The sequence below is a fragment of the Xiphophorus hellerii genome, chromosome 13, assembly GCF_003331165.1.
Source record: "Xiphophorus hellerii strain 12219 chromosome 13, Xiphophorus_hellerii-4.1, whole genome shotgun sequence".
Classification (NCBI taxonomy): Eukaryota; Metazoa; Chordata; class Actinopteri; order Cyprinodontiformes; family Poeciliidae; genus Xiphophorus; species Xiphophorus hellerii.
This window is the reverse complement of record NC_045684.1, coordinates 3,884,585-4,028,763: the sequence shown is the minus strand read 5'-3', so window position 1 is coordinate 4,028,763 and position 144,179 is coordinate 3,884,585. Positions and strand designations below refer to the sequence as shown.

Here is a 144,179-nt window from a genome sequence, read left to right as displayed (position 1 = left end):
CTCAGCAAAAATCATAGCAATGTGGATTGTCTGTTTTCTGCAATAACCCATAAAGAAATGTCTATTTCACAAATAAAGAGACCAAAACAATGTCATTTGTGTGAGAACTGTTTCGAAATGTGTAAAATACAATAAGTTCAAAGTTAATCCAGTAGTCTTTCAGCTGTTTCTCAGCTAGCTCAAGACATTTGCACAGTTTGCTACCATTAGCATTAATTAGTCTCCAGAAATCTGTCATCTTCTACACAATACTAATCACAAACTACATAACATGACTCACTAGTTGACTCTCTATTCAATAACCTCTAAATGGTAAACAATATATGCATCAAAATACATTTTTACTGACCTGTTGATACAGAAAAGATGAGACAAACACGCATAGCTGCCATTATCAAGTAACAGGAAGGCTTATTCTTCTTCTGTGTGCCCAACCTTCTTCTGTATGCCACCAATGCCACTGGCGCCCCCAGCGGTTGTTTGTGGAATCGTTTTGAGTAACTAAAACAACACTAAAGAACTCATCATAAAGAGAAATTAAGGATATAAAAAGAAAAATAATGTTGGTGTGTTATTTATGACAAGTGTAAATGATATTTATATTTACTTATAACTTGTTTTCCACCCCTCTACACTTACCAAATACAACAAATTATGCAAATGGGACTAAAACAAAGCCTTTTTGCTGAAGACTGCAAGTGGATTTTGCTAAAAATAAAATAAAATATTAAGAAAATTACTGTATGTCTGCTATCAAATATGTTCAGAATCCTTGATGTCCTGGGAACCATGTTAGAATGGGATTGTAATAGAATAAATTGATACAGTTGTTAGCACTATACTACATACAAGTCAGTATAATTTTTGGGTGCTTAAATACATCTTTGTAAAAAATGCTGACTGTCATCCTGGGCAGGCTCAGAGAAGAGCTGATGCTCCTTCACATCAGAAGAAGCCAATAAAGGTTCAGGATGCCCCCTGGGTGTCTTCCCTTGAAAGCTTTCCAGTCTTGTCTCACTGGGAGGAGAACCTGGGGCAGAAACTGAATTTGCTTGAGGGATTGGAATTCCTCCCTGGCCTGGGAAGGCATTGGGATCTCCCAGAATCAGCTGGAGATTTCCACTGGGGATAAGGATGTCTTGAAGTGGAAGACTGACCATGTGAATGTGCTGCAGGTTTCTTGATAAAGGATGCAGTTTTGGACTTTGGACTCAATTTACAGTACCCTTTAGATAAGTAACCAATGTATTTACAGGTTGAGGGAGCAAACTTTTTGGCAAACAGTATTCTTGCTTGAGGCCATTCAAAATGAATGAAATAAAAAATGAAAAACCTCACAAAACCCCTGATCTCCAGGAGGTAATGCCAAAAACTGCCACGGGCACTTCACTTACAAAATATTCCATCTTTTAAGTCTATCAGTCATTCCCCTAACTTTTGTTTATGCAGAATGGACATGATGCACTTCATACTAATTTTCTATTTATATTCAATAAGTATAAACGTCCATCTATATATGATAACAAGATCTATTTTATTCACTGCCAGATGGTTTAACAACACCTAAGCACTGACATGCCTGGAAATACACACACACACACACACACACACGCTCTAAGTTGATTCACAGAAGCACCTGTCCTGCCTACCTGCATCTGCACACTCATGTTTACTGCTGTTATATGCGCAATACAAGGAGCTATTACACCAGCTCGCTGACGAGCGACAAGGTAATTTCCTCCTCCCTCAGGCCTCCTATGAAGGGAAAAATAAACAATGCACAGATGCCACTGGATGTGTTATCTGCACAACACACCAAAGCTATTTTCATTTTTTTCATTTGTATTACCCGCTACTGAGTGGCACCTTTTTAAATACACATATTTTGTATGGAAAAATAAATTTTGAGCCACACCCAGAGATGAGGCAGACATGTGCAAACTAAAGAAAATACAGTTGAAGACTCTACATGAACAAAACAGTGTAATGTAATGTATAAAACAACATGCACTAATCCCTAGATAAATTCAGATAGTAACTCTGGTGCCTAAACAGTATAGAGTAATTGATATTAAATAGCAAATTTAAACAGAAGCACCATAACCATGTGCTTCTATGGACTCAACTTTGTGTCTTGTGATTTTAAGAAAGTGTCTTGTCAGTGAAAAATCCAGTCCACTAGAGTGGAAATATGTAAACATTGAATCTAATTTACCATTCCCTCAATTTTTCTTTTAAATTTTAAGCTCATGAATAGACATTTTTTTCTTTAAATTGATATTACCACAACTGAAAAAAACCCAGAGGAATTCATTTATTCCTACTAAATCATATATATGAGAGTGCCATTCTTTAAATACAACTTATACAGTAAGTCTCTACCACCTCTTCTCTGAGCCAGCCGTATCACTGCTATAATTCTTAAACTCTAATCCTATATGTCCTCCTGGAAGAGTTATATTAGTGTAGTTCATCTTCCACTGTGTGTTTCTATCAGGATCTGCTGATGTTGCTCCCACTCAGCACTCATCAAAAATCCTGTTCCATATCACATGAGCCTTCATCTTCAGTGGCAGCTCCTCCACTTCTCATACACACTCCCCTTACAAAGTATGTTTTGTTTTTGATCTTTGTTCCTCTGAAGAGGTTGTATTGTCATGTAAACAACTTTGAAGAGAGCAGATGGGGGTCTTTCTGTTCAGAGTAGTCTTTTTGTGCCAGATAGGAGCTTTTTCTACCAGATAGGAGCTTTTTGTACAGTGGCTTTGTGATGCAACATGCATTTCTCACAAGAAAAAAAAAAGACAATGGAAAAAAACTGGACTTTCTATGCAGACATTATCTTACTTTTACAGTTTTGTAGGTAAATCAAAGTCACATGTTTATTTCACCATCTTAATGTTCATTCCAGCTGATGGGAGCAAATGACAAAGGCTACCACTCTGAGACCTTTAAGAAAGAAAATGAGAAACATGTGATTCTGAGAAATGCTGAAGGCTTCCAATGGCCGACCTTGTCTGGCCAAAAGTCCCCTGCTGAGCTGCTCTGTTGTTTGCTGCACCCTGCCGACTCTCTCCATTGTCTGGCTTCCCTTCCTCCTGGCCACTCTTGCTCGTTAATCATGATTAACATACTGCTGGAAGCCATTCATTACTAGCTACCTCCTAACACCTGTGGTCACAGACCCTCGACACAACTCAATCAATTCCTCCTGGCCATCAGACAGGATAAAAATGAGGAGCAGATTAGAAGCTATTTTTTTCTAAGTCAAAAACTGTAAGTCACTAAAGGAACTATTCTGTCATGCTTGAAATAGTGCATGTAATACATACATGCACAAAATACAATTTAATTTTTTTGTTTTTTGCACCATATGGGTTAGTATTTATATATTTACATTTTATTGTTTTAGTAAGAGGTACACAGGTGCAAGGTTTATTTTTTCTTCCCATAACTACCACAATCAGTGACATATGTCATGAAAAAATAAAACTCTACAAAAACACTCCACGGAGAAGCTGTCTTGAAGTAAAACATAAATAAATAAAAGCTATTGGTGATGGCCTGTAATTTCAAGCTTTTAGGTTATCATCTCATCATATTTTGGCTGATAATTTTAGAGTCAAAACTCTTCGCTGCAGATCAGAATAAACACAGTCCTCAGATAGCTTTAGTCCAAGGACGCATCCACTCAACCCAGAGAGATTGATATTCAGCCAGACAGACTGGTAAACAGGTTGAGTTACTGGCAACAGCACAAACCAAAACACTGGCAAACAGACAGACCTGCAGCATCCAGGGGATTGGATTGATTGCTGAAGGTTCATTTAGTGACTTGGCAGTCAGCAGTGGCAAATACACCGACTGTTTGGAAAACTAAACCGGTTAGCTATTTTTTTGGTGGCCTACTGTGAACAGCTTTTGGTTACAAAAGAGCTGCAGTGCGTCTGACAAGAAAAATGTGAGACTTTCAGTAATGTGAGACTTTTAGTATACGAGAATCCAAAAGAACAGAGCAGCACTTTCAAATCCTTGTTTTAACAAATGTTGATGTTTGAAACAGTGGCGGAAAGAAAACACATTAGGAATTTATTTTATTTTATTCTGAAAGCTTAAAATAATTTTAGGAAATTTAATTTCTGTTTTATTTACAAAAAGCTGACAGACGTCTTTACTGAAACCATACTGAAAAGAGTAAAGACATTAATAAATCATAAACCTATAACATATAATCACTTTCATTGGTTTTTCGTGAGCTCTGGTTTCAAACCTTGTCCTGAGCTGTGAGGGTTGAACAGGCCAGTCAATGATCTATCCTTAGGGGAGAGTTGGCTCACACTGCTTTAGAAATCAGCTTATCTGTTTTTGGTGAGCACACACAACCATGGTGCCAATCAAACAGCCAAAGGTGAGCACTAGCAGTTTAATTGGAAAAGTCTTTTTTTACACCAATATAGCGAACACTTTTAGCAAGACTGAAAGGACCGCAGGTGCTTCCAGTCATTTAATATTGCCATGGCAGGTGTTTCAGGCACCAAACACCACAGAGACCTGGTAATATCTCTGAGATGCCAGAGAATTTGATAAAATGGCAGTTTTGAAAATTGACTGGCTAAAGCCAGCTCATTCCACTTTGTACCAAAGCCTGAGAAATTATTCTCCCAATAAACCAGTTCAGCTTGTTAGAAATTTAAATAGCATGACAAGCAGTTTGTGGAAAGCTAAAAAGTGAATTTCCATAAAACATGCCCTATATTAAAATTTTCAGAAGGCTATAACAACTTCTTATGATGGCAAGGTTTGCAGTGCTGATATACACACACCCAGCATACCAAGTTAAATATTTACCTCAAAGTTTTGCTGCAAGAGTAGCTAAAGGGAATCATTGGAGCTTTGGGATTCAGGTACTGAGTTTAAGCATTTTTGGTTTAGGATTTCAACAAACTATTTATGCATTAAAGGGCAAATATTTTAGAGCCAGTAAATAAAAATAAAAAATCATCATACTGGCAACACAGAAAAGATGGAGTGACTAAATACATAAATAGCATATCTGTTCAAAACCATTAGTCCTGGTCTGAAATGTAGGAATGAAGGAAAAACATGAAGCTGACTGAAGAAATCAACAAGCTCACGCTGACAAATGGCTCTCTAGAGGGAAGTCAACAACAAGATCATTAAGGTTATTGAAGATGTTACTTGAGAACAAAAGGTTTTTTCAGGTAAGAAAAACTATTGTTTTATTGTGGTTCATTATTTTTTTAATCATCGTTGGGTGTCTTCAGTCAGCACAAAGCATCTGTTAATGTCCAGTTCATTAATTAAATCAATAACTCTCCAAGCGCTCCACCTGCATGTTTACCGACAGTAATTAGATGCAGCAGCGAATCTTTATTTTTTCACTGTCTGTCCCAAATGAATGACATAGACTTTATGTCAGTATTTTGACCTGCCTTCTTACCACCCTATGGTTAGCATTTTGTTGAAGGCAGTCGTTATAGCCAGTTTAAATATTATTGTGAGAAATAGTTGGAGATAGACCTATGGTGCTTTATGGTGTTTTTCAGACAGTTATCACAGTTTAGTTCAATCCTGTGATTAAAAGGGAAACTTTCTGCTTTTTTCTTTCATAGCAGCCTGTTTTACACAGTCACTCCACACTGTAACTTGTTTATCAGAGTAACAATACTGGTCAGAATAGTAGCAAAGACTGCAACTCCTAGTCCAAAATCTGCAAGAACTTTATTTCTCTGGTGTTCTTTTTTTTTTTTTTTGTTTCAAGCAGTTTACCTCAGATATGAAAGTGAATGTAACCATGATGAGCTGCAAGCCTGAAGGCAACACAAGAGTGTGAAAAATTATTCAACATAACAATTTATGTTGAATAAATTATTTAAAAAGGGCATAAATAATGCCATTTATTTATAAATGGCATTATTTATTTATTTATTTATTTATTTATTATTATTATTATTATTTATTTATTTATTTATAAATTATGCATGAGAAAAGGAGGATGTAAATCTTGCTAAATAAATATCCAAATATAATTTTGCAATAATGTCATGACATTATTAATCTCATGACAAATTTGTGAATCCCACATACTCAAGTCCCAATTCTATATTCAGTTTCAGTGTTAAAGCAGACCCTTTCATCTTCTACTTCTCTGTATACAAACATTTTAAAATGCAAATTTTCTTTCCTTTTTTTCCTCTTTGAATTTGCATTCATGCTACAAATCAAAAATCTGGGTCAGTCTAATCAGCAGCAGGGTAGGTTTTACCTTTTCCGCTCAATGAGGAGAAACATAATTTGACACTTCCTCACAGAGTGATTGATTGCAACTGTGTTCCTGTCAACATCGGCAAAAAGATAACAGTTATTAGCTTAATTTTGATGCTCAGGTCAGATTTTGTAGAAGTTTGAAAAAGTTTAATGTGACCTGGTTTTATTTGAGTAAAACATCAATTTTGGAGCTCTAGTGAAGTGATGGGATTAAGGCAGATAAATCATGAGAGATCATTTTTCTTATATTATGCATATGCCTATGGTTGCATCCATCCCTCTTTAATACATTGCTAATGCTTTTTGTTTGCTTACCTCGCAATTGTATCGAGGTAAGCAGACTTTCCCCTGCAGCTCCTACCTAATGTATTATCCACCATAAAGAAAGACCATGGCAACATCGTCCCCAAAAGAACATCACAGATTGTGAAGTTTTCAGTACCCAGATAAACAAAAAAAAATCCCTTGATATTTTTCTTTCATTCTTTAGAATGAAAGAAAAAATCTAAGCACAAGATTAACCTGCACTCCTAAAATTCCTTGAAGAGATAACATTTCTAATTTATTGCACACCTTTGAGGCCATTCTTTCTTCTTCTGGCAAACGGAAACCAAATGAGACACTCCTGTGCATAGCTCTATTTGAGCTGGAGAACAGAAATGAAAAAGTGCTGAAATGCAAAGCTAAATTAATCCTATGCATAACAGCTCTGTGGTCTCAGAGGAGCCACCAATTCTGTCAGGAATATATTGAACTTTTGACGATAAAGAGCTGTTGGGAGTAAAGCTCCCTGACCCATATGTGTACCTTGGTGAGCTGTCCTATATTTATTACTTTGAGGATCAAATTATCTGCAGGTTACAAATTTAAATGCCTGTTATTGATGGGAACCTCTTCTCAAAAAAAGCAAATGATTGTTAATTTAAGGAGAGAAGATGAACTAGGATAGAAACCAATTAAGTTTTCATCTGAATTATGATTCTAAGCCAGACTTCACACACCAAACCATTCACTAGGTGGCGCAGCACAGTAAATGAAACAACAAGAAGCTTTGGTCCAGGAATGAAGCAACTGGATGTAAAGCTTTGATACTTTTTAAACTTTCACCAGGTCTGGGTAAATTCTGGGGTTCTTGGTCTGACCTTGGAGCTTTGGTATCTGAGGTGAAGTCTGCAGAGAGGGCAAGAGGTGGGATTCAAACAGGTTCCTGGGAGAACGCAGAGAGTCAAAGCTAAACACCGTGGCATGCTGGGACAAAGAGTTCCACTGTTATTGATTATTCAATGAAGATTGAGTGTCTCTCCAGAGGTGAGCTGATGAGATAATGACCAACTTTGTTACATTCTTTAAAACAAGTCACAGCAACCACAGCAATATGAGACTGTCTGGAAATGTGACACTTGTCTCTTTCAAGTTTTTAATTATGATTTACAATTTGTAAACAAAAAATAAGAATAGGTATAAAGTTGTTTCATAGTAGCCTTCCATAATTAAGCAAATCTCTAAAAAATGCTAAGAAACTTGAATGGTCTTCTAAATGTAATTCCTAAAAGATTCCTTACAGACTAATGATTATTAGATGGTACCATCAATACAATCAGAACCACAAATAAAGTTTATGCTGCAGGACGGATTCAATATCTTTGCTTGTTTTGACCAGATTTGCTACGATATTAATTAATTTCTATTTAATTTAGCATTTTATATAAATGTATTATAAGATATTAAATGCAGTTTCATTTCATTTCATTAAGTCATTTGAACTTTTGAAATCATGTCAGAGATTAAAAAAATGAATCAAACATCGCCATTGAGGAAGACGCAGTTCATTGTAGCAAAACTGTCTTTCCATCAAGGATTTTTCTAAAGGATTTTTATAATATTGAGTTCCAACTTATGCAACCAGCTGTTGCATTAATGAAGAAAAAAACATAATGAATTAAGATTTTCTTTCATTTCTTTTATATACTGTGGTTATGGTTTGTTGAAAGAGCAAAGTGACTTCTAACCTCAGCATAATTTAAATGAGGAGACCAAACCTTATAGGGATCCACCCATCCAAATGAGAAGATATCAAGGCTGTGCTTTATCTGACAGCAAGGTGTCAGATAGGTGGACATGTGTGTGTGACAGTGTGTGTTTGTTGTGGTGACTGCAGCTGCCTCGGGCCCTGAGCCCAGATCTGGCAACATGCAATTAACATCATTTCATAGGGCAACCTAATCAATAGTTTCACAGCAAATGAAGGCATTTGCCATTTGAATTAGAGGAAGCATTTTGCTCATTCTGTACACATTTATAAGTGTGTTAAACAAGCACACAAATACAGCATGGAATGCTTTATCCACATGTCAGGACAGTTTTCCTATAAAACTTAAAAAACCCTAAAGGCAGCAAACGTTATTACACTAAATTTGGTTTTATTCAAATTTTTCAGTTTGCACAGTAGTAGAAACCGGTTTGGATGAAGGAACATCACCTCTGGGGTTGAGTTGAAAGGGCTAATGTTAGATGATCCTTTCACCCCACCATGATCAGAATTTAGCTCAATATTTCATGAATATTAAAAAATGGCTGAAATTTGCCCTACATTATTTACCAAAGACATATAATTAACTGAACATGATTTCTGGCCATTTTCCAAGGCATGCATATTTTTTTATTTCGAATACTCCTTGGCTACCAGCTTAGTTCAATTTACAGAAACATAATCTTAATCTTTAGGGAAAAATAATAGCTATGAAGGTTTATGTTTGTCTATGAAAACATATTGTTTTTTTAATACAGTTTTTAGTGCTTTCTGAGATTTATGACAAACTGCATAAACTTACACTGCATCACCAATTCACAAATTCTCTTATATAATTAAAACATGTCTATAATTATTTGAATATAGTTCTCAAGCTATGTACACTTTATTTACATTCCACATGCAAGTTCAGGCCTAATCATAAAAGCAATTAAACTGGAACTAAACTTAAAAGTAAAAAATGAAAATTAACTTTATGATACTAAGAAAAAAAGAAAAGATCCCAAAAAACTAAACATTTCACAGGGCACTAACTTATGGCGTGTGATGTGAGCAGAGGGTGATACTGGAAAATCCAATTTGCTGAAATTGGTAATTTAATTTAGAGCAACAACCTTGTGATGTGAAATATGTTACCACCAGACTCATATGGCAAAAAAGTATTAAAAAGTTAGACACAATTTTAGAAAACAGTCAAACTGATGTATTTCCAGATATAAAATAAGGCAAGTTTTAAAGGAAAAAAACAGCCATTTGAATCTAAAAAAATTGTGATAAGTGCCATAATAATAATAATAAAAAAAGAAAACATAACCAAGGGAGCTCTCCAGGCTCAGTTTTTCTGTATTTAGTTGTGTTTCATTGGATGAAGCCGTTAGGTGAATAATTGCTGCCAGTAACTTTGTTTTCATAGACAGTTATCTTGGTTCCCTGCTTCCATGCTTACCTCTCTCTTTCCTTGAATGGATTATTGACTGAGCTTTTACTGCAGTTAGCTATGCCTGCTCTTTGTTGTCTCTTACTAAACAGCTCCTTTATTTGGTTGCAAAGATAAGGCCCTCTCTAAACTGCCTTTGGCCCTTCACAGATGACCAGTAGAGCTGACCATCTCTTGTATGGATGTGGGCTTTCCTAAACAGAAACCTGCATTGCAACAATTCAGGATGGGTGGAGGGAGGAGCTCATCTATCCCCCCAACCATTCAACGTCTCTACCTGCTTAAACTCACAAGGTCCTGGAGGTTATAAGGGGTGGAGGGTTGGTTGTTGGTTACCTCCAGTGGTAGTTGGGCGTGATCTGACTTAAACTCTGGACAGGTTTGCCAGTCAATCACATGGAAACTAAGGAGCATTCAGGAGAAATGGCCATTTATACACACACTCACCCCTGGTGGCTCTAAAAGTAATTAATTTTCTGAGCTTGCATTGAACTGTGGGAAGAATCATACCAAAAATAACCTATATGTGAAAACCCTGCAAACTTGTTCGGAAGATCAAACCAAGTACTTTCTTGCTGCGAGGGAATGACACTAAGAACATTTGTGTCTACATCTACAATTGTGCAAAACACCTTGGTGGCTTTGAGTGGATATCAAAAACTTCAGCTTGAATACCATTATATTCTGGTCGTTTGATTTCCAAGAGGCTCATCAGAAACTTATCATGACTAAAGTCCAATGATTGTTTGATCTCCTTCCAGCCAAACTCATCCAATATAAACTATTTTATCGATTTTCCTGGCATTTCTAGGGCTGGTGTTGGTGCCTGACACACTTGGCATGCCAATAGTTGAAACCAGTTTGAACTATCAGTGGTTCTCAAAAAGTCTAATCCCCATTTCTGTGGTCTTTACATCCCGCCACTAGCTGCAGATCTGGCTTGCCCCTCTACAAGTAAATCTTTATATGGGAAACATTTCTTTCCACGGTTGCCACATGCTTGCTCTGTTTGAGCAATTCTTACAAAGTCAATGAATTGATGCACTATCCCAATATTTGAGACAGCATCATTTCTAAATTTGAGCTATTTAGTAATATAAAATAAATGTTTGTTAAATGAAAAAGGTAATTCAAAATCTTACCTTATCTTTGTGATTCTTACTAAGCACAGAACCATCTGCTTCTTTACATGCAAATCATACAGTGAAAAAAAGAAGAGCTTATTTTTCTTTTTGCCAAGCATATTCCCTTTCTACTGACAGCGTGGGAATCTCTTCTCCTAGTCTGTTTGTTTGTAACCTATTGACAGGCAAGCATTTGGTCACATATGGCTAAGACCCTAAAAACTAATCACCGCTGCGCAGCCCTCACCATGTCTAACAATGTAACACCTCGCACAATGTTCCACCAGCAGATCCAAGTGGACAGCCTCCAACACACTGAATTAAACTAAATCAGTCACCTTGCATGGGGAAATTTCCAGAAAACAAGAGAAAAGCGCTGTTTCTTTCAGCCCTATTTCCCTGAACACCTGTGGAGGTGAGTCACGATTGGACCTTGTCCTACCTGCTGTATTTACTACCACTGCTGTCTGCAGGGACATCAATACTCCACAGAATGCTAATGTTCTCACTTGCAATTTACATTGATGTCAATACACATCGCTAATGAGCTCTGGTGATTGTTTGCCGACAGCATGTCATGACGGCTTTCAAGAGATTATTTCAGGGACAATTTATCAAGGTGTCCTTTGAAGGCAAGCAGGTGAAGCAAACACAGAGACACTCCTAGAATGCAGGTTTCAACCTTCAGCAACCGAAGTATAACTGTAATTTATTTGATCAAGGTATGCGTATGCATGGTCATGCCTGTGAGATTGAAAAACTTTCACTGAGCACTCTACGGGTGTCACATTTGAAATGATTGTGAAATTAATTTGTGCAACTCAGCTAATGGTCCCAGTCTACTTCTCTGGCAGCCACTTTTCAATTTAATCGAAGCAGAAGATTGATTTTCCATAGCAGACTTCACCACAATGGAAACTCTGACTGGACAAAATGTCCTTCTGTCAAGAAAATTATTTTAAGTTGACTTGTTTTACTTGTTATTACTGTGTGGATAGAACTGATATAGCCACAGCATAACCACACAAAGAGTAGCTTTTTACAACTGATTACTTTCTCAAAACACCGTCTGGATTCTAGGAATATTTTTGTTGACCACATTTCTAGATACTTGACTGGACATGAGATGAAATGATGACATGTTTGGACCAATTTGGCAGAGAACAGTGGCATCTGACAGAATCTCTATGCCTGGGCTGAATTTATTTATTTATTCATTTGTTTACCTAGCTCCTCAATCTCAGTCTAAGTTTGGCAAAGATGTGGGCTGAGCTGACAGGGTAGCAATTCTTTAGGATAATTATGCCTAAAATAGAAGCCCTACTAGGCTGGTATGTTTGTGATAACAGTGCACTTTGTTTAAGTGGACTTTCATAGAAACAAAGTATTTACCTGAAAGGCAGTTTGTGGTGAAGTGTACTAAAATGTAATACTAAACTGAGAATCAAATCCAGAGTTGCAGTATAATCAAATCTTGTGTCTGATTGCATGTAGTCGGCATACAGCAGCAGGAACATTTATCTCAATCACTTAGATTGAAAGTTACTTGCATTTCCACATACATGAGCAGTAATCTTATTTAAAAAAACGCAGACCTTCTCTCTCTCTCTCTCTCTCACACACACACACACACCCACACCCCCCCCCACACACACACACACACACACCCACGCCCTCTCCCTCAGTGTATGCTCCAGGTAAACAAAGTTATCATCTTCCATTAGCATCCTGTTGACCCGCTCATGACTAATATTAATCAGCTGGTAATTATGTGATCAAGTTGAGAGAGACGGAAAATAACTTTTTGAAGTTTTTATAGAAAGTTTATTCAGGATATTATCTGATTCAACATCATAATATTTTCCTTGACCAATAGTCTCAAAAATATGTCATCATGGAATGTAAAGATCTGCTCTGTACATAATGCGCTCATATTGGTAGATAACTGGTGTTCACATTTTAAAATAGCGTATTGTCTACTGCACAAATTTCTATAGATTAATTCATATAGGTTACATAGAAGCTCTTATAAATGAAATATGTTATAGGCTAAAAAATCTTAAATAGTAGCTCATCATCCTCAATCTAAACAGAAGTTCAAGAACATTTGAGAAAACTGGAGATAGGTTTTTTTCTTCTTTTGTTGATTTTTTATTTGCTCTAGCTTCTCAAACCAGGTATGTCCTTCTGTGACAGACGACTGCGGACTGATTCTGGTTCTACTGGACATTTGCTCTTGCTGAAGGGAACGTCTCCTTTTGGTTGCTGCTATATTCATAGTCAGTATTAGTGCTGCTTGATACTGCAATGACTTCCCATGGTCAATGCCCAGCCTAGAGGAGGGATTGTTGCAAGCCAGTGATTCAATGCAATTTGCCGGATTTCCTTAGATATCCAGATTTTTACCCATTTGAATAATAAACTGAACTTCATTACATTGTTTAGTTGTATCAAACTGAGATTTCTGGATTGAGTTTGAGTCTGTTTGTACAACTGAATTGTATTTACTGCTTTTATAAAATACCTTGAGATAATATTTGTTGCAAATCTGTGTTATATAAAGAAACTACACCAAAATTACTCAAAGAGCACATTGACAACTCATATAGAATGTTTCAGAAGAAGCCACATCACACCAAAGGACTGCAGCCCTCCAGCTGAGATTATGATTCAAAAATAAGGCTTATAATAAAACTACATGGTTTTAAAATTTCCATAGAGACTTACTTCATATTTCCAAGAAACATTTTTTCTTTATTCCAGAATTACAAAGTGGGATTAAGAATCACCAACAAATAACAAAATAAAAGTTCCTTGAAAGCGTTTTCTTTTATCTTTTTTTTCTTTTTTTTAGCTTTGCAAACTTGTGTTGTTACCTTCAACTCCAAAAATTAAACTTTCCTTTTCAATCATTTTCAAGTTTAATCAATGCATCTCTGAGCAAAAGAAACTACCTGCATCAACTCCATGGTGATTCAGCAATTTTTATGTATTTTTTTTTTGCAGAATAAAATAAAAATCTCTTTCTCTCAGCTCAAGGCTGCTAAATAAAGGTTTGGTGATAAACAGAGCAGCTGCAGTTTCTGTTCACTTTCATCTTTTGAGATGCAGAAGATTAGCAGCACATATAAATTTTACATTACTCAAAGAGAAAAAAAAAACAATTGCGAGAAAAGGTCGGCTGTTCCCAGCTTTGACAACATTTGTAAGAAAGGAATAAAGATTTTCCAGTCATTCTGCAATGTTGTTAATATTCTCCATGTCACTTTCTGCAGTTAATATATCCTAAGGTTTTAACATTTTCCATTGACAAAGACTCAAAACACGATACTTATATTACTACAGAGCTAATTATTTGTTTTATATTTTGTGCAGCAGAAGACACATTTTAGGATATCAGTGATGTTCACTTCAGCAAAACAAATGCTTAATATGAAACAAAATCATTTCACCTCCATCATTGCATTCTTTTCACTTATTTAAAGCCAATATTCTAAACTGTTTATGTAAAATTCTTATTTTTAATGTAATTTTGTATTTCAATGTCTGGTTATCCAACAGCCTCAGATATTCATCTGACGGTTTTGAAGATGTGATTTTATTTATTTATTTTTGATTTATTCAGATTACTGTACAGTGTTTCTGCAGAGGGAAGAAGGTGCCAGATGGTGGCAGCACTGTGCTGCCAAGCCACAAAATCAGGATGCACGGCGGTCCTCTCCTGAGATGTAATTACTTGAGGATGGGGTGTTTGTGTTTGTAAAAAGACTGCTGCATATACACCATATCTATTAGGAATAATTCAAAAAATCATACAGCCGAATCACGAAAAAGGAAAAAAATGTTCTCACAGTTTCTCATCAATATTCCACTACACTGTTATTATCAGTGCAGTTTGATCCAGTCTTACAATCCAAACGGTGTAGATTTTACTTGTATAAAACATAAATTAATGAGAAGTCCTGCAGGGTTGATTTATTAAAGCCGTGCATTCCTCTTCCTGTGTAAGACGCATTCCTATCTCAGGCAGAAAGATGGGATGAGGCCATTTTCACATGCAGTAGCCAAGACTGTTTCTGAAATCTAGAAATATACGATAAGAAGTCAGTGGAAAAACAACAGCTGTCAAAAGGCTCAATCCAAACTAGCTGAAAAGATGTTATTGAATAGGACTAAGAAAATGTATAAAAAAGTGCCTAACATGAGGTACGTTTTATTCATATCAGCTTCTGCAGGAGCCTCCAGCGAAACTGTTAAGTCTGCTCCTCTTTTGGTTCAGCAAGTTAGACGGTTCAAAGAAACTGGAAGAACTCAGTCATGCTGTATTTATAAGCTATAAAGATCAAGTCTCCGGCTTTGTGGATTCTTCCTGAAATGGCAGTTCAGAAAAATGCTCTCAGTGGCTCCTTCTACTGTGTTGATAATATTAGATGGATTTGTCATAACCCTCCTTGATGCAGGTTGTCCTTAGGAGCTGATTGTGAAGTTTCAAAGAATATGAAGTATAATGAGTTTGGAACAGTTTAAGATCTCCCACATGTATGGATCCCCAGGTAAAGGACTTCATCTGAAATCTAAATTGCTTTTGATTTTTTTTTTTTTTTTTTTGCCTCCTAAACCACATTCTCTTCACTCTACCCACACACCAAATGTCAGTTTAACTTTTTTTTAGCGAAAATATATCCAATAGCTGACCTGAATGGCTAGACTTTACTTGGATTAACTAATTGTGGTTGTAATTTTTTAAAAGTAGAAAACAAATCTGCATGATTTATTCAATGAAGAGACAATCCCAAACAAAAAAGCACAAAATCAAAAAGACAAAGAGCTTAGAAATGCTAAGGAAGTGTTTGAATGTCACTGTTCAACCCTGGTTTCTATAAGTTAACACATTATAAACTGAAAAACGTATGATTTGATCTGGCAAGCTTGTTCTTAGCTGATTTATAAATAAGCAAGAAAGACTATCAAATTTAAAAATGCATTTCCTTTCAGCACTTTATCACTAAAATATGTGCAGTTAATGACAAAACATAAATTCTTAAAGTTTCTCTTTCAGTTGTTATGATCTTTTTTGCTTTTAACTAACTTCACAATGGACAGTGTTAGTGACTAAGGGACATTTTTAAGGTTGAGACAACAATATGTGGATTTTCATTAGAATGGCTGCAGTTGTTAAATCAGACGGGGGTAGAAGCAGGTGAAGGAGTGAGAAGAACTAAGACATAGGATACTATTTGATGTATTCTGCCAGAGCTGAGGGTCTTGGAGGCCCTGGATGGATAGTGAAGATGATAACAAAGAGAGAAACTGGTGAGAGAAGAAGACTAAAAGTCAGAGAGGAAAAGGAAGTTTTGAAGGAGCAGAAGTAGCAGAAGGACCGGAGGACGATATATCCTTGTTACTCCATATGGGGTCCTGAAGTCTCCGGTGGGCTTTTCACCAGTTTGATTAACAGCATAGCTATCGTTTGATTTGTACTATTATGTATATTAAAGACGTGAATAAAATTGTATGGCTTACCTTTTATTCTGTATTAAAGAGGTAATCAGTTTTTATATATATACAGTACAGACCAAAAGTTTGGACACACCTTTCTAATTCAATGGGTTTTCTTTATTTTCATGACTATTTATAAGGCAAGAAATCCCACTTATTAACCTGAGAGGGCACACCTATGAAGTGAAAACCATTTCAGGTGACTACCTCTTGAAGCTCATCAAGAAAATGCAGAGTGTGTGCAAAGCAGTAATCACAGCAAAAGGTTGCTACTTTGAAGAAACTAGAATATAAGGGGTATTTTCAGTTGTTTTACACTTTTTTGTTTAGTGCATATTTCCACATGTGTTATTCATAGTTTTGATGCCTTCAGTGTGAATCTACAATGTCAATAATCATGAAAATAAAGGAAACTCATTGAATTAAAAGGTGTGTCCAGACTTTTGGTCTGTACTGTATATATAGCCTATATATAATTAGCTATTAAATGTATGCATTTCAGGAAACCTTTTTCTTATTCATAAAAATGTCCTTGACTGAAAGAACACCAGGCAAACCAACCTGTATTAGCATAAATCATATTCCTAAGGAATATACTTATATATTCCTAAAGTCAAACTGTTCAACAGCTTGACTTTAGGAATATGAATTTAGGAATATGATGCAAGTATATTCCTTAGGAATATGATGTAGTTTGCTAATACTACATCATTAACAAACCACATCATATTCCCTCCTCCTGTGAGACAGAGGAGGAGGGTACTGTCTTGATTTGTAGTCAAGACAGTTTGACTTTAAATCTCCATTTAACCTAACGAATACCTTCTTGGATTGTTTATTTAGATCAAGCTGCATTCAGATAGGCTTTTCTTTTACAAGTCAATTAAAACACGCTGAAATGTTTAGTGAGTCAGCAAATTTCCAGAGTGAGTTACTGTATAGTTGTTAACACTTTTATTGTTATTATCAAAAATGTGGTTATCTTGTATTATAAAACTTGATAAAGAGAAGTTTGATACTATTGGTCCAACTCCAGTCTGAGCTGAATGATTGTGTCTAAATAATATACTGTACTAACAAGCTCATATCCACAGAGAATTTATGGGATTTTTCAGCCTCTTTGAAAACCTCAAATTTGAGGATGAGATATATTTTTAAAAAATCTGTAATAAAATCTTTTTTTTTTTTAAATATTCAACATTTGTAAACCTTCCAAAGATTTTGTTGGTCCATCTTGACATAACATCAATATTGCTATAGATTTACCAACTATGCATTCAGGATGAGTATCTCCTTTTCCACCACATCCCAAAGGAGCTTCATTAGATTCAGATGTGGGAAATATGAAGACCATCAAAGAACATTGTCATATTTAAGAACCCAGTTTGAAATTATTTAATGGATTTCTTTCTGGAGAAATCCATCTGAAAATCATAACTATGGTCATAAAAGAGAGAACATAAAACTCAGGGAGCGTTTTGTATTTGAACTGTCTTTGGCTGTTTCAAAGGAAACCAAAGAATGTTAAGAAAATATCCTGAACACGTTTACACCACCTGTTGTTGCTCTGTTGGTAGGATGGATCAATACTTTCAAGCCATTAACTACAAATTTTGGCCCAACTGTCAATTATGCTGACAGTTGGGCCAACATAATTGTTACTTTTTGGCAAGTCTTTTGTTCATTTCTAACCCGAGTTTCCCATTCTTTCTAAGCTGAAATAAAATAACCCCTTACGACTTTAAATGAACCTACACGATGCGTCAACCCTGAAAACTGCCAATAAGAAGACAGTCTTGTTTGTCCTTGCAGGGATTCTGTTAAAAGAGAAACCACTTTCTGATCTAACCTAAAGCAGTTTTAGCAGAGGTGGCAACAATTTGAATTTGAAAAGCCGAAGAAGACAGGGGGCATACCAACACATTTCTATTTCAATCACAGTTATTGACTAGTTAATGGCTTCAAATGACAACCTTACCAACCCTCTCATCACACGTTTATTCGGCCATACTTATTTATGCAAATGAGGTGCGCAGGAGCCTGCGAGACAGAGGAGGAGGGTATAATTTACATGCTAAAACGTTCCTCATTTGTCGAGTTGAAGATTCTTACAGCACACTGAAATACGAATCCCCTGCAGGCAAAGGCACTCAAGTGATGGAAGGGTAAAAGAAAGCTTAGTGTGTAGAAAAGATAAATTTCTGAAATTATGGGCAAACTGCAAGTTGGAATTAAAGCAAATGGAGAAGGAAAAAAGAAATTTAGAGAAGATCTTTGTAAGGAGGAGGACCCTGCAGTGTCTTATCACAATCAACTAATGATCAGGCTTCTTAACAATAAGTGACACCAATTCTGTGGCATGTGGACAGTTTAATCTGTTTTTTAATTATGCTCATTAAAGATCATTTAAAAGCGCATGATGAGCTGAAACAGCCTAAAAAGATGTTTAGTAGTCATGATTCTAAAGCAAACAAGAATCCACTTTATGATTTATTGATACATTTTACATCCAGCACCATAAAATAATTTTTACGAGGTACTATAAAATAAAATGACATCAACTAAAGAATTACACTCCCTTCAAGCTATTTCATTAGAAAACAGGAGTAATTTACTAGAAGTACTAGGTTTTTGATTTCTCCCCATACTTACTGATACAGGGCCAAAAGACCCTGAGTCCAAACTGACGACTCTGATGGCTCAAATTAGCATCCATTCATCCATTCTTCTATTCTTCTATTGTACATGTGGTCGTTGACCGTCAGGCCAGAAGGTAGGAGTGTGAATAGTCCATGTTGGGGGTGGGTATCTATGATACCAACAGGAGATCAGATCTCCTGTAGGTAATGCTCTTCAGTCTAGTTTTGAAGCATACATGAAGTGTTTTTGGAGAGATGTGACCTTTTGCAGCTGATGTTGTGCTGCATTATCCAGTCTAAGTCTAAGTCGAAGTCTAAGTCTAAGGAACAATTGTGCAACTGTGAGATGTGTTGAGGCCATTACCAGGGTACTTAAGGGTACTTACAATCCTTCAGGCCATTTGGACAATCTCTAGACTGCATAGGAGTGTTGTCTACGTGGACTAACTCCAGCACTTCTAGTGTGTTTTTATTGTGCTTTCTCTCTAAAACACCTCATGTCAGAGCTGCTCTGATTGACCTGGAACTGCTGTCCTTTTGTATTTCATCGCTCTCATTATTTTTAACGAGCCTTTGATCAAACTAGAATGGTGTGCTTACTGATAAACTCAAATCTTTCATCTACACTTTGATTAGTGCTGTTTAATACTGCTGTGACTATTTCATTTGCTTTTCACAACAGCAACAATTGTTGTTCTGAAGCATTTCTTCATACTGATCATGTATGTAGTGATGGTGGAGAAGAAACTCCTCTTAGCTCAGTGCTCATGCCTCAGCAATCAAATAAGAGAGTATGGCAAGCAAAAATGGCATCTACTGAAGAGTACTGAATGCAAAAACCTCTGATGACTAAAAAAAAAGGTTAATTTCACATTTGACACAAAACCATTTGCTGACACCTAAGATCGTTGGGAAAACATGCTGACAAGGCTGACATGAAAAAAGTGGAGTGTGTGTGTGTGTGTGTCCTGCTACTTCTTAGCTAACACAGCATTTCAGAAGTACAAGGTCTGACCAACAAGGTTTACAGATTTAGCACCTGGATGATTTGCTGCAAATGAAGGAACCATTCTGCTTTCTGATCCTTCTCCACCAGGCAATCCTGAAGGACATCGTCTGGCCATTAGTTTGTGACCTTAAGCTAATTTTCACTTATTTAGAGGCCTTTCACGAACTAAGGGCAACATAAAAGGGACTTTTATGCTTTTTTACTAGAATGAATGGAGCCATAGGGGCATTGAAAAGACATAACTGATTCCAAGTTTTGTTTGAGAGAAAAGACTTTGATATCTACAAAGAACAACATTTCAAGTAATTTCTTTTTTCTTTTCTTTTTTTTGCCTGAAAAATTTTGGCGCCATCAGGAGTTTGCAAAAGTGCACAGAACTTTTACTCGAGCAAAAGTGTGAGCATCAATTTTACCTGAAGCACAAGGTTAAAAAGTCTTTTACGAATGGACCATTTCAAGGTTAATCGTTTGAACTTCAAAAAAAAAAAAAAATCACAAGTAAAAAATATACAGATGCAGAAAGGTTTTTAAGAACCAGCTTCTTACAAGTTGATTGAAGAATGATACACTGAAGTCTACGGTTATGACAAAATGGGAAAAACTTAAGGGCGTGTGAATACTTAACAAGTCATTACCAGTGCAGCAATAATTTAGGATGTCTGAGCATGAACACATGTGGGTCTAAGTGGAGAAACTCTTCATTTGTGGGTGACATTTTCTGAAATAATGTGACATCTGGAAACCTCCCTCTTATCCCTCACATCTGGCACCGAGCCTCAGCACTGAATCAATTGCTTTCCACTCCTCATCCTCCTCTAGCAGTCAGTGTAGTTGTTTTTTCACTTCATCATTCCCCATCCTGTTTTCTGAAACTCACATCTGAATCTCTGCGGCAAACAGATGCAGGCAGACCAGAGATGTGTCGCCAAAGGGGGAGAAAAGGGAATGAGTGTGAGAGTTTTTGTCGGTTGGGAGGCTGAAGATGAAGACTAATGAGGCCATACAGAGGAGAAACTAAGACTGAAGGGTCATCAAGATGATGGAGACTGAGTAACGTAACACAATCATGACGGGAAATGCATGGAAGCAGAGACAATCAAAGATCTGTGGCCCTATGAAGATCACATAGAAGAGAAAGGGTAGTAAGATGGAGTGAAGGCTGCAGGAGCCCCACCTCCTCCAAAATACGCACAAATCCAAATCTTTGCTCTCAGAGTGCACAGACTGATAAATCCCCTCTGAGGCAGAAATGCAGCGCAGCTCACAGCAACCATGTCCCTTCTCCATATCCCAAATCCCCATGATGGTATTATTACCATAATCGGCTCCGAACAGAAACAAAACAAGAAGGCGCAGAGAGCCAGTCACTCTGTCAAACAGCCAACCAACAGCAGTCCTCTGACATGGAATTTATCTTCCATCATGGATGTTTATGCTTGCCCCATTTCAAAAGAGCTTACACCATTTTGTTAAACGTCTCAGCACGCTCTGAAAAAAGTGAAACATTAATTGATGTTGTGTTTGTGACCTAAAATGCATATAATGAAATCACACAATCACATAGCATGACTGCAACATTACACATCCTCTCAATAAATTAGAATATCATAGAAAACTCCATTTATTTCAGATGTAGATTATTTACACGCAGTCTGAGGTGCTCAAGCTTTTATTTTTGTTAGTTATGTTTATTTTCTTCTTAAAGTTAATGAAAACACAACATTTGAGAATATAATGGGACATCAGATCAATAAAAACACATTTGAATAAAGAAATGTAGGCTGAATGAAAAGCATGTTTAATGACTTTATAGTTGCTATTTTCAAAAGCTGCTTTTAATCTGACAAATGAGCCTCATCTCTACACATATATTCTAATTTATTGAATATGACTGTAACTAATCTTCAACCGAGAGTCGGTGTGGTAAAGATCAACATTCTACCATCTAAAACTAATCGTTGCTACAGTCATTTTTGCTTTAATAAAATCCTTTTAAGTGTTTTTTCTCAGCTTACACACAAGCTAACTTGCCCTCATTAATTTAATAAATGCCTCATTAAGAAAATGTTTTATGGAAACATTGTGATACTTCCAATCTGTTTTGAACTGTAATATTATGTAATAATTACACATCATGTTGGTGTTCTTACACAAACTCTGAAGTGATTAATTAACAAACTTTCTCAATTTTCATAACTACAGACCAACATCAAGTTTGAAGCTGAAGGCTTGTAGTGAGAAGAGTCAGACAAACTCCTGCAGCCATGATTCAAACTGTGATATATTTAACTGTGGTTATATTACATTTTACACAGATGTCTTGGAATATTCATTTTTAAAGGTCTCAAATTATTCTGTAGATTAATTGATCCCACATGATGCCAAGCCAACCAGCCAGTTTAACAGATTCCAGGCAATTTCTCTAATGGCTAACCTTATTAAAGCAACACCTCAATCCCATAACACACACACACATACACCCCAACATGTTCACACAGACTCAGCTAGATAACAAGGTCTGCAAATGAGACTAACCTCGTGCAGCAGAGTAGCCAATTAAACCCCAACAGCCTCGTGCAACACCACCGCTGCTCATAATGACGATGATGGTGGTGATGATTCAGGCTGCATCCCAGAAAGCAGAAAACATATGAAGCTTTGCCTCCCTGTAATCATTCTTTGGTTTCACACAGAGCCTAAAAGGGCAGAGAGGAAAAAAAAGGTGTGCATGGGGAAGAAGGGAGAAAATAGCTGAAAGCCTTGATCAAAATTTAGCTCCTTCAATTTTGTATAATCTGCCATTAGATGCACTGGTAATTATTTTCAAATGTTGGTAAAACAAGCCAAATCTACAGCTAACTGTTTGCAAACAGGTAGTGAAGGGAGGAAAAACCACCAGGGACCGGGGATGTGTGTATATGAATTTCAGATTTGGAAACCTTGAATGTCTTATTGCTTGGGGACAGGCATGTTTATGACTTCCAAAATACCAAACACAAAGTTCAGAGAACATTAGACATTGCCTCAACTTTAGGTTTGATAACTGAATTCCTTGAAACATAAATATTTCACTTAAAACATCAAACTTTTGTTCTTATCCATACCATAAAAAACATTCTATGGAAATATACTTTCTAATAGGAATTATACCTCCAAATACTGCAAATGTAATTAACTAAAATCCATAATATATTGTGGTAATACACCATTTTCATTATGGTTGATTAGTTCAGTTGGGTGTGAACAGTATTTCAAAGGCAGAAGTCTCACTTTCAGAAACTACAAATCAACAATCTTTTTAAAACGGCTAAATTCAAACCATTATTTAATATCTTCATCTAGATTTTACCATATAAAAATGTTTTGATTAAACTTACCTGCTGTTTCTTTAAAAGTGAATACTGGGTAAGATATTCCCTATAGATCTCTCTTAACCTTTATTTCATGATTTTTATTACCAAATGAAAACAAAAAGGATGAATATAAATTGAGGAAACCATAATTTTTGGTCATAGTTACATTTGTGAGTTTTTGTATTTGTTTACACCTTGTATTTTTGCTTTAAAGATGTTTTGCTTGGACAACACTGTATAAACCTAAAACATAACATATGGTGTCAGACAGCTGAAAAGACTGGATTCATTGCCATATAACACATCTGATCAAACTATTAGAGTCAAAAGCATTTTTCTATTTGAAAACAAAAACTCGGTCAGCTTTGAACACTGTTTGAATTAGCTCCTTCAGCTCCTTGGTCAAAACACAGACAAAGAAATTGATTTCATCTTCTAACTTAATACTCAGAAATCATGGTTGTCAAACAATTACATTTTCGCCAAATAGAAGATTTAAGGTCATGTGAGTTATTTTGAGAAGTGGGCACTCATGCAAATCTACTATTACAAGCTGAGCTTCTGCACCAACAATAAAAGCCTTGTGGGGAGTAGAGAGTAGCTGTCTGTCTTTTTATGTTAAATCTGTGTTAGAAATCTTCTCTAGACCTATGTGGATGGTGACAGTTACATGCAGACAAAATCTGATTACATTGGACATTACTAAGGTTTCCAAATGGCCTCAGCCTACAAAGCAAAATGCAAATCAGAGAAAAGGGATGACCAGCCATAAAACTTTAGTTCTTGGATCTTAATTACCAATATGGTTTATTATTGATGTTTCTGTTAACTACTGAAAGCATTTTTTTTTGGTTAATTTTGATTCATCTGACATAATTTTACCCTACTAGTGTGATGGTGTTGGACCCAAATGCAGCAGGTTCAGCCTGACTAGGCTGAGACTTTGACTTTATTTTGAAGATTTAATAAAGAATGACAAAAACTTACACCAAAAGCAATATGAAGAATGCAGGTAGTTAGAATATAACAAAAATGACAGAATCAACAGGAAGGGAATAGAATAGACAGGATTAAACAGGATTTGATGAGAGGAACCAAAAAGGAGGAACAGAGAACGAGGTGCTAATGTACAGGGAGGGTGAATGCTGAACAAAAGACCCAGGCTAAGGAGCTAATGGGTTGTAGGTGTGGGAAGAGAGCAGAAGGCAGGCTGAAGAGAGAGAGAGAGAGGAAGTGACACAGGGGGCGAGGGAGAGCACACTGGGGAAAAGGAAATTAATCTAAAGAAACAACTAGACATAAGAAAAATAACAACTAGAGTAACTAAGAAAAGGACTAGATACAAGAAATAAACGTAACTGGAATCACTGAAGAACTGCAGTAAAAATAGAAACAAAGCAGATCTAATAAGAACTAAGGAACACGTATAATAACAAAACCCAAAGACAACTCAAACAAACACACAATGGTAAAACAAAAAAGCACAGAAAATTACATCTGCTGCTCCTAAACATTTTGCCCTAAAACTCCTCAGAAACACAGGTCTAAAAACTATAAACTGAGCAATGAACTGTTAACTTTTTTAAAATAGGATGCTACAAGTTATTTGAAAAGTTCCATGCAAGAAACATGGAAATTATACCTACTTCTTGTTTGCTCCTTTATTTCTCCTCATGGCTGCACAGATCAACCACATGTTCACTCAGGGGGACAATAACACTAATCTTAATATTCCACAATGTTTGGAGGATTTGGTTTTCTTCTTTCCCCCAGGCCTCTTTAGTCTATTTTTGTAGAACAGCTGTTCCTGCTAAGATGTTCATTATTTTTAATGTGTTGAGATTTTCGATATGCATTAAAAAAATCTTCCTATCGACCTTTTTAAGGTTTTCTTGTATTTGTTTTGTATAAATAGTTTGGGAATTAGACATTTTTCCCTTTTTTCCCTCAACTCAACAAATCCTTGGTTTCAGTAGAGCAGAGAGCAGCTTTTTCTCGCTCTCTTTAATTCTTTACAGCCCGTTCTTCGCCAGATTTGCCTTTCATGTCTCTCCATGCTTGTTTTATTTTCTCAGATCACCACCTCATTCATAATCTGGTCATTCTTTGGCAGCTTGGGGCATGCTTTAGAAAACAAACACACACACCATAAAGCTTACACTGAGCTCCAGCTGAGCTGCTCGCTGATGTAGAGAAGCAGCTTAAATCAGTGTGGGTGCATGTGTGTGTGTAAGCTCATCTTTCTTTAGGTAGTGCCACCCAGAGATATACAGGCATGCATTTTTAGCATGAAGTCACTATAATTTTGTGGAAATTTTAAAATTATTCTTCACTGTCAGTGATCTGCACCAACACTGATGTGCGTGCAGACACAGAGCTGTGTACTCATGGATTCAGAAAAAAACATTTAATTAATTCACATTCATCTCCTGGAACCCAATTTGAACCTATCATGTGTCAAATTCAAACGCTAAACCCAAGCTCCTAAATTTAAAGAATTTATCCTAAGAACCTGAGTTTTTATCTTCATAACATGTCCGTATCAAGAGATTTAGGTCCCCACAGCCTGAGTAATACCTGGACCACAAACACAGTTGTGTCCTAAAACAGCTCTGCAGCATGCATACTCAGACTACCATTGGAACAGAATACTAATGTAAAAGGATATGGCTGTCAGATGTGGCCCATCACACGCAAACAAGCACTCCCTCCCCCTGAGCAGCAAAGGCCCCCAAAAAGTCAAGCAAGGTGATTCTGCAAATAACTTTTTCTCCATTCTTCAGCATTGTTCCTAAAACAAACTTCTTTTCCACAACAGAACCTGTTTAAAACCCCTATAATTACATGCTAAGCGCACAACCATCCACTTTTCAACTACAGAAAAGCTTTACAAGCTGTTTGAATTCTGAAAAGGTTTCAGTGCTACACACAGAGATACAGATTAACATGAATAGAAACAATTTTTTATTCAAAACTTAGAATCACCTCATCCATCTCGCAGGGTAAGAGCGGCACCACTATCACCAGAATCTCCAACAACAGGGCATCAGTTTCCATGACAACATACAAACAGCACACAGCAACAGAGAGAGGTGGCCATGGCAAATGGACCCCAAAAGAGGGAGAAAAGATCAGAAAGTTGCCTCTTTTTTCACAATCAGGCAACTGCTAATTTACCAGTTCTGACTGTAAGGAAATCCATTCAATCGCGTTTATTCAGAATTTATTCAGTCAAAAGTTCAGTGTCTTTTTATGAAACCATGTCTTTTGTGATGAAACTCAGTTTTGACATCAGTGAAACTTTGCCTTGATGTTCAGATCTATAAGGTGACATCGAATGTTCTCACCCTGCAACTGCAGCAATGTGCAAATTAGATTTGGAGCTCTTCCTAACAACAATGTGTTGCCCTGCGTTTCTCCTCATTCATGTCGGTGTGCCATGACGGCGTTGTAATTAGCCAAAGAGCATGCACAGTGCTGATGGAGAGGCGAACCACTCTCAGGGGCAACACATTGTTAATTACAGTCTATGACAAACAAATCTGTTGCAATACAAAAAGTGATATGGTTCAGCTGAGATATGAGATGGGAAATGGGGCGTAACGAAGAAGATTGGGAGCATTCTGGGTGCATATGTGTGTGTTTATGCTTGAGGGAAAATTCCAGTGTGTGTCTAAATCTAAATACATCTTTCCCATGCCTGCTCCTGATTGATTAAAATCAGAAACATTTGTATTTTTCTAAATTTTCTTCAGCTCTATCTATCTACATTTTAAAATGTTAATGTATCTACAGCTAAAGACCTATACACTGAGGTAGGAGCCGAGCTGAGGAAGATTGAGCCCCTGCATTTGCACGAGTGGAGAACCTCCTTCAAAAAGCTTTTCCCTCAAAGTTATTAACATTCATTCACTCAGGCAGCCTTCCATAAACAGCCATTAGAGAAGGAACATTTACAGTAACGCCGGATCACTGAGCTTCTTCACACTCCACATCACCGCCTTATTCCTAAGTCACCGGTTTAATTTGAAAATCTATCAAGCTCTGTGTGAAATAAATACTTTGCTCTCTGTGGTGCAGCCTGAGTTTGCAGGCGTGTGACTCGTTGAGGCACACGCCTGCCTGGATGTAGATGTTTTATTGGCACATTCATAAACGTTTACGGACTTCATTTAACAAGGAGGAAACTTTAATTTTGTTGCATTGCTGTGTTTAACTTCTTGGTATAATTAGAGTCTAATTAAAAGCCAACGACAGTCGTTTAAAAGAGCCATGCAGCAAAATTTGACCTCAGATTTAATTTTACAATGCAACAACTGGAATAGGGTTTGATTAAATCCTTGATTTTACTGTTGTTTGCTGTTTATTGAAAATTGTGATCAAGTTTGCAAAAGTAATTGATTGATGCTCTAACTAAAAGCAACACTCGTAATGTCTGAATATGCGCCATGGAAACTTTAAGCAGTGCAAAGCAGATCAAGTCAAAAGTCATTAGAATTCAGAACAAAGTGAATTCAATTCAGTAATCATCCAGCAAATAAATGCATTCAGACCAACTGTTTTGTTGAGGTAGTTGATAACATTGAAGTAAAGCCAGTGCAGCAAAATCAGCCAAGTGGAGGGATGTGCTCTGGCAACATGGAACCAAGGTTAAACTTTCTGGCCTACATGCAGAACGCTGTGTGAGGCAGAAAACTGCCTCACTGCCCATCAGCCTAAGCACAGCAGCACCAAGCTGTGAAGTTCAGGGAACCTGGTCAGAGTTGACAGGAAGATGAATGGAGTGCAGTCAGGGAGGAAAATCAGTTGGAAGGTGCAAAAGACTTGAGAGAGGGAAGATTCACCTTCGAGTAGGACAACATGCCAACCACACATCCAGAGCAAAGATTATGCATGTTTCACATAATCCTGGCCTAAAAACGAGAATCTCTGGAAATACTTTAACATTAATGTTCACAGATGCTCACTATTTGACTGGATTTCACAATTTGGCAAAGAAGAATAGCTCTCTAGATGTGTTGACGTTCAGTACATCCCAAGCGACTTGCTGCTCTAACTGCAGCAAACACAGCAGGTCTTCATAAAGTATTGACAAATGGGCTTGGATACATGTGCACTAAGGATGTCCCAGTTTCTTTGTGTTTGTTGGCACAAAAATCATAATAAAATACATTGAAATTTGTGGTTGTAATGTGACAACTTCACAGAGTAGCAAAAACTTTTGTAAAGCACTAAAATTTTGAAGTAAATTTTGAAATTTGAACACAATGAACTTTTATCTTATTTAAAAAAAAAACACTTTGAAATGCGTAATGGTACATTTTTAGGATTAATGTTCTGGTTTGAATAAACAGCTCAACCACATGCAGAAGGTCAATGCATGTGCTAATGTTCAATGTCTCAAAACTAAATCCAGAGCATATTTAAATAATTCAGACAAGAGTGTTAAATTGTTTTTTTTTCATTTATTTAAAGGTCTGTCCTGCGTGTAGCGTGCCCTTTGCTGCTCCCTAATGACTAATTAGACTGACCTGGCAGCATACCTTTGCTTTCCTGGACTGCAGTACATCCCCACAGCTGACTTGCTTCCAGGACAGCTGTAATCTGAAATTATATACCTGCAGGTTTAAGTTTAATGCATAAACCTGGCAAACAAAACTGTATTCAGACAGTTTGTACTCTAATGTGATGCAGGAGGTATTCATTAATCACCAAAGACTTAATGTTTAAACATTTTCATATATTTAAGACTTAGTTTTAAGTCTGTTGTAAATAACGCACAAATAACCTGTGTCTATTTCAGAATATAACCTCTGGAATCAGTATTTTTGGAAGACATTTATGAAGCATGATACAAATCTATATAATCTATTATTTTTATTTCGTAAAATATGACTCAGAACTTTGTAATTAAAGTCATTGTTTTACATGGAATGGAAGAAAGGAGAAATCACTCCTGAAATGAAATGATTACAAAGTGACCTTGCAAATTGGATTTCTAAAACAAACATCGGAGAAAGCAATTAGGAGAGCTTGCAGACTTTGTTGAACTGTTGCACCTCACTGAGTGACAGGAAATGTGGTCCCAACAACAATGGTTTTGATTAAAGGAGCAGAAAATTATAAAACTCATTTGGGAAGGTAAGTCATCACGGAGTGTGGTTAAACAAGCTGACTGTTATTCAGCAAACATGTGCATTGTGGCCCAGTGGGAAACGCTGCAGGGATATTTCCTCACAGTGAAACGTCTGACCAGCAAAATGTAAAGCTTTGCAAAGGGAATCATAGATGAGGGCAGGTGGTCTTCACCAAAATAGGAAATATTTCAGGACCTATATGATGGAAACATACATAACATGAACTTATGAATAAAAAAAGAAAATATAAGCACATATTCATTTCCATTTACAAATGCCTTCTTCATTTACTCTGGTTATTGTTGTTAGTTTGATGACGTGAAGCCAAGCAAAGGCAGATGAAATGTATAAGTGGCCAAATACTTCTATACATCACTTTCTATGTCCATCTAGAAATCGTTGTTCTGGAGTCATTTATTTCAGTATATTAAGGCAGTCTGAGAGCAAATAACACTTTGTTAAAAATAAATTCAATTTACAGCTTATTTATATTGCATAAATTCACAACCAATGTTGTCTCAAGATATTTTACAAACAGAATCAATTCAATCCAATAATTCAGACAGTTTCCAAGTCAGTTACATTCCAAATTGATCAAACAATGCAGTCAAGTACAGTTTATTATTCAAATTGATTAAAAAGTGGTTAAAGGGGCTAAAGTCTTGAGTCGTCTCATCTTTCTTTGCATTTGGCACCAAACAACTTTTAACTTGTTCAAGTTATTTTAAGGATTTTAGATATCTTTGGACTTGTCTGCTTCTTTCTACATTAAAAAAATCTTCACAACAAAACGGATGGACCACCGCTGTTTCTCAACACAACAGAAAAAAAATATTTGGGTAATAATTGAATTAAAAACAAATTTTCTAACTTATCTTAGATATTTCTTAAGCTTATTTTATCTTAAAAACGCAGAAGGTTGATAAGAGAACAAGACTTTACCCTTAATAATGTTAAACCTTAAGAGACTTTGGCCTACAACCAGGAAACAGCATGATGATTATCTCACATCCTGTGTCATGTCTGTGCTGGATTTTCTCTTATACCTCTAAAATATTCCTCTAAAATACTAAGATTACTAAGATTGAATAGACTTTCCTCCTTTTATGTTCTACAGGAACATAAACTTGCTGTAGAAGTTTATGTTTTTTAAACACACACCAGGTTGAACATAAGTTTAAAAAAAAAACTGGAAAATCTCCAAAGACCATCTTGGAAAAACTTCATAAAACCTAGAAAATGAACTCTAGCACAAAAATTACATCAGCTACATAAGATGGCCTTTAAAGAACAAAAACTTCTTTCTTTAAATTTAGTCTTGTTAACCTTTGCGACTTACAGACTAGTTTGCATTCACAGAACAGAACAGTAATACAATTAAGGATAATTCAAGGCAATCTAATAAAGTCCTACTTTACCCCTCCTCTGTTGCCAGTTTGTGCACATGCACTTAGCCTTACTTCCTTTGCATGATAATTCTTGTTGACAACCAACACTGGAATCGAATGAGGATAAATCATGAACACTGCTGCATCTCACAGTTGCAATAAACACGAGTGAGTACTCCATAACATCGTTAGCAGCCTTTGAGTCAAATCAGCTCAATGTGGTGATGAGGCTCGAGGGCAAAAATGATCATCTGTGGTCACAGGAGGGAATATTATAGTAAACTAAGGAGTTTAGATGGAGTATTGACTGCATTTATCATACCTGGCTGAGGTTTCATTGAGCAGCCATTGCTCAGTAACCATCGGTAAAAATAAAATGTGTCTTCTGATCCTCAAAGCAAAGGCCAATATGGGTCTGGATCGATACCTCTAGCTTACTGTGGCTTTTTAAATCCGAAGGTTGCGTTCTCCAGTCGGCAGTTCAGTTTTGTGTCTGAAACAGCAGAGAAAGTGCATACAGCACCAGGGGAAATAAATTATGCACAAGGCTTTTTAATTTGAAGGTACAAATTGCTAATTCGTTATGCAGAACAGCCTTTGCTGAGCATGAATTGCACATAAATTGATCCTGTCGTAGTTGCTGCAACAGCAAGAGCTGAAAATGAACATTTTTTCAGCTTATTCCAGATTATTTTTCAGAAAAGCAGAAAGTATTATCATACTGTGTTTATGGAAATCTATAATGTTGTCCTTTTTGTATTTTAACCTCCTTAAGAAGTTTTTCTTTGAGTTTGGAGGCCCAAAACTACACTTAATGATGACTGGTTGATGATTTGCACTAAAATGACACCATGAGATATTCTCCTAATTCAAATGCTGCAATGGAAATGAGATTGTAATGATATTTACAAGTCTTGATGACTGGAGTTTTCCAGACCAATTTTACCTCCAAAAGCAACAGAACTGGAAACATGCTGTTCAGTTCCATTACTTTCATATTCATCATTCAGTTCTACTGGACCTTTCACTGGAACATCGAGCATTGCACTCATTTTAAACAGGCAGCCAAAACCTGCAAAAATTCAGCACAAGTAGCTCCCCACATCACCATCCACTCAGAATGGAAACAACAGCTGACTTTGGGTCAAAAGTGCTCAACATAATTTGTATGTATTCAAATATTCATGTGCGAACACAGCTGCATGTTCATGCAAACATGCTAATACAGAAGTGATAGGCCTGTTTCCTCTTTATACCAGCAACAACATTGATCCCTTCAAAATCTGAAGCATTCAAAGAAACCGTGTGAAGTGTTAGTTTTCCTTAGGCAAATTCAAACTTTTTAAATCCAAAGTTCACATTGAGGTAAAAAAACAAGTTCAAATTGCTGCATTTTTAGTGTAATGAGAAATGACCTGAACAGGCTGAACTCATTTCTAAGAGACGCGGTTGAAAAGCTGAAATGTTGAGCGGTCTAAACTTTCAAACTGTCAAGGCTTCAGACCGTCTAAATGACCTATCATAATTGTGAGTCTCTGACAATCATCCACTGCGTAAATGTGAGAAAGTAAGACTGCAGCTAAAAATTCAAAAATTCATCATTAATTTAAAAAAGGACTTTGTTCTGTCCTGACAGAGATGTGGGGCATCCTGGGTTTTCTTCCATGGATAAAAATCCTCTAAAATAATTCTCCAGTTCTTGAATGTTAGAGAAGTTACAATTATTTTAGCCTGAAGGAGCAGAAGCATGTGAAGTTGGTTTAAAGATAGCAAAAATTATATGTAGACCAGCTGCAATCTGAGAGACACTATTGCTTCTCTTCCAGATTAACTGAGCGACTTTGATGACCGCTGGGGCAGTCAGATTTTGTGGCTCAACAGTATTGAGGTCAAAATGTATATGAATAAGTCTATAAAGTTAATCTACAAACAGTCTTCAGACCTTTTTCTTCCCAGATCAAATGTCTACCTGTCGATTAAGAAGCACTACTGCATTCCTGGATTGCAGTAAAATGCTTTGAGCACATCATCACAATCTTCACAGCATCCTCTCTAACTGCCGAACGTCCTAATTAAATCGGGTCCATAGACAGTCCGTTACTCTGAACACTTTACTCTGCTGCCTGGAGAGAAACACATGCAGACTATAAATATGGCCAAACTTTTTATATAATTCTATCCAAACTTCCCATGAAACTTCAAGATCTGGATGTCAGCGCTTCTCTATGAAACTGAGCTCCTTAAGATGCAGAAAAAAAGTTTGTAGGAACCCAAAAGCCATTTCATCTCTAGTACATAACAGTGGTACTCCTCAGGGATGTGTGCTGAACTCCATGCAGTACTTGCTGGTTAGCTACCATTTTACAAACACAATTACAAATTTGCACAATAATCCCAACATTTGTATTGATGTTTAAATTAAATTACAAGAATCTGTGATGATTTTCTTTTTTACACGAATTAAAAACATTTTTCGTGTTCCTGCTGATTTTGAGTAAAAATGTTCTCACCAATTCATCAGTCAATCTCCTGACGCAGTATGATTTAAACCAAATACCTTTTTTTCATGCTCTTGGTCACATTCAAATCCTTATTTATCTGTTTTGTTCCTGTCACCATTACAATCAAAGTTATGTTTGAGGCCGACAATAAAACATTTCAGCCAAATTCTAATACAAGCATAAAATGTTTTCTTTTACTCAAGTAGCAACAGTTAGTAGTGATTAACACCCATCTGCTTAAAGCGGCTCCAGAGAACACATTAGTCTCCTTTGACTCCAACACTCTGCCGTTTCAGATCCATCCTTCCCCATCATCCCTCATCCCCCCCGCTGTCTCCCTCTGTCCATCTTCTCATTAATCATGCTTCACCTTTCTGTTAACTCTCGTCCTCCTACAGCCCCCAGAGGGACCTGGAAATGTCAGCAGACCTCAACGCAAGATCACATCAACGCAGTGAAGACAAGGGCAACCGGGGCCAGAACCGCAGGATATTTAGGTTTACTTCCTTTTTAAAAAAAATATTTAATTTTATTGACACGGCTCGATGAGTTCACATTCAATAAAATGCTCATTTAATAAGTATTAAAGGATTTTAAAAAACCATTTTGGATCATGGTTCAGTGTCTGGTGGTAAAGGATTTGTCTTAGAAGAATCACATTTAAGGCATTCTCTTTCATTTTTTAGTAAATAGGGCTATATTTATCCAGTGACTTTTACTCAAAAAAGTTGAGTTCACCCATATCTGTTTTTAATCAACTTATTAGACTTGAATAATAAAGAAAGGATTTTAAAACAAAGAATGTCTCAAATTCTGTTCTCATTGCCAAGATTAGACAAATTCTTTGATTTGATCTCAGAAGAACTAAGAAATTGTGGACTATTCTTTTAATACAGCAAATATGCAGAACCCCTTTAAAGTGTTGGCTCTACTATCACTTACACATGCATTTCCCAATAACAATGAACTTTCTTTGTTTAGTTAAAGTATTGCATACATAGTTTATTGTTAATAAGTAAAAAAATACAAAATATTTTGGCCCTTGTGACACAGTTTGAACACCACTGATCTAAACGGTAAAAAAAACACATGAACAAGACACTTTATATTGTAAACAATTAAGAGAAGTTGACTGAGGATTTAGCAGAAAACTCTCATCCACAGTCCAAGTGAGCGAAAGTAAACTATTAACAGAATATTGATAGTGTTGAGAGGATTTATAGCTCTACTCGGGTTTCCTGTAAGTCTCATAAATTCTACCCCTCTTCTTTCCCACTCCAAAGATACTCTAACAGAGGGTTAGACTGTAAGATTGATTCAAAGAGATTTTGTTTACTGATACCAAAACATACAGATTAATGAACCTAAACTAAGCACATTTATTTAGAGTTAAACACAAGAGCTGCCTTAAGCACTGCTCTGTGATTTACGTTTCCCTTCCTCTGATACAAGTCATCCATCCATCCATCCATATATCCATCTATCTATCCATCCATCCATCCATCCATCCGCTACTCTTTCTATGACATTAAATCACTGTGATTTACGTTTCCCTTCCTCTGATACAAGTCATCCATCCATCCATATATCCATCCATCCATCCATCCATCCATCCATCCATCCATCCGCTACTCTTTCTACGACATTAAATCACTGTGATTTTTTTTTCTTGAAAGAATGGTTCCACTTTTAATAACATTCTTTCCATAAATTTAACACTTTGTCTCCGACCAAAAAATGCTGCAGATATTCTTGGTGTGTTACGCCCGCCAAGGTCTAGGGGTTCAGGGGCGGTAACATAAAAATGTGTCCAGAGAAAAAGTGGAATGAAAAAATGATTTATTACAAAAAGATGGCTTTCACAAAACCAAAACACAATACAACTTAACCTTCATCAACAAAGCTACGTTTTTAAAATGAAAACTCTCTAAATATCTTGAGTAAATTTCTGAAATGGAGAATACTGGAGGCAAATTAAATCGGTCAAATTAAATAATAGTTTGTTTGCAGGACAGTTCTACAGTTGGTTTAGACAGTGAATACGTGATGATCTTTAAAAGTTCTGTTTTATTTCTGTTTTTAACATCTCCTTGTTTATTTTCCTTTAGGTCTTGCCATATTCCATGTATTCACTTGATCACTTTTAGTTGCTTATTCAACTACTTTTTAAGCTTTGGTGACATGTTGTCCAATTAATTGATTTCTGGTAAATCTTCTTGCCACAAGTCCAGTAATTTTTACGTTTTGATCATTCAGAAACCTTTTCCAATTCATTTTGCCTTGTTAAATTTAAAGTTTATCCTAAAATTGTGTCTGGATTGTTGGACAAAGTTTCTCCTGAAGGGCTTGTTCCAACTCTTTAGTCATGGAAGTCTTGTTGGGCAAAACTGTGAGTAAGAAATCTCCCTTGGATGAGAAGCAATTCCACACATGCTTGTATAAGAATGAGTCACTGTTGACAAAATACAGGACTCATGGTAAGTCTCACCTTTTCTTCTGTGGAGAAATGTTTTACCAACTATTCCTAGCAATCCAAAGGAAGATTCATCTGAATAAATAACTGTACTTTAGTCTTCTGCTGTCCATCTTGTACCTCCTGCAAAAATGTATCTGTCCTGATGTTATTTTTGGAGAAAAGTGGCTTCTTTGCTACACACTCACACCCACCTGCTGTCAAGTTTTCAGCTACATACTCTTTTGCTCATGATATTACTATGTGGAAGTGAAGTTAGCCAAGTTAGCCAGTGTGTAAGAAAATGAAGTGCTTTCCAATGACCTGCTATGCAGCTAAGATTGTTGCAAACCTGCTAGAAATTAAAATTAGGTCTACAGTGGTCAAATTAAAGTTAAACATTGAATTAAAACAAATGCAACAACACTTAGCAGCAGCAACTACTGAGGTTTCAATCTCCACAGTAAGGCACAGATTAAATGTTGCAGGCTTCAAGACTCGCACCACGACTCTGCCAAAATCACAAGAGAAGTCTGCTCCTGTTTGCTCACAACACATATAAGCCAGAGGGTTAGGAATTCAGTTCTGTGGAAAAGAGAATCAAAGCTGAAACTTTTCTGCTGCATGGATCAGCAGCATATGTAGAAAAATAGACTGAAAAGAACAGCAGCCTGGAAAGTATGGCTCTGCAGCTGCTTTGTTTCCTCTGGAACTGGAAACCTGCAGATTCAATAAAGATTCAGTCAAGTATCAAGAAATCCCAAGAAAACATCCTGTTCTGTATGAGCAAGATGAAGCTTTGGCTTCATGAATCTTCAAACAGGACAACGATCACAAGCATATCTGAAAGTCCACCAAGTTTAAGAAGTCTTTGAAGACTCATCTAATAAAATTCATTTATTAAACCCATGTAAAAATAAATGGTTGACTAAAGTGCTGTGTATTAAGAAACTAAAAAAAGATACAAAAAATGTTGCACAACACAATAACTCAGATAAAAGAACAAAAATATCATGCTGTGTTGAACAAGAAGGAAAAAAGATGAGTCATCACAAAGGAAGACGCAAACGTCAGATCACCTCTGAGCTTCAGCTGGTCAGTTGATGTGAAGACATTAGGACATTTAAAAACAAGTGAAAGAATATTAAAATCAATTCTGTTGTTCAAAGGAGCCAATAAAGAGCAACCAGCACAGGAATGATCCTCACAGCTGTGATCCAGTTAGAAGATGAGCAGCTGTAATTTGAAAAAAAGCTGTAGGCGTAGAGGCCAGTCTGTCTGACCCCGAAATACAGTGCATTACAAAAACCAAGGTGTTAGATAATTAAAAATGCTGTTTTCAAAAGTAATTTTAACCCAATTAAAATTCTGCGGTTGGTTAGAGCGCACAAACTGGAGAATATGAATCAAGTAGATGCCGTTGCTGGCGTTAAGATTCTCACTGTGAATTTCACTCATAGCATGTCATAAAAGCAGAAGAATGCCCTTATAAATACTAAAGATGTTGTTCTTTGATAAATTCCTAGCAGGAATAAATCATTTTAGGTGCAATCAGGCAACGTGGCCAAAAAGATCAAACTGCAAAGTCTGCAAAATGCAAACTGTGTATCACTGCTAAAATCTCCAACCAGGACTGTGATTTTAATGCAACATCATGTTTTATAAATGATTTTTAAAAATAAAACCGACACGTAAACCCAGAGACATGTTTTATTTCTCATCTCTTATAAAATTATTATTTATTAGTTTGAGTATTTATTAGTTATTCTCCAAGAAGTTCAGAAATGTAATGAAGAAACAATTGAAACATAAAAACTCATGTATTTTTTTCTCCAACCTGACGTAGCATAGAAAGAAAGTGGAAATATTCCATGCTAGTGCTGAGTGGAGATCCACATGAACATAATGCACGTCCCCTATGTGAAGATGAACATCCGCATTACAACAATCAGCCTCAATCTGGGCCCACAAGGCTGCATTCATCAGTGAAATTGCTCTGAAAAATCCACCATTCTGAGATCTCAGGATCGAGTTCCAACAATGCAGCAGGCCTGAGACAATTATATCAGAGCTCCTGATTCTCTCATCAGTATTCTGCAGCTGACATTTCACTGTCTGCTTCATTGTCACACAAACACACCACCAGAACCGGGATGCACTATAAGAGCTGTGTGGGTGTGGGCGTGGGTGCGTGCATGTATTTAGTACCATTTTGACTGTCAGTGTATAAATGCACTCGTCATTTGTGATATTTATTTCATATCAACTGAAAATGTTTTCTGGGGTAACTTTGAAAATAAAGATCTGAACAATTCAAGACCCAATATTTGTCACAGTTTATCTTTCACCAGTTCCATTTGAGGTATAATAAAGAGTCAACAACAACAGGAAACTTTAGAGGACAAACTAAAAAGACTTCGTCTGAACATGAAACCAGCTGCAGGTGGGGCAAAACTATGGTGACAAGGAAGGCAAAAGATTAAAGATGATATTTAAAACGATGTTCAGGGAGAAATGAGGGGAAGCGTGGGCCTCACAACTGCTGCCTAGTCCCAGGTCTCTCTTCTTTATTCTGCCTTCCTGACCGTCTCATTTTTTAGCTTTACAGTTTTCTTTATGCTTTTCACACAGTCCACAAACAGGAGTATTAGGTTGACTGGACAATAGAAATTGCTTTTAGATATGTGTGTGTGCATGCATAATTATTTGTCCTGTGTCTTCATGCTGCCCAGTGATGGACCGGTGACCGTGACCTGCACGGATCAACAATAGAGGGATGGACAGATTTGCTTTTCATATTTCACTACAGTGTGGTTGTTGACAGTAACTTGCAACATAATCCAGTCCAAATTTTCTGCAAATTCACAATTTCTTGATGTCTTTCTGGGGTCACTCAACTTTAATATTTATGACTGGATTCCAGTCTCTCATCCCCTCCTGCCCCACCGCGTCCAGCTTCCAGTTTGTTTTATGAGAGGAGTCTGCTGAAGAGATTTTACAGCTTATAGCAACAATAACCATCTGTTGGTCAGTTGGTTTTATGCTTAGTAACTTATGACATAATAAAAATATGTTTTTTATACGTATTTATTAAAAATATCATTATGTCATGATAATATAATATAATTTCTCTGCAGAGAGAAACAACCCAAAAAGTCTGTGATTGGGGGTCGACAAGCGCATACTCCAGCTGACTAGCAGCATTAAGTCCCTCCTCCTGGCTCTAATTGGTTGATTCAAGCATTTGTGCAGATGTGAGTAAGATCACTGAGAGGAGCCAGAGGAGAATTATTTTTTTTTTTTACTCAGTTTTAACCCATATGTGAAAAACATTTTTATAAAAGTTGCCTTCTGCAGTTTTAAGTTTATCACTCCTGATTAAATGAAAATAGCTCTTTAACCAAATAGTGACATTTGGTCAAAGATGGAGTTAGTGCTCCATAAAATCATTTTCTCATGGTAGACAATAAGTAGATTTATTTACTTTACCTCATCTGTTGTCACAGCAGGTAGGAAATGTCTTCAGAAACTGTCCCACCCTCTGTGTGGAACGGATCTAGAGCAGATGGATCCCACCATGAATAAAAAATGAAACGACTAAAACTGTAAAAAGTAAGGAAATGACCTACATGTTGTCTGGAACTCCTTCTAAACACTGCAAAGACAATAATCATGAAAGATTAAACGGCTCACAAACTATAACTGTAAAGCCTGATTAAAACATCACGTATTATATTTAAAACAAACAAAAAAAAGTAATACAAGTAATTTGGACTGCTCAGTTTCTAAATCCCTGAATGTAGACAAAGGAACTCTTGGGTTTAGACCTGGAGTCGGTTTGTGATTGACTGCTGGTTGGGATCAGCTGGAGAAGCAGCTGATTGTTTTTGAAGGCAAAGGGAGCCTCAGAGGGACATTCGGAGCAACATCCTCACAGTGAGATGAAGAGTGCAGCAGCAACAGATGTGACATTTAAGCTGCGATTTGACCTGCTGTCCACACAAGGTTAAACAAAATGACCAAGATGTTTTTGAAAATGTCTGTCTGATGAAATAGTCTGCCTTTTTTGTTCCTTGTATCTACGTTAAAATGTGAAATAGATTCAGTTTATTTTGGTTTACTGTAGATACTTCACTCCTTTTTGCAGAAGTAATGGGTCGTGCTTGTGGCCCTTCTCTATTATGTTGTGGGGTTAATATGTGAATTGAGACATTTACAGATAGATTCACAATGTGCACAAGTTGTTCTTCGAGGAGTAGTGTTAAAACACAACACTTTTCTTTTTCAATACTTATTAAAGATTCCATCAGCTTAGGAATGGTGTAGATTCTCATTAAACTGGTTCTCACTACAACAGACGTTTCAGCTTTGACTTGAGAGTTTGGGAGCCTGCAATAGTGTTGTAAAAGTTTTAAAAGCAAACTCCAACTGCTGCGTCAGCCCCTGCTAGTAACAGTCTAACAAGCAGAAATAGCTTCTGCAAACTTCTTGTATTTTCTGAAATCTGTTCCCAACAGACTCTTTTTATATCACTTTGTGTCTAATTCCTCCAGAGATTCAGAGTTGTATGGCCAAATTTATCAGATGTTTGCACTTGAACCCAATTCTTGGTCATAAAACTCAGCTAAATGGTGTCAATTTAATGAGAGTTTCAAACTGAGCTGTCTTTAGATTGGAGTCAGTAGTCCTTTCAATCTAAAGAGACATTTTTGTCCCCCATTTATCAGAGCCAAAAAACTTATTTAAGCTTTTGAAAAAGACAACTTTTAACTTTTTGAAAAAAATATTTTGTATAAAACATTTGTTGTGATTGTGAAATAACCTATTTTAGGGTTAAATATAAAGAAAAACATAAAATTCTCTGTGGTGATGACATTTGTGGAAAATAATGTAATAATTTCCAATCTAATGACAATAAAGTAGAGCTAAAATTTGTACTGGTACTTTTAAGGCCATTATGTTGTGGACATTCAAATGCAATTATTAAAAATGGGAAAACAGTTAAAATCACCAATTATTATTTTGTCTGTATTTAAAATTTCCTGACAGTTTTTCAATATTTAGTAACAAAGACTCTTTTTACCTTCCCTATTGCAGGTCCAAATAATCACTGGCGACTCTTCGCTGCTTTACAGAAATACAATAAAACATGGGGTGGGGCAAAAAAAAATCCAAATGGCTCAATCAAAATTAAATTCAGAATTGTCCAGATATTTACATTTACTGCATGAAGAAAATCAATTTGCATTAGCCCATGCTAACCATTTCCCTTTTTAGTGCAGTTAGAAATACCCAAATGGTTTCAATTTGGTTTTCTGTTTGTTAAATGCCAAAACAATGTGAAAAGCTACATTGTGTGATCTGTTGAAACTCAAAATGAACGTTTGGCCATAATTACTACTGTTACATTTGGAGAGAGAAGCGACCTTTAAAGCTAATCATTGTGTTTTGCTGTAAATGGAAGAGTGTACCTCTTAAAGTAGATGACATTATGATGACAAGTCATTATGTTTTATAAACTGAGGAAACTTTGCAAGACATCATCCACAAGGTGAAGAAAAATGTTTCTTCAAAATTCACCCATCATTCCACCAAATCAGTAACAAAGTGGCTTATTGGAAAGCAAAGGTTAATGTTTTAGAGTGGTCACCACAACACCCTATTTTAAATAAGTTATTGTAATTAATCTATGACTTAAATACCATAGAAACTAAATAAGGTCTGCGCAAGCCAGGTGACCTACAAACTTGACTCAGTTATATCAGTTTCCAGGAGGAGTGGACCAAAATTCCAGCAAACCATTGTGAGCAGCTTGTAGGAGAATGTTTCAAATATTTGACCAGAACTCATATAGTTTAAACAAGAAGGACAGCAAGATGATTAAAGAAATTCTCTCCAAAAATATCTCACGTTATTCTGGCATTAGCGCATGGAAATGTGCATTAGCTAATGTCCTAATTGTGCTAAAACAGAACATTTAAAGTCAGACGGTGAAAACAAACATAAATACATAAACATATATGACTGTGTCTATTTTTAGTTTGATGGAGTGTGTGTGGTTTGACAGCCACAGCTTCTTGGTAATCTGCTGCCCCCCGCTGTTCATACTTTTACGTATGTTTGAGAATTTGATCCTAGGTAATGGACAATTTGTGATATATGTACATACATTTGAACAAAGTAAAAGTAAAAGTAGTTAAAGTACAGCAATGTATTTCAAAAACTCAAGTTGTTTAATTTTATGGAACAAAATGTGTATATACATTAGCAGAACTTGGTTTATGTTTTATACTACAGTTTCACTCCACTCTTTATGCCTTCATAGAATACATATTATTAAGTCAGCATTTGTTGCAATCTCTCTGCCTGCTATTTTCCCTACATTCAGACCTGTCCATGCCTGCATATTTTTGCAGTGTTTCTTAAAAACTGGAGAAGTCAACAAGTGGATGACAAAAGAAAATGTGTCAATTGTAAAGTCATGCCTTTAAGAATTATTTTTTTTGTCTCTTTTCTTTCAGTTGATAATTTAATTCATGCTAATCATCCTTGGGAATCACTTTGTTAATAAATATTTCTTTTCATGTCCATCATTATATTAATTCCTCTAAGAGAAAGGAAATTGTGAGTCTTTATATTCAAATAAGTTATTAATTAAAAAAAATGTTTTTAGACAATTTCCTGAAATACACAGCACACTTTTAAGATTTTCATTTGTAAAAGATGTTAGAAACAAGGTATAATTTTTTGTTCACTTTGCAATTATAAGCCATCTTGTGCTGGTTTGTCATATAAAACCTGCCTTTTCAGCCCCGTCTCCGGTTGAGTGGGCAGAGGTAAAAGCCCAGGCTAATCCCGGTGAGATAATGCTAAACAATGCAGGGAAAACGGAGGACGGTTCTGCTTAATTTGGACCTGAATATCGACACCAGTTTGGGCAGATGGTGATGGCCACATGCTGTGGGGGAGCTGGTGAAAGCAACATCACCCAACAGCTGACACAACCCACCACATACAGGTGGTGACGCTGTCCTCTCTCCCACACACACATACACGCACACACGCACAAACAGCAAATGATTTGGGACGGTGTACATTGCATAACTTAAGTGGAGGGGTTTCACTGAGAAACACCCACAATTCATGGCAGTAGCCATGGCAACACACATTAGGGCATGCATCCGCACAGAGACACACGCGTCGAATGAAAAAGGACCCATGTAAGCGCAGACTTTGGGCAGCACTGAGACGAGGAGACAAAGCTAACAAATAGACAGTCTCTGCAGATTCTCTGCAGGTCTGAGCTTCTGTCAGAAGGGTCTGAGTGCCTCCCAATGGTCTGCTGATGTATACTACCTGCAACATTTACTCCATGTTGTGGATCCAAAAAAGTCAAAGAAGAGGGAGTGAAGAAGATTTAGCTGAATCTTTTTTTTATAACTTAGATTATAAAAAAAGTGCTTTTTTTATAATCTAGTACCCTACTTTTCAACAATAAATTTAGGAAACGTTACAAAACACAAACACAAATAAGTGTCTCAGAAATAGCCCTGCATTTCAGATAAAGATGCAAAAAAAAAAAAAAACATGTCTTGTGGTAGATGGCAAAAGAACTGAAGATGTAAATCTCTAAAATAAATTTAAACATTTGGAAACAGCAAAAAAAAAGCCAAAAACAATCATTTCTAACAAACATCATTAATACTTTGTTCATAAGTTAGCATAGTGTTAGTCTTTGCAGAATGCCCTGATCATTTTTGTGTAAATAAGTCAATTAACTCATTGAGTGAAATAAAAACTCTCTAGTAAAGAAAAAGAAAAAATTATCTTCCCTGTATTCTCTCTTTATATAGTAGGATCTGACCTCAAGTATACAACATATTCCTGCCATCAAAACTAAAGAAAAAATAGAAAAGCCGTTTGTGAAAAACCAAGTACCCCCATGATTTAACAGCTTTTAGCAGCCAACTGGAGAACTGGCATGAAAACTGGCAGATGTCTTAATTGTTTAGCATTTGTGAATAATCTTTCTTATCGTAGATTGAGGGACTGTTTCTTGTTTGAAAAAGGCCGTCAAATCCATTTTGCATTAATTGGTTCTGCAACACCACTTCTGCTGTCTTCCTACTTTAGCACTATGATACACACTTATCACAACCATAAACCTGAAATGTGTTTCATAGATTGACCAGTCAGATGATTTTCCTTTGTCTTTTTTTTTTTTTGCTGTGAAGTCAGTGATAATTCAATAGTTTCCTGGTTCACACACTTTACACACTGTCTATAATAGTCAGGGAAGTTTTGTCGCAAGGTTTGAGCTCATTTTTTGATCACACATTAAGACACTTGAGAAGCTTTGTCAGTGAATAGGGATTAGCCTTTATTTGTGTCTGAAGGGAGAAAAAAATACCAACATATGCCATCAACGCTGTGGACTGCGCACAATACTGGTGAGGAGTCCGGCTGGAGTTGCGCTTGTAGTTAATAACAGTCAATCACGACAAGGAGAAGTTGGCTGAGAATCCACAAAGTTGAAGAAGAAATATCAAGGCTGTGTCCATTATTGTTATCATCATTATTGTCAGTATTACCCGCATTGTCGACAACAGCAAATTGTTGCTGCCTCCATGTGAAGACTGGGGCTCAAACACCCACCAGAGAAAATTGCAACACGCTCAACAACACAATTACATAGAAAAATAGCACTGTCAAAAGGTTTCTGAAAGGTGTGTGAAAGGAAATCAGAAATCCCAGATATCTCAAGAAAGAACAGAAACCTTCATATGCACTTGGAAGAAGCTTTGAGATTCCTTTGTATGGGGATTTATAGTCAAAAGTTTGTGTCAGACTAGAAATATTACCTTAAAAAGAGGACAAGAAAAAGGTTTACACATACTCACTGCAGATTAAATAAAAGCTGCTGTTGGGAATCAAAGGGTGATGTGCCAAAAATCAAAACACAACATCTCCTAAAGAAAACAGGCAGGAAGCTATTTAAAAGAAATACAAGAGCAGCAATAATTACAACTGTGACTATATAGCAGGTAAAAAATGGTACGGTTGCTATGTGTAAATAAGAACTGGGCAGTTCTAAAATGATTCACAACATCCCTACCTCTGTTAGCGTGTAATGGACCACAACGAGATGCCTGTCAAGCTTTGGACTTAATGCACAACATTGTGGTGCATTTAGAAAGACTGTAACTTTTTGATTCCGAAAGTTTGAAATAGCATGTCAGTGTTGAAGCAAAGCAAAACAAAATGTCCAAAATATCCTTCTACTTCAAACTATTTTTTCATTATCATATTAGAAGAATTTTATTTCCATCTGGTTCCACCATATTAACTGTACTTTTATCTATATAAACAATTTTCTAACTTCTATATCTGAATAAAATGTAGAAAAACTGTAAAAAAACAGCACAGATGAAATTGCTGTAAACCTGATTGAGTGCCTGAAGGTGGTGATAATGACAGTATCACTAACATGAAAATGTAAAAGAATATCTTGATTCTTTCTTAATCTGAAATATTTTATTCATGTTTAATATATTTTAATATCTTTAATCAGACAATAAAGCTATTATTGTCATTCAATATTTAAACATGAGAAACCTTCTTATTTTAACAAAACATTTCTCTTTAAAATGAGATCCAGGTCTTGAATTTATTTCCCAGCTAACTGTTAAATAAAAAACAAATAGGAACAACTTTTTTATTTTAGCTAAAATGCTGTTTCAGTGTCAAGTGTCAGTGGGAAGAGATTCAATATTAGCATTTTAGCATGTTAGCATTGAGCTTTGACCAAGCGGGGCTTTTTTGGAGTCAGAAACAAATATTTGGATAAGATGGTGGATAATCACTAGAAATATCAATGGTAAAAAGTGTGCATCTTCTAGTACTAATATAAAAAAATTATCGTCTTTTTTTCTTTTTCAAGATTACCAACAAAAAGTAGCAGCACCTCGTGGTCAACTTTCATATTAAACCTTTATTTCATTCCTGAATCCAGAGCATGACAGGCATAGCAACAGTAACTGTGGGGATTAGTGAAAAGTCCTGAGGCCTGTTGTTTAACTTTCTCTGAAATATTGAAGTGAGTTGGTTATAAACTGGACTAAAATAACAACTAAACATTAGACTACAACTTTTTCTTCCAATAAACCCTCCAAAAATCTGGTTTTTGATTAAAGATTTTTTTTTGCTCCTGTTTTTATTATCATAGTCAAACAGATTTTATACCTCAGACAAAAAAAGAAACACCTGAGAGAAATCTTGTTTTTTTTCTGCAATATATTCAATTATGTATGTTACAACTATAATCACATAATTCAAGCATATATTGTATACACATATATATATCTAGTGAATACTTTAATATTTAATAGTACAGTTGTATGGTACAGTAGCAGTAGGGTGCATTTCTCTTTCTCATTGGGTAAAGTTTGAAGGAGAGGTATAGATAAAGTGTTTGTGTGTAAATCTATATAGGAGTTTTCATTACGATACACAACAAAAGAAAGAAAATGTGAACTAAAAATAGGAATAAAAGACAAAGAAAATGTATAGGCAGTTCAGTAATGTGTTTCAGATGTGTGTTTGCATATGTGTAAATATGATTATTGTCTGTTTGTGTGTGTGTTTGTCAGGTGGAGGATCAGGTCAGCACCATAGAAGTCCATAACAACATCACCAACAACAATAAAGATTCAAATAAGGGAGAGGACTGGGCGTGTCTGTGTGTTTGTTTGTGTCTGCATGCTGACATTTTCAGTCACAACCCTAAACCAGTTAGCACATTTCCTGGACATGACTGAGGAGTAAATAGAAAATACACGTGAGCAGCTCTTCTCCTAATTAAATGCAAACCTGCCAGCAAAACACTGCTCTATTTTTCTTTGCTCTCAAACATCTGCTCACATCCAGCTGTTTGGATGGCTAATTACTTCCTGTGTTATTATTATTTTTTTCCTTTTCTCCTTCACCTTCACAAAAAAAAAGCCCTGTGATTATTAAAAGTCAGACACAGAATCAAGTAGAAGAAAACAACTCAAGTGCTCAAACCGAGCTCACAAGGAAAAAAACAAACACTAAAGTTTCTTTAAGCTATACAGGTTTTGTTTCTTCCTCTGGTCATGCTTCCATCGCCCTTCCTCGTAAAGAAAAAAAATCATTACTGAGTTACCTCGCCGTGTCTGTGTGAAATACCTGATTCAACCTTGATACATTCTCTGTTACACATCTTCCTCTGACTAACCCGCTCCGTAACATTGAAAATAGATCTTTTTGTTTACTAGCAATAATCAGCTGAGAGGAAAAGAGTTATATGTGGCCCCGTGACTGTCCAGCTGAAATCCCCGCCCCTTCCCCAATATATAAAATGTACAAAAGATTGTCTCTAAAATCCTCCTCCTTAATATCTCTGCTAATAGAAAAATATACAGTAATCATTTGTCAAAATCTCTTTGCGTTCTGGACGAAAACCCTGCACATCTTCCTCTTCCTCCTCCCCCACCATTTTGCTGGACTAGTTCTACCTTCCTGCCCAGTTCAAAAATATAAGATTTTTGTACTAGTTATAGAAAAAACCCATAAAACAATTACACATCTGATCTCTCCTGGCTTGTGTCCATGCCTTGAGCTTAAAAAGTGACATTTCACTGGCATACTGTGAACTCAACACCCTGTTTGAACTGGCCAGAGCAGCAGGTCAGAATGCACTACCTGCAAAAAACGCAGTGCAACACCGGGCGCAAGCACAGCGTCGGAGGGGACGGATGCGGTGTGACCGTACAGTACAGAGTGTGGATTCAGTGAAACAGCAAATACGAAGAGTCAAACTGGGGTAAAGTGGCATCACTGCGCTTTTTTTGTCGTGGCATCCTGCTAAAACTGGACCAAACAGGCCATGTTTGCGCCTGGTGTCACACAGCGCTTACTGCAGATCTACTCCGGCTTTGCCCCCTCGTCACTTCAACTAAAGTGCTGCTGTTGTTGGGTCGTACCCTTCTCTCAACTCCTCTTCCTCTCCAGATCCTTCCCCTCTTTTGTCGTCCTCCTCCGTCTTCACAAGTCTCCATGCCGACTCTCGTACTTGTTGATGATGTTCCTGCAGCGGCCTAGCTCCTTCCTCATGTCGGCCACTTCCTGCCGGAGGGTGGCGTTTTCCCGCTCCAGGAAGGCGGCGCGCACCGAGATCTGGTTCTCCTTCAGTCGCCGTGCGTCTCGCGAGCGCTTGGCCGCCTCATTGTTTTTCAAACGCCGGCTCCAATACTTCTCGTCCTGTTGGCGGCGCCGGTGTGGTATGTTAGGGTGTATGGGGGGGAAAAGGTGAAGGGAGGAGAGAAAAGAAAAAGAGGAGAGAGTGGGATGACAAGGGTCAGTCATGTGATGAGTAGAAAGATGGCAGGAAAGGAAAAAAGGCAACAACAGCTCAATACTTACAACTAGAGAACATTTAAAGCTACGACAGCACACTTGAACAGAAGAAACTCTACAAAGTAAGCCTAGTTTTTTTGTGGAGCTGCACAATATATTGCAAATAACCTCCCAATTCTGGTTAACACCATCCTAGACTGTTGTCAGTTGGAGAACTTTGGGGAACAATGACCACTGGTCCAGGGTGTACCCCGCCTCTCGCTCGTTGACCACTGGAGATAGACACCAGCACCTCTCCTGACCCCAATGGGTGTAAGAAAATTGATGGATAGATGAAAATCTACATTTTTTGAAGCCTGCTTAACTACTTGACTATGAAGCTTACATCAGGCAAGATTTGATCTACACTAGAAAAATGTGAACAATTGTAGAAGAATAAACATCACTACTAGGGCTGAAAAAGTCATCGAATTAATGGTGATTAATCAATTATCTAAATAATTGTCAACTAATTTAGTAACTGATTAATCATTTACTGGAGGCTCTAAAACATGCCATTTGAAAAGATGCAAAATAAAAACCCATCGTTTGAATGAACCCAATCCAGCTGTACAAAGCAGACCCGCTGAGCTGCTTTGTTGAACCAATAAACCCTCTGCAGAAATCCTGCAGCAATACTGTAGTTTGAAGGTCACATAAAAAAATTCTGTCTTCTACTGAAGATCAAACAAGGAGATTATTGGGCAGAGAAATAACTTAAGGGAAAAACAGAGCTGAAAAAAGAGGTCAAATAGAAACCAAAACCAGAGATTTCTATCTGAACGATTTATGACGAGCAGATCAGCGTGGGTCCAAAAGAGTTACTGCTTCCTTTACAGATCGATCTACATCTGGTTATCATCAATCCACGACTACAGGCAGAAAAAAAGGTACTTTTGCAACAATTATTGTGAAAATAAGAGTTACACAATACCTCAGCTGTGGTGTGTTCATATTTTCTTTATTTGTTTGTTTATTTTTGGAAATTTTCTCAAAAGGTTAAACCTCACTTAGCATAAAACATTTCCTGCCGCTGTTTCTGTTGGCGTAAAATCATGTGAAATAATTTGATTTGTGATGCAATTCACAAACACTCGGCATTTTATTTTTGCAGTGCTGATCCTGTTCATGAAAAGCTGCTGCACTGATATGAAACTCACCTTTAGGATTGACCCAATATCATTTTTTTTTTTTGTTTTTTTTTTCATAGCTGCACACATGATTGATGAAACTAACCGCGACTGAACACGGCAAGGTGAGTGCCTTCATCTCTCCATAAATTATAAGCGCTTCAGGAGCTGCAGCTGCTCCTTGCTGAACTGTGAAACCATGAGCAATAGATCACAGCTTTGCCTATTGTGCAATGAGCTGAGAACAAAATATTTTAGAGCTCTTGTCAAGAGGCATTAACACCAGTTGGACGTCACGCTCCGTAAGGTTTTTTTAATTTTTTTTAAGATCTTCCAGAGCAGCACAGAGAAGTGACCTTTGTGATGATCAAGTTAAGAATTTAGATTTAGATTATTATTTTTTGTCTTATGTCATTTGAATCAGAAGAAAGTCCCTGAAATAATTTGATTATTGGAAGTCACCTTTTTCTGCAAAATATGATCAAATCATGAAAATAAATGCTCTATTCAGGCTTATGATTATTGATTGTGCCTCTTAGCACATAATTAGTGTGGCATCCAGATCAACAGAGTTTGAAGCCAGTCAACCAAAAATATTTAAACTCTCCAAAATGTAAATATGAAATTACATAAAATTATAAATCAGTCTATATTTTGTTTAGATCATAATTTGTATTTGCTGGATTGACGTACCGACAAAAGTTTCTGTCATTCAGTTTCAACAAAAAAAACACATTGCTGCAGTGAATGGATTGGTTTTTATGCCAGACAGAAGTGGATTGTGGGAGATGTAGTACCTTCTGTTCGTCTGGGACGAGCATCTTGCGAGCCTTTTTGATCATCGGCTGAGGCTTCAGCTCGTCCTCTGAGAAGCGATGCCGCCGTGGGTCAAACGCCTCCTGCCCCGGCACGCTGGACAGTGCCAGGTCTGCCGGGTCAGGGTCAAAGTTCACCATGACGTCGCTGCTGCCGTTGGCACCAGCCGGAGGCCCGGGCGGCCCTGGAGGGCAGGTGGAAGTGGGCGAGGGGTCCTGGGGCACTGACTGCCCACCTACAGAAAGCAAAATATGTATTTTTTTTATTTTTATTAGGTTTCTTACAGACGTGTCTGTGTCCTAGTATACATATTTAATTTCATCTTCACATAATTCCAAGATTATTCACAAAAACAGAAATTAAGTAAGTATTTCTTTTAAAAAAGTACTTTTCCATCCAATTTTTTTACTCTAAATCATATTAAATTAATATTAAATGTTTCAATGAAATAGTAAACAATTAAATATATACATTCAGTGTAACTATACGACCAAACAAAACATTATTTAAATTATGTGCTAAATCCTTTTAATCTTCTTCATGTTTCCACTGATGTCTGATCTGCTTTACACGCCACTGGGATGCAATGAACACAGAAACAGCAGCTTAATTACTCGTTTGGTTGTCCACTCATCATCATCATCATCATCATGGAGTTTTACTTTCAGCAGCAGATTAGAGTCCATCTGCTGCCAGAGTCAGAGACTTCCACATGTCAGAGAGCAACAGCAGAGCTGGAGGCAAACAGGATGAAGATGATGGAGGAAAAGATCCCAACAGAGGGAAATGGAATGAGACAACCAGGAAAGAGATTTTATGATTTTGCGTTGCAGTTCTGTGCTGATTTGTCCATATGTTTGGAGTCATTATCATAATCCTGGTGAAAGACCCAACAACGACCCATTTTAAGCTGACAGAAGTCTTCACAGTGAAGTGCCCTGGTGTATCACTATGTTCAAGACCCTAACAACTACAAGCAAAGCAAGCCCACAGCATCACAGATCTTCCACTTAGCCGTGAATGCAAAATCCTTTTCTGCATGTTCATTATTTTCTTTGACAACTGGTCAACATGGAGTGATTGTTGCCTGAAAAGCTTCACTTTATTCTCATCTGATGAAGGTCAACATCTTTACCAGTTACCATGAAGCATCTAATGGTTGTTATGGAGATTTGGCATAATATTTATTTTCTAGTATTGTAAAACCAATCAACACACATCCACCTTATTTGCATGATAGGTTTTCTTGTCTCTCCCATTAGGAAAGATAATTGAGAAATGGGCCATATTTATGTTACAGTAAAAAAAAAAAGTATTTACAGATCATTCCAGGACTCTGATCAACTTAAAAAAAAACTAAATTAGAAATCATGATAATGCTCCATTTACATTTATTTTATAAATTGAAGGCTGACAATAATTTTGCCTATTAGTTATCATTACTTAGACTTATTAAAAGATAACCAATGAATCAGATGACTCTAAGTTGTTTTTGTCTATTATTCATTTCTTCATATTCTTCAGATGTGCTTATATATACAGTGTAAATACATTTGAAGTTGCAGTTGTCAATTTATTGTTAAAATAGGTAATTCATAGATATTTTTTAACTGTAACAAGTTCTTGGTATAATAAAAACCTTGGGGCATTGGTCTGTTTTGGAGCTACATAAACCATAGCTGTACATTCTGTCCCCCAGGCTTCATCCTGAGTCTGAAATGTCCATAAAGGGGATTACCCCAGAGGTCATGAACATTATGTTCCAGCTCATCTCATAACAGCAGTAAAGAAGAAATGCTGGGTGTTTCCTCTCCCCTTTCTCTCTGCTGTATTCTCCTTAATTATGATTGTGTTCAATGTATCAAACTTGCTTTTAAAATCCGTTTGGCACTTAAAACTTGTTGTTCTTAAACAAAGCAAAAATGCAATGACAAAGTTTATCCACCTGGTGTCAGTGTTGAGTCAGAAAAACTTGCCAGAGCAGCACAACAAACTCAATTTTCACCGAGGTTGGAATTTTCTTTCTGTTCTTTGACACATTAAAAATCAAATTTCACTTCAGTCTTAAAGATCAGCAATAAAACATTAATGATCATTTTATGTAATAAAATGTTGATTCAAGAATGCATAATATATATAAATTTGAGAAAACACAATAGTTCTAAAATAGTTTAGTGAGAGTACTAAATTATCAGGAATACAAAGCCTAATTAAGGCTAAATCATCCAGGAGATCCTGCTGGTACATTGTGTGCCAGTGGATGTGAAATCCTTCCGTGGATCTTTTTAGCCTGCAGCTATTCTGCTTTAGCCCATCTTTGCTTTTCTCAACGGAACACCACAGAACCAGGAATAGTAAGTCCATTCTCAGCCAAATCATTGCACTCGCTAGTTATCATGACATTTCTTTCCAATTTTGCTAACTGGAGAAATCTTATTTTAGTGCTAGGACATATCTCCTCAATAGGGACAAATTCAAATGTTAGCTTAGAAATCATCCGGCACTAGTCAGAAATGTATTGTGGCAACATTTGTAAGACACTTCAGAGCTCCGGGCTCTGTGCCACCATTTATAAATAGCTGCGTAGATGGTGAACAATATCAACCAAAACAGTGGTGGGAGCATCACACATAGTTTTATGGTTCTTTTCCCTATGTGTAACCACAAAAAATATAGAAAGCTGCTTTTAATCAACATATTTCAAATACTTATCTATAGAACTTATGGGTTTTCCATCAAATTCACCTTGCTTTACTGTCTTGAAGACAGAAAGTCTTTAGTACAAACCATTTTCCGGGGCTTTTTCTGCATGCAAAGCATTTTTTTTTTTACATGAACGTCAGTCAAAGCAGCTGAACTGACACTGATTTGCTGCTTGTCACCTGCTGCTGCTCACTGTCAGTCATGTCATTATTCAGATCAGCTAAAAAAAACACAACCAACCTCTGACTGACAATGCATGAAGAAAAGGGGGAGGGATGAATGAAGTGAAGCAATTTTCTGAGAACCCCTTCTTTTAAGACATCCAGCTGAAAACATTTACTCATTGAGTGGACATGTAAACTTTGTGAATGGCAGAGATTTTCAGATTTGAACTCCGGCTGAACTCGGACATAAAATCTTCTTAGTGTTGTTGACATTCAGTTTGGCTCCTTCTTGACTTTGCTAATGACTTCCTTGATGAGCGCAGAAAACTGGCCCTGGTTTACACTTTTACTTAGCTTGTTGTGCCACATTACGTAATTTTAATCAATGTGATGCAGTTTTACCCAAAGTAGAGGTTTGATTTAACTGCATAGTGACATGCAACCATCATGATTCTTCACCCTCAGCAGTAATCATACTATAAAACTTATTCTTGTTCGACTTCTTACCTTTTACCCCTCATACTTACATACACTTTACAAAGGTTTGATTAATAATTAGCTGCTCATGGAAGGTTTTCAATAAATTTTTCTAAAGAACATGTGGGCGTTCTTTATTTAGCAGAGAAAAGTGTTGGTGTAAACTTTGAAACCGGAGCCATTTTTTTGTGGAAAAAGATTCAATACGTCTTCTTTGCCACATCATCACAGCTTACCAAAACCCTCTACACTAAACATTTGGGTGCATTTTGGGTCCATGTGACTTTTGTTTACAAGTCCTTGATTGATCACAAGTCTGCACTGAGAAGTCAAGATATCCAGAAGCATAAAAAATCATTTTTACCAGTGAGTATATGGCAAAGAGAACAAGCAAAGCAGTAAAGAATAATTTTTAGACCACCACTTAGCAAGTAGTTGATACAAGCCTACATAACCTTTTCAACCCTGTCCTCTATATAGTCTAAAGTGTTGGTGTCTTTATTCTGAGCTTTTGAGAAGTTACCTTCAATAGTCAAGGGCAAACTCAAAAAATGTCTTAAACTAAATTTATTCCTGTTTTTAATGCAGTGTAAATGCAATAAAAAAATTCATCTCAGAGCACTTTTCCATGAATAATGTGTAATTTATATTTTATTACAAAGGTCTGATCTTAACTATCTACAATGCTAATATACTCTGAAATACACTGATTCTTCAGCTCTCTGATGGCCTCTACATGCAGCTCAGAGACATTACAGTAACAGATCAGTTCCAGTCCCCATAACATCATTGGCTTTTTGTGCATTGGCTCTTAGGTGGGAAAAATGGGTCTCAGTTCTGGGTTGAACATGCCTGTTGACGTACTTTGGTATTTTTGAACAACACATGTTTTTAGTTCATTACAAAGATACAAATGTCAAGTGAAAACCTAACAAAAAACGTAGAGCACTATAACTCTAGAAATATTTGAATGTTAGTAAAATGTTAGTAGAATGGTAAAAAAATATTTTAAAAAATGCATTTGCACCAAAGTATAAGCTCTTTTTTTGCACTCTTGCCTATTAATCATGAATCACTAAATATGAGGAATACCTGAATCTATACATTATTTGTTCCTTCTGTGAATCCATCAGCCGAACTGCTGATGATTCTCTGGCAGCTGAAAGGGGCTGATCCTGGATAAGTCTGCCCAAAGCCTTGTCCTAATAACAGCCATTTTGGGTGAAAAGTTGACACTGATCCAAGAACATGGCTTCTGCTGCTGCCGGGTAAACAGCCGCCTAACGCGGCCCGTCTGGCTTCATTTCCTGTCTGAGAGCAGGAGGCATTTGGAGGAAGCAGCCGTTGATTCTCTCTGCTTGGATTAATTTAGCTGAGATTATGTGTTTCTCTATTTCTGCACGCCAGGCTCTTATTCATTTATATTTCAGTGAGTAAAAGATGTGCAACTAAGATTTAAATTTGCCAATATCTTGCAAATCAGAACACGTTATGATGTCAACAAGAAAACATCAAACCTTTTCAAGGTCTTTGCCCATTTAATGATATAATCTAAAAAGGTTTCACTTCTAATCATGCTTTAATCAAGTCAAGAATTCCAAGTTAAAATCCTTCATTATTAAAATAGAAATACTGCAATGGGCCATGTGACACTTTACAACAGTGTCTTCTGTCTCAGGTTTCTTCAGAACTGCTGCATTACAGACAGCTACAGGAGATCCTTCCTGCCCACAACTATCAACATCTATGACAGCTCTGGAGAACTTTGAGAGTCGCAACATTTATTTTTCATTTTTGGGATCAGCAAAGTGTTTTCAAATTAAACTGAATTGAATATTGATGACATTAAGAAATTTTCCTTTGCTTCATTTTCAGGATTTTTACATTTTTTTTTATTTTGAGCTGTCATTTCACTAGACTGTTTGCCAACAACATGTGAAGACATCAGCTGCCGTGGGCAGAGACGCCCACAGCAGCAGAAAATAGAGAGCCTCCGGTTTGAGAGTCAGGTGAGCAGCTCTTCCTCTTGACTAATCTCTTGTTAGATCCACTAAAAATCTCACGTGATCCACCTACATGTAAAACTGAATGCAACAAACTCACAGCTGCAAAAAAGGCATTTTGGCAGGAAGGTGATGCAGAAATATGTTTAAGAGAAAACACACAATCAAAGCTGAAAAAAAAATTACAGACTAATTCTATGTTGTCCTAAAAAAATCAGGTTGTCATTTTCTGAATCAGCTCTCTTATGAAATAAAAGGGAGCAAAGCTACAACAAAAAGAATAGTAATCATGCTAATTATACAAGGATAAAGATAACAATTAACATGCAGAAATTACTGTAATTTAGCTAATTTTGTGTATTTTTTTCACTGACTTTTCACCCTCCGCAAATTCTTATTGCTTAAAATTGTATTTACAATTACTGCACTGTACTCAATTTGTTCTTCAAAAGAGTCCCCCCTACAATTTATAGCAATTACAAGTCACATAATGGGAGCAGTAAGTGAAAATGTTATGTTTTTTTTATTGGTTAACATTAAAGAAAACAAGGCTAGCTTTTATTGTTTTCAGAAAAACATATTTTAATTTAGCTGTTCTAATACTATCAGCTAGGAAGAGTTTGGACCTTGAACCTTTTCCTCTCCGACTTATTTCTTCCACATTTCTACGGGAGTACCTCTGCATTGTGGCCGATTCCAGATTCATGAGCAGCAAACACCAATTTCATCCAGTTTGATATGAATGTCAACTACGATCCACTCTGATTTAACACAACATGGCTCAACGCAGTGTAATGCAATGAAATAAGATGATGAAGAGGAGTGAGGCTCAAAATTGAAACAATGCGCAGTATGAGAAATCTCTCAGGAAAGAAATGTGTTAATGGATTTTGGTGAGTCAGCCATCATTATCCATACCCACTTATCCGTGCAGGATTGCAGGAGAGCTTGTGCCCACCTCCAGTAATCATTGGGCGAGAAGTGGGGTACACCCTGTACAGGTTGGGAGTACATTCAAAAACCACCCAAATGCACACCCACTTCCCCGATGAAGCCCATTCTGCAAAAATAATTATTAACGATGTGAAGACGTACGGAAATGCAGAAATAATTTCATGCCAATTGCTTTAGATAAAAGAGAAACTGGAAAGCTAACTTTTTTTCACATTTATCTCAATCTCAATTTGTGACAAATATTTATTTATTGTGTTTTTGAAATTAGAATACATTTTCAGAAATATAAACCTGAGTTTTAAAATAATTGTTTTTCACTTTTTAGTATATAATAATACAGATTGAATAAGCCTTAGCAGACTGCAACTTTAAATGTTATATTGAATTGAATTATTTTTCCCCTCTGTGGTGCCCCCTTTACTGTTCTGCCCTGGGCAGAAAGCCATATCACTCATCTGAAGTAGAATTATAGCCATGCGCTCATATATCACCATCAATCAGTTAATTTTTGCATCTTTAAATGATAAATCTAAAAGACAGTTTGGAACATGAAAAAATTCACTCCTCCGTTCTGTGCTGCTGACTATCACTGATCCATCCAAAGAATTAAAACCAGGAAGTAACTATGTCACTAGATCTCCAATACAATATATAGAATTATAGTTAGTATAGTTAGAAAATCCAACCATCAGTCAAGCAACATCTGGGCCAATGGACAAATTAAGCCATATCTGCAGCAATGGGAAGAAGGGAGAGAGCCAAGCGAGGTCCTGTTGAAAATCTATGGCAATGCAATCATTACCTGCAGTAGAAGCTGTGTTAATATCTTTTAGTATCACCATAAGTGTTCCCCAAATGCTGAAGCTAACAACTAATCTGAGTTGAGGTTCTTCTTTTTCTACCATCCTAAAACATTCACAAAATGCTAATTCTGATGTTGTCTGTAAAACATTTAAACCACCATCCTGACTGAGTATGATGGTGAATTTTCTAGGTTAATTTCTCTATTCTGAGTGGAAACAAAACAGGTCCAATTCAACATTATTTCAGATGGAAGACTGCTATCCTCGCTACTATGTAAATAATGGCAGACTTGAATGTAATGTAACAAAGACAATGGTTAAAAGAGTCACACTAGCATTTAAATAAACATTTTGGAAAGATATGAGTGGTTTTGAGATGGTAAAGGTCCACTTTGGAACTCTGCCAGCTCAGACAAGCCATTAGCTTCAACCTTAGGAAAATACTAATCTGAATTTTTGTTTATTGAAGATGCGAGACGAGCTACAAATTCCAAATAAGTTATTAAATATTTATAAAAGATACTTATAAAAATGTACCTAACTATCCTGTTAAGCTCAGACTGTTCCACAGCCGTTACACCCGGAGGTATAAACAGAACCACTCTGAACTCAACAAAAAGTTGTACTTTAGTTTTGGTGAGTAAATCCGACGGGAGGTGCCTTTGTTTGCTGGTTGTGCCAAAACATATACAACATCAAACATACATTCTGTTATTAACACACATGATCAGGGAAAAGACATCCTTTATTTTTCATCTCTAAATATGATTGCTGGAACAGTTTCATATCAGATTGTTTGTTTAATCCAGTTCATTTTAAACCTGTCAGATAATGAAATTGATTTAACTAATGCTTTACAATAAAAGATTACAATTTTATTGTAATTATTTTGTTGATTTGCCATATTCTGCAGGTCATTTTGGACCAAATATTTCTGTTGTGATATTTAAAAGCAACATATTGGCAGTCGTTCAATCAAGCCAAGATGATTGAAACAGAAATGATGGAAACAATCAATTGGATATTTCACACTACATCTATGACAAAGGAATTACCAAAGTTTCTGTTTCAGACACATTTTTAAATCTGAAAGAATGGAGCAACTAGAAAAGATTTCAGTGCTTTTCTTTAGTGGCAGCAACAAAGTCCAGTGGTAGCAGGAATCTTTGCTATTCTAATTGTGGCTTGTGCAGCAGCTATGACAAAAGTCCTTCAGACACAGCTTTGGGCTTAGCAGTACTTTTAGAAACATTTACAACATTATGAGCAATAATAGTCGCAGCAGACGTTGTCAGCAGTTAAATCAGATGAGGACTTTGAACAGCATTTCATTTCCTCTTTGTTTGTTTCTGTCATGGAAGATACGAAGACAAGCTGTGAACTCTGCCGGCACCTGCTTTTTTTTTTCCATTTACAAGCTGGGAAGAAAACGCGATGTGATATAAGGACTGTGTTACATGAATAGGGCTTCCCTCCCTGGAACGTAAACATTGAGGCAGGTCCCCTCTCCACCGCCTCTTTATGCTTTCAATTTAAATTCTTCTGTCTTTGGCAAATACGACAGTGTTAGGGTCATACTAAGAAAAAAAATATGAGAATTAACTAATAATATTAAATGATGGAGTCAAGTAATACTACAACTTTATTTGTGTAATATTTTATATTATTCTTCTTAGTATGGCCCTAATTCTTCGTCTTAGGCAACACCACAAGATTCAGAGAGATGTCTTTAGTACAGACTTATTAGAGATCAGACTCTTCCAGGTCAATACTGGTTTCCAGTTTTCTTTGAGGTCTGACTTGCCTCAGATTTTCCAGACACACATAAAACTGTTTGAAGTTCGATAGCGGTAGTAGTTTGGGTTCAGCAGGAAATGATCTAATTCCATGATTTTATCCTCGTTTATGCATCAAAGCACATGTCCCAGATCATTATCTGATTATTATTGCACTCACAAATATACAAAGTGCACAGTGTGGGTTGATTTGTTTATAGGCAAATAGTTGGAGTTCATTGCTGTGAGACTCAATCAAATTTTTCTATTTGACCTGCACATCACAGGGTGAGCATCAGAGTCTATTTCAATTAAAATATCAAATACTGAATTACTAACATATAATGTATGTGTCCACTAGAAGACATCCAAATAACATAATTTAAGAATTTTTTTGAATGATTATGTAGCTCTGACTTATCCAGGTTTCAATTAATGTCTATTGCTCAAAAAATGGGAAAAAAATGTGACCTGTGTCTCCTAACTTCACAGTGGGATTCTGAAAAAAAACAGACGGTGCGTAAAAACCGAGACAAGCCTGGACTCGCACACTTGAACAAACACACGCAGGCACGTGAATGTTCACGAGTGTACAAAAACACCAGAACACCGACGCACACCAGAAACAGCTGAGTCCAGGTGACACACCCCGGGAGTGTTGCACCCAGTGTCAACACACCGACTGCGTGTTATGTCACAGCATTATAGAGATCGTAGTGACCTCCCCCTCCTGTCACCGTCGTCTTTCCAAATCACCGCTGAAGCTCTGCCAGTGGTCAGATCAGATTATGACACACTGACTGGCCTCTGAATGGATCAGATGACGGCGTGCAGATGCCACATGGCAGGTTTACCGTAACCATGAAATGCTGCTATTTACTGAAGCCAGCATTCGTTTTTTTTTCCCTCTCTGTTCACGTTTGAGATAAAAAGAGGATTTCAGCTTTGTTGTTAAGCAAATAGACACTGACAGGTCCTGACAAACATAATAGAGAGCACAAAAACATTTAGGACGGTCTGTTGAAAGGCTTAGATCTTCTTAAATCTCAGCTATTTACTTGTCACATAAATTTAAAACATTTTGTAGACTCAAGTAGGGTAGAAAAGGCTTGGCTTCCGCTTATTCCTTTTTTGGTAAATTATCAGTTTGTTGTTGTAAATTTACCAAAATAAGTCAAATTATATTAAAAGTGTGAAATAAAAGAATGCAGAAACAAAAAATAGGGTGCTTGAACACAATGACAATTGTTATAAGGGTGAAAATAATAATGTATTATTACATCCATTGAGATCAGAGATGCACTAAGAAATTGTTTGGTTCCTGGATTCTGCTGATATTTAGCTTTTTTTACTCCGACCAGTGAACTGACCAGAGGATCCCACTGGATCACCATGAACATAGAATTATTTCGGGTAGATAATGTTACTTTGTACAAGCTTCTGAAAAAAACAACAACAGCTGAATGCTCAAAGTTAACTATTTTCAGCCTCAGTGGAGTGTTTAAAAAGGCTTAAGAAAAATGTTTTTAGGGGATGCTGAAAAATATTTTAAAGGAAACTAATTTCTAGAGTTAAAATATGTCAGATGTCAATGCTATGGGACCACCACTACAAGTAGGTTCTTTCTTGACTTGCAAAATAGCATCTGCCTGCAAATATGGTCCAAGACTTCCTAAAAATATATTGTGAAAATATAATCATTCTGATATTGGTGTGTGTATAATACTGTTAGACTGTTTGGAGTGCAAAAATTGTTGCCCAATATATTCCGAGTGTATGAACTTGCATTTTTCATCCGGATGTGATGTGCAGCCAGTTGGACAGAGTCCCACAGCAGCAGATGCTCACTCTGGACACACATGACATTCCTCAAACCCAGTCTCAGCTGTATGATCACCAACACAGCTGCAGATTTCATCATACCGGCTCTCTCTACCACCTCAGATTCTGATTCTGGTAGAAGAGAAAATGAACATAAAAGACAATATTATTATGGAGTCTATTGAAAATAATCTCACTTAGCTGAATATGACTGCTTAAAATACACAACTGCACAGCAAGTAGTTTAAAATATTATGTTTATGGTCTATTTGTTACTCAGGATAAGTTGCTATGTCTTAAAAAAATCACACTTGACACTCCAAACAGTTCATCATACCAATTACATTAAACAGATGATGTGCTTTAAAAAAGACAGAAACTATTGGACCTTTAATCAATTAGATCACCACAAATAAACAACTGGCTTTAGTGTAAGTAACTCTAAAGCCTGCTAAACCAAGACTTAAAAGTGTTTTGTAATGGTGCCACTAGTGTTATTCTTTACTGCTCTTTAATAACAAAATTGTTTACCATATTCATATACACCCAACCTTAATGGCACCCAGGTTAAGGATGGGTTAAGGATTTAATTACGAGTACATTAATCAGTGAGGGAAAACTACATGCAAGACAATAACTGCTGCCAAACCTGTTAACACCCTCATCTATTCCTACGAAATAATTATTTTTAACCTAATAATAATTGATGTTTTTACATTTATCAAAATGTCTAGAAACTTTCATTAGTAGTCCATGAAAATGGCAACAAGAAATTGGCTACAGGATTAAACCAGCCTGTATATAGAGTAAAAGCAAATTCCTTTTTAAAGTTTAAAAAGGAATTTGGAAGGAATTTAAAAGAATTGTTACTCTGACAAAGAAGGCAGAATATGAACCCATGTTTATCTGGGTTCATATTCTGGGCTCACCACACAGTGAGCAGGATGATACAGAAGGTAAAAAAAAACCCAAAAAACATCTCTAAGTCTCAAAAGTTCCCAAGTCTTCATAACAGCATTTAACACAATCTACACGCAGACATGCCAGGAAAAAAAACAACAAAAAAAACATTTATTTCTATGCAAATGTTTTTAGTTTGCTAGACTAACAGGAAATCTGAGCCAGGGTCAAATGAGGTCGAGGCTGAGCTTCTCAGCAACACAAAAACACTACAGGTGTATCTGACATCTACTGAAGGCTCAAGGATGATTTTATGGTGGAGGATCTGTGATGCTGTGGGTCTGTTTTTCCTTTAGACGCCAAAGAAATGGCGTCTAAATGTAAGCTTTTAAAACCTAACTCTGCAGGATAATGATCACAAACATAATAAACAGAAACGCTAGAAACAAAATAAACTTTTTTTTTATGGTCATTCAGAGACCTAAAGGTGATAAAAATCCTTTGGTGAGCTGAGAAAATCACGATTTTTACTAAAGGGGATTAAAAAAGGCATGAATAGCAGTAGTGCCATGTGCCACGAGTGAGGGATTGTTTCCATCAATTTGTTTTGATCATGTAGAAATGTGTCATTGAAAATGTTTTAAAAAATACCAAATTTAAACAAAACCTCTTCAAAAAACATTTTTATATCTGCATACATTTTACACAACAAAAAAATGTGCACTTATTTTGTTAGTATTCACATTTGAAGGTAAAGACCTGCTTTGGAAATATTTCATCAACATAAATTCCAAGAATCTTTGCATCTTTAGTTTAAAATTGTGGATTTTTTGATGTAACAAGTAAAATTCATTTGAAAATCTGAATGATGTCACAGAATGCTTTTAGTAGGAGTTTATTTAGGCGTGTAATCTGTGCCACGAGGAAGCACATTGTGAAAAGTGAAATATGTTACGAATTAGTGCCTGAACTTGTCTCCTGTTTCCTCTAGTGTTTGTTTAATCTGTAATCTCTACTGCTTCCTCCCTCTCTAAATCTCCCTCTGCTTTGCTCTCCATTTCCTCCTCCTCCCCACCCCTCCCTTCCACTCCGTCTCCTGCTCTCACTCGCATGCTGCCTCTCCAGCTTGGATGATCTCTGCAGCGGCACGTGATGTGGCGGCTGCACATGGCCTGGGCGTGTGAGAGACAGGGAGAGTGAGAGAGATTTCTGAACATGCAGAGCGAACTCTCTAAACCCCTCCTCTCTCTTTCTCTCTCTCTCTCTCTCTAGCTGTCCTCTGTTATAGAGTGCAGAGTCAGTGTCTCGTTTAACCCTACACTTCCCTGGATTAATCACAGCCTTGAATGTTAAATCACTGGTTGCCTAAGCTTGGCATTATCCTTTTAAAGAGACAAGCGCCCGGTTTAGTCGCTGTGCAACCAGCTCAGGATTTCATCCTTTCATGAGAGGAATTTAGAACTGCCATGTTTGCAGAAATTGCGATTGACTGCTTTTACAGTTTCATCTCAGTTGTGGGTTTGAGCTGAAGCGGCTCCATTAAAACCGGGCCTATCTGTTATTGTTGTGTTGCTCCAAAGGTCAAGGATGGTCTAATCGGTGCTTAGGTCGGCTGTCTTTTGAAAGTGATAAGAATCACCTCTTTTGGAACGTTTCCAACACAGGCTTGAGAAAACAAATAAAATGCAACGGATAAAATATATTTACATTTATTAAAAAATGCATAGTTAAGCCTGTCGCAATAAAACAGTTTACTGCATGATAAATTAAAACAAGCTCAATAATGTCAATTTGCATGATTGATCGTTTTTCTCGTGTCTCTCTCGCTCTTTACCAAAGACCGGATGTCAGCGAGGCTTCAGTTTTGTTTTCTGGGAGGGATATTTTACTATTCTTCCAGTTCTAGTGTTAAACATTTGTTAGAAATTAAAGTTTATTGAGCTGCAGCGCCTCCAGACATACATGCATTATCATAATATATTACTTGAAAATGGTCTGAAAATAACAATATTATCATTTATCGCAATAACTTCTGGGATAATTTATCATTCAGCAAAATGTGTTATTGTGACACGCCTAAGCATAAATTGATCTCTTAAATTAATTATTTATAAAATAGCACTTTTGTAGTAAACATTTTGGAAATATGAAAAAGCAAGATTCCTCTGCATGTAACTATTATTCTCTAATTAGTCCTATTTCCTGATTTTCACACAAAGATATGGTTTCATCAACTAAAATAAAGACTATGACTGGAAAATTACTTTAGGAATAAAACATGTGTACATTTGAACCGGTTTTTGAACCGATTGCATTCTTGTACAAAATGTGTCACATCCTGGAATCTTTGTCTAACCAAACCCAAAGACATCATCGGATTATTACAGATCCTGTGAACCAAACATATTAAATTCTACTATTCACAACATGTCCCCTTAATGTTCAACAAACAACAAAGTAATGATGTATATCAACTAAAACAACTTAAACTGTTTCTGCAATCAAGAAAAACATCAGATTCTTGAAAAGAAAACAGCAAACCCAAATAGAGAAAGTGTTTAGAATCCTGCAAGGCTATTGTCTATAGATTTTCAGAAACTTTCCCTCCAGGAAGTGTTAATATTAATTATCATCACGTGAACAAGGATCAGCACTGGTGTACTTGGGATGCCTGCCAGGAAGAAGCCACAACTATTCAAAAATAATGTTGCAGCATGTTTGCAGTCAGGAAGTGATTTAGCTCAAATATGACGAGAAAACCAAATGCCTTCCTGTTAAATAGCTGCAAACCAAAATTTAATTACGTAGTTTGATCATTAAAATTTTACCTTTAACTGGTTCAAGGCTGCACTAAGCAACAGCAGAGTTCAGTCTAAAGCTGTGATGCAGAAAGCATGTAAACATTGTATTTGATTTTTCAGTACAATATAATGTGTTGGCTTTATTTGCATAATTGTCTTTGACATATAAAAACAAGTTTAAACAAACCTAAACTATTTTCACACTTTGCATATCTGAATACAAACAACTTCACGGCTAAATCACTCAATGATAAGAAAAATATTCTGCTTTACTTTTAAATATTGAAAATGAGATGATGCAAAAATATTTTGTAGTATTTATATTATTGAGTCTGTTTAAAACAACAACAAAATCAGACATGCATAGCAGCTGAACAGGAAGACCTAGTTTATATCATCTCAAACTTGACTGGCCTGTTTGTGATTCTAGCACCATACGAGGCATTTCAGCATAAATTTTCTATCTGTTCATCCACCTCTGTCTTTATTGTCAGTCTCCACACGTCTGTTTCTCCATCGGATTCCCATGGAGTTTGGAGGACAAATCAGCCTCGAGCAAAAGAACAACTTATCAGTCTTTTTTCTTATTGTACTTCACCTGAAAGACAGTCAGAAGTGACGAGCTGACAGCAAGACAAGATTTCAGGTTTTACGGTTATTCCTAAAAATGTCATGTACTCTGATCCTTGGGATCTGTGGCATAACATTTGCTCATTGTTAAAGAGCGCCTTGGTAAGAGCTAAGGAAAATCTGAGCGGCACATGTTTTCACATTTCACGAGTAATGAGTTCATGCAGTGGCTCTAGGGAATATTAAGATAGCAATCTGTTTGCAATTTACATTTTTTTCTCTCTTTTTTTGGACTGAATGAGATAACCTGGATGCACTGAAGTAATGAATTTCAATAAACTTTTGGGATCTATATTTTTCTTGAACTAAAAAAGCAATGAATAGAAACTTGCTACAGGTCAATTTCAAGATCAGAATAAGGATTCTTATTGTCTCAGAAAATGTTGTTTTACTCTATAATGCAGACATGTTTAAGTATCTGCCAATAAATAGAGCTTGCCATTCATTATAAGTACATTTTAAATGCAAAAAGAGCCAGAAAATCATCTTTACTTATTTCAAATCCAAAAACAGATATGGGTGTCAATTGAAAATTGTATACTTTTAAAAGGTTTTATACATTCTGATACATTATCACAGATTTTTAAAAAATAATAATAATAATCTTGCCCGAAACATGGATAAAAACTAATGTAGATGTTAGTTTTTTTGCATGCTCAAATTAGGTGTTTACATACAGTGTAATCCTTAATTCCACTGTAAAAGCAGTTCAGTTCACTTTCCTTTTGGAGCTTTAGACAGAACTATCTAATTGTTAATTTGAGGAAAGCTTAAACAATTTGTGGTTATTTATCATTTAATCCATTTTGTACAACACCAGCACCACAGAAACAAACGTGTTTGAAAGTTATCACAGATTTTTAAGCGTTAAAAACTTCTACCTGACTGCAAAAGGTGCAGAGGCTTGCAGATGGTAACAAAAAGCATGTGATGGAGTTGAAACTTAAGGAACATTAAACCAGATACTAGTGTATATATATATATTTGAAGGTGTAGGTAAATTTTGACCCTGTGTGCTTTAGAGAAAACCTTTTGCATCCCTCGTTTGTTTTGAAAATCTTGCTGTTTTTCTTTACCATCTGAAAAACTGGTTCAAATTAATCATTAAAGCCTGAAACCCATCAGACAATAATAAAAAAAATTCTTTGCTTTGCATAAACCAAAAATTAGCAGCAGATTAATTCATATTCATTTCTTAGAAGTGACATCCCATGTATTTTACCAGCCTCTCTCTGTGCTATTGAATGAAGCACCAGGGAAAAATGTATGAAAATGCCCAGCATAGCAGGAGACGTTCAACGCCTCACACTGTTTCTCAACAGCCAAAGGTTTTGACATAAAGATAATACTTTTACCCAAAGTCCAACCAAATTTTATTCCTTTACTGACCACTTTAGTTCTACTGCTGTAAGAAACTTTGATTATTTCATTTAGCATTTAGCTAATTTAGGATCTGCTTAGATTTTTATGTGTAGTTTATAAGTTTATTAAAATAATTACTAGATTTCTGGATAAAATCATGTCTAGTGATTGTTTTTAGCGCTTTCTTTTTTGACTAAATGAACTACTTTGATGTATTTTAGCCTAGGAAAATTTATTTATTGTATCTGAAAGGACAGTTGATACCTTTAGAAAAATCTCCATTTAAAGGGACAGACACCTTCATCATTCTCAAACTCATCTACACCAATGAAACAGGACTCAGACTTTTTGCCTGAAGCTCCACTGACTCTCTTGGATTGTTTTATGTCTATATGTTAGTCAAAACTTTCACTATCAATTAACCCCAACATGATGTGACTATTTGTTGTTCGGTTTACTTTCTTTCAACAAAGAGACCCAGGGTGATTATTCATGTTTTGCAGCAGATGAAAACTATCACCAGGATGCTTTGCAAAACCACAGCTGCATCCATGTTTTTATGCTTCGCCTCCCTCTGAGCTGTTCTCCGTTTCTGCTGAGCACAAATTAAAATCAAAGTAAAACATGTGCATGTGGATGAGATTATTATTTCCAGCCTATTTTCCATCAGTCTCTCTGGTTAACTCTCTCTCCCGGTTTTCTCTCGCTCTCTCTGCAGCTCTGTAGTAACACTTCAGCTCTACAACGACCGGAGGGATTTCTGGCTGGATGCATCAAGCTCAACCCAGTCACGTGTTTATAATTCAGAATAAAGAGCACACACGTACACACACGCCCACACACCAGGATGAATGTGTGTTTCCATTAAAGCTAAAATAGCAGCATGCAAATGCCAAAACAAAGACAAACAAAGGTGCTCTCGAATGCACAAAGTTCTGCACACAAAACTGAACCCATTTCTAAAATGTATGCATTTACACAAACACACACTGACGCACTGTGTTCAAAGACACACAATCACTGGAGGCACATTTGAATTGCAGCAGTGGTATTCTCTGTGTAGCAGCCTCGCTAGCCTGACTGAACCTCTGCTGCTTTCCCTCTTGCTTCTCTGTCTGTATCTCATTTCATCAAAAGAATATTTTTTCACAGATCTCTGCAGCTTATTTCTATTGTTTATGACTTGGAATAAAAATCCGAGCACAAAGTCCCTGGAAGAATTCTCAGAAACAGACCCTCCAGGGCTCCGTATCTGTTTTTTTCCCCTTTTTGCTTTGCACCAAGACTTTCATTCTACAAATTCAAAGCAGTTTATTCTCTAACAAATTTGAATATAGCACAAAGAAAACTGTAACAAACACCCCTTTAAGTGACGAGGTCAGGCAGGTATTTTCTCCACAACATAGCAACAGGACAAGCAGAAGATGGAAAGAGCAGATTCGAAACTTGCACGATTTACTGCATTTTTGAAGATCCTGTATTTCGCATTGAAGCTGGGCATTTTGGGAAATCCATGCAAACAGAGGAAGACTGACAGGTTCAAAGATCCTGAGTGACCTACCTAAAACCACAGCAGGAACTGTTTGTTTTGTTGGACACCTTTGGATTTTGTTTTGTTTGACACCTTCAACCTCTAAGGTGATGTAAGGACACAACATTTCACTCCAACTTTTGTTTTGTCCAATAATCACTGAAATGTAGGAAAACTGTTCTGAATTTGCCTCAGTTATCTGAATCTCCCTTAATTATAAAATAATTATATCCATACTTATGAATACCTAATGACTAACTCATTTCTATTACCTCTTTTTGCTTTCAGTGTTTGTTTGGTTCCCCAGTGAACAGCTTTTATTAACTGTTTTATTTCTCAGTCTCTGAATCTGTGTCTTTAAGAGCCATCAATCTCAAATTCTTATATTAATACTTCATATTAGAGAGGATCTGGTTAGTAGAAGAAATTTGTAAACCAAAAAAGTAAATCTTTCGTAAAATTACAAATCTTATACTAGCTTTTTTGCGACAGACTGGCGACCTGTCCAGGGTGTTCCCCGCCTCTCACCCGAATCGTTAGCTGGAGATAGGCACCAGCACCCCTCCTGACCCCACTAGGGAGAAGGGTGTACAGAAAATGGATGGATATTAGCTTTTTAATTTCCTTCCAATATATTGGGAAATGATTATTACTGATGGTTCAATGTAAAGATAGACCATTGCACAAACTGAAGAAATTCTGGAATTGTTGGTGTGTAAATTTAAATAATTAGTTCTTGGCTTCTTTGGTTTAGGCAACAAAGCTAATGTTATGTTTATATATTCAAACAGTTTAACATCATCTCAGAAATAGACTTCAAGTTGAATAATATCAATAATAGTAGTCCAGGCAGGACTTGGCAGGAGTAAAACCACGTCCAGTGAATCCTCCGGTATTTGTGGAGTTTAGTGACCACAGCTGTCTGCAAAATACCAAATATATCTTAATGTGTGAGAATACGCACAGTGGAAACTTTCTTAAAACTACTAGAGAAGCTAACATCTACACACTTCATTATTTTTGTGCTTGGGTGCACAGTGTATCAGTGCCTAGGAAAATGATTGGTGCTACGGGATTGGCTGCTTTGTAAACACCAGCCAATGGCGTGTCAAGTAGCATTACACCTACATCTCAAGCTGCATTTTCTTTCTGGACTTTTCCAACCTGATTAATACATTTCTGTTCAATACCATTAAAATCTCCTTGCTGATGATTCAGTTTAGCACTGAGGAAACAGCTTTGGTTTGGGTTCGTACCAGAAGTTGATAAACGTTTCAGCTTCTGATTAACAAGGAACATTAACAGCAACAGTGACTTCTGGCCTTGTCTGTTGACAGGAAAAACACAACCAACAAACCATCTGAAAACAGCTTCATAAAACAATCATGCTATATTCAACCATTTATGAGAACTGGTTTGTGCTTGTTTGAACAATTAATGGCAAGTATGCTGGTCTAGGTCCTTTCCAAATCCAACTTGATCCATGAAGATCATTTCAAGCCTCCTAACTTAATGTTTCGTGGAACACATCAGAGTCTCAACCCTACAGATTTGGAACCCATTTTTAACAAGCTTACCACAAATCGCAAAGTTTTGTTCTCAATTACTGGTTGAGGCAGAGATATGAGAAGCTAACTAAGTGCAGTTATTTCTCATTTTAATTAGAGCCTCATGTTATCAGACAAAACAGCAAATAAATATACAATAAAATACAATAAAACTCAAACATTTTAAATTAAGAAAAGAAATGGAAATTTAGGATTAAAAGGAAATTCTGTGTAAGCAATGGAAAGATGGACATATGGAAATATAAAAAAATGTAGAGAAATGGGAAATGAATTAAGTCTGAAAAGATGAACATTTCTCCATACTATGCTCTGTTCTTTGAACTCAACCTGAGTTTGAAATGAAATTCCACACCTTTTCATAATTTTCCAGGCAGTGTAAGATCCCTAGAATGTGTCAAAGCAATTTTCATACAGCTCTCTAAGAGATTTGGTTTCCCTCAGTTTCTGTTCAACTGTTTTTTAAACATTTGTCTCCTTATTCCGTCTTCCTTCTTCTAAATGTCTATACATCCGGGGAAATTTAAGAAAGAGCTGTGGCTATCTGTCATTTACAAATCATCACAGGAAAAGGGATAACGATCATCTTTAGGTCTCCCGGGAATGAACAAAAGCCAGGATCATCGGCTTTGTGAAGAAGAACTTTGTGGATTGAATTAGTAAAATTGGAAACTGTTGTGAACTCCTCTTAGCCAAAAGAAATGAATAGAAAAGAGAGAGGAAGAGCTGGTTTCTGGTATCTCTGGCTCACATCAAACTCTGCACAGATGAACCAATAAATCAGAGTATTATAAAAGATGAAAACAGTCTTTTGAAGGGAGGGTCAGAGACCACAGCCATTTATCATACAGAGCCATAATTAGAGTAAATCCTTCTCTGGTTACTGTTCAAGCCATCAGACTGCTGAATTTACATTAGTTAATGTGATGTTTGTACAAATTAGTCCTCATTAGTGTCCCAGATAACATCACATGCTCCATTGAACAAATAGACGGGAATGAAAATGTACAATCATGGTTCCAACAGTCAAAATGGCTTAAAACTGGACACAAATCAGGTCAAATTGCAGAGAGCAGCAATAAGCTCTGAAAGTCACCCCCTAAATCATATGCTTATATATATTGGATTAAATTGTCCTTAATTTTTCTTCAAACAACTGGAAAACCCAATTATTCAACAATTATCTATGAAGCATTCAAATGTCCAGGCCTAAACAACCAAAAAGTGGTTCAAATATTCACAGATTATTGATCCACTGACCAAATTCCCATCAAATCACCAAACGCTTCTGGAGTTAGGAAATTCACCATCACTCACCATTTAGTAACTCTGGACCTCCCATCATGCCTTGCTGCTGTTGAGGTGGCGGCAGCGGGGCCTGTGGCTGAACGGTCTCCAATCCGAGGAGCGAGGAGGAGGAAGATGAAGAGGACATTGAGGAGGAGGAGGAGGAGGAGCAAGGTGGAGGAGATGTGGGAGGACACTGGGAGCTTTGGTTCGGCACTGCAGACTGGGAGCTCTGGGAAGATTTGAAAAAGGAAGAGTTCAGAAACAACGTTTTTTCTTAAAAACACAACTGATAGTTATAAATTGCACTTTAGATCACTGGAAACTAGAAGAAACTCCCAACGGTGAGAACATTGGAGGGACCTGACTTACAATATCCAATTGTTGATTTATTCTGGATCCAGTAACACTGAAATGTACCTACCTAACAGAAAGGCTCTAATAAAGTTTGTATGTCAAGTTATCAGCCAATAGCTCGGTGGGAATCATTTTGTTTTCGACTGTCAAACTGTCAAAAGCACTGCGTTATCTTAAGTATTTATGATAAATGCAAGAAAATCAATGAGACCAAACAGTGAAGCAAAAATAAATACATTTTTGAGATAAAAGCAACCAACGTTCAAAGAAACATAATAAAAGAACCATAAGAAGCCTGGAAAACTTTAAATGATATAGGTAGAAACCAGGAATGATTTAAGACTTCCACTCTGGATAAGAATAGCTACACCTGCATCTGATCATGTTAAGACACGTTGTGACTTAGGGAAACACTTTGCAGATTTGACAGATAAGTGAGAAGATCTGACTCTGCAGAGGATGTCGGCAGTAAACAGCTGCTCTGCCTCCGTGTGATGAGGAAAGCTGTAGCTGCGTGAGGGGAACATTAGCCTTTGTAACGTCATTATTCATTCTGCTCGGGATTTGAACCTGCAGTGCGATAGATTTGACAGAAGTGTCACTGTCACGCTGCAGGAATCCGCACCGTTTCCAACCCAACACATCAAACCAAACGTTGAGCAGCGAACATTAAAACTGGTTTGTTGGAATAAAGAGAGAGAAGAGTGGTAGCTGCTCCGCTGGATGCAGATGAAGCAGCAGAACACTTCAAACAGTGAAAATCAGAGTAAAAGCTTCACAGAAATCTTTAGATCAGTTTCATGTTTGATCTGTCCCACACAGATCTGGTCATCCAGTGAGAATTTATGGATTGACTAAAAATAAATATTTTGCTTTTAACGTTTTATTCTAACAGCAAATAGTTTAAATTTTATTTGATAAACTTCAAACAATTATTCAGTAAAGTATCCAAACTATCATCACGATTACTGAATTGTTTAAAAAAAATAATTGAAAAATTATACGTAATTTTTCAAGATCATCCATGTTGTCTGCCCTCTCACCATTATTTTGCAGAAATCAGTTTCTACTGTGACTTTAAATATGTTTTTTTTTCTTTGTCTAAAAGGCAAATTATGTAGGTCATGACTGATTTGTAAAAGCAAGAAAAGGGTAATACATTCAAGTGGGTAAATAATTTTATAGGCACTTATGATTTTCTGTAGAATGCTAAACTAACATCACCATGGAGGGTTAATTTAGTGTCTTCTGGACCATTTTTGTTATGATTTAGCCACATGTTTTGGATCATAATCCTGCTGAAAGAGTCAATGAAATCCCATTTTCAGTTTTCTGGCAGAGGATGGCAGATTTTCATTTAAAATGTCCTGGTAATTCAAAGAGTTCATAATACTCTTGACTCTAGCAAGTTTACTAGGGCCGGTTGTAAAGAAGCAGGTCCACAGCATCACAGTTTACCTACCATTTTGTTACCAAAAAGCTCCACATCAATCTAATCTGACTATCATGCATGGTTCCAGTAGTAGCAGAAAACTTTACACATTTCCACTTGTGAAGAAATTGCTTTTTCCAGACCTGACTCCCACACAACCAATTGGCATGAAGAGTGTGGTTGTTATGTAGATCTGGTGACTCTTTTCTGCAATTGTTTTAGTGAGGTTTAGAGCTCAACACACATACAGTAGATCTTACTTGAATGGCATGTTCTCTTGTCTTTCCTATTATGAGGAAACAAACTAAGAGAAACAAGCCTCTTTGCTGTTACTCTATGTATACCACAAAGAAGCAGAAAAGTCATGGATTACATATAGAATGTTCTACTCTGTTCATGTTGAAAAAGTAAGATAGGAATTACATAAACTGCTTCAGTAACTCTTTTTATAAAAGAAATTCATAGACACAAAAAATTATATTTTCCCTTTGAATATAAACACTCAAACTAAAGGTCTGCTTTAGCTAAGTTTTTCGGTGAAAGAATAATGTTTTGCCTAAATAAACGTTTCTTTTAAGTTTCCTTTGCTTTTATGCATGTTAATGTCAAAAAGCAACACCGTACTGCTCAATCACTACATTGAGCAGTACGGTGCGGTATGTGTTGGTTATACTGGCTGCTTTTACAGTAGGAACAGACAAAACAGCCTACCAAACCACCGTACTACTCAGTGGAAATGAGTCAGTAGTTCGGACACACCTTCAGTGGTTTCCATGTGTCATAATCCTACCTGAGAGGGTATTTGGGCGCTGGTTGAGCTGGGCCCGTTACTATGCATGCCCATCCCATTCTCAGTCAGGAACTCCTCCAGATCCATGTACTGCAGCTGGAAGAGGCCTCCGTCGCATGGAAGGGTCCTTTCCCACAGCAGTGGCCCCAGGAAGGCCGACTGGGAGTTGGGTCGCAGCGGACCGGATCCTGGGGTCCCTCCCGTCCCGCCGGGGCCTCCGTTGTTGATGCCCAGCGAGTCTTCATCAGAGTCCTGCGGTTTGTCTTTGTCTGGAGGAAGAGAAGGAAGGATATTTCAGAAAACAGCCCAATGAAACTGATTGTGTTTGACAAGTAAAGGTCAGACAAATTATCCAATCTCTGAGTTGCACTGCTGGAATTTATTTGGTCAAATAAAATCTCAAAATCAGCTCTATTCTGACAAGGTGAGATAAGTTGGAACTATTATGTTGGAAAAATGGAAACGGAGCAATTAGACACTGAATACATTTCACAGGGACTTTAATTACAAAGGCAGTGGCCTGATTATTTCCTCCACTGAGATCTAATTAGTTTGTTCCTCTTAAACTGCCCTCTAACCACGATGTGCAATGATTTATTGATGTTTCTATTAAACACTAAACAAAGGCCTGTCAAAGCAGTGCAGTAAAATGTCATTTCATTTCACAGCTACATCTTCCCCTCAACAGAACAGTTGCAGAGTTGCAATAAGAATGCTTTGAAATCCCAGATAAAAGATGAAAATGGCAGCATTTTTCAAAGGAGAAAACAAAACACTCAACAGGTTTGATCTTTAGTGGGCAGAACACAGCGATGACACATTACCTCACACAGCCAAGCCTTTCAGTTGCTGATTAAATCTACTCTACACTCAACAAAAAAAATCATCATACCAAGATTTTGCTCTTCTAGCTGATATTATTCAGTGCATTTTCTGGTTTTATGTCAGATTCAAATAAGAAATTTAGTCAGAATTGTTCAAACAGGTTGGTAGCAGTGTTGCCTTGCAGCTAGAATGTTCCTAGCATCTTTCTGCATGTAGTTCACATGTTCTTCATGTGCATGCATTTGTTTTCTCCAGGCACTCCGGCTTCCTTCCACAATCCAAAAACATAAATGTTATGTTTATTGTGCCTTAGATACGGGTGTGTGTGTGTGTGTGTCCATGAGGGCATGGATGCGTGTCTCTGTGTTTTTATCATTCTTGTGCACTGTCCATGGTCCTGAAACATTACGTATTATATGGAATATATGAATTTAAATGACAAATACTGTCAAGTCAAGATGCTAAAATATTCCTGTGAAAGAAATCTGAAATTCTGCTGCTAAGTGTTTAAACCAAACTGAAACGTGATTCAACACACACTTTTAATCAACTAGGTTATTGTGTTGTTTCTTCAGTTCAATAGTTCAGGATAAATGTAAAAATATATGTGGAAAAGATTATGAGGTTATGAAATTTTTTATTATGGTCTCATTTTTTGTGGAGACTTTCCACAGCTAATGTGCTACACTAGGACAAGAAAATATAACACTTCTACAAGCAGCTGAGAAATTTGTTTCCACTCGTTTTTTTCCTCTCCTTTTTTACTCGTTTTTTTCCTCTCTCCCCAGAACCACTTAGCTGTAATCATTAAAAGGCATCTAAAAATAAAGTTAACCAGCCTCAAACTTTGACCCCACTGAGAGGCAGCAAGACAGATGCGGGCTTGCTGCATCAATAAACCATCACCATAAAAAAGGAAATCCTTCACATTACACATGAAAGGCAAGGAAAATGAGTCAGTAAATGAATACATGGAGCAATGATGTCATACAATGTCACCACTGTATGCAAATAAATGCCACACTGAATTAGAAAGGTGATGAAATACTGAAAGAGCTTATTTAGAAAGGATGAAGGGGGTAGAAAATGGAGCAGGATAGAATGACGGTGGAAGAGTCTCTCAGCAGCCAAGAACTGAAGAGCTTTAACATGTGAGTGAATACAGCTGGAAAACAGCTGCGGAGGGACGGAGAGGAGAGGACAGAGGCCACTGTGTTCGTTCTAATCTCTCCACGGCAGCATCTTTACCACCTGCCTGGCAGCTTTCTCAGAATTTTTCTGAATTATTCCACAGAGTGAAGAGAAACACCAGGAGGGGAAATTAAACATGTCACCAATGGCAGGATAACAAACTATCACAACAAAAGGAAGAATAGATTGTTTTAGCGTTTGTTTAAGCGATCACTTTCGAGATTGGTCTGTTGTTTGTTTTGATTCCATATCTCTACCAACTGACTGAGAAATTCCTCCTTTCTTGATACTTTGCTTCTAAGGAATGCGACTTTATTGCAAACTCAAAGTGTACTTAAAGTGTTATTTAATATCCACTTAATGGCTTTTTCCAGTATTTCTATTCTAGTTTCCAGTGCAAATATCTTCATTCACTTGAATTAAGACAGTTCTGAAATTCCTTATAATTGATGAAAAAGTACTAGTTCCAATGGCAGATTATTTTCCTTATAAAATGGGGAAAATGTCCTGATATAAGCAAATAATTTGTCACTTAAACTAGTACTAGTAAACCTGAGATATGGTACTGCATAAAAATATGAGTAGATTGGCAGTTTCCGAAATGCTCAATGTTAAGTTGTACACTATCTGGGATAAGTGTCTGCTAAGCAGGTATACCTAATAAAGTGGCCAGTGAGAGTAGTTTCAGGGGGCGCATTAAAAGGTCATCAGAGAGCCTTGAGGAATGATCAAAACAATCAAATTAACTCTGACAGCTGGAACTGAGGTCATACAGAAATGGCAGGCTGGTTTAATACTTTTGCACAGTGCTGTAATTGAAGGCAAAAGAGCCTGTATGTCAACACGATCAAAGATGTGTTTAACTATTTATATGAAGAAGGTATTTATAGAAGCATATGTTTTCAGAGGAACCATGCAGGGTGTTTTTTCTCTAACTCCAGGTCTCCGGTGCAGAATGATAATCTAAAAGTTACTCAGAGGCACCTGCTGAGCCTGCTGCACTTCTTCACTCTATTAAGTTGAGCAGAAATATTTTCTTTACTATTAATAAATTAGAGGCAGCAATTAAAGTGCACAATTAGCGTGGTGTCTTTGAAATATTTAAAGTCCCCAGAAACGATTCACACCTCGTTTTGTGGAACTCTGTGCAGTTAAATAATGAGAACATGAAGAGGAAAGCAATAATTTTTTTGTTGTCTTGAATAGCTTCAGAGTGTGTTTACTTTATTATTTTTCCATTAGGCTTCATCACTTTATAAAGTATCTTGTTGTTTGCAGAAGAAGCTGGAACACTTTGTAATTTGAAATATTCAAGACACAGCAGTGTAGCTGTGCTACGACAAAAGGAGGTCAGGGACATTTTAATAATTTAATGGTTGTAAAAACAAAATTAGGCAATCAGTGCTTGCTTTTATACAGTACCCCTGTAACAAGCAACAGTATAAACCTAATAAAGTAAGAAAATAACCCAAACCCAACTGTACAGAAAGTCATCTCGATAAGGTAAATGTAGTACTTCAGCTACATTACCATCTACTACCATCTACTTCAGCTACAGAGGGCAAGCAGATGGTACGACTACGTGTAAAGTGGCACCTTTAATTTAAGCGATAGTGACACTTTCAACTAATGTAGACAAGTCATTAAAGTGCACCAGGGCTTATACTGAATGTAATACAGCAAAAAGAATGGGCAAGAGACTGGAAAGATGGATGATTTGAATAAATCTAAGGAAGACATTCAAGAAAAAAAAGAGTGAGAAAGCAAGAAAGACAGAAGAGATGAATGACTTTGGAGAAGGAGCCACAGTGAGGAGACTGAAAAGAGGAAAACAAACCCTGAGAACATGTAAATGAGCAGAGGGAGTCTTGGGGAGTGAAAAACAGAGGGATCAGGCAAGAAGAGAGCAAGACAGAGGAAAAAACTCAAAGACGTGTGAGAGAGAAGGAGAGAAACGTGTGAGATGGAGTGGGTGTTTGCGAAGGCGTCAAACAAAGCTAGCCAGGGGGCAGAGGGGTAAAAACACAGCAGAAGAGTCCACTATGAACAGAGGAAGGGGAAGGGCAACAACATCCAGAGGCAACCTGGAAAAAGAAAAGCCTTCCTTGGATTGCCCCTGAATGCATCACCTATCAGCAGAGAATGCAGCACGCGCTGACAGCGAGGGTAGTGGGAGCCTTTCAGATGCTTTCTGGCTCCTCGGAGAGCCTGTCAGCTGTGCTCACCATCATCATCCTCCTCCTCATGCACAGAGGGGGGAAAAAATCAAGAGGAAAGAGCGGCAGCTGCACCAACAAACCACCAGGGGTCGCCAAATTGCGCTGGCCAACTTTTCTTTTGTTTTCCTACATCTGCGTGTGTTCACTTTTCACTACTCTTGGTAAGGGGTTGATTTGCAGGACGCCACTAGTCCAAAGACGACCGGTTTTGTGACACAATTTTTGCTGTTTTAAAAGAAAAGAGTTGAGATTTTTGCAAAAGAAGAGTAATCAGCTGGTGGATCAAAGTAAACCAGAGCTTAAAAAATGCTACCGTATCAGGTGTGTGTGTGCATGGGCATGTTTTAGCAGCAATGACATCTCTACAGTCGGAGAGAAAGAAGAGGCAGCCTGGTTAATATTTTGTCGTGGCAGCTGGTGCATGGGAAACAATTCAATTCCTCTCACTAACCCCTTTCTAAACAGTCAGGAGAATCAGACTCAACAGAAACAACCACTCTTTTTTTTCCCTTCATTCTCATCCAGATCAGTGCATTTCACCGCCAAATGCAAAACAAAAGTCTCTAAAAAATCCAGCAGGCCTGCAGACAGAGGGCTGAAGGGAAACCAGTGTGCATGTGAGTGTGTTGAGTAAGCAGCTCCTCTGTATTTTACAATCACACATACCCACACAGTCACATGCACACACACATGCATACACCCATGAATAATCCCCCAGAATATTCCTTTGAGAGACTCTGTAATGATTAATGCTTGTTTGCATTTTAGATCAGGACTCAACCAGGTAATTATTTTCCAAATCTGCAAAGGAGAATGGCAAAAGTCCATCCAAAACTTCCAAAACAAAATCCAAAACTTATTATATTTGCCTCGATTTAAAAAGTAGAAAATTAGAGGAGAGTGTATTTTGAATTAGGCAAATAAAACATGAGAAAATGCAAAAACATTTCGTACTGCTCTTCACAAATCTCCAGGCTTTCCACAGGAGAGTAAAATGTACACTATAAAACTGAATTTGCTGAAGTATTTACCGGCAGTTAAATTATTTCCATTTTTATATAACATGTTAGCTTGCAAGTACAATTTTCAATAGCGATTTAACTTCAAAGACTGGTGTTCAAAGAAAAATTTAAGAAAAGATTTAACACCATAAACATTGAAATTTTGGCAAAATGAAACAGGAAGTGCTTGTTTTGAAGAGCGGAAACCCGTTATTGTAGAGGTGTGAGCTTAACAGTGAGAGTGTTGGAGGTTGGAGTCTATTTTGTTCTGAAACAACCCAAAGTCATTAATAACAAATCTCAGATTATTATGAAGCAGTAATAGCCAAATTGGGGAATGTCCTTGACTAATAAATCAAACGCACCCTTAATATGCACAAACGTTGCAGTGTTTGGCTTCAGTTCTACTTGATGAAAGGAACAAAAACATTCAAATTTAAAAACTGCTATTTACTCCTTTTACTGGCATGTATTAAGAAACAATGTGGAGAATGGTTATATGCTGTGCAGGTTAAATATTCAGAATTCATAAGTATTAATTTAAACAGTCACATGTAAATAAAATAAATGCAAATTGTTACAACTGTTTTGTTAGATTTTATCGCTTTGGATCCATTTAATGCATCAAATAAACACCTCATATCGCATCCAAGCATCACTGACAGGTGTTGGAGAACTTTTTGTTCCTGTTTCCTGCTCATTTCTGTGCGCTATCCCAGCACTGGCTCCCTGGTTGAGGTGTTTCCCTTTAGTACTTCCCATGCTTTTAGGAAGCCCTCCTCTGCACTCACGTGCACCCACTCACCCTTCATCTCGCAGCAGTCCTTGGTGACCCTCTGGTCGGCCTTGATTGGCAGCTGGAGTAGAGACTTCAGGTTGGTCATGGAGGTCAGGTGTCCGCCTTGGGGGCCACTTCCAGCCGGGTTGCTGGCCCCAAACTGCGGACTGGTGGCCCCTGCAGGGAGATCCGGCGGCAGGAGCTGCGTGAGAGGCCTTGACATAACTTCTAGGGAAAAGAAGGAGGAGGAGGAGGTGGAGGGGGTAGGTGGAGGGAGGTGGAGCGGAGCAACCTGCAGAGTTGGAGCTCAAGATCAAAATAATCCACTCAGAGATTGTAGTTTAACGCGCGTGCCGTAAAAAAGGCGAGCAGACAGGTGAGGCGTGCGTGAGATCTCCTCTTGAAATCCCGCTTTTCCCTCGGCCCATGTAAAATGTGCAAAAACAAATAAAAATTTAAAAACTGAGGGTGGTGGGTCGGGGGGGGGTCTATCTCCAAAATGGCAGCATGCTGAGCAGGTTTAATTCATCCCTCTGGAGTTGCTGTCACCGCGTTCCTCTCGAACGCAACAAACACCGCCGCACTTCTGAACGATTGACCCAAGTCCTCTTCGAGCTTGTGGAAACAAAACCGGTCCAGCTCGGCTGTCAGCTTGACAGAATCCCTAAAAATGTCCCTCCAGATGGAAGCAACAAACAGTGACAGTAATAATAAAAACAGAAAAGGAGGCGTCTGACTGTAGTCCCGTGCACTGAGAGAAGAAAGATGATTAGAATCAGCAGAATATGAAGAATCGGCGGTGGGAAATCTCCCGGGCGGAATAATCCATCAAATCTGAGGTGAAATGATCGAAATGATCCGATGATAGAAATAAAGAGAAATAAAGAGATTCCCCCCGAAAGAAAAAATAATAAAATCCAGTAGTGGAGAGAGCCAGCTAGATGATTGCTCTTATTTTCCTCTCTCTCTCTCGCGCTCCCTCCCTCTCTCACCTTCACGCGCACATACACACTCGCGCATTTTTTTCCTCGGTTTTCGCTTTTCTCCCTCCGCCTGTCAGCTGGAACCAACACGGGCCGCTCGCGTCACGTCACTGCTCACGGGGGAAAGGCGCTCGGAGGCGTGGATCGTTTGCATACGTTGGCCACGCCCACAACCCCAAAACAACACCCTCCGACGTACTTAAAATCGACCCTTGTGCATTCACGTACACGGATAAAGTGGTAAATAGGAGTTTTTTCCTTTTTTTTTTCTTGTTATTGTTGTATTTATTTTTTATTTACATTTAACGAATATTTATTTATTCTATCTTTTAAATCGCTTTGCACATTTCCACATATTGGACCTTTTTCTAAAATGTTTATAAAGCAGAAAGTGAGGTGGAAACTTACATATTCATACTTATTTATCAATGCAACTCAGTTGACTTTGGAATATTTTTCTTTATGCAATTTAAAGTTTTTAATTATTATTTAGTTAACATGCAGCGGAACGCCTGTGTGCCTTTTTTCCATTGTATTTTCTTGGGGTGAGGGTTGAGGAAACAGCAAAACAGCAACTAAACAAGTCAAAATATGTTTGTATGTCTTTTAAGACAATAACAAATATGTTTATAAATGTTTAGTGTTTAGGTGTTTTGTAATTGTTTTATTTTCTTATTCATTTCTGTTAATATTTAATTTAATTTTTTTTTTTTCCAAAAATGCTAAGTTGATCTGTTTAGATCTTAGTAACATGCGTCAAACAGAATATTTTCAAGAGTTATATGTCTATAGCTTCAGACTTGTTTGCAAACTGGATTGAAATGCATGCAATTTAAATTAATTATGTCCAGTTCATTTGAATCATATATGATTTTAATAATTCAATAAAATTGAAAAAATAAACTATTTTTTAGTAAATTATTATAACTTTTTATTGGAAAGAAAAATAAAGGGAGTTGTGCATTACCAACAACCAGAGTCTCCACTAGTTTAGGGGGGGAAATTGAAACAAATTTATAAACACTAAACTCCTATGTATTTATGTTTCAGTATTCATGGATAGATTTAGATTTTTTTTTTAAACATGAACTATTAAAATAGGCAGACATACATGTTTTTTGAGAGAGTCTCAAATATTTGTGGATTTGAATATCTGGGGTCCACTGTACTTTATACAAGACATATTGAAAAATACATGTGAAGCATGGCACTTTTGATAATAATTTTCTGCCAGGTAACTTATTTGGCCCATATTTTTAGATATTATGAGCTGAATATACAGCAGTCTAAAAGAGATGAAAAAAGTTTACAAAGAAAAAACATTTTAACATGTCTGACTTCATTATTAACTTTAGGAATACTTAGCATACAACATATTATAAAAACCTGTCATCTTTCCAGGGTTTTTTCTACCGTTTCTTTTTAACAAGATTTGTTTTCTCCAGGTTTTCTTGAATGCAACATAATTAACATAAGCATGGCGCCTCCTTGAAGTTCCAGCGAATAGCGAGTGTTTGCTGGGTCGGTTGTGCTCCAAACATCGGCCCCTGAGCTGATTTTTCACTCCACCCCTCTACTCTTTTCTCACGCTGTCAAGTAAACAGCAGGACACAAAGCCGACGCAAACACCGCGGACTGAGAATATATCATGAACCAGACGCACGACGACGACTCTTTCGCGTTTGCTATTGATCTGTGCCTTCAATTGAATATCTGTATCCACATTAACGAGTCAAAGAAAACAGATGTAGCCACTTCGCATAAGTGGAACAATATGATTTGGCACATTTAACGCCGCCGAGGATACCTACACAAACTCCGATGTGTTTCTTAAGGTTGTGTCTTACTGCATCTGAATAAAAATCAGTGATATGCCCTTTAATCTCGTTTAAAAAGACCGTTTGAGAGGCGGTCTGTGTGCTCCTCGCGCTCTCAACTCCGAACAATCACATGTCCTTCGCACGCGCCTCAGCATTGCCTACCGGCTACAGCGTCGCACGGCCATTGGCTGAATCTGGGTCACTCGCAGCCGATCTTAGCTTCCCATTGGTTGAAAATAGGTCAGAGTCCCCGCCCAAAGGTCCCCCCCTTGCTCTAGCCACGTGAGGTTTGTTTAGTTGTTTTTTTGTTTTTTTTCTTTGGAGGCTCAATTAAAGATCACATTTACACGCTTGTCGACTTCCTCAAACTAAACGGTTTAAAAGGATTTAACATTCAAATAAGACTTTACAGAAAAATAGAAAATAGTTGCAATTGTGATGTGATGTTTCTTAGATACCATAAAGAAAAAAAAAAGTCTTCTGTATGATTTATAATTGATATTTTACCTGTTGCATTTTGGCTGTTAAGTCACATAATTTGATGATGTACACTATATTACCATTATTGTTAATTTTGTTTTTACATATTAATTTTGGAACTTTTTGTATGAACCTACATATCAGATGCAGCTGTTACACCTGAATTTACCCTGCGTGAAACAATAAAGGATACTTCGATTCTATTCTAAAGTGCGCTTACGGCAAAGTTTTTAGACACCATCCTTTATTGTCCCTGAGAAAATTTATGACTGGAAAACCTGAAGCTCTAAGAATTTAATACAGCAGCTGTTGCACCTGTTTTATGGGTCTCGGTGTCAAATTATATTGCTGCTACACACTGTGTGCATAAGGCAGGGGTGTCAAACTCCAGTCCTCAAGGGCCGGTGTCCTGCAACGTTTAGATGTGCCTCTGCTGCACCACACCTGAATAGAATAATTAGGTCATTAGCAAGGCTTTGGAGAACTGATCTACACAAGGAGGAGGTAATTAAACCATTTTATTCCAGCGTTTTGTACCTGTGGAACATCTAAAAACTGCAGGACAGTGGCCCTTGAGGACTGGAGTTTGACACCTGTGGCATAAGGGAACACAAAATGATCACCAGGGCCGAAATAGACTGCTTTACACACACTTTAAACACCAGTCTATGTACGCTGAAATGTTTTACATCAACAGCTTTGTTTGATCTAACTTTCACAAGAAGTTTCAAATTAAAATTCTATGGATTTCGTCGACGGAGCGAGCCACTACTAGCATTGTAAACAGCACCATCTAGTGGCTCATTATTGGTAATGCAGCACACAAAAAATTTGCTTTAGGCTGCGTGATGGCACAGACGTCTGCATAGTTATAGCTGGTCAGGATGGAGGTCCTGGATTTGAATCCCAACCTTATGGAGCATGTATGGTGTCTCCCCATGCATGCATGGGTTCTTTCCAGGTGCTCTGGGATTCTCCAAACAGTCAGAAAACATGAGCCTTAGATTAATTGTTCTCTTTAAATTGTACCTTGGTGTCTCCTTGTTGTCCTGTGAGACTAGTGACCTGTCCAATGACCACTGGAAATGGGCACCAATTCAAAGGCATTCAGAAATGACACTAGCAAATGCTAAATAAAGCAACAACTTAATTAATACACTGTATAAATTATAAATGTAGAAATACTATAAAAAGTGGAAACAATTAGATTTACCAGAATAAAACTTAAGAAAAGACATTTCAGGTGTTTATTCAAGGTTTTTCAACAACTCACTTTTAGGCAAAGGATAGTAATTTAGTCATATTACATGGTTTAGTTTTACAGAAAAAAAATGGATAAGCACTTCTGGACAGGACCTAAATAAGAACTATGTGTACACGTTTCTGTTACAAAAATGGAGCCAAACTGTGTTTGAGCAGGTAAACGGAGTTTCAGGTAAAAGTAAGGGAGGGATGATCACATTGATACATATAATTATGATTTTACAAACAACGTCTCAATTCGTCCCCTCCCACACTTAGAATAGCAACGATAAGATAAATGAAAACTGGGAGTAAAAAACAGCAAATAATATTTATATATAATAAAATATAATACTAATTGTACAGTACACTCGTTATTTCTGTTGTCCTTTTCATATCCTGAAAGAGTTAACAGCTTTAGTCATGTTTGTGTTTCATTCACACATTTTTTAAAAAAAGTAACAAAAGTAGTGTACAGTATAAAAACAGTCGACTAAGCTTTTGTGTTTCAGCTTCTTTTCCGTAAATCACCTAGCATCAAGCTGTGCCACTTTTGTGAGCTACTTGGTATTAGATCCTAAAGAGATTAATTTATATTAAGGGGAAATATCTCAGCATAAAAAGTGAATCTGTTCAGTGTAATAAACAGAGCATTAAATGAGGACTACACAGTATAACTATGAATAATGTGATAAAGAATAAACTGGTACATCAATCAGCCCTATGATAAACATCCGATTTTTGTTGATGCACAAACACAGCAAAAGGGATTTAGAACAAGACAAACATGATGGAAATTACTGACAATTTTCAAACAGATGCTACAAAAAAAAAACATGATCTTTAGTTCCTTTACCTTTGAGGAACAGGAGGCAGATAGTTTGGGTGGTTTTGATTTTAGGCCTTTAGAAGTCCATGTCATTTTATTAACCACCTCTGCTGTTGTACTGGGATTGTTTAAAGGCTTGTCCAGATAAGGGAGTGGGGATAGTCTGGTAGTTGAACTAAATCTTCCCCTTTCAGTCCCCACCCTATTTTGTTAAAAACGTGCTAAGATCTTGGATTATTTAATAAAATATAAACATCAAAAAACAATCTAGTCTAAAAAAAAAAAAGACAGTTTGTGTTTACTGACTGTACTCAGTCAGAACTGTTGATCTCTCAGGCTGGGCCAGACCCGGAACTGTCAGCGGGACTGGAGCGTGGTCACTAACTGACACTGATCTCATCCTTGTCAGCTCCCAGTTTTCAGCAACGCTGCCAGTGCTCGCCCCCCGGCAGGAGAACCTGTGGCGGGCCAGGAGACATGGGTTCCAGAAGCGATGTTGGCATTTGTGGCACTGGAATGCAGCCTGCTTGAGATGGTGACTCCTGTGTTTCAAGGCTTTGTGTAATGAAGTGGTGCGTCGCCCACACACCTGGCACCGCAAGCGGGCGTGACGCCCTGAGTTTCTCGGTGGGTGTCGGACGGCGTGGTGCACCAGCAGGGAGCCCTGTTTTGCGTATGTGGCACTAGGGCAAATGGGACAAGGAAAGCGCTTGAGGGGGACATCCATAGAGGTGAGCCCTGTGACTCTGACCGCACCCCCGCACCATGACTTTACTTTCATCACCCCCCCCTTCATCCTCAGCTGGGCCAAGAGCTTTTTCCTGTTGATGTACGCCTGCAGTCTTCCCTTTTTCCTCCTCAGAATCATCAACTTCTTGCGAGTGTCTTTACTCAAAGGAACTCCCACCAGCTTCCCGTCTCTCATGATGCTGTGGATTACGATGCGCCGTTTTTTCTTTCGGTGCTTTCTTGTCTGTCCATGGCGCTTTTGGAAATTTTTTGAGCGGTAGTGAAAAGGGTGTTGCAACTGTTGTTGTGGTTGTTGCTGCTGCTGTTGTTGCTGCTGCTGCTGCTGTTGCTGTTGTTGTTGTTGTTGCTGCTGTTGCTGCTGCTGCTGTTGTTGTTGTTGCTGCTGCTGCTCAGCAACTCCCTGTGGGATGTGGGATGATCCAGCATAGTTGGAACCTGAACCGGAATCATAAAACAGTGGAGAATATCCAGAGGGTTGAGACTGGTTGACACGTTGACCATTGCGGTCAATGCCATGTTGTGACAACTTGTGTCGCACCAAGCTGTTGGAGTAGGCAAAGGCTTTGCCGCAAACTTCACATCGAAAGGACTTCTCCAGGCCCACCCCACCGCCGTGGACAGTCTGTTGATGTGCTGTCAGGTGGAAATAGTGTCGGAAAGACTTCCAACATACTGTGCAGGTGTAAAGCCGCTGAGAGGGAGTGCCAGATGTTGGAGACTTCTCTTCTTGGGAGCATGATGAGAAGTAATCCGAGTTTCCAGAGTTGGCAACTTGACTGATTGCAGCAGCAGCTCCACCTTTAATTCTCCGACCCGTGTTGTCAATTTCCCCTTTTCTGTGAAGCTTTCCATGCCGAACAAGGCTCTGTGCATAGGCAAACAACTTCCCACAAAGGTTGCATTTGTAGTTCTTTTGACCAGAGTGTACGGTCAGATGCTTAGTGAGGTGAAAAGGTTCTCGGAACATTTTTCCACACACTTCACAGGCGTGAGGTTTCTCTCCCGTGTGAACCCGGTTGTGGCGCCTCAATGTCTCCGCCCTTCTAAAGCGTTTGCCACAGATCTGACAGCCATACGGCCTCTCTGAGCCGTCCCCTGGAGGTGCTGGACTCCTCCTCCTCCTCACAATAGTGTTTGGATCCCTTTTTTCTCTGGGCTTTCGAGGCCTCCGAGGCTTTGTGTGGGGCAGGCTGGGGTGGGTCAAAGGCATGGTGGAACCGTTTAGGCTAGTTGATGATGGCCCGCTCATGTTTCCAAATCCCAAACCTCCCAGCAGACCTCCAATGATGTCTCTCCTTTCGCCTTCTCGACTTTCCGAGTTAATGTCGCAGGAGGCGGCGGCGGCAGCAGCAATGGCTGACATTGCACTGCTAGTGACCTCATCCTCTGAATCATCCAACAAGGAAGACAAGGGAAGGTGGGGCTGCTGCTGTTGTTGGTGGTGGTGATGCTGCTGCTGGCTCTGAGGATGGGGATGAAGAGTTGGAGCTAAAGGGGCTTTCCGTAGAGTTTGGCCAGTCATTTCATTGCCTAATGTATTCTCTGAGGAATAGAGCGTGGAAGACTGTGGACGCCTGTAATCGCCGACCCCACTATTGTAAGGCGCCTGGTTCTGGTATCGATTTCTGGAATAATCTGTTGCATACTTGTCAACTGTCATGCCAGCCCCATCAGTTGAAATTCCTACCCCACTCTCTGCACTATTTCCCATTTTACTGCTGCTTGGGTTGGATGTTGTATTCCCCCCACCGCTGGACCGATTTTTGGAGCTGCGGGGAGGTTTGCCACAAGCACCCGAAGCAGCGTGGTTGAGCAGAGAGGTACTCTCACGGAAACAACGCCCGCACGCCGGACAACGAAATGGCTTCTCATCATGAATCTTCTCATGTCTTGTAAGCGACTCCCGGCGGTTGAATGACTTTTGGCAAATGCTGCAAACAAAAGGCCGGTTTTCTGAGTGGGTGACACTGTGCTGGATAAGGTGACCTCTCTTTTTGAACCTCTTCCCACACTCACCACAGCAGAATATCCGCTCTGGGCTTGGAGAGTTACAGTCCGACTTCCTACTTTGGCTTTCTGGTGTCAAGCCATGGCTGCGGAGATGCCTTCGAAGGCTGGAAAGGTGAGTGAAGGTTTTACCACATTCACCACAGTGGTACAGGGGTTCTGGTTCAGGCTGCCCAGACGAGCTGCTATGACGTTCTTGTGGTTTGGACAATTGTTGGTTGCCATTGGCTACAAGCACAGAAGTGGAGCTAGAGGATGTGGAGGCTGATGAGGATGATGAGACAGTGGAAGATGACTGCTGCTGAGAGGAAGACGAGAGGAGAGAGGAGTGCTGTGTCTCACTTCCAATGCCACTTAGCCCAACACCCCCGGATCCCCCTCCCACAAGGCCTGAAGAGGAGCTCTGAGTGTGCCCACTTGAGCTGTTGTTATGGCAAGTCGTTACACTGCTGCTGGTGTGGCTGTGACCGCTCTGACTGTGGCTGCTACTTTCAGATTTTCTCTGGGGCAGATAACCTGCCATTGCCTTCTTCCTCCTGCTACCCCCACTTGAAGCAGATGCAGACGAGTTGTCTCCTGATTTTGTTATATCTTCTTTAGATAGAGACAGGTGCAAGGGCAGGGGGAGGGGAAGGCCCGCCTCCTGCTGCATTAATGATGCTATCTGGTTTGAGGAAAGTACTGGAATGCTTTGGAAATCAAAGCCACTCAGTGGGGCAGGCTGAGGGGCTGGGTGCAGGGGGTGCGGGTGGTGAGTGTGGCTGTGTGGATGAGATAAGGCATGAGGGGTCAGCTGTTGTTGTTGCTGTTGGGTCTGGGGAGCGGTGTGGCTGTGAGAGGAGTGAAGGGCAGGAGGAGGGGCCAGGGCTGAGTTGGATTCAGTCGTCCCCTGGCCAAGACCTAAACTAAGGTGGTTGTGAGTTCCCTGCTGGACGAGGAACTGCTCAAGGCTACTATTTGTTGGAACACCAGACAGAAAGTACTGGTTGGCAGCAAGCATGCAGCTGAACTGTTGGTGGAGGCTGCGGGGATCGGACTGGCCAACCAGGGGGACCGCAGTGCTGCCAGAGGGGTTATTAGAAGCTGAAGCTGAGGTGGAGGGAGAAGGTGAAGACGAAGACGGACCGGGTGAGGGTTGAGGAACAGAAAGACCAGGATGCAGCGGAGGGGGGGGTGGTGCAGGCGTGACCCCAATAACTCCAGCAGCCCCTCCACTGCTGCTTCCAGTGAAGTCAAAACGCCCCATCCCAGAGTGGAGCTGCTCCTGAGCAAGAGCTGCCTCAGCTGGATGAAAAGGCCGCAGAAACTGGGGATATCCAGATGAGGAACTCCCACTGCCACTACTGCTGCTAATCTTACTGGACTTCCTGGAGCTGTGGGACGATGAGGATGACTGGCTTTGGTGGGAGATAGATGGAGGAGGGGCGCTCATTTTGGCAAATAATGATGAGGAGTCAGCGAAGGCATTGCTTCGAGAGCTCTGGAGGGATCCTAGCCCAAGACCGGACAGCAGACTTCCAGAAGTATCAGCAGAGGGTTGGTGCTGCTGCTGGAGCTGCTGCTGATGCTGCAGTTGGACTTGTTGGTGGCTCAGTTGTCTTTCCAAGCCAAGCCCTTTAAACTGGTGGGCTTGGTGTCCACTTAGCATCTCTAAGATGTCCATGGGGTACTTGCTGAACTGAAACATCTTTAAATATGGCTGTGACAAAATGTTCAGAGGGCAGAACTATCCCTTCCACTAATTCTATAAAACCAGCAGAGCCTTTAGTAACCTCTGGGATAGTAAAACTTTTGTTTCAGCCCCAAGCTTTGAAGGAGCCACTTTAGTCCAACAACAGTTAATGCTTCATTAGTTCTCATAAATGTTTCACTAAGTTTATTTTTATTATGGGGTGAAGCCTTCAATTGCTTCAGGTGGGAGGTTATATAAAGGGTCATAAATAGAAAATTTACTAAATTACATAAAAGTCTGTAGTGTGTCTTTAAAGTGTTCCATTTTTTTAAGTTGAAGTCAGGCCAGGCGGTCCCACAGAGTGGAGTGTGTTCATTTTTCTAGAGGAGGATTAATCATCTCTTCAACAGTTTTCTGTCATCATATGAAAACCTCTGGGTAGCCTGAAGAAAAGAAAAACATGAAATCATTAGTGATTCTGTGCTTTGATTCTGATCAAATGAACAACACACAGAATGCAGTTAGTGACTAAAGCTTGAAGCATAATGACTCAATAATAAATCAGTTAAATTCAATACAGATAGAATCCTACCAGTTTCAAATTAAACAAGCATTTTCGTAGGTGTTTTATTAAAGTAATAAAAAACTTACTGTGTAGTTTTGACACCTAGTTTAGACCAGAATGTTTCTGTCTTAGTGAAACCACCTTATAAATCTAAAAGCTTTAAATATTTGAAGATAGATTAGGTTTTACACAAGTATACAGGTAAGATATTTTATAAAATATTCTTGAAAAAGCATGTTCACATGTCCTCTGTATTCATTTATTTTTAGGTGTTTTCTAATCATAGTTAAATTAAAGGCATAGTTTATATGCTACTTTTTTTCTTTGCTACTGTGATATGTTTTTGATGAAACATATACAAGCAAGAAATTTAGCCTAACACGAGGGATGGGTGATATGAACTTTTTATTTTATTACAATATTTTGTGGAAATTTGGGGAGAATAAAAGAAAGGGTTTCCACTTTTAAACAGGTTTCTTCAGGACACCTTAAAGAAAAGAGATTACTATCACTAAAACTGCATTTAATATCTTTTTTAATTTATTTATTTTTATTGATGCTGTCCTGGAACAATAGAAAAAACTATTCTGACAACACCTTCAGTTTTGGGGGGTTTTCAAACATCACTAATTGCTGTCTAATGTCATAATAAATCAAAACTTATATCATGATTGATAGCAATACATGATGTGACATTTGCCTATGAAACCCCTAAACACAATGCAATAAACAATCAACCACTTTAATAAGTCATTTTCTTTCAATTTATAGAAAAATAAATTCAATGGCAAATAAGACAACTCCAAACTATACATATAACAAAATCATAGACCAAAGAAAAAAACTAATTCTGTTTCTAATCAGACACTTTGCTGTTAAAATGACTCCCTAAAAATTCATTTACAGTGTTGATGTGTATAAACAACAGCAACAGCAATATTTTATGCATACTTTGATATGTTTTTGATACAAATTACATGAAACCTCCAGTGTTTTTTGAGACATGGCATCTCTCTGCTAACCAACTAGAAATGAACTAAACTATCAAAACCATCTGACCATCAGTCCAAAAGTTTGAGCCTCATTTAAATGACTTACAGAGTGAATGACAATTATCTCTAAGAGCCACTAGCAATATACAGTAACCCAGTAATCAAATGCTGACTGAATCCTTTGTGTGTCTTTGATACAGTAATAACTGTAATGCAATGCATTACCCGCAAATCATAACTGGCTGAAAGTTAGAAAAAGTAATTATTTTCATTGTAACTGTCACACCATACCCGTTCTTCTTCTTCTACCACAGCAGTATCTTGATGTAAATCTTTTAAGTCATCTGCTCGTGCCTATTAGTCGTGACTTTTCCTCCAAATGACACACAAAAAACCATCCATCATGTGAGGGTTAAATCAGCGCTTATTTCTGACCTTTCTCTAGCTTTCTGCAAAGCACTCGGCATGGAAACGTCTCCCTTGAGACAAAAAGCACAGAGGCCAAACAGTCTTGAGCGTGCTGTCACATCTGTGTTCGGTTTGAAGCTTGGCGGAATGACAGCAGAGGCTCACACAGTACAGTTACATTACTTTGAAGAATTTTGTGACAATGCAGCATGAACTTTGTGCTGAAACAGCAAAAATAAATAAATAAAAAACTGCTGCCAGAATCCACCAGGAACATAAGAGAATAATTATAAAAAAATCTGAAATTAAAGGGAGCAGTAATAACTGTAGGAATAGAGAAACGATGGGGAACAAAATATGGAGCAAATGCTACTACTAACGAGGAATCTGAGCTAATCCTTGTATTTTACAGAGCTGCAAGTGTAATCCCGAAATTAGGATTTTTTTTGTCTGATTTTAATTTTCTAAAACCACAAACAAATGTTTATTATACACTCAATAAAAATGTTTTACCTACATATGTAATTAGTGTTGTCAACTTAATATAAGAAGTACAGCTAAAGTACAGGGTACAGCTAAAAGATCATTGGACATACATTGACAGAAAATAATTCAAATATAAACACACAAAAACAATCAGTCTGGTTCTGGTCTGTTTTCAGATGATAGATTGATAATAATGGTCTAGATGAGGCAGAGCATGCTGATCCAACAGAAGCTAATGGATTCATATTAATTATCACATTAGACTTTTTACACAAAAACATATTTGTATACAATACTAATGAATTGCAAATGTCAGAGCTGTGGAGCTGAAGCCACATTATGACAGGATGTGCATCTCCAATATACAGCACTGTTTATGAAATCCAATCAGAAAGCGCCCACTCTGGACTGTAAACAGTGCTCACCAAAAACAATTAAAAATTGTGATGAAAGAAAAATGCTTGAGGGAAATTGAGATTAATAATGTAATCTGTGTAATCAAGTGGTCTCCCTGAAGTGTGACACACTACAGAAGTTCAGAACAGAAGAAAGAAGAGATCAAACTGTTGCTGAGATACAAAAACATTTGATGCAACTAAAAATGTGGCTAATTTTGTAGTTAGTTTAAAAACTGAATTCCAGTTTAACACGATAGTATGTTGAATGTGACTCAGTATCTTCATGTAACAGCAACAGCTCATGCATTAATCTAAAACAAAAATCTCCCAAAATGTTACCAAGTAAACATTTTGATTCACACCTGCAGAGTCAATGCAGTTTCATAGCATCACCCAAACTGTGCCAATAAACCACATTGTTTCGCCTTGTCTACAGATTTTAGTGGATATGAATCACCTAAAGAAAGATGACTAATTTAATTTCTTGTCAAAACAAATTATACTTCTTTCACTGCAAGATAAAACAAAAAAGGCAAGCACAACTGAACCTGATGGGTGTTAAGAGGGAAAATTAGGGTCTTGTCAGAGAGTCCAGCCTCCCTTCACAGTCTCCATTTCTTTCTGGTGTTTTCATCTTGTCTGAGCTGCAGATTAAGCGCCACTCTTTTCAAAACAAACATGCAACAACTGTTCAGATACTTGCAACATGCATTGATTTACGTGCTGAATTTGCTATCCATTCACATATTAAACCTCAACATTTTCAGTGAATGATACACTGACAACAACAGATGCAAAGATTTCTCTCTAGATCTGCAGCAATGGGACTGTTTACATGAGTGTTTGCATCTCACCGGCTAATCCACAGATCCGAAACTCCAGCTGCGTGTTAAGAAGAGAGTGGGAGAAAAAGAACACATCCCACTCTGCCCAAACGGGATATCACAGCTCGACAACCTTAAAAAAATAATCATATCAGGGGTTAGGTCGGAGAAATAAGTCAGCAAACCCTGCTAGCATCTGTCAATAACCTCGGCCAGCTAACGTTGACTGCAACAAACGCTACTCTACCGCAAAAAAGACATACAATCAAAATGTAGTGCCTTTCTATGAAGTGCAACACTCAACTCTATTTTGTTTTGAATTATATTTTAAGCGCTATGTAAAGCAAATAAGCAAATACAATTCAGAGCAAGAAAACGTTTTCTAGTCAGAAGCTACATGCTACCAACTTAGCAGAGCCGTTAGCTTCTCTATGCTAATGTCAGTCCTGCTGGTAGCTGCTTTTGTTTATGTTTTTACCTTCCAAAATACGAATCCTGGTTGGAAAACGCCGCTGGGAAACCCGGCGGTAAAAGTATGAGGGCATGGGGGAGGACGTGCGCTCTGAAAGCGGGGTCCCTAATGCCCGTCACCGGGGCCTTTTTCTCCATCCGTGGAAAAGCACCGTGAAAGGCCCGGGATCTCCATCTGCCCAGGAGGGCTACTGCTGCTGCTGCTTCTTTTCTCTCGCTAACAAAATCGCTGGCCTGCTCCCGTTTTGACCATTGTTTGAGTCCAAAGTCCTACACCTCGACTGACTCACTGCCGCTCAACGCCAACTCGTCCTCCTTATTTTGTCTCGGTTGTGGTTTTCCTGCTTTTCTCCCTGGCTTCCAGCTTCCCTCCCCGCCTCAGCTGCTTTAGGTGTCCCCCTCCGTAGACGACGGTTCCCCCGATGCTGCTGCTGCTAGCGGTAAAATGGTAGTTTCCTGTCTGCATAATGGTTCCGGGTAGAGCCAAGCAAAGGTAAGTCTGTCCGACTGGAGTCACAGCTATCAGATCCGATCCAGCATGATGCTCATGAATTAATGAAGCTGTGTGTGAGAAAGGCTGTGCGGGTTCATGCATCATGCAATAAAAATATAATTGCGTGCATTCTGACACTTTGTGTCATCAAGCTCCTGGGTGTGTGTGTGTGTGTTTTCACACCAAGAGTGCAAAATGTTAATTAGTCTATTGAAGATGCCATCACGGCGCATGCCAAGGAGCATTGTTTGGTGTGTGTCAAACAGGTTTGTGTGGTTGGTATCTTTTTTGCATTTCAATGAGGTGTCCTCTTATTGAGCACTCATGAAAATAACTTGTTGAATGAACATTAAAATAATGCGAGAAAAAGACATTTTTTTCAACAATTTACACCGCTTTTATTATAATGTGCCTTCGATTATTTTTCTCAGAAGTGGGGATTTTCTAAATGTGAGGTCAAAAATAATCAAAGGGATTGATCATTGATCTTTTTGTTGTTGAAAATTTTCTTTCCTATTTAGAAATACAGAAAGCCTCCAAAGTCAGAATCCAAGTAGAAACACATATTTTCTGTATACAAATTAACTTGTTCGTTATAAAGTGCATTGAAATTGTTTTATTAATGTTTTATACTAATTAATAAACAGAACTGAAGCTGAATTGAACAACCCAGTATGAAGTGGCTGTCATCCGTATTTCTGCGTTAGATTTCTGCTGAAAGTCAGAGCTTGGATCTCTTTCTATGGGATTTTCACTCTTCTGCTCAGGAATACAACAGAAATGCTGATACTCTGTGAAATTTGGAGGTTGCATAATGGATAAAGACAAAAAAAATTACATTGCAAATATGCAATATAATTAAGATGGGAAAAAGCAGTAAGAAAGAAGCTGACTAACATAATTTTACATTTTTTTATGTTGAGCAACAATATTGTTTAATTCTGAAACAAAAATGCAAGTCAATCTTTTATTTTTTTTTTATCTTAGTTGCACAAGCCATTTTTCAAAATAACAAATTTACATGGAGCCTTAAACCAAAGTAAATAAAAATCTGAATTTTTCATTTATTTTCATTTAAACACCTTCGCCTTAGTTACCTTTTTTATTTTGAGTGTGCAATATTCTTCCTCTTTCCTGCTGTACATTGCCCAGCTGTAAAACTGTAAAACATTTTTTTCCTAATGTAAAACATACTTTGAATCATTACAGACAAATTAGATTCAGTTGGATAATTTTTTATTATCATTTAAACAGTATGATTTCTACAAATGCAAGAATTTCTCACCAATAACAAAAGGGTTGCACATCTGTGAGACCGTTGTTGGGATATTCTTGGAAATAGACATATAAGGGAATGTTCTAAATAATTTATCATACAGTTTGAGGTATGCAGAGTAGCTTTGAGAATACAAATATGCCCATGCCTCCCCTCCCCCCATGTGGTTAACACACTCACACATAAATACAGGCACACAGCTTCATCGGGGGAACTGTTAACTCAACATGGAATACAACAGTAAACAACCTTTGAAATTATGAGTAGAAATGAGTGAGACATCAAAAGATTGAATTCATATTTCATTGATTTTTACTCTCAGTTTTTTAAAAAGCAACTAAGACAAGACACAACATATTCTTTTCAGTGACAGCAGTTGTTGCTTAAAAACATTTAAATTAGGTTTGATCCCCCTGCAAGAACTGCAACTTTTTTTTCAAACTTCTATGCCCTTAAAATTCTGTAAAAATGAGCACGTAGGAAGAAGCTGCATTAAAAACCTAATCTGTCAAACATCAGCGACAAACTGATGAACCATGCGATAAATCAATGCACTCGGCTATTACAGGTCCCTATAACTGCCATTACTTATCACCATATAAGTCTTTAAAAATGTACATTTTGAAATGTTTAAAAAGTCCTTGCTTTGGTGAACACAGCTCAAATTGAAGGGGTGGGAGTGATCAATGTCCCTCTTAAAAAACCAGTGACATTAAAAGGGACAAAAACGGAAGACCAAAAAAAGCACAAGCAGGCTGATATGAACAACAATTGTATTTTGGATCGAAGTATCATCTTCGTGATCGATTTCAGTCAAAATGAGTGTCAGCATTCCTATAACAAAAATGACAGGGATTCTAACACACGGGTACGTAAATTTTAAACAGACGCATGTGCAATTAGGTACATACACGCCATGACATCATAAGTCAGCAGCATGACATCTCTAACACTGGCTGCTGACATCATCATGCGGTCCGTCTTTTCTCCATGATTGCATCGGCTCTTTTTTGTTCCCGTGATTACAACGGTTTTGCTTTTGTTTTTATGTGTTTTTTTTTTCCAACTCTACTAAAAAGTTGTAAAATTGAAATTTCAGGCATATACATTAAAATTCACAGAGATTAAAAAAATAAATACATGTTTAAAAGATGAGATCATGATAAGAGTGCTCACTTTCTCATTTGGGGAGGTCAGGTTTTTCTTCTTTTTTTTTTTCCTTTTTAAATCAAACCGTTAACACATGAGAACATAACATAGAACACTACAAGTGGCTGGCAGGAAGCATCACTCAATCAGTGGTATCAGTCTTTATCAAAGTATAACTTCACTATGAAAAAGAAACCCAGCCAGTATGGCCAGAAGGTCCATCTTATCGGCAGAGAAACAAACAAAAATCCAAAAATATGACATCTTTATGGAAAGCTTCCTCCCCCATAGCAATATTCAACAAAATTATATTTTTACACAAAGCTTTTTTTTGCAGAAATCCCCTGCATGTTTCTTTTCTCTTTACACGTGAAGAAATCTGTGAAAATAAGCACGAGCATGCCTCCCGACAGATACAAGAGATGAAAATGAGAAGCAGACACTGTTTAGAGCACAGACACACAAAGATAAATTCAGTTTAGCCCTTAGTGTGAAGTGTCCATTGTTCCCCCGCCTCGAACCCGTCTGCCTTCCTTCCCTTGGTGCGAGGTGAGCAGCTGAACTTGCAGGAAGCGTGTGGCGTCTCGGACAAACGGGAGGGTCTGTTCTATGCCAGTGCGCTGCAAAAAGAAGCCCTCGACTTTACAAGTTACTTGTGAAAAGTTTGAAACATGGCCGGGGGATGTTTATTCACAGATCGGTTCCTTTTAATGAGAGGTCTAATTCAAAACATTCTCACTATTACGTTTCATAAATGTCGTACACTCACTAGAATCCACTGTACAAGGCTTTAAGTTAGCTTAAAACATGGTTACATACTGAATGGTAATTTCAGGGCCCAGTCACACAGGCATCACTGAATTTGTTTAAGTACCTGTAATAATTTCAGACTCCATCTATGCTGCTACAAGTATTTCACTTGATATGTTGCGGAAAAAACAGTTTTTTTTAAAGAGCTTTTTTAAAATTCTCAGTCCAAATAAGAAATTTACCTTATCAAAAAAATAGAAAGAAAAGAAATCCCACACTGGACCAATAGGTGCCAGTATTGCTTACATTTTAAAAAAACATAATACGAAAGGAAGAACAATGTGAGCTGGATATTGATCATTTTACACTTATGTAACTTTTACAGCTCACTTTACACCCGACGTTTTGCGATTAAAAGAAAACATGTCCAACAAATGATTTTTTTGCGTGATTTCATACGTCTTTTAGGAGTTGATGCATACCTGCTTTGACCAGTGGTGATTTAAAGTAATTTTCTATAATTTACTTTTAGTCTAAAAGACAAAAAGGTTGTCATATGATATTCTAAACATGTTTTTATCCTGTTCAATTAAATACAGCAAAATTAAAAACTCATTTTTTGGGCTCATGAATGCATCAACATACAACATGCAAACTTTAGATAAAATTGTGGGAAATATTTGATTAGTATAATTGAGGATCATCTTGTATTTCTCATTTGGAGTAAAAACTACTACGTGTAACATGTTTTCTATTTCTTACATGTAATTGTTAAATTAAAAAAAAGTCTACATAAAATTATCTTCCATTTGTTAAAGTCCTGAAATTGAACATGAAAACTGTGAGAATGAAACAAAAACTGTGACTTGGCACTAGCTGGTCAAATCATGATCTGTGCATCTTAATCATGTGACTGTGATTTATTGGAAACAAGAAGAGAATGAAACATAATGAACATAAAATAAACATGGCAGAAAAACCTATTAAAAATTTTCAGACAACTGATATTTTACTTTTTGACGTGAGACTTGATTTATTAAAAAGATGAAGTATTTATTTGGAACACTGGCTTGATTTTGTTGTTTTGTTGTGAAGTGCTGGTGTGACTGGGCCTTTGTGGCAGCAGCATGAGTCGACGGTGTTGTTTTTATTTCTAAATTTCTAATCTTGAATTACTGAAGCTGTAAAGTTGTTGTCAGTTGTTGTCAGATGACAGTTAACTGCACTTGGCTCGAGTGATTCAGCAGTTTTACATTAATAGTCCAATCACAACTACAGAAAGCGATGATCGTCTAATCCAGCCTTTAAGTTACAAACCGGCCGGCTTTGAGGATAAATACGTGTTTAACTAAGTATACACAAAATCCTACAGGGCTCAGTCATGTTAATGTAATCAATATCGAGTTATTTTCATACAAAAGTAACTTGTTTGGTTCTAAATATTGTTATAAATACAACAACAAGCAAACCTGTCCCTCTCCAGGCTCGGTGCTCTTCACCATCCACAGTGGATTCAACGACAGATGAATTTCTGTCAGAGCACTCGAGGATTCAGAGGACAGTGCAATAAAACTCAAGGACTACTCAACAACTCGGTGGATATCCTTCAATAAAAGTCACAGCGAATACCCAGCAGCCTCTGAGCTGCATTTTTTTGCTCTTTTGATGAGGATTTTTTTTCTTCCTTTTGCAAAGAATGGCTGAATATTCTCTTTTTCAAACATAAAGTGACAAGAGGAATATCGGCTGGCTTTACTAACATGAATGGTGTCATCAACCATTGTTTTTTGGGGAGAATTTTTTTTTAAAGGTTGAGCAGCCAGCTGGGGTTTAACTCATTTCTGTTTCTTCTTCATCTCTCTTCTTTATTCTTCCGCTGATTGGTTCCTCTCCACATCCTTCACCTGTCCTTCTCCTCTCCTTCTCCTTCTCTCACACCGTCACCTCGTTCTTACTTCCAGTCCGCAATCCCTGCCCTCCTCCGCCTCCGGGGATGAAGTGAAGCTGTTCGATGGTGTTCTGCCTTTTGTTGGCAAAAGCCATGCGCCGGGCGCTGGGTTGGCCTCCGATTATCCCCGCCCCTCCTCCGCTATGGCCCCCGTGGGAGTCCCAGCCGCCATGCATCCCCATCACGGGCACAGCTGTGGAGCCGCGCTCGTGGTCGTGGCCTGATGTCGGGTGGGAGTTCATCTTGATCATGTGGTGGCGGTCCATGGACGGCGTGGCACAGATGTTCTGCTGCGACTGAGCCTTTTGGTGGTGGCTCAGTCGGCCCATGGTGGGAACCATTCCGCTCCCACCCCCTCTCTCCATCGTTCCCATCGGCAGACCCATCGTCATCAGGTGATCCTCCAGACGGTCCGGAGAGATGAGGAGACGCTCATGAGACCTGAAAACAGAGCGCCATTTAATTTGACTATAAACATGGCCAGGACACATACAGTGCCACGTATGTGATTTCATACGTCTTTTAGGAGTTGATGCATACCTGCTAAATTTGATGAGTGAATCAGTTTTTTTTAATCACATGGATGTTTTTATTAAATGAAATGCATCAGACTTATAGGCGCACCAAGTTCTCAAAAAACAGGATTATTGAGTTTATTGCGTAATAATGTAGATGTTAAAATACATGTAATTAATTAATCAGCATTAATGCGATAAAGTTCCAATCTTATCCTTTATATATTTAATATTGGTTAATATCGGTTATCAGACAGATAACCGATGTTGCATATTTCAAGATTTTACTTCTCTGACTAGCGTCGAATAGAAAGAAAATACTACATTTTAAAACATTTATGAAAGCATTAATTTAGGAGTAAACACAGTTATGCAACCAGATTATTTAATCTTATTTCTTTTTTTCCTCGAACAGATGTGTTCATTTTATCATCTTAACTGACAGGCCAAAATTTCTCTGTCTTGGAAGTCCACCGGTGTGCGTCTTCACCTTGTCAGACTTTTGAAACTTTAATGAAATCGTCTAACTCCTGCCTGATATTTCTTACAGTCTGCTTCCCTTTGCTATCCTTCCTCCATCCTTTCTGGATCACATCTCATTATGATCCGTCTTCCATCTTCTCTGATCTCATTTCACTCTCCAAGTTGTCAGAACTGATCATCTCCTGGCTCTAAGCTCACCTGCGGAGCGTCTGTGACGTGGAGCTCCTATTGGTATTCATCATGGCTTTATAGTACTGGTGCTGCTGGTTCTTGTTCAGGCGGGACAGGGTGTTTCCCTCCCCGAAGGCCAGCAACTGGTCCTGGGATCGGACGCGGCGAGGCGGCCTGTCAAAGGTGGAGCTGGTGTAGGGTGTCTGGGAGGGAAGCGGGTACGGGTTCGGGGTGGAGGTGGGGATGTGGAGGTGTGGACGGGATCCATGGAGGGGCAGGGTGCCCCTGGATCCCAGTGTGTAGTCGCCCCCCCAGGGCAGGTGGTGCTGCGAGGAGTGGAAGGAGGGTGGAGCGTTGTTGGAGCGACGTTTGTTGCTGTAATAACCCGAGTATTCATCAAGTTCTTTCTCTGTTGCATAAAAAAGGGAAAGAAAGAGAATTTGTTAAATGTAAACAAACCATTCTCTTCGATGATAGATAAGCTGATAACATGAGTTATTATCTTCAAACTGAGATAAGTTGTTTCACAGTGATCTCAGTGTGACTCATCTTATCCATGAAGTGGATGTTAAGTAAACATTAACAGCATCTAAATGCATTGTAATTTTGTTCTTTTTTTTGCTAGTTTAAAAGTTTAGGCGTGGCATTTATACAGCTTTTCCAATTTAAAGCCTGGAAAAGGTTTAACAAGCAAGTTGATCTGACAAAAATAATGATAAAAAATGTGTAAAGTTTTACTGTTTTGTTATACTTGTTTGAAATCACTTAACAAATTTTAATAACAAAAATCAACATGAGTAAATTCAAAGTGTGGTTTTCTTACGACAATACAATTTGTAAAGGGAAAACAAGCAATCTGAAGCAAAATAACCAACATGACGTAATTATCCTCTCGTTAAATCATGAATTCAATGTGGTTAACCACACTGCCCAGAGAGTTCAGTTTCACAAGCCAGATCTACGCCTGACTGGTTCCAGATCCGTAGAAACGACTTGCAACATGAAACCAACTAAAACTTCTCAAAAAGGGACACATTATGCTTTAAGTTTGCCTTAAGCATATAGTTAGACCTCATCCTCAAATCTTCTAATGTGTCTTGGTGGTCTGAAAAAGTGAAAAAAACTTAACACCATGGAAAATAACTGACTGCTTGGTATAAGCAAAGCGACTAAAGGGATCTTCCCTTTACAGCTATTTTGGTCTCCAGTGACACTGACACGAAAGGCAGAAAAAATAGAAAGTTGAAAAAGGAATTGCAGAAAAAAGTAAAGAAGAAAAGAAATTAGAGACAAAAGTGGCAAACCTTTAGAACAAAGAATATGATGTAAAAACAATGGGGAAAGAAATGCATGGAGTGTGGCAACAGAGGGGAGGTAAAATCCTTTGAGAGAGGAGTATGGGCAGCAAACGAGGAGATGAAACGTAGATAAAAAAATTACAACGAGGCATAAGAGAATAAAACATGAGAAAAGTCCGTGTAAAAAAAGCACAAAGTAACAGAGGTTGAATGAGAAAGGACAGCATAGAGAAACAAAGTCAACAGAGACGAAAGTCTTCATTAATGGAGAAATAACAGTGTTTCTGTGCTTTCTGCTCCATACCCCGAGTCCGCTTTAATCTTCAAAGTATTTCCATGGAAGCAGCTCCGCAAGAGCCAATTTAAAACCTGACCTTTAACCAGCTAGCTCTCTACCTCTTCCTCTCCTCTTGTCTTTTTTTCTCTCACCTTCTCAGGCCTCTTCCTTTCTTTCTATTTGTTCCTCTGCCTCCATCTCCCCTTAATTTCCGCCAAATGTGGAGGTTTCAAGTCTACCTTTCTTTTGCCTCATTTCCCTTCTTTCTATTCTTCCTGATGATCTCATGTCCTCACCCTGGCCTCCCTCTTCTCTCTTTGCTTGCTCTGTTTAAGGCCAAATTATCTCGAGGGTTTTTTATGCCTGGCCGCGGACAAAGAAGCCTTTATCGATGTCGTTTCTGCAGGGAAGCACATCAAAAGCAGCAGGTTTCATTCAGCAGCAGCTGAGTGGCCGTTTTTCATCCACTCTGTGTCATTCTGACATTTCACTCCCATCCTGAAAAAATAGTTCCACAAAAACTGTTTGATGAAAATAGGTGGGTTGTTTTGCAGAAAACCAAAAGCAATGCTTTAATTCATTGTGACAATGATTCACACTGTCTGAAGAGGTGCTATGCCAGCTCACGCTATAGATCAGTCAGTTCATGAGATCTTTACTCGCAATTAACTCACAATAAATTAACATGAATTCACATCATCTACAGTAAGTACCTTCAAATATTTTACAGTCTTGGATGACACAATCAGTTGTTAGCTAGCACTGCTAGTGCACCTCATTTGTTTTTATCTCTCCTTTTTAAATTTGTTCGTAAGCTTAGAAAGATGAGCAGAGAGACGTTGGAGTAGGGGATATGATTCTTATCCATTATAATCGAAGGAATCCATCTTGATCTCTTGTAGCATAAAAAAACACTTTCCAAGCACTAATTAAAGATAAAAAATATTTAATAATATATTATTTTCAAAACATTTAGCTTTATGGGACTGATAGGACAGCTACATTTTCACACTTGAGTGAATATAATTTTTTTAATTTATCTGTAGATGTCTAAAACTATATTTTGATGTCCATGTTTGGCCCTAATAAATGGAAAATAATCATGCAGGGAGTAAAACTCAAGATTACTGAAATTTTATACCTCATGTTCATCAGAACTAAGCAGGCACAAGGGCACACTGACACTTCACAAAGAAATTGAAAAATAAAACCTGTTTTTTTTTTTCTTCCAAGATTTGCCTGTTGAAAGAAATAATGTAAACAGAAGTGGATAATATGCACAGTGCAAAATCGGACAAATTCTTAGCTAATTTTTTAAAGAGTTTATTACTTAAAATCACTCAGTCAGGGAATATAATCAGATTTTTTTGTGAGAAAAAAATATCAAAATAAATATTTTCATTGTTTGTTTCTATATGCTCATAAAATCTAAATGTACACACATATTAACCACTGTGTGACTGTTTCTAGCTATGAAACGGCGCTGTTATAGACTCATTACATGGAGTTCAAACAACAAAAATACCTCTCAGAACCCTGCTTGGTATAATTTAACAATTTTGTGTGATTTACAGTCCCTGAGCACTGCATGCAATGCACTTTTAGTTGTTTGTTTATAAAAATTCACTTCTAAGAACAACGCTGTTTTGGATAAGTACAGGTTTGTTTTAGGTGAAACCAGTTCCATGACTAAACTCTGAAATTATATCCTTTACCCACCAGGTAAACTAATAATATTTATATAAAGCATACGTGTATATTTAAGTGTCCACAATTTGATCCACCCTCCATTAAGCTTTGTGGCAACATTTAACATGCTATTCATTTTTTCCCCACTAGCTACCGTTGTTATTTGTGGCTTTTGTTAAGATCCTTCATTGTAAAGAGTATAATCATTACCAGCCAAAATAATAGATGAAAGCAGCTTCAATAAAAGCATAAACACACCAACAGAAATGTTGTTCAATTAGAAAAATAATGACAGTGAAAGAAAAACTTATGCAAAAGTTTCTAAAAGTGAAAATATTGGAGTCTATCTGATGGTAAATTGCAGGAAAGATGCTGACTATTAATAACTACTCCACACAAACCTCTGTTATAAATATGATATGTAATATATAAAAGATTTGAAGCATTATTTGTAATTGTAAGCAAATCTGAACTACACTGTAACTGCCTATAAGTCGGCATAAGCCGTATAACTATTAAACTAAAAATGGGAAAGGAAAGGCAGAGTAAAAAAAAAAGAAGAAAAGAACTAAGATGCGAATTACTGACTGGAGTCTTATTTTTGCCAGGAGTCAGATCATCGGTTGTTGAATACGAAGAGACCTTTTTTCCCTTCTGTATTTATGGAGCGTTTCCCCTTTTGACTAAATCGAAATAATAAAGAGCCTGCTCTCGATTACGCCTTCACATCATTCCATCCATGTAGCGCCGTGCTCGTTGAACACAGACTCATAAGGGTCGACCCTCATGAAGTAACCATCCGTCACAGGCCTGCAGGGCGACTCCCCTCCCCCCTGCAGTCCTCGGCCATCACAGAGTGAGTGAAGTAAAGAAAGCAACTGCCTCGAAAATCGTTTCCTCCTCATCGAAAGCAGCCAGACCTCTGCAGATGCCCCCTCCCCCCATCTCTTTCCACAAGTGCCTTCTTCCACTTTCCTTTTTTTTTTCCCCGAATGACCTCTGCATCAGCATCTTCCTTTATCTTCTACCTTCATGCCGTATCGTCACTCACCCTGACAGCGCCTCTAAAATCCCCCTCTACTCTCTCTCTTCTGATCAACCCTTCTCTCTAAATTCACTCGTTCATCCTTTTCACTCCCATCCTTCTCATCTGTGCCACTCCCTGTTGTTAGCTTTATACTGCAGCTTTTCTTTACCACTTTCAGTCAAGCTTTCTGTCATTTCTTGACATAAATCCTCCTGGAATGATCCACAAAGAATGCAGCAGATTTCATAGCAGGATGATCAACAAAGCTGCTGACCTACAGTAAATGGGACTTTTATATAACCTGTTTTGCATCCATAAATCAGTACATTTATAGTACGCCGAGATGTACTCCCAACACTGGCAAATAATGGAGAGCATTATACCAGCAAGCAAGAACGAGTAAAACGAAGCAAAAGCGCCCACGTTGCTCTTTTCCACTTGTTCTGACAGGTTAAACTCAGCATTACGGTCGGTCTGACTGATTCTGACATTTGTGCTCCCACATTCAAATCCTCTGCATGTCTCAAAAATCTCAGAGAACAACCTTCGTGTACATTTTTGCTGCTGTCTGAATTCTAGGAGGAGATTCTACGACTTTGCACTTTTTGCCACTAATCTTGCAGCATAGTGAATAATGATGATGGGGAAGAAAAGCTCTTAAGGGAGGAGGGCATTTTTCCATCAACAAAAACACACACTTATATACTCTGGTGACCACAAATAACAACCACTTGTTTTATTTTGATTTTTCATAAATTTTATATTGATGGATTTAGCCAAGCAAAAATCTTCACTAGAGTAGACAACTGTACAGTAGGACTGTTTTCATTTTGTCCTAATTGATGAATCACAGAAATAATTATCAATTTATAAATTTCATCATTTCTTCATAGAAATCTTGAAAATAAATACAATAGCTTTTTAATAAGTTTTTGTTTACATCAAATACATTTTTTGTCACAGAACCGTAGTCAATTTCCCAAATTTTTATTCCCAATTGACCATTCTGCTGAAATTGACTTGCATATGAGGAAACATAATATAATGTGAGCTTTGTCTGAATAAACATTTCAAACTGTTTGACCAACAGGTGGTGCAACACGAGCAAAAAACACACTTTTAAGGGAAGTTCGAGATGTGCACAGAAAGCAGCTGAAACATTGCTCATTAAATTTTATGGCGTTCACAGCAAAGCGCCACGTTTATGAACCAGGAAAAGAATGTTTCATGTAAATTCTGTCCACACAGAATTAACTGGAACGGCATTTAAACGTAACAAGCAGAATTAACAAGGAATCTTAAGAAAACAGAGTTAACTTACTGGCTTTAGCCTAGCACTTTGGCAAGTTGCTCTGCATGAAAATATAAATATTGAAATGTTTCTGAATTAATTTTACTAACAGAAATGAAAGAGACAGAATTAGTAAACACAAAATACTGTCTTATTCATAGAGGGCAGAAAAAGCAAACCAAAGTGATCTTGTAAGAGAAAGTAATAATGAGACTCCTAGAAGAGGTTTATCACTATTCCCTTTTTCTACATTTGTGGATAAAATCTCATATTGTGGTGAAATGGCTTTGTACTTCTTTCTAGACTGACAGACATTAATGACTTTATTTAAAGATTCTGTGTTGCCTTTTGAGATCTTTATCCCTACTTCACATTACCAGACGTTAAAGTGATTTGTTAAAGTGATTTCTTCACTCTAGTGGTCAGACAGTAAAAAAGCCTGAGTTTCTCTAGTGAAGCTGATGCAAAACTCTGGTGAAAATAAACTTAATTTATTTGTTAAGGGGGCTAATTATATTTTCACATAAGCCTAGTTGGGTTTAGATGATGTTTTTATTTCCTTATAAAATCAAATAATTTGAAGACTTTGTATTTATTCTTTCCTTATCAGATATTAATGTCTGAATGATTATCTGAAATACTTACTGTAAGTGTGTGAAATGTCCAAAACAGAAGTAGTACTTTTAATTAGCATTTCATATGAGAAACAAATAATAACTCACCCAGTTTTTTCAGGGAGCTGTAGCGGCTGAGTTCTGGTTTCATCACCGCCTCGTAGGACGGGGGCAGCTGCGCCAGGTTGTGGAAGGAGTGGGAGAAAGACGGGTGGCTGCTGTTGTGTCTCATGCTCCCGGTGTGGATGCCGACCCCTCCCGTACCTTTACCGCTTCCTGAAATCAGGCTGGGCCCAGACGACAGCTGGGAGGTGTTGTTCAAACGAGGTCCGCGCTCTGAGGAAAGACAGGAAGAGATGGACAGGAGGAAGAAACAAAAAAGAAGCAAGTTAGAGATTACAAAAGATTGGATATGAATATAAAAAATATAATGAATGGAAGGAGAGTAGAAGGAAAACAATGAGGTGAGAGTTCAGGAAGAGTAAAACCCCTTAGGCTTTTATCATGTTACAAATAGAAACATCAATGTAATTTTTTGGGTTCTTACATGACAGAAACACAAAGTAGTGCATAACTATAAAGCAAAAGAAAAATTATACACAATTTTCAACATATAAGTTATTTAAAAAATCCTAAAACATCAATCTCTCAAAGAAATCTTATCTAAAGATATGGCCATCCTTAGAGAAAGAAAGAAAGGATGAAAAAACATTTATGGGTGCCAGTAAATATGTGAATGAAAGTGCTCATCTAAACTTTTTGTGGAACAAAAACACCATCCACAACCAGAAACATGGTGGCAGCATCATGCTGTGGGAGAGGGGTAGAAATGCACACCCTGAAACCTGGAGGATAAAGCTTCTAAATGTATAATAGCTACAATAGAATGGTTTAGGTCAAAGCATGTGTTATGATGGCCCAGTCAAAGTCCAGAATTAAATATGACATATGAAAATTAACGCTAACGAATGCTCTCTATCCAGTCTGACTGAGTTTAAGCTATAAAGAAAAATGGACCAAAATGTTTTAATTTCAATCGCAAGACATGCAAAGCTGGTACAGACGCATCACAAAAGACTGACTCAACAGAGATACACACCACACTTTTAACATTTTTTCCTTTTATTCACTGTTACTACTTTGTGTCTGTTGCAAAAATCCCAATGAAATTAATTCAAGGTTTTTGTTGTAACATAGTTAAATTTTTAAATAACCAAGGGGTAAAGATTTTTAAAAGGAACTCTAAGAGGTAATGAAATGAATATGTTTAAAAGGTAGAGAAAAGAAAAAATGGGAAAAAATATAATATAATATTAACAAGAAGCAAAAAAGAAGTAAATGAACAAAGGAAAGGGAAGATTGAACAAAGGAAGAATCTACAAGCTGGGTAACTATCAGTGAACACAGGAAGTGTCTCTTAGCTCCATGGCGACCATCTATAAATACAACTCTGTACTGCTCATCTAAGACTGCAACACCAACATATCAGCCACATATAAATACACAGAAACACACTGATGGCTTCAGGAGGAATCTTAGTGCACATACAGTCACATTTATGCAAAGTGCAAAAGCAGCACATAGATCAGTAAACACAGAAATGACTTGTCTTATGTGAGGTTAGCAACATGGAGGAAGAGGAGAGGGGGGCATAGATGCCTGCTTTGCAGCATGTACACTGATATCAGTTATGTCATAAAGTATACAAACACATTCATATATGCTGCAAACAGCAGAGAGACAGAGCTGTAAATGAGCCAACATGTGGGTGCACTCAGCAGGGACCTCACATGTGGATTCAAACAGAGACAAACGCTCAGATCTTCAATCAGAAACATGCCCATCAGTCACCATCATCCAAACGGGGATCAGAAATGTTGGATCTATCAGGAGAGACAAAGAGAAACTACACCTCTGGGAGTGAGAGCGGGAAAAACTGGAGAACAACAATTAAAGGTTGCATAACGTGGCCATTTACTGTTTCCTGTCTTCAATACAGACACTAGCAGAGTTCATTCAGGGTGGGAACGGTTATGGGCTGCGATCTTGTTAAGATAACTGCAGGACATATACTGGTCATTGACCATTGACAGTAATGGGCTTTAATGGCCAATGATGTCTCTGTTAAGTGCCACCCAGGGAACACACACCACATCGACCTCTGTACTCGTTACACACATACACACGCACATATATTGTGTGAAAAAGCAATGCTAGTTCTGCGATAGTTTTAGTTTAAAGCTGGAAGTGAACATGATGAAGGCTGATAGAGAAAACAAGCAGAAAGCATCAAGTACTGAACATAACATACCGTGTTTATGTACCAGCATACAACTTAACGCAAAGATGACCATGTGTGTTCATGTGTGTTTGTATATGTACAAAGAATCTTTATGGAAATCTTCTCAGATTTGTTCATTTTATGTGATGCAGGGAACCACTTCACTGAACTCCCCTCTGCACTGCCGCCTTTCCAACTCCAGATGGTATCCACTAAATACTAACAGAATCAGATTAACCACTTTAGGGTGAGAGAAAAAACATCTGTGCATGGGAAATGAGCTGTTTTTATTTATTTTTTTTACAATTATTACACATCTTTAAGTAATCCAAAATGGGTTTTCTAGATTTCAGTTGTCTAAAAAAGAAATCCCTTCTAGTTTATGATTTATTAGCCAAGTTATTGTTTTTTGTATTGATGTTCTTCTAAGCAAATCTAGAACTGCCATCAAAAGTTTACATTTATCATCATGGCAATAAATGTCATTAGTTCTGGGGAAAATTCTAAAACATTATAATGATCAAACATAACACTTTACCGAGTTTTATAAACAAGAATTGATTGCTTGATTTAAATTTGTGGACTGAAAAGGCCCTGACCAATAAAACATGATGCTGACAGAAAACCTTCAAGCTTGGCAGAAATTAGAAAAATCTGGGGAATAGTTTTGAGATCTGAGCCAAAAAGACAGAAAGACAAGTATTGTGGCCAAGAAACAGCAGTGAAGCACGTAGATACTGTAGAATGCTAGAGGGCTGCTAACAGTGGTACTGGGGCGTTGCACAAAGTAAGGCAATACTCAAAAAATTTCAGTCACGTCAAGATCTGATATCATTCAAAACTTGTAGATTGTTATTATAATATACAGTATATTGTTGTTATAAGCTGAGTCAGGGCCAATTCAATACCACTTAGGTTTATTATTATAAGGTCTTATCACCTTGAAAAATGGATGCTTTTAATAAAAACCTATGATAAACATATGTAAGAATTTGGCCAGAACTGTACAACTACTGTGCCCTTTTCTTACACAATTAAGTCATTTTGCAATGATGTGCAACTTGTATAAGGACTTCTACCTTCAGAGAAGATAAAATGTATCACATTTTTCAGGGGGTATAAGTATCAGGTCGGTATACATAGAAATTGGGAAAAAGTTCAATATGTGACTCTAATAAAGTGGCTGTTAAAATGGAAAAACAAGAAGAATCCATCAAAAAAAAAGAAAGAAACAAGCCAAAGAGAGAAGAGGTCATGTAATGGAGCATGACTAAAAGAGGACAAACGATCCAATCAAGGTTTAAAAGCTCTAAAACCACAAATGTCTGATCATTAGAGGACATTAATGAGCTAAAATCCGGAAGGTGTTTGAAAGATTTTTCTGTTAAATTCAGTGTCTCTTCCTGATATCCATTAACCCAAATTAAAGAGAGCGCAACAAATGATAGACGTTCCCAAGCTTTGATTCTAAATGTAACCTAAAACATCAATTACTTTTAGTTTTCTTTCACTAATGAACGCCATCAATGTAACATCTGTAGGCAAAGCTGGCTCTAATCACTGCAGATGCCTTCTTGTGTAATTCATTCCAGAGGAAACGCATGTAGGTGTAGACGCTCAGAATAACTCGCACTAAAACTTAAAAAGTTCAGTGGAAATCACACTGATCTCTTTACCATCCGATCGCCATGGTAACCACATCCTACAGATCCTTCATCAGCGTTACTTTACATTCAGAAGTAGCTCATTTCCTTTCATGGACATAAGTTGACATCAGTTGGGTTTTTTTTTAGATAAACGACTAGCATTGCTTTTTATTTTCTTGGTGCAAAGCTGGGAGAAACAGAGAGCTGCTCTGTTCGCAGCAAACCCTCCTCTCATGTTCGGTGTCAGCTGTAAGCGCACTCACACGTCACTGTGGCACAGAGAGATTAAAAAAAAAAAGAGAGAAGAACAAGCACATTTGGAAGCAGGCTTGTGGTGGTAGTGGGTGACGAGAGGTGGGCAGACAGACTTGCAGTAAAGCCAGGGCAGGCCAGACAACTTTAAGCTCACGCTCTTATGAACAACGTGCCAATTTCAACACAGCTTCCACACAGAGAAGCCACACACAGACACAGTGTTGAGACTGGCGCAGCTGTTTTAAGAGCGCGCTCCAGCAGGCTAACAGAGACAGACGAACAGGGTGGTGGGGAGGCCGTGGGTCCGGCCGGCAGCTCGCCGCCGCCCGCGCTGGACTCGCGCTGCTAACCACGAGGCTTACCGATGGTAGCAGAGTGTTTGGGGCTGGAGGCAGACCCCTGCTGGTTAAAAGGGTGGTGCAAGTTCCCAGCTGCAGAGAGAGCAGAGCCAACAAACTGATGGACGACCACTCGAGAGACAGAGAGCGTGTGTCGCGTAAGCATTTGTGTCAGTAAAGAGACAGAGAGGGACAGCGGTAGAGACAGCAGAGAGAGGAGAAATGGACAGGAAGGAGAAAATAGCATTCCCGCCAGGAATTATATTTCTGTCTGTTTCATTTGTTTTAAGGTCTGAATTTTGCACCAAGCTTAATTCAACTGCTAAGTCAGCAAAATATACATACAAAATGACTTAGGAGCTTTGTTTAGCTTCTCTAACAGAAGGTTTGACAGTTATCTCATCAGTATTTTCTGCAGAACAATCCAAATCATGGAGAGAATGAAAGAAAATCAGAGGAAGAGAAAGAGAATGAAAAGCAAAGGGAGAATATTGGTTAATTCATTTATTTTCTCTGCAACTTTGAGCTTTCTCTTACCTCCACTGATCCCCATCACAACAAAAATAATCCACGTCCCACTCTACTAAATTCTATAAGCTGTGCATTTTTCTCAACATTTCATTAATCGTCACAGAAAATGACAATGAGTCAAAATGTGAATTAGATCGGATGTTCATGGTTATATTTCAAATAATCTGTCGATTTTTCCTGTAAGAAATATGTAGCTCAGAAATGTATATGGTTCTTTGCAAAGTTTTTGTAATTGCGTATATTGTACAATAGTAAAAGATGAAGATAATTAAAAACCATTTGTAGTAAAAAATATTTTAGTAACTCCTTTATCTGTGTAATTTTGTTTTTAAAGCTAACTTATTCATTTCCTTTTCTGTAAAATTGCAGCGTCTGACAGCTTCTCAGTCCCAGCAAAATGTTTTCCACCTCAAGTGAGAATTGTGTTACTGCTACTGAGTTTGAAGTGAGATTTGAAAACCAGGAGAACAGCAGTGATAATTACCCTCCCTATCACTCGGGACACAGTGAGCAAGCCGGATCCGAAGGCTCGTGTAACCTGAATGTGACACTGTCGCTTTATGTTTTCACCTCCACAAACATGCGAATGCGTTGGCTTCGACTCGAGCCGCTCTGTCACTTACTGCGGTTGTCTTTCAACTGCAGGACGGGGGTGTACAGGTTTTTGGATGTGCGGCCGTCGGATGTGGTGGCGGTCAGCACGGCGGCGTTATTCCTGTCTCCCTGCTGCACGGGGCTCGATTGGTGACGCAAAATGTCCACCAGGGATCTGACTCAGTGCAGGAAAGATGAGTGGATCAGAGTAGAAAAAGGTGAGAAGAGGGTATCATTCAAAAAATGCATTTTTTATCTTTAATGTCTTGTTTTAATTGGGGTTTTTTATGATGTCAAGAATATAAAGTATCACTTTGAAACTATTAAAGTATGGAGTAAAAGTGTCAGTTTTGTTTCATTGTGTACATTAATATTAAAATTAAGTCAAAAGTTCAGATATTAAACATAAACTTAAATAATAATTCAACTCTATATGTAAGGAGCAGTATTTCTGTCTGGAGATGCTGATGAAGGAGCACAAAATTATCTGCACAAAAATAAGCCTTAAAGACCCCCAAGTGAATATTTGATGGTAAAATTAAGGGAGCAGTACACATGACCCAGTCCCAGAAAATTGAATGAAAACTATAAGAACATTAAGAGGAAACTCCCCGACTGCTGGAGGTCAGCAGCTTGATAAAAGGAGTGCATTTTTTTTCCATAGCAATTTATAGCCATTTCTTCCTCACTGTTAACTTTCCTTCAGGGCAGACTTTAATTAAATGAAACACGATAATAGTAAACAACAATTCCCTGATCCATCGCCTCAGTAATTGCTACCACAAATCACCCAGCCTGTTTTAACTCTGGTGGGTGTCGAAGAGCAAAATGAGCCCAGAACGAGACTGAAATTCAAATCTATCCGTTTTTTTAATTTGAAGAAAAAAAACTGAAGGTTCAGTTTAGCAACTGTTTACTTTAAGTTCCACCAGTGGAAAATAATGAAACACATTTTATTTCGGGCTCTATGAGAAAGCTCTTTAGTCAGTCTCACCTGGGCATGTTGACATCTCTGTTGCGGGGTCGACGCGCCACCTTGCTGAAGGCGACCCTGACGCCCACAGCCACCACCAGCGTGAAGGATATCACCCCTCCGATCACGTAACCCGTACTGGAGGAAAAAAAAAACATAAAGTCAGGCAGAAAGGTACGGAGACCCAGGCAGAAAAAGAGAAAAATGTATGATTTCTAGTGTTCTGCTCTCAATCGCTTAGTGGCTTTAACAAAGCAGTTCCACCTAAAAAAGGTTCAGTTAAAGTATTTCAGTAGGTTTGAACCTCTGCATTCAGAAACAACATGAGCTTAGATCAGGTATCAAAGTACTGAATTCAACTTGATATTTTGGATTGCCATAGTTTGCTTTCACATTGCAGTAACAATCCGATCTGCTCCACTTCAAATGTTGTACTAAAATTCAGATACATATCCGATTATAATATCCCAATCAGACCAGTCCTGGCTCTGACTGCACATCCAAAACAGATCCTTCATGTTGTGATGATCTTGTGACAAAACTGTCGTTTCTCATTGCTGAACAACTTTAAAACCAGTCCATAAACTGTTCTATCCATCAGAGGTGGGGACTCGAGTCACATGACTTGGACTCGAGTCAGACTCGAGTCGTTAAAATCACGACTTGAGACTTGACTTGAAAAAATGCTCAAAGACTCGGACTTGACTTTGACTTTCATGCCATTGACTTGGGACTTGACTCGACTTGAAGCTGTTTACTTGAAAAGACTTGATATTTTTTTACTCAAAGTCTTAAAATTTAAAACACATTATTTATAAAGTGGCGTCATTAATTAATTTCACTCATTCCGTATCAATATGCGCAGACCGTCACTATGTTTTTCCTCTCTCCTTATGTATGTGTGTGTACGTAGCTGCAGCACAACCAATCAAATTAACAGGATTTGGACGTTTAAAAAAACGCGGCAAAGCTGCAGAGCTCAGGGAACGAAATACGAAATAACCGCTCGAATATGCTTCCGCGAGTAATTTCTTTTGGCTACGTAGGTTATGAACTTTCGACTAAAAAACGAACTGCAACTTGTAAAACATGCAAGAAGAGAATATCGGATGGAGATGCCACGACGTCCAACTTTGTCCGGTATTTGAAGCTTCACAAAGATCGGTAGGTGGCACTTTTCTTTTGCTGTAAGATAGTTGACTATAGCTAACTTCGTGTTAGCATGTGTACTCCGGGTTAAATTGGTGATTATTTACCATAAATCCGGTCCTTCAAATGCCTCCACAAATAATGTGCACCGTGTTAGCTCAGGAAGCCGGTGGATAGTGAGCGGGGCTCCGGAACAGAAAGCAGATTCTGGACCTGAACACAGGGAACAGAGTCTCTCTGTCCCATCATGATGATGAGCCGGGTCTAGTATCATCTAAGGATGGTTGGTGTATTTGAAGACATCTACGTTGGGAAATTATATTGACAATATATTGTTTACTGCAGTCAGTGCATTAAGTCAACTGTTTTTGACTTAATGCACTGACCGGCGTGACTGTCACATGTCGCACAGAACCCATTTCCAAGTAGTATAGCTTTGCTGGAAAAAAAAAAAGACCAAATACAGTGACTGTCCCAAATAAATTTTGTGTTTAGAATATCTGTCCCATATTTACGGAGGACTGAAACTAACATACTTAGAAATAAAAGCAGAAAAATAAATGCACCAGACCTTCCTGAGTTTACTTGTGATAACTTCATTTATACTTATTTCATTTTTTGAAAACTATGATTGTTGTAGTGTTGATGTTTATTTATGAATAGAAGGAGTAAACTGAAGTCAAATGTAATTCATGAAAGGCTGTAATTTATTTTCTGACATCTGTTTACTTCTGACAGATTTGAAGAATACCAGATGAATAAGAGGATCACAAATGAACCTCAAATACATATTTTAAAAAGAACAAATGGTCTAATATTTGAATTTTATGTATAATTGCAAATTATTAAAAAAAAAAAAAAAAACGACTCGAAATGACTTGAAATTAAAGGTTCCTGACTTGAGACTTGACTCGACTTTGCCTGTCTTTACTTGAGACTTGACTCGGACTTGAGGACAGAGACTTGAGACTTACTTGAGACTTGCAACACAGTGACTTGGTCACACCTCTGCTATCCATTATTACTCCCATGAAGAGTGTGCTGTTGTGTGGCGTCAACAATTTTCTGCGCTTGTAGGTCGCTTTAGATTTGGAAATGGTTCACACTTAAGTTTCATTGTGGTTGGTTTTAATCAGTAGTATGTAAGACCATGCAAAAAAAAGAAAAAAAAAAAACGGATTTTAGCAAAAATATCAAAATTGAGCATCAAGACCTGCTGTGTGAACAAAGCTTCAGGCCTGTCCACTCCTTGGGACGCAAATTATTTACTTTCTCACCTATTACAAAAACTGTGCCATGAAAGTTGAAGTCATAATGTGAATTTATATTTATATTTGGTTTTCATTAAGGCTGACGTTTTGGTAATCTTTCAGACGTTTTGGTAGCTCTTTAGATTTCTGAAGGTCTTGTTATGACAAAAGTACAAAGAAATTAGAGGTGGTTTTAAAAAATGTGTACATTGATCTAAACTAATTATTTATATGCATCATGTGATTTTTTTCAACTCCAACCCTGACCTGCTGCTCTGCTGCTGCAGCGTCTCGAAGTCGGGGTCGGGCTTGTTGGCAGCAGGCACGCTGACGGGGGCCTGCGGGTCAGCCCACACAGGGGAAATGTAGTTTTTGCAGGACTCCTGGTCCAGTCGGTTCCTCCGGTGCTCACAGCAGAACCGGTATTGGCAGGTACCACAGCAGTAGCGATACGTGCCCTTGGAGCAGTTGAACGTGTTGTCAAAGTGCCCCATGACGTCATAGTAACCCCTGGGGAACAAAGCATAAAACAGAAATCTGAACTTTTGTGATCAATGTATTTCATCACAGAAAAACACATTCCACTAAGTTTTAAAATCTGGAGTGTATTAAAATAAAAAGCAACAAAAGTTACAAGATAGTAGGCAAGATAGTAAATAACAGAAGTCATGAATAACAAATTAAAACAGACAAAAAGTTGAAAGCTTATGTATGTTTTGGATCTCGTCTTATATTTCCCTGCTTGTTCTGCTTCTGGCTGCCTGAATGTGGTCGCAGTGTGTGGCTTGCCAACAGACAACTGATTTAGAGCTGATTATCTGTTGCCTAGCAACAGCAAGACGCCTCTCAGTGCAGAACATGAGCTTTGGTGGGATCAAGATGAGAGCTGCAGGAGAATCATGATGTTCTTTGCTTTTATGGCATTCAGTAAGATGAACACATTAAACGAGCCGGTGGAAGCTGCAGTCACTCAAACAGCAGCCTCACTTCTGCAAATGGGAACATATTATAATCCTTTTTCTTAAACTTAACCTAAAGTAACAAATGCACTTTTCAGATTTTAATTTTCAGCCTTCGTTTGTTTTTCTTGCTCCCGTCAATTTTTCTCATTTTATTTTATTTTCCCTTTTTGACCTTGCTAAACAGGGATGAGCTCGACCTGCAGATTTGGCTGGACAACATGAACACTTCCATCCGGTGAAATTTCATGCAAACAGCTCAGCTTTTTATCTGTTGTCTGCTTCTAACAGGCTTTTAGTCTCTCTGGCTGTATTTCCATTCATGTGGAACCTTTTCTAATATCTGGAGATTAACATATTTAGCACTAAAGCAGCATGTTGCATGTCGACTACGCCTTCACAGGTGGATCTAGGGTACCAAGTCACTTCCAGGTTTTTTTTAAAAACATAGTTTAATAGACAGCTTAAATTTTAAAGTCATTTTAAAGAAATACCAGGCAAAGTGCCACAGTGACCAGAGCTTAGTTTGGCTTTGTGGAGTATTAAGTAACTTAGTGCTGGTTCACCCACACCTGTGCACTGTTGGCCAGCTGGCTAAACAATTTCTAAACCAAATTTTTCATGCTTACAAAAGATGTTTGAATGTATTTTCAGTTGTGAAAATCTTTTGTCATGTAGATTCCAAATGTAGCATCACCCATCCCCTTTATTAAAGTACCACTGCAATTTCATTTTTAACTGTAACAACAGGCATGAATGTAAAGCAGCGGACTGAAGCTGGGGCAAACTGGAAACTACTGCTAAGTTCAGAAAGTATTTATTCTACAATTCTGCTCAATTCTATGTATCAGAATTGAAATAATAAGAATCAAATGTGATATTATTGACATAACTGTAAACTAATATGTTACTTTAATAGAAGTAGGGATTATAGATTATTTTCTGTTAGAAAAAAATGTATTATATTACCTTTTTTGATACCAATTGACTTTTCAAATTGTGGAACTATTATTCTGTAGTTATTTTACTACTTTTGTAGTGCTTTTTTTCCTTTTAGATTTGCTTGGCAGAATACTAAACTTTTTTTTTTTTTTTTTGGAATTTCACAAGTAAAATTTGACTTTAACAAAAATAACTGCATCACAGAACATTCATACCTGCAAACTTCTCCATTATCCACCAGCGGCGGGGCCACCTGGGCCCCACTGAGCGGAGGCTTCAGTGGGTTTTCCGTAGCGTTCCGTGGAAACATCCTCTGTGGGAGGGGCTTCGGTGGGAGCTCAGCCACCGCCGCCGGTTCGTCATCGTCCTTCATCTCAGCCGCTTTCGGTGGCACTTTGGATCCGCCACGGGGGTTTGACTTGTAGCCGGTCAGGAGGAACAAGGTGCTGCCCGTTTTTCCAGCAGAGGTGCCACTGCTGCTGCCAAGCATCCTGCCGTCGCCGTCGGCATCTCGCCGCTCCACGGTAACGGTCAGGGAGGAAACAGGAAGGCAGGAGAAAAGCAACAGGATGACAAAAAGGGAAATCATCCTCTTTGAAAGCGTGGACTTCATTGTTCTGGGATAAAGTTCTTCAGCCGTGATTTAGAAAAGGAAATCAATTATCAGAGTTCAACTCCAAGATGGCGTCTGGCTGAAATATAAAAACCTTTGTGATGAAAATGTTTCAACTTCAGTTGTTAGTTCAGATGCAGTTCAGCAGCTGTTTTATGAATGTGTTTGGCATTTCACTCGTTCATCTGAATGTAAACATTTCTCTGGATAGAAATCCCTCCCAAAAGCAGCTTGTGTAAACATTGAGGTTTTCAGAGATTTTAGGCCCTAAACAAACTGCCTGTAAAACAGTTTAATAAACCAGCCAACTTTAACTTCACAATATGACTGTGTTGAATGGCACTGGGTTCTGAATAATTAGTATAGGTCTGTCAGCTGACAGAGTGGCATTTATTCCCCTTGGCCAAAACTCAAAACTTTTCTAAACGGCAGTATTTACACATTTACTGTAAACAAAAGAGAAGAGTTTGAGGAAAACTGTAAACTCTTAACAAAATGACCAATGGGAACGCTCGGTTTGGCAAGTAACAAATTGCTATGGAAACGGTGGATTGTAAACATTTAGCGCTGTATGTAAACTTCAGATCGCTCGAACCGATGTTGGATCTATTCTTTCGGGAGTTTGGCACTTCTGTTGTCCGTTGTAAATTAAAAAAAATAATAATAATCTGACATGGAAAGAAAATAATTTTATTCCAGGCTATGTGTCTGTAAACAACTGTGATGGCAGCTTCAGAGTTCTCAGCTTTGTTTGGCTAACAAGCTGAAAGAAAATCAGTTTGAATTTGGCACAAGCTTCTTCAGTTTGTACATCTTCTAAGGACACTATCAATTTCCATAATTAGCTCCATTAAGTAACTTAGAGGAATCAGTAAAGGTCTGTATGCTTAGGAGTTTGGTCTAAATGCTGGGGTTTAAAAACTGTGATGTTGTTGAATGAATTTACTGCAGATGAACAGCATCGAGCAGCATCAGGACTTTCAAGAAAAAGAGTTTTTCCAGCAGCTACTGGAAGGAAACGGTCAGTCCATTAAACTGGAATGTCAATGGAAGCTGGTGAGAACTTAAAACTGAAGACTTTTCTTTAAAAAAAAAAAAGCTTTATGTGCGTTCGATACCCTTGCTCGAGTGTCTCTGCTCTGAGTTTAGCTTGGCCCAACAGAAGAGAACAAAGGAGGGCTTGGGCCCGGTTCTAGCAGGGCAGAGAGGTTCTGCCCACAGAACAGACATGAAACTGTCTGGATTCATCCGTCAATGCAGAGGAAAACGGGACGCAGACGGGGAACTCGGCGTGGTCACTGTGGCTGCCACGATTTGACGCCGCGGACGATCCGATTGCACAATTCTTGAAAAAGCAGTTAGAAAAACTACAAACTTACAAGATCCTCTTTCCTCCAAACATACGAATTTGGGCTTTCTTCATGAGCTGTTGCCTCATGGATTCCCTGAATGTGTGTGTGCACCAATATGACGAAGATCACTTTGTTAGAAAACAAAAATCTAAAACACTGTGAGAAGCTTTGCAAATGTAAAAGTTAATCTGTATGGCTGGTGTTCGGTATGGCTTCAGGTTATGATCTTTTTTTTTTCCTTCTTATAAAATTATTTTTCTTTCACGTACAAACATGAGTACAGTGAAAGGTTTTAAATTGCATGTTTTTTCATGAATAAAAATAGGAATGCTGAAGAGTTCAGTGGGACTTGATAAAGGGGGATTTCACGTCAGCAATCAAGCTCAACATATGGAAGAAACGAGACGACAATGACTGAGAAGCCTTTCTAATGTAAGCAACTGGAAGAAGGAGATAGGCAAAGTGTCAACAGTGTTTCACAGCGCAGACTGAGAGGACAGTATACGTCTAAGCCTTTGAGATAGCAGCAGCAGCGACGGCGGTGATGATGGCGGGCTTGGATTTATCTGGTCAAACGTGGCTTGTGTTACCCGTCAGTCAAAACGGCGCTCCGATTTAAAATAAAACCTTCAGACGCCGTCAGAGAATTATCACTTCTCACCACACGCTTCCTCTGTCACTCCGCAAACTGTTAATAAAGCACTTTGAACCAATAATGCACTGATTATGGTCTTGGTAGGAAAATCACGTAGTTTTCATATTAAGAGCAGCAAACACTGAAAGATTAAGCAGTCAGGAGTAAATAAGTTGTTAATATGACATTAAAGGTTCACGTTGGCAAATAAATCAGGTTCTGAGGCTGGAAAGACTAAATACTGTATGATTATGTAGAGAAATGTAGTTTCATTAAATATTGTTTTTTGCTTTTCTTTGACACAGTCAGTTTGGCATCTGCTTTTGGTCTCGTTGGAAAAGAAAAAGAAGAAGATAAAGAAAAAGCTCTGAATCCTTCATCCTGGCCATGAAAAAGGGGGGAAAATAGAAAAAAATAAAGTGAAATGTATAACAGGAGTTTGAAAGTTGAAAGAAGGGGAGCTGGGAAAATTCCCCCACTTGATAATGAGATGTTCCCGATCTGGTCGTTCACTCTGGTTTGATCACAGGTCCCACAGTTTTCACACTGCAAGACAAGAAAACATGCATCACATTAGGAGGGAAACACTTTAAAATCTATATTTGTACATGTTGTCTGTAATAACTTGTGGAGAAAGATGAAAAATAGGTCAGTATCAAGTCAGTGATGGATATTCACACTATTCACAAACATTTTCTTTATACATCAAGTTTTAATGACATCTGCAAATTCAGCAGAGAAATCTGAAAATTGTTCACATCACTTCTATGTTTTTGTTGGACTGCATAAACTAAATTACTGTTAGAATAAATATATGTGGAATATATTCAGCCATTGACTAACAACGATATATTTAAAAATAACAATGACAGTTAAGTTGGCTCAAAGTCTTTTTTTTTTCATTTAAGGTCATTTTCAGTTCAGGTTCATTTTTTTCAAATCCTAAAATAAAAAAAAAAAGACATTTCATCTGTCAAACAAAAGTCCTAACAAGTTCAAGTTAAAGAAGTTGATTTCAAGCAGCTACAATACAGGGTCCCTGAAAGCTCTACTGTGTAGCAGTGCATGAATCAACACTAAAAGATGAAGATTCAAACACAGGGAAATGTTTGATTTTGCAAAAACAAAAAGCGAAAGCATTTTCAAGGCTTTTCTATTTATAGATTGTCAAACATGAATTAAATTATCCTACAATCATCACAGATTCTTTAAAACACATTGAGAACAGACTAAGGGATGGGCTTATGTAATTTTCCCATTATAATTACATATTTTTCTGCTGAAAGTCAGATACAAAGATGGATCATAGACTTTGCTCATCATCTCCACATAAATGCTTCTGTCTAAACAGTCAGCTCTGCTTCTGCTTGTTTTTCCATACTGTGACCTATCACCTCCATCAAACCCATTTTATTTAAAGCAACAATCAGAACTTGTCTTTTCTAAATTTAGTAAATTATTTAAACAGGTTTAACAGAATACACTCATATAATAGTGTCAGCATTGGGCTGTAAATATGGCAGTCCACCTTTAAACAGTAAGCAATGATACCACTACAACGCTATAATGGTATCATCAGATGTATAATTGAAGAGCATGCTTCATACAAAATGTAGCCTGCTTCTCAGAATGTAGCATACCATCACACATAAAACAGGAGCTGACAGCAGAGATGTGACTTTGATAGAGGTAGCAGGGGACGTGAGAGATGCCATATGGGCCCATCTGACAGAGGGACAGAGGAAGAAATGGATCACAGATGTGTGAATGTGTTCTGTTTGCAGAATGAGGCCTTCGTCGCTGGGAGTGGTCCAGCATCACACTGCTCTAAAGATCTCATTATTTTATAATGCTGTTGATGTGACTACAAAATGTATGAAATGAGTCAGAATATTGCATTTATCAAGTGTGACACTGACTAAAATTAGTCTGTTTATGAAAGAAAATAATCTCTTTCTGTAAAGTAGGGATGCAGGATATCAGAAAAGCATGTGAGATGTGAAAACATAGTTAAATGTTGCTACGGTGACATAAATAAACAGATAAGTGCACTGTTTATGCTGTTTATGGTTTAAATTAAACTTTCGATTCCATCAACAACGCTCTTGAAAAACTTGCATCTGGCTACAGCTGCTGTGTTAGAGTTATAGTTATTAAGAATATTAGAAAAACATTTCTATGTCCCTGCTAAATATTCTGCTGCTTTAGAGTTATACTTTGAAAGTCATACTGCAAATAAATGTGTAGATTTGGTGATCCTACAGTAGCTTAGGATTTAATATTTTCAGAATCTGGATAATTTGGAAAAGTACTTGGATTTTGAGTCTTTGTTCCATCCATCCATCCATCCATCCATTCATCCATTTATCCACCCATCCATCCACCCACCCAATCATCCATCCATCCATCCATCCATCCATCCATTCATCCATCCATCCATCCACTTTGTTATGGTCTGCCACAGAACTGTGGGGTGTTTTAGTGAAAGAGTGAAGCAATGTCAGTGTAGCAATTTTTCCACTATTTTGAAAGTGTGAAGAAATAGATATAATATATATCTCCAAATATCTGTTCTTGAACATAACTATATTAATATTGGATATTTACATTGGTCTAAATGTTTGTATTGGTGCATCGCTAATAAATATAAAGCATATTTTTTGTGTCAGGTTCTGCTAATGACTGACTGTAACTGCAAAGACATTTCTCATTAACGCCACTCTTATGTCCGTCATTAAACTGGATTTTTGCCTCTAAACAAAAGTGACACTTTGTAAAGATTAATGGACTCAGATAGAGCCAATACACAATTCAGAGCCCATATACTTGGATCCAGAGTCAGAATAATACACCGCCTCAAACACATGCCTCAAAATGAAAACATACCCTAGCAGTGACTGCTGTTAATTTTAACTCACTTGTGATTCATTTTCAGGTCACAGTTACAAAAAAGCAGCTTTAATTTATGGTATCAGTCATTTGCTAATTGCAGATAGAATTTACAGTATTTTTTTCTTCACTTTCGCCCAAGAATCTTGGATCCTTCTGTTACATTTCAGAGCAAACAAAAATGAGATCACCATCAGGACAAGACTCATCTCCTGGAGCAACAACAATACCTCCAGCTGATACTGTAGCAGTCAGAGCAGCAGAGCCAAAGAAAGAAAGACCTCGACAAGACAGCAGAGAAGGAGAGCTTAGAAAATAAATGATCAGTTGTAAAATATAAGTGAAGGGGGAAAAATAGAAGAACAGCATGTTCTGGGGTTAGGCTCGGAGCTGAACTATATCCTGAATCACAATAACCTAAATAGGCCGGTCCTCCTCTCTGCTGGAAAGTTCTGGGCGCTCTGCTGCCCTGACAGCTTGGCTTCACATCAGTGTGTCTCGACCCTCCAGGGGCTTTTCCGACCCGCTTCCTCAGATGTCGTAATTAAGAAGCCCCCGCTGACAAATAGCCGAACTTCTACTGGCTTTCTAGGCGGCAAGTGTAATGATTCAATAAAAACTGGGAATATGTGAGCGCATGTATAAAAGTGCGGATTTAACACATTGAAGTTAACACTTTTATGCTCTGCATGGAGCTGAAGTACCATTTCTTTCTGTTTATTATGACTGTTGAATCTGTACATGATGGTTATATTTAAAGAAGTGTATGGTATTAGATGTAATAAAATTAACATAACACAGAAAGAGCACTGAAAGGAAAAATTAAGCACCACATCCATGTCATGGATGAATTTGTACCCTGTATTCTGTCCCCCAGCTGATCTGGCAGTTTGTCTGTCTGTCTGTCTGCACTATTTTCTGGTGAACAGGCCAGTGTGGCTGCATGTAAATCCCCGCTGTTATCCCTCTGTCTTCCTGCTTCTCCCGTCTCCCTGCTGATCTCGGTCATCCGCCTTGCTGTGCTTGTGACACACATGCATGAATTTGTCCTGCTGACTCCCTCCTAGCAGTGTGTACTAGGAATCACTAAACAGAATTAACACCTTTACATCATAAATCATTTTACATATGCTTTTGTTACACTATTTTGAACAGTAACAACTTTGTTCAGATAAATGAATTCCTCTTTTGTGGCCAAAGCTGCAACTCTACTTGTCTTATTTAAGAGAATAAATCTCTGAAAAACACTATGTCTTGGTATTTTTCTTAATTTGTTCATTGTACGATTTGCTAGTAATGCATCAGCAAACAAAATGTCAATATTTTTCTATTCATTTATCTAAACTGCAGTAATCGTCTACTTGAAAATGCAGTTATTTTAAGCGCTGAGTGTTATAAAACCTAAATGTATGAGTAATCCTTCCCTGAGCGATGCAAGCTTCTAGAGTTTGGCGACTCTGTAATGTTGTGCCTCACTTACAGGGATGACAACTTGTAGATCGCGAAGCATATGGACATGGCTACTGCCAGTGACTTACGTTTCTGTTAAGGCTTTTGGTTGCTAAAGTAAAACAGGCAGTTTTTGTAAAACAGGACCCTGTTCCTTTTTTACATAAAGCCACAAAATGTGGGACATTTTATTTATCATTAATTTAAGTGATAGACCAACAAAAGGTAGTGGACAACTATGAAGCTAAAAGAAAACCACAGCCCTACAAACACTGATGTTGACAAGGCTTCTTCAGGACACCAGCCACATAAAGAAGTGTGTTTTTTTATCATGAAATTGCATGTAGTAAATGCATTTAATCATATTTCTGAGTTTTCTGAAATGTATTACTAATGAAACAAATGAGAAAAAATTGTATAATTACATTTCAACAGTTTTCATACATTGTTAATTGGAATTAAGTACTGAGAGTTAATCAAAAGTCTTATGATGGCATTTTTACGATAATGATAAACGGTACAATAAACGCCCCAAACTCTGCAGCCTCTCACAAGTTTTCTTCCAGGATTGCTTTGTATTTAACTCCATTCATCCTCCAAAAACCATTCATAGAAAAACTATCCCACACCATGATGCTGCCACCACCATGTGTCACCATACTAATAGTGTGTTTAGTCTCATTATAAGTGCAATGTGGCAAAACTCAAAAAAGTTCAACAAATATCAATCATTTTGCAATGCATTGTAACAATTACTTTACAAATAAGTTTTATTGCGCTGAAATTTTTATTAAATAAAAATGCAGACCCAAAATTCAACCAATCAGTAATGAGTGGAGCATTAATTAGCCAGAATAGAAAACAGAGTGTGTGCATTAGGGGACAGTTTACGCACTAAAGCATAGATGTTGTTCATCTGTGTCATGTTTACAGTACACTGTAGGTCTGTTTCCATATTGCATGCATGACTGACTTTCATTGGCAACTGCACATGAGTTTTAAAGACACAAAAGCTCCCTGACAGGCGGTGACCCCCTCCGTCATGGCACAAACACTATCTTTCCTCACTCCATCCATCCATCCATTCACTCCTTCCCTCCCTCCCTGGCTGTGCGTGGGTTGGAGTGTTTCACTAGGAATAGCTTAGCACCACTGAAAAGAGATAATGTAAAACAACAACAGAGGACAAAAAATGTAACGCTGAAAGAATTTACTCATTTCATGTTTAAAATATTTGTAAATGCGCCACAAATTTGAAGGAAAAAAAAACCCGTCTCATTGTCTCAGAACTAGCATGATTTAAAGAATCTGCTCTCAGTTTACTCATCCTCATCCACTCAATTCCTCCTTTAACACCATTTCCTTTCATCCACCCCACAATCTCAACCTTTCTCTGCCTCCTCTCATCTCTATTCACCCCCTCCTCCTGACACCTCCCTTCTATGAAGCATGCTGGGAAGAGAGCCAGTGCATAAGGGCATGCAGCAGCAGCAGCAGCAGCAGTAGGACTTGCAACAGCGTAGCTCTGTATTCTAATATGGAGTGGGGCGAAGCTTGCAGAGCCTTCAGCATGGTGAACTCTGTCCATAAAGGTCAATGCACTGCCCTTGTGTTGTCCACTGATGCAGCGATGAAACAAAACGAGCTTCAAAATAAAAATCCATAAATGTACCCTGGTTTTCAGATGACTACATAAAGAATGAAGTATTCCACGAGGTCCAGGCCTCCATTAACTGTCTGTTATTGCACACGGTGATGTAAAACGGCTTTTCATGGAGGGCGATGTGCTTGTTGCAGACCTGAACCGTCTGTGCACTGTTCAGACTAACTGTTTGGTTTTGTATTAATGTACATATTGTGCACTAAGCATTATAATTGTCCAATATATCAAGAAACAGGGATTAAAAGAGTGTAAAACTAGAGTTACAGTGGATGTGATTTCACTCACAACATTGAAATCCAAACCCTAAAATTTGTCCAGTAACAAAACATGGATTCATCCAGTTTGCCTGCAGGGGTGGGGGTCTGTTGCCAATCTCCAACATGACAAAATATGGCTGCGGATATGAAAACCATTAAATTGGCTTTTCTCTCAGTTTAACTACAGTTCCTTCTTGTCGTCACAATTCAGTAGTTTTTGTTTTAATCTGTGTGAGATACTGGAGCTAGTGAGTTAGCAGTAGCTAAAGGAGTAAAGTTTAAATAAACACCATCTACATTTAATTAAAAGAATAATGAAAAGGCACTTTAAAGCACAATAAAAGCGTATGGTTAAAGTGCTGCTGAAGACAGAAACAAACACATTCTAGGAATCCTAATTGATTCTCAGTCACACATTTAGAAGTATCTGTTTCTATTCCTGCACCGAGTTTTCTTCCTGTAAACTGGAATTTGTACAATTAGATCAACAAATGCACCTCATAGAGCCACGATTGAAAATGTCTTATTTTATCATCTGTACAGCTACTACTACATACTTTCATATTATTTTAAACATTAAACAAAACATTCAATTGGGACATTATTTCCAGCATAATTGTCCAAAACCAATTACAGACTGAATATATTTGATGGATGGAAGTGACATTTCCCCCTTCAATAAAAACATTTTTAGATTCCAAACCTAACTGGCTGCAATATCGAACACATAATAAAGTCAAGTAATAGCTAAAGTTAAGACTTTCTTTAAAATGTTCAAATATGCAACATTTTTATTTAATTACAGTTGTAATGTAACCTGTTGCTTTCCACCATAAGGCGTTTCACTGCCTGAGTCATGATGGAGCTGAACTCATCCGTCCATCCAGTTGGTACCTGCTTGTTCTTACGAATAACCCAGATATTACAGTCATGTGTCTGGACTGTCGGAGGAAACCAGAGTACCCGGAGAGAACTCACACATGCACAGGGAGAAAAGTCAAGCTTCATGCAGACAGATGTAAACCCAGAACCTTCAGCGCTACAAACTGTTCCACCATGCAGCCCTGAGCTGAAGTCAGTTTATGTTCAAATCAGAACAAATTCCACATGGCCAATCTTCAAATGGAAATAAACAAAACATAACAAGACTGGTGGTATCACAGTGAATGAATATACACATTTTAACTACAGTAACAGCACATTATACAGAAAAATAATCTATAATGGTAGCATCAGATTTATTTGGTGCCTGTTAACCTACTTTAGAAACCCACTCATATAAAGGACAAAACAAAAGGATTCTATGTGCACAGTGATATTCTCATATTTATATTGTAGACAGTGAAAATATGATAACCATAAATCACAGCAGGATATTAAAAGATTTTCATGTGGAAGGCCTACAGTAGATGTTAATCTTGTTGGGAGGTTTAAGAAACTGTTTTTAAAAAAATGCTGTTCACTGATGCTCTACATCCAATCTGACTGAGGCTGAGCTATTTAGACAAAATGGGTGGGAAAAAAATTGGCACAGTTTTTAATTTCTACCTGAGAAAGAGCAAGCAAGTGCAGATATTTGCCAAAAGACGTCCACCTGTAACTGCAGGTAGAAATGTTTCTACAAACTAAACTTTCTACATATCTAGACAAAACATTTTAGATTTTTATTTGTAAAAAAAAATCTCCATTCAAAATGCTTGCCTTTGTGTTGATCTGCTTTAAAAAATATGCCAATAAAATAGTTTATAGCTTGAATTTGATACCTGACAAAATGTATAAAACTGAAGGACATGCCAGATAAATGATAACTAAAGAATGCCTAGTTTATTTTATGCCCAAATGCAATCAATATAAAGAAATATGAATGTACTACTGGTATTTTGAGCATGATCCTTGGATATGGATACTACAGAAATCTCACTCAGCAGCTGAAAACAGTTTATGATTTCATTCACTTCAAACTTTTGTTCAGCAATTTAATGGGATCTCTGTCAAATATGTGACATTAGAAATCGGTGACGTAAATATGCAAGGATACAAATTGAATGTGGTTTTCAATCTAAAAAACTGATTCTGATATGAATGACCAGTTACAAAGGAGGAAAATATTGAATATCATGAGCAGGTCATAGCTTTAGAAGACAAATCTGAATCAAGCAAATCTCTGAATCTCTGCATTTATAAAAGGATTTAAAGCTAAATACAAATATAAGCAGTCGCTTTATAACATAACTGTTCATTAAAACAGGATGTCAAACCTTAGAAGCAACATGAGGAGTAAACATGTTTGAGAAGATGATTAAGATATTTTATAAATTAAATATTAAAACAGATTTTTGTAATTATAAATTATACAGTTGAAATCAGATGTTTTCATGCTGTATGAAAAGCATTTTCTGCTTATTCTAATCTAGATGTGTCAAAATTATTTATAATCCCTAAATGCCAGGATAATAAAAACAAATAAAGTAATAGAAAATTGCATTTATTGCCCTAGTCATATGGGAGCCCTAAATAAAGATGTTATGGCTTTATAAGCTTCTGAAGCGTTTGCTCTTAATAACTTTATTAACATTTCAGGAAGCTAAAAAAACAAAGGAGGTGGCAGCATCATGATTCCCTCTTTGACTGGATTTAATTTTGCAAAATAAACAGCCCTTCCTGTACACAGTAAAAACCTTAAATGTTATCACAATATTAATGTTTTGTTATTGAGCTGCAGATTCTGACTTTGCAGCTTTCTCTGCTCTTGCTAAGAGCGTTTATTGACTTGTCTTGTTGGTGCTGCAGCTCGAGCAAAGCTGAGTGGCCACCAAGTGCCGCTGCTCCAACTCTAATTATTTACCAAGAGGTTAGTCATGGCACTCAGGCCTGAAGTTGTGGACCGCTAACAGAATGAGAAAATGAAAACGCTCCTCGCTGGACCGGCGCCTCCCAGTTGGCTGTGAGGGAGGAGCAGATGTGTGAGGCCAGACTTTCTGCCAAGCTCATCCACCATCTTCAACAGATTGGATTGTGTGGCAAACATCCCACTGCTGCACATACATGACTGCAAAACAGGATGTTTCATTTTCACCCTCCAAAGCTGTCTCCAAAAAAAATGGCACCTCTTTTTTTCCCTAGGAAAGTGGAATAATTATCACATGGATTAGTTTGACTAATGTTTCAGTCGATGGTCTTTTCAAAGAAATAGTGGCTTTGCAGGGCAGCAGCTTTGGGACTTTACAGCAAAGAGTGAAAAAAAAAATCAGTGTGTGAGATGTCTCACAATTGTCCTCATTCATAGTGACTGTCAAGATCTGCTTCACAGTTATGAAAAGAGCATGTGGATTAATAAGCTGAGCGGGAATGATGTAATTAATTAAAACATTTGCATATTGCATAGTTACTCTTGACACGGATTCACCTCGCAGCATTTGCTCCGCTCTTGCTTTACTCAACCTCTTTCCTACTTCACCAGGTTTTTGTTTTTATTTCAAGTGCTTTACAGTTTCAGTGTGTTAGGTAGATAAAAATAATCCTTTTCCTCAGTGTGAGTGTAAACCCCAATTTTGTTGTCAACATTTATATATGTTTATATTCTGGAAATATGTAAGGGTTTAATTGTGTACAGAAAGGGACGTTCAACTTGCAAAATTAAAGACCAGTCAAGAGTGAAAGAGTATACACATTAAACGGTGGATACCTTGTGACTGGAGTCACTTTTGTGCAGCCATGGAAGGTTTACTATTGCCAATTACATCTAATGCATCAAGGCATGAAAATCACTTCCAGTGTGTTTATACGCTTTCTGTCCTTATTTACGACTGATGTGAATTTCTGGTTACATGACACGAGCTGCTGAAGCTATTTTTAATTAGATGGTATTTTGGACGATTTATTTGCCCTTATGCATCAGCTGCTGACCTCCATTTTCTTGGAGAACTGTCTCGACCAGAAACAGTCAGGCGGGATGCTGGGAAAACTTTGAAAAAGCAACTAGAGATTCATAAAGAATTGTTCATTAGTGGCTGTTGCAACTTCTGTTCTGTTAATAAAAGACAAAAATCACATTTCTTCTCTTCTTGCTTCTTTGTGTTTCAGATCAGAAAAATTATCCTAACAGACAAAGATAGTCTGTACTTATTATTTTATTTAAGGGGAAAAAAAACCTATTCATGACTAGGCCAAACTCTCTAAAATCTCTAAAAGCAGAAAATATTTGTTTTTGTCCCAAACATCAGACATTTAGGAACAGATGAGAAACAAAGTCACTGTGAACTTATGAGAATAAAGTGGAGTCCTTTAAAAGGTATGAATACATCTGGTACATAACAAATCATTTCAGAAAATGATCATCAAATCAACAGTCAAACTGTGGTTGCTAAACGTGTTTGAGGCTCTGAAACATTTAAGCGTGACCAAAAAGCAAACAAGAACTTCATCACTGTATTATACAACAAAGTAATGTGACTTTATGTTTTATAGATAAATACAAGAAAAGAAATTGGAACAGCTCAACATTATTGAGTCGAGTCATTTTATTACCTTTTATCTTTGGGCTGTCTTCATTTTTAAATCAGGTTAAAATGATTTCATTTTTTCTTACGGGATGTTATGTTTGATGAAAAATTCTTCTTGTTTTAGGAAATTAATCATTTTTCATTTTCATATGTTGGAAGCCCAAGAAAAATGTGCAATAAAGAATGGCTTACTACTACATACTGTACATTAACCCTAACATGCATGTCTTTAGGTTAAAACTGCATCATATACTGTCAATATCATCACAGCAATATCATTGTGTGAAGTTTTCATTTCAAATCTAAATTTGAATTCAAAAATACTTTATTTTTTCCCAAATAACCTATACTATTTTTCTCAAAGGAGCAACATTATTTGTCCATTGTATTCACACTTTGGATGCCGATAAGATATTTAGCCTGTTTGAAGTCTCTCTGAGACAAATCTTCACACCTGATGAATTATTTTGGCTCCCTAGTCACTAAAGTTTAAATGCATTAATATTGTCCGTTGGACTATTTACTGATAATTTTGTCATGATTTGATTTTTTTGTTATTATCAGGGAGCTCAACTATGAATACTGAATCCTGAGAAAATAGCATCATCCAACATCACCTGCAAGTAAAACAAATGCTGTCCACGTTGAGCATACGTTTGCTCCCGGTCCTACTGTAGAACATAAAACCCATTCAGTACAGATTTATTCTCAGCTAGTTGTTATTCATCATGAGCAAACGCAAACTAATAACTTTAACCCAAAGGAAGTCAATAGAGCCACTAATGGACCCCAAACAGATTTCACAAATACTCAAACATCAGTCAAAGCACTTTAAAATATTGAAAGCTCCTGCCAGAAATTCCTAGAAAACCCAGGCAGTGCAGGCTGTCACCAAAATGACTGCTGGTACCAGTAACTGCCAGTATTTCAGAGTCAGACCTAAAATATTCCAGCAAGATAAAACCATTACCTGTTAGGTTGCTAAAACATTCCAACTGCTTGAAAATAACATTTTATAATTTATAAATAGTGTGCTACATAGCAGACTGCCAGGCAGCCTTTTTCACAGCTATCATATTCATAATGAAAGCCCAGTGACAAGCTGACACCAAATAGTCAACATTTCTATTTGAATGTATTCCAATTTTTTAGAAACAATTAAAAACTCTGATGTTAACCATTTCTGGGCAAAAACTATCCTAGTTTAGCTTAAGGAAAAAAAATGCCTAATTAATTAACTCTTAAACTAGATTAAAACTGAATTATGAAAACAGATAATAATTTGTCCATATAAAGAACGAGAGTGGAGTTTTACACAGTCACATTTGTCCTTTTTTTTTTACTGGAAATTCTTCTGCTGTTTAACAGTGAAGGGTTAAGACCGCCTGCTTTAAAATTCATAGTCTGAAGCTTCCACCCACAGATGTTGAATCAGGTGGAATAGTCACTGACCAACATGGTAATGTTTGTTCCTGAAGGAAGCCCTGCGCTGACTACACCACCAGCCATGTTCCCACATGTCCGACGGTGACGTGCACACCTGAGACGCTCCGAAAGTCGAAAGCATAAACGCAGTCGAGGCCATTTAGCTCGCCACATAAGCCCGTTCCTGGCGTACTCTCTGGGGCACACGGAGCCTGAACACCACCAATCAGATTAATCACCACTGACTCACAAAACAGCCATGATGAATGGTGAAAGCTGCAGACGATCCACCTCCTCCAGCTCGCTGGGAATGAGCTCGCAGGCCAAACAATCTATAGGAGAGCTGGAGTCACCCATCATAAAAGAAAGCATAGCCATTTAAAACCCCTGACAAGTCTGCTTTTTAGGAAATTAAAGAATGCAACTGAAAAACAGAACCCAGAACAGACTGCATTTTAAAGCACATCTCACTTCTGATAGTTACATCACCAATTTAGAAGCTGCAGAACGTATCGTCAGGAGGCTACACAAACTCTCTGACCTGCTCACTGCTCACCTGTCAGTGATTCCCTGCATTTCCAAGAATGCCTTCCAAGCAGCCTGCACAGAGTGGGTGAGAACTTGCTGATTTCACCCAAAGGTAGGCGTCTAGAGGCTTACAAACAGCTTGAAAGTGTGATCATTCAGCTGTAGTGCTGCACAAATCGCATAATCGCGTGCAGCTACACCCCTCACTCAAACAGAACATGTCCTCGGGTGGCACCTGGGTCCAGCAGGGCTTTTCGCTCTGGCCTCATTCAGGACGTTGGTGTGACTCAGCAGCTCTCAGAAAGAGCACTTGATGGCTGTTTTTATTATTTCTCTTAAGGATCAATCAAGAAACAAAACAACTGATTTATCAGTTCACAAAGTGAGTTATTAATTTGTTTCATCACACCAACTGGCAGCAAAGACTATTGAGTTGTTATGAATGAGATGCCGGATTAAAATTTCTTAATGGAAGGTTTCAATTAAGGTTTCACGACATTAACATTTCTTAATAGGACAGTAAAAATGTCAATAGTTGTCCTTTACAACTGCTGTCATAGACAAAGAGGACCTTTTTCATGGACATTTTTGTTTGATTTCTTATGTCAAGTTTTATTCATTTGACTTTGTTTGAAGAAAAAAAAACATCTGTTGTTAAGAAAAAACCATCAATAATACTTTGCTTACTGACATACTCTTGACTCAAGATCTGCCATCAAATATCAGCTTCTACTCAATGAATGTGTTGATAAAAGCCTTGAAAAGTGACCTTATTGCAACAGCCTGAGAGTTTTTACTATGATGTGGTAGAATACAAACCATTACTAGTGTGACTGACAGCAACACTCTTTGGAGTGGCACCTGTTACTGAGTGAAGAAGACTCAGATTTAGTCATTTTCCTCATCAGTGAGGTGTTGAGAACTGAAGTCAGCAGAAGCACAGAGAAATAAGAAATGATCTAAAAGTGAAATGTATTGTCTGCAACATATTGAACCATGTCTGTGGTTCATTCAGGGTCAGAGAGAGCAACCCTTCCAGGAGATAACAGGAAGGCTGAACTGAATTTACCAAAGGTGCTCCGTCAGCTCAATGATTTTGTGAAAACCCTGACTAACCTAAATATGGTACAAAATTTCATTTTTCATTTCAGATTATTATGAAGAATTTTTTTAAATGGAGATGTCAGATACAACATAAAGTATTTTGACTACTGTTCCACTACCTACTAATAGTTCTTTAAGAGGAATCAGAATTGGTTAAAATTAGTATTGACAGATCAGAACTTTACAAACATAATTCTTAAACCATATATTTTAATTAAATGCTTAATTACCAAGATAAATAAAATAATATTCGGGGCACAAAATGATTAGTTTGCATGTACGAAATGAAACGGGGTCAGGATGGGTAAATGGGGCTGCAAATTAGTAAAGGTGCAAATCGACCCGCAGCCTGTTTATACGCGCTGCCAGCTGTGTTTAATTACTGATGTGATCAATACTTTCACATGTCACCCAAAATACTCATTTAGCTTCCTGTTTGGTTCTGCTACTATTTAAAAAATGAAGTTATGCCAAGGCAGCTGTCAGGACAAACTGAACAATTTGTAACTATCAATTTGGCTTTTGGAACTTCTATTTTTTTTCCACATAATGTTGTGATTGGAGATGGCACAATAATGTAGAAGTCTGTCTGCTTCCCGCATTACAATGAGGTCCTGGATTCAAATCAAACGGTGGAGTTTGGATATTCTTTCTATTTTTATGTGCTCTATCTTTCTCCCATCATCCAAAGCATGTTAGACTAACTGCTGACCATGAACTGTTGGTTATGGTTGTTTGTTTCATGCGTCTGAGTGCCGGCCCTTTAATAGACTTTTGGCCTGTTTACGTGTATTTCTGGACAGGAACACTAAACAGAATTCAGCAAATACTGGTGGATGTTTTTATTAATGCTAGCTTCATTATAAAAAAGAAACATGAAAGTGTGTCTGTACAGTTTTTAAAAGGAGATCACAGGTGAATTTCAACAAATTTTCCATTTGTTACTGTTCTGCAGTTTTCACACCAACTATTTTATGCAGCCTAACAAGTGAACTCCTAAGAGCCTAAATTACAGAGGATGGGAAGCACTTCCCTAATGCACCCTCACTTCAGTGACTGGATGAGACAGGTGTAGGTGTGCTGCTCTAATGATCCTAGTTAAAACACATCCGCAACCACACATGGCCCCGCAACAATATGCAGGGTGATATCATCCACAAACATGCACCTACACACACACGCCTACACGGATGAATACCCAAACACACATTCGCACACCTACAAATTCACACAGGCACAGAGTAAGTCAGGTAAGGCTAGCCAGCTCCTGTCAGGCCCATGAGAGAGTAAAGTAGGGGGCGGGAGGCGGTTAGTTTGCAGTGTTTCTGCATCAGGACGATGCATTAACATTCATGAGGCAATTATGCTCCCCTTAGAGCGAGGCATGAGTGTGTGTGCAAGTGTTTCTGCAAATATTCCATCAATCTTTATTTCCTTAAAACTCCACTACATTGCAGAAAACACACTTTTAGGGGAAGGAAAATACAACCTCCTAATTTTAAGCAGCCAGATGAGTTAATGTATGGAAGCTGCTGCTGCATTCAGAGCATCACAGAAGACATCAAATGGGAGGGTTTGTGTTGCATTATGTTGAGGCGTTACAGTGTTGTATTGTATGCATGCATAGCAGCAGTTGAGAGCGAACACCCCCGTGATAAACACAGTTTACCACACTGCAGCACAAACAACATCGACACAATGAAAGCAATGAAATGCTTCCCCCTCCTCCCTCCCCCCCCCCCGCCGTTTTACGCAGAGAGGATGCTGATCCCAGAGATGCGGCACCAGTCACCATTTTCCCCCTTTAAAGAGGCGGAGTGGGAGACAATAGCTCGCAAGAACTGATCCACAATGCGGAGGGGATTTTTTTTAATCGTCTCAGTTAACAAACAGAAGCTCAGCAGTGAAGCGCACAGACATTGCAGTGCCACACATGCGCCTTAACAGGTTTAAACGTGCCGTCACTTAAAACCTCTACGATTCATTTACCCGTGAATAAACTATGTTATCCCTGCAGTGTTTTAATGACATTTGCCACCTGAAACGCAGTCAACATTTAAGACTTTCCACTCCGATGTCTTCTCTAATTTAACATTTCCTTGAACTAACAAGACAAACATTGAATTGGTTTGTTTTTACCTTTGTTTTCTTCGCTCGGTTCCCTCTGTGATCCCAGCGTGGTGAAATAAAACGTGTCACCTTACATGTTTCATTGTAAATTCCCAGTTCTGGAGCAGGGGGAATTGGTTAGCCGCAGTGACGTTTCTCCTCCAGCATCAACAGAAATCAAGGAAAACAAAAACAAAGCAGAGTTAGAAGCTCATAACATCAGCGGGGAGGACGTGTCCGCGCAGTAATCCTGTCACGTTAGTTGAGTGCGGGCTCTGCAGTGAACGTCTGACCCGCACCGAGGCTCCGCGTACGTGGATGCTGCCGCTTCTCCGCCTGCCTCACTGAAACATGTTACTCTCTCTGAGCGCCGCTGTGCTCCGTGGCCAACTCATTGATTGGTTAATGTGGCGTTTGCCTACGTTCGCATTCCCAAACTGCTGGGAATGAATGACCAATCCAAAAGCGGGCAGTTCCGATGATCAGATCTGATTGGCTGTCATATTCGAAAGCGCAAGTTCCCGGTAAACTGGCGCTTGTGACAGGTCATGTAAATAGTAATGTGCTGATTGGAAATGGACTAAGCAAAACATTCATCAGTCATTAATCGACTTTACTGGTATGACTAAACAGCCAGTCCTGGATAAATAAGTTCTCAGTGGTTGAATTTTGGGAAGTCATTGCAAATCCCGGTACAAACTGTATGGAGAGCCTCTACTTACAGTTAATGTCTACTTTATGTCCTACCTGTCAGCCATCCACTTCGGGGAAGTTGATGCATCTCCAGCGGTCATTGGGTGAGAGGTAGAGTACAAAGTGAACAGATGTTCAGTCCAGGACGGGGAAACACAAAGATACTCGGAACATGTACACACACACACACCAATTTAGAGAGACCAATTAACCTAATTGTCAAGTTTTTGAACTGTGGCAAGAAGCCAGAGTACCCAGAGAGAACCCAAGCATGAACAGGGAGAATGCAGAAAGACCCAAGAACTGCAAGGAAACAGTTCTTGAATGCATAGGTTTCATTAATATCTGCACACAGATATTGGATTACTTTTGGTAAACATTTGGTCTGTTTCATTTGTGGAAGTAGGCGTGTATTCCAAGGTGGAGGAATCAAGTGGAACATTCCCTTAAGTTGGAACACAATGTAGAAGCTACACATTCTTCACTTTTCCCATTCTCAAAATAAAACATGGTCATTACATGTATAAAATATTAACAGTTTATTTGAAACTGTAATATACTGGTCACATATCTGTGCACATCTAGTTGTGAGTACACTGTTGTTGTAGTAGTTTGCACAACAGTTAGCAAATACCATGTTTCTGTCTTGCTAGTTGGGTGTAACTGGTAATTCTCAGGCAAATTTAACATAACATGATTTACTTACTGTTAATGAAGCAATACATCCATGAGCTGACTGGCGTTTCACTTCCAGGAATGTACCCAATTCTACTTTATATTGCTCATGGCCAGACTGTTTCATTTCCATCATCCACTCAACTCTCACTTCTATTTGTATTTCAGATACAGTCAAGTTAAAATCAGGGTTTTTTTAAGCTCCTGAAGAGGACGGCTTGTAAAAAGGTCTTCAAAGACTCTGTTATCATCCTCTAGTGCTGCCTCCCATTAACACTGAAGCTGTTTCTTATTCAGAAAAGTAGAATTTTATTTCCTGGAATGCAACAGACCTATCAGAATTTCTTTTCATATTGCTCATGGCCAGCCTGTTTCATCAACAGTATCAACAGTTTCCTTTGACTTTGCAAAAATTGTGGCCTTGTAGTACAAAGAAAGAGAGTATGAGGTTTTTGACATTATGCACCATTCATTTCAATAATATTTCTAATCAAAGCTTTCAGTGTGAGCAATGTCTTTCCTTCCTGTCAACATATTTGTGTTGTCTAATGTATTTTAACCTGAGAAAATGTACTGACCTCTTTGATAGTATTTATTTTTGCTTTCAGCTTGAATTTTGTGGATCTGCATGTAGTTTTTAGCAATAAGCACTAAATTTAATCTGTAATTTTTAGCAATGGCTGCTAAAGTTTCTCACTTGAGGCACAAGAATTTATATTCAGAACAATCTTACTTGCCTTCTAATTTACAACACATTTCCTCTTTGTCTTTCTTTTTATTTTTGCTTTAAATCTAGAAGCATCCATGACTTTGCACTAAATGTCTGAAATTAGACCCACTGAAGGCAATCTCTCAAACATAACACCGCCCATTGAGGTTTGGGGTTTCACTCGCAGCTGCATTGATGACAGTCCCTGCTGAATGCCAACATGAAAGCGGAGCAGGAAGTTCCTTGTGATTTGGGTGCAGCTTTTGAAAGAGTGATGATTCATTCCAGGGGAGTAATTAAACATCCTCGTCAAACCTTTATTGCTCGGCTTGACTCAAAACAAGTCAGTAGGTGTACCTTCAATGCAACTGCGTACATCAATGACATCAAATCTAACATTTCAGAAGTCTGCAATTTTCCTTTTGCAAACTTTTAAAAATTTAGAAAGCTAAAAGAGGTACTTGGGTACTGAAGGAACGCCAGGTGGCTGGCTCCTTTGAACAACAATATAAAGAAATTGGACAGGACTTTTCCACAGTACAGCAGACTTTAATTTGTGTGGATATTTCAGAATGAATCAAAGCCCGGCTAAACAAAGGAGTTATCTCCCACAGAGCAGTCTGCCTCTGTACTGCCTGCAGTGTCTCATTTGTAGTCCAGGCTTTTCCTCCTGGACTTGGCAGCATCGCCATGAAACACATTGTTCTGTTTGGGACTTTTTAGTTGCACACTCTCATGTGAGCGTTTGTCTCACACTATGCCATTTTTGTCAAATCACAGTAGACCAGACCATTCTGGCAGGAGGAGCCAGGACTTAAAATACAGGCCTTTGATTTTCTCTAATTATATGAAAAGTGCTAAATTTCACTTTGCATCTTGAAAAACAAAATGAAAATACATCATCAGCCCTCACATCTAAATTAATCACCAGCAGGTGGCTCGTGGTTTCAAAAATAAGTCAGTTTCCCAAAAATTAAAATACTAGTTGCTTTTGTGTGATTGTTCGCTTCGTTTTGTCCTTATTTTTGATATTTTGTATCAAGCTTGTGTTACGAACTGATAGTTTTAGCTGTTCCTAATGACACCACTTCTATAAAATGTGCATTATGTTACTATTATCAGGAAAACAAAGCAAGGTATGCATTAAACCGGTTCTGTGTTTTGATTGACAATTTTACAATCAATTGAAAGGATTACATTTCTGCAGTTTGAAGAACAGTGAAGTGAACATTCCCAGATATCATGAGTAACAGAGGAGGTGCTGTGTTTTGAAGGCGGGGCTACGGCCACCCATGCTTTTTGCACAGCCGAACGGTTGCCATGAGAGATTAAAGGATTTTTCAACAATGAATGAAAGAAATAAGTTTTTGATGAGGGAATAAAATTATAACATGATATAAAGCTCCAAAAAGTCTATTATACTTCATACTGCTCCTTTAGAATAACATGCTAATGTGTTGGTATGCTCAGGGTGAGACCGCATAATGTTTTTGCTGATATATACCTTTCAAAAGCATGAAGATATTGTTATAATTCCTTGTTATAATTCTGGGCTCCCTGTTGTCTATAATAATATGTTGCAGTAAACAACTTTATAAGGTTAATACCAGATTAAAATGGTGCAAACTTCTCTTTCTGAGTAAGTAGGAGCTCTTTAGGGAAGGGTCTCCCTCCCCCTTTTCCTCCCTGCTACGATCTGTTCAATGGCAGCTTGATGAATGGGAGGAAACAGGGAGGATGGAGAGAGCAGCAGTGCCAAGTGATAATGCGGTGTCATCAGTTACCTTGACAACTGCAGCCTGTGCGTCGAACATGTTAATTATGAATTTTTGGTTGAGGAAATTAGCAAAAGTCTTGTTCCCTGTTCTCTGCCCGGCCTTTCTAGCTCAGGACTTTATTTATTTATTTGCTCGCTGCTGACTTCAACAACAAGAGAGGAGATACAATATGCAAATCTCTACAGCACTCTGCCTCAAGCACTGGCTTATATTCCTCGGCAAAGAGAAGCAATCCGGATGCAAACGCTGAAAAACAGCATGAAAAAAGAAAATCTTTTCGAAAGACAAAAGCAAATAAATCTTTTTTTCATTTGCATATTTCTAGTTAATTGGTTTGAGCCGATTTTGTATGAATGAAAGAAGCCGCAGAGCTTTTGAAATCTTCACAGCAGCAGGTAGGTCAGTTTTGCAACCAGCTCACAGGCGTGATGATGGAAAATTACTGATTGAATAAGTGACCCGCAGGTCAGCAGGCAGTGAACAAAGCAGCAGAGTGTTTTATGTTGGTGGCTGTTAACGTGTCAACCTTTTCAGCGCTCAGATGTCAGTGTTAAGTGGGTTTCTGCGCTTTCAAGGCTTGGAGTGAATGAGTTGCCCTTTGCAAACAAATTTCCCTCATTATATCATATAAACACATACATCAAGCCGGTGTCCTGCTTTACATGCAAATAGAAAACTCTATTTTGTAAGATCGAGTTGTGGCATTTATTAGAATGACATTTCCTTTAGATATAACATACATCATCACACATAGCAATGATTTTATCTAATTTAATTGCATTTTGATGGTCATACCAGCTTGCTGTGCTGTTCCTTTTAAATCTTTAAACTGCATTAAATTAGACCCACAGAGGAGTTTTTTTTATATATATATAATTATTTATTCATGTTTATGCAAATGAATAATTATTTAAAGGCAAACCATAATGTGTCCCTCAGAGCTTCTCCTCAGGTTGTGTGAGTGCAGCCAAGGAAGAAGTCGGAACGTAATGAATATTTTAGTAATGAATACTTGAATACATTTGCGTTGTGAAAGTTTTAGACAGCTGTATTTCTGTTCATAATTTGATATTTATATGAGTCACTTCTTCATAAAGAAACTTCATCCTTTTATACTTTTGATTTTATAAGGCTGGCAACTTAACATGAACATATTTTACCTCAAGTTATACAATACATTTTAAATGTCTCATTTTTACCATTCATATCTTGTAAATATTTTGAAATAAACTATTTAAAATTGATTTTATTATAAAACTGAATGGTTATTACTGTTTTCAAAAATCTAATATCTATCGTGTTATAGGTTGCTATGTATTTATTGAAACTGTGCAAAAGACAGTTAGAAACAGTCAAAATTAATTAAATTAAATTAAATTTAAGTTGACTATGTCTACAAGTTGGCTCACTTCTGGAGGCAGCTGATTGTATTCATGAGTAACACAGTAAAATGGACTCAATACAAATGCATGCCACACTTTTGAGATTACTGTTTATTGTGTAAATGGATAGCGACCTTACATGGACAGCTAACTGTGTGCAAGTAATTAATTTCAAAAACTTATGTATCCACAAAATATGTATAATTTTATACAAATGTTACATAACATGCAACAGTTTACCAAACATGTTTTCAGGAATGTTTTCCTCTGAGACTTTAAATCTCTCTGCTCGTTAGCACAAAAAGAAGAGGTTAATATTTATGTTTTCATCATTTTGCTTTGGGACTTTATTGTACATCGCTCAAAATACATGCAGTCAAGATGATTTTCATAACATATCGTCAGCCTGGATGCTATAACCTGATGTATCTCTGGAGAGTTTTTTCTTCAACAACTTGTGATTTTTTTTGGCATTTAAATTTTAATGATAACATAATATATAATATATTACCACTAGTAATGTGGCTCTTCAATATTTATAACATACCATTAACTTCAGAAAACCAGGAGCTGAGAAGCGAGCGACCTCATTTACACTGTTTAAATCTCAGCATCCTCACTAGATGAAATCATGTTCCTCCAATCTGCTGTTTTGTCCTCAGACACACTCCTGCCAGCTGCTTTCAAGTGCGTCTTCCGTTTTCATGCAGATGAATATTTTATCTGTGCGGCTGTAGGTTTTGAGAGGAAAGCGCGCCGCTGAACTTGGGTCAGCAGAGAGGAGGCAGCGGAGGAACCGCAGATGGACGGGCTGCATGATGGTCTCTGCAGGAAACAGCCAGAGGAGTTGGCGCGTATCGACCCGACGGTTTGCCAGCTGTTCCCTCACCAAAGGCAGCTCTGATGATCTTCTAATTTAGACCGTTAGCAGCACATATCACAGCTCGCAAATGAAAACTACACACGAGCAGATGAAGATATTACTGAAGTGGCAGCTCAGTGGAGATCAGAAGTGGCAGTCGCTCATGTTTACCATGCATGCTGTGAATTTTAAAGCCATCCTATAGCGTCAATGGACAAAGAGTCGTATTAAACTCAGGATTTTCTCGGTAAGGAATCATTTCTGTTCAACAAACTGAATTAAAGATGACATTTGAGAGTTCATCTGCATCCGCCAGAACCCAGCACTGATAACGAGGTTTTGACTCAGCACTCATTTGCTGTCATGTGTCATAATTAATCATTTACAGCATTCATAAATAATAAATGTAAAATATTTCCTAATCACATTAGAAAAGCCACTGCTTGTTGTAAATACAAATTTACACTCAACCACGATGTGAAACCTAAATCCAGTTTGCATGTTGGTTAATTTTAAACACTGTCTCATTTCATACACATTTTATATACATCCCCATGCTAAATTCTTTAAAAAACTCATGAATAACTTTCTTTGCCTCAATTAATGATCATTTCTCATCACTCCATCCAGTTTTATTTTTCAGAAGACAGATTTACAGCTTTTAAATGTCCGAAACCTCATGTGAAAAGACTTGAAGAAGAATGAACTCCTATGTTATCACTGCAGAATGTGGACTATGTTTATTTCACTCTCTGGTAATGCAGTGGTAATTACTATATAACTCTGAAAGGATTGGTGTAGTTCTAAAATGTAAAATCATACACAAACTTTACGACTTTACAACCCAGCTGGTCTAGACGCATTTCAGGATTTAAATTTACACGAGATACATTTATGAATGAGCTACTTGGATACATAGCAAGGAAAACAATCTTAATTTTAAATTTACATTTACAGAAATATTATTAAATGCTGATTTCCTTGTTCAACAATACAATAATAATAGATCTGGGTCTTTAGGGTATATGGTGATTTCCTTTACTTTTTTTTAAGTTTATCTTTCTTATTCCAAAAAGACTTTGAACAAAATGAATATAAAATGTATTACAACTAACAAGAATATAGATTAATGTCACATTTAGCAGATATATAGTCTTTTGTCAAACGACCTCTGGTTTTTTATCGTAAATTTGATCAAAGGAAGATCAAATTCACATCTGAAACTTCTCTCTCATTGCTAACAAACAGATCAGAACTACGAATGTTTCCAAGATTGAAGCAGAATAGAACAGTGTCTGTAACTTGTCACACTTGCTGCATTTCAGTGAGCTTGGTTGAAACTGTAACAAGAGGAAGCTGAAAAGAGAAAGCAAAAAGGTCAAGAGAGAGATTCTTTTTTATTTTTTTTTCCAAGAGCAAAATTAGAGCGTGTGGAGGAGGACAACGTTGCAGAGCAGATATGATTCAGAGGGGGCAGCGTGATGGGAGGCACATAGAGGAGAAATGAACCTTTAATGATCCCCCCGGGGATCCAGTCCGGCTGACGAGGGAGACGAGGAACCATTCTGTTGTTCTGCTTCAACAAGAAAGTTCAAACTCACAGGATTCATCCAGCCAACAATGTAGTATCAGGAGACGCCTCGGCTGTTTTTCTCTGGCTTTCCTGATCCGCCCCACATCCCCCCTCTCAGCCCCTAACTGTCTCCTCTAGACAGAAAATCAGTAACATTCCCCAGAGGCCCTCTGCAGTCAATACAGCTACATAGCTGGCAGTGTGGGTGAAAAATCACCTACAAGACTTAAGATCCAAGGATTTGATCTGGTTTATAAGTCACTGCCTTTCAGGGAACAGGGCAAACTATTGATTCATATGCTTTAATTAAACAATTCATGAGTCTACAGGCATTCACAGGGAAATCAGATCGATTCATTTGTCAGGATTTTGGACATTAAAAGGTTTACTGATGAAAACAAACATATATTTCATTGTAATATATAGCAATAGAAAAGCGATTGGGATTGGCTTGCAGGCGAACATCAAAACAATTTTTTTGATTCTTTATGGAATCCTTTTGATGAAAACATAAAACAGAAACTTTTGGCCGCATTTTACAAAGGAATAAAAAAGCAGAAAAAAATA

The 144,179-nt window shown here is 37.8% G+C and overlaps 3 protein-coding genes across 5 annotated transcripts; all 3 read right to left on the bottom strand.

Moving 5' to 3' along the window:
- Positions 1 to 44,212: 44,212 nt before the first annotated feature.
- Positions 44,213 to 80,758, bottom strand: dbpa (D site albumin promoter binding protein a). Its single transcript, XM_032580918.1, has 5 exons — positions 79,617 to 80,758; positions 73,576 to 73,844; positions 71,027 to 71,228; positions 50,202 to 50,455; positions 44,213 to 48,139 (listed from the first exon to the last, which is right to left on the bottom strand). The coding sequence occupies exons 1-5, from the start codon at positions 79,810 to 79,812 to the stop codon at positions 47,924 to 47,926; spliced, it is 1,137 nt and encodes a 378-aa protein (XP_032436809.1). The 5' UTR covers positions 79,813 to 80,758; the 3' UTR covers positions 44,213 to 47,923.
- Positions 80,759 to 84,105: 3,347 nt separating this feature from the next.
- Positions 84,106 to 94,152, bottom strand: LOC116731198 (uncharacterized). Of its 2 annotated transcripts, XM_032580808.1 has the most exons (3): positions 93,524 to 94,152; positions 93,076 to 93,178; positions 84,106 to 89,815 (listed from the first exon to the last, which is right to left on the bottom strand). In XM_032580808.1, exon 3 carries the CDS (start codon positions 89,385 to 89,387, stop codon positions 85,242 to 85,244), a length of 4,146 nt encoding a protein of 1,381 aa, XP_032436699.1. In that variant the 5' UTR covers positions 89,388 to 89,815; positions 93,076 to 93,178; positions 93,524 to 94,152; the 3' UTR covers positions 84,106 to 85,241. The 2 variants fall into 2 exon arrangements, with proteins under 2 accessions (XP_032436699.1, XP_032436700.1); XM_032580809.1 differs by lacking the exon at positions 93,076 to 93,178.
- Positions 94,153 to 95,228: 1,076 nt separating this feature from the next.
- Positions 95,229 to 136,325, bottom strand: shisa7b (shisa family member 7). 2 transcript variants are annotated; one of them, XM_032580974.1, is made up of 9 exons: positions 135,971 to 136,325; positions 117,631 to 120,560; positions 115,782 to 116,024; positions 113,137 to 113,253; positions 112,172 to 112,317; positions 111,042 to 111,110; positions 106,606 to 106,833; positions 100,329 to 100,710; positions 95,229 to 99,573 (listed from the first exon to the last, which is right to left on the bottom strand). In XM_032580974.1, the coding sequence occupies exons 2-9, from the start codon at positions 118,026 to 118,028 to the stop codon at positions 99,117 to 99,119; spliced, it is 2,040 nt and encodes a 679-aa protein (XP_032436865.1). In that variant the 5' UTR covers positions 118,029 to 120,560; positions 135,971 to 136,325; the 3' UTR covers positions 95,229 to 99,116. The 2 variants fall into 2 exon arrangements, with proteins under 2 accessions (XP_032436865.1, XP_032436866.1); XM_032580975.1 differs by lacking the exon at positions 111,042 to 111,110 and having other exon boundaries at positions 135,971 to 136,324.
- Between the last annotated feature and the right edge of the window lie 7,854 nt (positions 136,326 to 144,179).

What these genes read in the sequence shown, in the direction of transcription:
- dbpa (XM_032580918.1), bottom strand. Translation starts at nt 79,812, where the DNA reads ATGTCAAGGCCTCTCACGCAGCTCCTGCCGCCGGATCTCCCTGCAGGG. An exon ending in GGACTGCTGCGAGATGAAGG is followed by an intron (nt 73,845 to 79,616) that starts GTGAGTGGGTGC and finishes CTCTTCCTCCAG; the next exon opens with ACAAAGACAAACCGCAGGAC. An exon ending in TCGTCCCAGACGAACAGAAG is followed by an intron (nt 48,140 to 50,201) that starts GTACTACATCTC and finishes CGCCGCCAACAG; the next exon opens with GACGAGAAGTATTGGAGCCG.
- LOC116731198 (XM_032580808.1), bottom strand. Translation starts at nt 89,387, where the DNA reads ATGTTTCAGTTCAGCAAGTACCCCATGGACATCTTAGAGATGCTAAGT.
- shisa7b (XM_032580974.1), bottom strand. Translation starts at nt 118,028, where the DNA reads ATGAAGTCCACGCTTTCAAAGAGGATGATTTCCCTTTTTGTCATCCTG. An exon ending in CAAACACTCTGCTACCATCG is followed by an intron (nt 106,834 to 111,041) that starts GTAAGCCTCGTG and finishes GTCTTTCCTCAG; the next exon opens with AGCGCGGACCTCGTTTGAAC. An exon ending in ACGTCACAGACGCTCCGCAG is followed by an intron (nt 99,574 to 100,328) that starts GTGAGCTTAGAG and finishes CTCTGTTTTCAG; the next exon opens with GTCTCATGAGCGTCTCCTCA.